Source organism: Podarcis raffonei, chromosome 1 (assembly GCF_027172205.1).
Source record: "Podarcis raffonei isolate rPodRaf1 chromosome 1, rPodRaf1.pri, whole genome shotgun sequence".
NCBI classification, from domain to species: domain Eukaryota; kingdom Metazoa; phylum Chordata; class Lepidosauria; order Squamata; family Lacertidae; genus Podarcis; species Podarcis raffonei.
Window position 1 is genome coordinate 120,028,844 of NC_070602.1, and position 123,170 is coordinate 120,152,013.

The following is a 123,170-nucleotide window of genomic DNA, read 5'->3' on the forward strand; positions in this document are numbered from 1 at the left end:
TGGAATCTTCTTTCTTGTAGTTTGGATCCATTGCTCCGTGTCCGCTTCTCTGGAGCAGCAGAAAACAACCTTTCTCCCTCCTCTATGTGACATCCTTTTATATATTTGAACATGGCTATCATATCACCCCTTAACCTTCTCTTCTCCAGGCTAAACATGCCCAGCTCCCTTAGCCGTTCCTCATAAGGCATCGTTTCCAGGCCTTTGACCATTTTGGTTGCCCTCCTCTGGACACGTTCCAGTTTGTCAGTGTCCTTCTTGAACTGTGGTGCCCAGAACTGGACACAGTACTCCAGGTGAGGTCTGACCAGAGCAGAATACAGTGGCACTATTACTTCCCTTGATCTAGATGCTATACTCCTATTGATGCAGCCCAGAATTGCATTGGCTTTTTTAGCTGCCGCGTCACACTGTTGGCTCATGTCAAGTTTGTGGTCAACCAAGACTCCTAGATCCTTTTCACATGTAGTGCTCTCAAGCCAGGTGTCACCCATCTTGTATTTGTGCCTCTCATTTTTTTTGCCCAAGTGCAAATGTTATTGATTTTAACATATAAATTATAATATGTACCACAAAACTTTATCACTTATACAATCTTTTTGGACTTCCATCAGCACCTCTGATGATCCACCATTTTAACCACTTCTTATGCATTTCTTAAATTTATATTACCTTTAAATTTCTTAACTAATCATCCTCCCCCTTATCCATTTTTGCAATAATTCCAATAATACTCCTCACAAAACTTCTTGCAAACCTACAAACGCCGTCTGATCTTCACAAATACTTTTCAAATAATCCGTAAATTTACTCCAGTCTTCTGTGAATCTCTGGTCCCTCCAATTTCAAATCCTTCTTGTTAGTTTATCCAGTTCTGCATAGTCCATTAATTTCGTCCTCCATTCTTCTTTCGTCGGTAATTCTTCTTGTTTCCATTTTTGGGCCAATAATATTCTTGCTGCCGTTGTTGCATATAAAAAGAGCTTACATTCCTTTCTATTTATATCACTCCCTACAATGCCCAGTAAAAATGCTTCTGGTTTCTTTATAAATGTATATTTCAACATTTTTTTCATCTCATTATATATCATCTCCCAGAAGCTTTTCACCTTTTTACATTCCCACCACATATGATAAAATGTTCCTTCTTTTTTTTTACATTTCCAACATAGCTAACTTGATGGGTGTAATATATCATCTATACATCATTTTCATTATATTTTCTTTTAAGACATTGCATGCAGTAAATTTTAAACCTTCTTTCCATAGTTTTACCCAGTCACTCAGCTGTATATTGTCTCCCAGTATCCCTTGGCTACTTTACAGGTCCACCACATACGATGGTTTCACAAGAACTTCAAATCAGCCTTAATTGCACAGCCTCCATTTGCTGGGATGTTATTAAATCCCACCCGAAAACGGTGACAACCTGGAAACACCCTGGGACGCTGTTGTTCTGCTGCAGATCAGGTTAGCATTGGTGGAATGTGGAATTAATTATAGATGGAAACCAGCAGGAAGGGCCTTGAAAAAAGAAGAAGGGGGAAATAGCCACAAGGAACACCCACACCTGTTACATTCTTTTCTCTTTTTTTAAAGTCAGGTTTTCTGTGGGAGGAAAACAGGACGGCCACACCACCTCAACCCTCCCATCGGATGCGAGTAAACACGACATGGTCATTCAATAAATGCCTTATCTGGAGCATTCCACGCTAAACACCTCAAGCAAGATATGCTGAGTCGTAGCGCAGCACAATGGTGTTCCCAGAGTGCATTAGGACTCCACGCCATGTGCAAACCCTCCAGTCAGCAAGCGATGGGTTGGAATTATCACCTCTTTGATACACCAGAGGCCCAGCAGGATGCAAAACAGAGAAGCAATGCAGTTCCTGTGTATTGCACAAATTCCGCTTACCACCCTAGATCTGCATTCAGGGTATTCAGACGATTTTTGTAGGATCTGACTATTTATATTCCGTAATATTGTCCCCATAGGATGCGGGTTCCCCCCCCCCTTACTGCACATTGAATTTTGGAATCTATTTTAGTAAAAAATAAATAAATGTGAATAGTTGTGGGGGTTTTTAAAGCTCTTTTGAGGGGGGCGGGGTGATGAACCAACGAGGAACATTTTTAGGATACAGTGGTACCTCAGGTTAAGAACTTAAATCATTCTGGAGGTGCATTCTTAACCTGAAACTGTTCTTAACCTGAGGTACCAGTTTAGCTAATGGGGCCTCCCGCTGATGCAGCACTGCCGCCGCGCGATTTCTGTTCTCATCCTGAAGCAAAGTTCTTAACCCGAGGTACTATTTCTGGGTTAGCAGAGTCTGTAACCTGAAGCGTCTGAAACCCGAAGCATCTGTAACCCGAGTTACCACTGTACTGGTCTTTTCACATTTCTTGGGATATGTAAAGCCTGGCTGGCATTTCATTAAACCTGGGTTTCAAAACTTCTCTTTTAAATGCCAGATCAATATGTGAGTACATTTTGAGGATTACAGTGGTACCTCAGGTTACAGATGCTTCAGGTTACAGACGCTTCAGGTTACAGGCTCCGCTAACTCAGAAATAGTACCTCGGGTTAAGAACTTTGTTTCAGGATGAGAACAGAAATTGCGCGGTGGCGGCAGTGGGAGGCCCCATTAAATAAAGTGGTACCTCAGGTGAAGAACAGTTTCAGGTTAAGAACGGACCTCCAAAACGAATTAAGTTCTTAACCCGAGGTACCACTGTATTACCAAAAAGCAAAGTGTTAGTGGTACAGACACTCTCTGAACATCCATTTCTAAAAGACAAAAAGCCACCATCTTTTATTCAGGAACAGTTGGTGATTCTAGTGCCAAATGTCTTTCCAGAAGTCCTTTTTATTTTGTATTTGTTATGAATTGTGTACATGATGGTATCAGGGCAGTTATATGCAAAGCTGCTTTTAATACTGTTTGTACCTGCAGGCATACGGCTTTGTTTCCAGTTAGTCCATGTCCCATAACTTCTTGCTGAAATCCTGCAACTTTTTATGCTACAAATGTTCTGGTAGGGAACTGGGTTCCACTTTTATCAAGCTGTAGCACAAGAGTGAGCTATCAGACAGCAATTATGCAATCATATTAAGGAAGCCTTGCAGAACAACAAAGAAAGTTGCAGGGACGCTAACTATAGGGGGCCCTGGGTACAAAAAATTTGTTGTGGGTGCTCAGCACCCACACCACAGAGCCTTCGATGCAACTTCCAATGCTTCCCGAAACACCAAAAGTCACGTTCCAAGGCCGCAGGGCGCATGACGTCATATTCTGGAGGGGCCCTAAGTCAACAAGGCTGGCCTGAAACATTTTGCTCCCTGAGGTAAAACAAAAGAGCATTTTCAATTCCACAACATAAAAGTACTAGAGTGGCAGTTTGAATCCTACTTCAGCGTTGGCAATGAGACAATGTCCACCGCCACAGCTGAAGGCAACAGGTTTCCTTCGAAGGCACCGTGTAGTACACACAGTTCTGTCCTCCAACTCCTTACCACACAGCATCTGCCACCTGAGGCAGCTCCCTCACTCTGCCTTATGGTAGGGCCATGCCTGACTCTTAAAAAGGCATCCCACATTGCCGATAAGAATCTGGTCTCAGATGGTAATGGTAGTTCCGAAAGTGGATCTTTCTCTCAACGCAGCCTAAAAACAGTAACACAAAGGAGGACACAATTTCTTTGGAGAGCCACAAAAGCGTATGAATACCAACCGGAATCCAGGTGCAATCCTTTTCCGTTTTGTTCTTTGTTCTTTCCTCTTGGATAAAACTTGCTGCAATATGTTGCCTAATGGGCATAACTGAATCATAGCCCTGAGCAATACAGTGTTTTAAAGCCCCAGTGTTTTAAAGGCCTTTTATGTGATGAATGCTTCTCTCAAGTGATGGAAATAGCTTCATTTTGAAAGGAACTTCTATCTGAACATACACTGTAAGAACCAGGAGGCTGTTCTCCATTCTTATCTGTTTAAAAAGTCAATGTTCTACTTTGAATGCTAATTAATTGCTCAGGGACTTTAGTATTAATAAAAAAATGTCTCTCCATAAAAAAGCACCTCCTTTATTAACAAAAGGAGGAAGGCTAAATTTCTACATAGCAAGTACTGCTACTGTCTCTCTGCTTATGGGGAGGCTAGGCCTGGCCAGCTTATTGGGCAGGGTAGTCCAGGTGCCAAAATTAAGTCATAGGAGATGCCATGTGGCTGACTGCTATATTCCTTTGACTACTATCAAAGCCCTTTTAAGATGTATTGGGGGGGTTGTTTTGATCATGTATTCTGTGTTTTTATATCATGATTTTATCCTGTGAACTGCCCTGAGACATAAAAATTTTATAAATAACAATAACAATAAACAATACTACTTAGACTACCTGGGTGGTTGTACCCACACAATTCTAAGCAACATCCCTGCCTTCTGAAGTTAGGGGGCCATAAGTAACACAAAGGGTTTTGTTCCAGTAGTGGCACCCCCAAATGATATAATTCCCTCTGCCTGGCATCTTCATTATTATCTTTCAGGTACCAGTTGTTTGATATCTTTCAGGTATCTTTCAGGTATCAGTTGAAACAATTTACAATCAGAAGAATATGATAGATCTTAAGATCTTTGTGTGCGTGTGTATGAGCGAGAGAGAGACAGCTGCAAGCAACTCCCAAGGTCGTTTGCCCGGGAATGTACAAAGACAAGGAAAGTGTCTTACCGTCCACTTTACATTCAGTATTTACAGAGAGAGAGAGAGACTTTGGAACACAGCCTCTTGGATAATGACGTTGTCCCAAGGGAATTTCCACCACCACCCCTTCTCTCCCACTTCCTCATTCGTTGTCATCATCACCTCTTCTACGGGTGCTGCTTAGAGCCCTCTGTCTTTGAGTTCTTTGCTCTCCTACTTTCAAGGCTCGCTGGGTTCTGGGAGAGGGTGGGGGACTGGAATGCTTTCTAAAGACACTGTGCCCATCAGCTGTCGCTCCCCTGGCGCTTCTTCTTCTTCCTCCTCCTCTCCCATTATTTCCCAACTTTTCCTCTCGTCTGCCGCTGAGCTGTGATCTCCTTCAAACCCCTGTTGTAATTCTGAACTGTCTTCCTCTTCTCTGGAAGGGTCAGGCTGGGGAGGTGGTCTCCACCATTCATCCTCTGCCCTGTCCCTGACAGTGACAGTGTGTGTGTGAGAGAGAGAGTCAGGTGTCAAAAGAGGTGCATCTCCAACATACAGCAAAAGCTGTGCAATGAAAATGGCAGGTGCACCTCTGTGGGGAGGGAATTCCACAACTTACTTGGTGGATGCCAGTGGATTAAAAATTAAGAACCAGTGCTTTATCTAACCCCCTTTCAGGCATTCAAGTAGTATAATAATGCAGAAAAGGTTCCACCTTCCCGGCCCTTTATTTTTACTTTCTTATGCCTGTCCTTCCCTCTGTTTCCTTGAGCAGAGTAAAATAATAATAATAATAATAATAATAATAATAATAATAATAATAATAATATTTACACCCCGCCCATCTGGCTGGGCTTCCCCAGCCACTCTGGGCAGCTTCCAACAAAATATTAAAATACAGTAATCCATCAAACATTGAAAGCTTCCTTAAACAGGGCTGCCTTCAGATGTCTTCTAAAAGTCTGGTAGTTGTTGTTCTCTTTGACATCTGGTGGGAGGGCGTTCCACAGGGTGGGCGCCACTACCGAGAAGGCCCTCTGCCTGGTTTCCTGTAACTTGGCTTCTCGCAGTGAGGGAACTGCCAGAAGGCCCTCGGCGCTGGACCTCAATGTCCAGGCTGAACGATGGGGGTGGAGACGCTCCTTCAGATATACTGGACCGAGGCCATTTAGGGCTTTAAAGGTCAGCACCAACACTTTGAATTGTGCTCAGAAATGTCCTGGGAGCCTATGTAGGTCTTTCAAGACCGGTGTTATGTGGTCTCGACAGCCGCTCCCAGTCACCAGTCTAGCTGCCGCATTCTGGATTAGTTGTAGTTTCCGGGTCATGAGGCATATGAGACCATTTTTGACCTTGGCCCAGCATACCCTCCAACAGTTCTCTGATGAAAATAGATATGTCCTGTTCCATATCCTCCAACATTTCTCTGATGAAAATAGGGATGTCCTAAGGATCAGAAACCGGGACGGCTTCTGTAAATCCAGGATTGTCCCTGGAAAACGGAGACACTTGGAGAGTCTGGCCCAGTTCAAAGAGGGATTGAGCCAAACATGAGCAGGAGGTTAACTATTCCAAGTGGTGAGGTCCCGTTTTCTAATCCTCTTGTTTCTAATGGTCAGCCCCTCTCTATTTATGTTTCCTATCATGAAACAGACTAGGGTGTGGTAAAAGGTGGGCATGCTAATATCTGTCCCTGGGTGTCCTGTATGATGCATATAGCATTTGATTATGATTGCTGCTACATATCCACAATGATATAAAACATTCCATGGGCAGAAAGGGTATGAGATAAGTTATTCCGCAGACGTTAAAGATTTGCAGGCACACGGTAATAACGTTAAGCTGCTATTAAGCAGTTAGTTGTCATTGTGAAATTACCAATACAAAGTGGACAAGAAATGTCGTATCCGCCATCACATAGGAGGATTATTATAGGGTTCATCCTAAAAGGGAAGAGACTGTCCCAGGGTGGTTAGAGGAAAGGGAGGAAATGAATGAATGATGCAACTTTGCTCTTCAGGATGGACTGAAGCAAGCCTGAATTAGTGGGGAGATGAGCCAGAGAAAATATCTTCTCTCATAATTATATGTTGCTTTAAGCTTTGTGTTTGCTTGAGGTTAAATGCATCACTATGCCTCCTGCTCCAGTCCGACACTCTGGTTATAGCATTGCCTGGTAAACATTCTCTGCTTGTGTTTATCTGGGATCAGTTCACACCCGTTCAGACTTCCCTATATATATTTATAATCAAGATAGACTCCTACCCAGCAGAAACTCACATCTGCCTGAAAAACAAGACTGAACAAAACAATCCTCTCCTGTATTGCAGGAATCGGACCACAGATTGTTTAGCATCCCTTACTTTTCATAGCGATGTCTTTGGGTTCAGAAAGGCAATCGGGAGGATGACCTTCCTCTAGTTGCCAAAGACTGAAAGCAAAATAAATCATTTACTTAAATGGTGGGGGGGAAGCGGCAGTATTTGCGTGCCCAGGCTGAGACCCCCGTGAGACCACCAAACGGAATAATGACTCATGACAACGTGTTACGGAATTAAAAATTGGCCACAACTTTAATAAACCTTTCAGATGTAGGAAGACCTTGGCTTACGCATTGAGTACTGGGTTCCCATGTATCCCTCCCAGCCGGGAGAACTGGGGTTCCTCAGGGTGGATGGCATATGGGAGGGTGCACAGCAAGATGCTTGTGTACACTGGCAGCCCACCCCATATCCCTGCAACACAGCGGAGTTCACAGAAAACCTTTCAGTGTATAACAACAACAACAACAACAACAACAATTTATTATTTATACCCCACCCATCTGGCTGGGCTTCCTCAGCCACTCTGGGCGGCTTCCAACAAAATATTAAAATACAGTAATCCATCAAACATTAAAAGCTTCCCTAAACAGGGCTGCCTTCAGATGTCTTCTAAAAGTCTGGTAGTTGTTTTTCTCTTTGACATCTGGTGGGAGGGCGTTCCACAGGGCAGGCGCCACTACCGAGAAGGCCCTATGCCTGGTTCCCTGTAACTTGGTTTCTTGCAATGAGGGAACCGCCAGAAGGCCCTCAGAACTGGACCTCAGTGTCCAGGTAGAACGATGGGGGTGGAGATGCTCCTTCAGTGACTCTCATATACAACCCACTTTAAGAGGGGACCCTGGAATCACCGCCGCGCGGGGGGGGGTGAGTCACCACTTCACACACACACACCCCATTTAGGGAAGATAGACTAAAGGATTCCGCCCAAGGCCTAAAACCGCCACCCGAGACCGCAAAATTACGGTCTCACCGCCAAGACTACCTACACCTGAAAAAGAAAAACCCTTTAGGAAACTGGCAACCAATCCTGTAGGCCTTCCTTTATTTGCCAGAGACTGAAAGCAAAATAAATCATTTACTTAAATGGGGCGGCGCGGGGGGGGGGGTATTTTTGGCCTTATCGGTCTAAAACTGTCTAGACCAAACTCCACATTAGGCTTAGAGCACAAAGATGGCAGGAATGTCTTAGAAACATTTTTGAGGAAGAAGCTGATTGTTCAAAGTTAAACCACTGGTTCATCCAGCTCAGTAGTCTAGCAGTGATTCTATACAGGGGTCAGGAAACATTTTCAGCAGGGGGCCGGTCCACTGTCCCTCAGACATTGTGGGGAGGGGCCGGACTATATTTTTTTTTGGGGGGGTAACGAATTTCTATGCCCCGCAAATAACCCAGAGATGCATTTTAAATAAAAGCACACATTCTACTCATGTAAAAACACCAGGCAGGCCCCACAAATAACCCAGAGATGCATTTTAAATAAAAAGACACATTCTACTCATGTAAAAACACGCTGATTCCAGGACCCTCCACGGGCCGGATTGAGAAGGCGATTGGGTCAGAAGTGGCCCCCGGGGCCTTAGTTTGCCTTCCCGTGCTCTATGAAGTCTTGGGCAGCAATTTTCCCCAGCCCTACTTGGAGATGCCAAGGATTGAAACTGGACCTTTTGCATGCAAAAGCCTGTGCTCTGTCATAGAATCATAGTATTGTTGAGTTGGAATGGACCCTGAAAATCATCTAGTCCCCACACGGGGACTGAACCTTCAACTGAGCTGCCATCATGCTACACCCCATCTCCTTCAGAAGAACTTGGAACCACTTCCACTAACTAGTCAGCAGGTCAGATTTTGTTGTTTATAGGCAATGTCAGCTATGATAAAAAATCACACACACACTCAAAAAAGATACAGTCCAACAGTAAGCTAACAGAGTACCTGTATACACTTTACATGAAGATCCTACAGCCGGTCCCTGACAGGCTTAGGTAGCAAATGAAGGTCTGAGACCTTGGAAATCCTTTGCTAATAGAAACAAACCACTGAGCTAGGTGGTCCAATTGAGGGTGTGCACACACTATATTTCTGAAGCCCATTCATAGCCCCTCCAAGTTTCCCTATTTTTCAGGGTCATTTTGGGATTTACATTTGGGATTTACAGAAGCTGCCCTGGTTTCTGTCTGGCTCCCAGCGTCCCTATTTTCATCAGAGAAACGTTGGAGGGTATTGAGTTATGCAACCCCCGACCAAGGAGATAAGTAGGGTAACTATACAACCTTTAGAAGACATCTGAGGGCAGCTCTGTATAGGGAAGTTTTTTTAATGTTTAATGTTTTATTTGTTTTATTTGGTGTATTTGTTTTATTATTATTTGTTGTTGTTTTTTTAAAAAAAATGTTGGAAGCCAGCCAGAGTAGCTGTGGCAGCCCAGTCAAATGGGCAGGGTATAAATAGTAAAATTGTTGTTGTTGAATAGGACATCCCTATTTTCATTGGAGAAATGTTGGAGGGTATGCATTCAAAGCGCGCACACACATACACACCCTCACAAAGAATTATGGGCACTGTGGTTTTAAGGGCTGCTGGGAATTGTGAGGAGTGAACTGTACTCAGAATTCTTTGAGAGAAGGGATGTGTTTTGAATGTGCTTTAAAGGTATAGGCTAAACAAAGCAAGGCAGCAGCCTATATTTCTAATCTGATGTATAATGATTGCCACTTGGCAAACGACACGTGAATCCAGATTGCATTCTTAGCAATGTCAGTGAAGAAGCACAAACCATTAACTATTGCACGACAAACATTAGGGAAACATGGCCTATGCTAGTCATACACAACTGGGTGGTGGCCAATTCCAGTCTCTGCTAACCCTATGCCTTTTTAACGTGCCTCCTGACTAGCAGTGATAAAGTTACAGGTTACTTTTTTTGCCCCCAAACACTGTTGACTGCCAAGTGGATTTAGGAAACATTACAACATTCTAGTAATTTTCAGTTCTGAAAACACAGGTGTTCCCAGATGTTCTTTCCTCCATATATACAACAGTGTTATATACAGCATACCTAAAGTAAATTTTCCCCTAATTTAAATAGGTATGTGAAGCTCAGACTCGTTATTAACCCACCGCCTATCTGTTGCCTTGACTCCACATAACAAAATCTCCAAAGTTATTTTTTGCTGTCCTTTTCTATGCTCTTAAGAGTTAAGGCCCAGGCCTCTGCAGAAGATGGGAGTCTGTTTGGTAAGGCACCTGTGTTAAGGGGGTGGACTGTCTGTAAAGATCTTTGTCTGTAAAGCATGGCAAGAAAGAAAGAAAGAAAGAAAGAAAGAAAGAAAGAAAGAAAGAAAGAAAGAAAGATGCATTATCAGATCAATGCTTGTTGCCCTGTAGATTGTGATGTGATAATTGCTGTTGACATGAGCAGGGGACACAGATATGGATGTGGAGAGAGGGACTGAAGAGCTCAGTCCATAAAAGAGGAAGTGAAACCAATTATTAAGGTGCTATAATTGGTTTAAGACATAGCTGTCAACTTACAGATTTGAAAATAAGGGACCAGCACCCTCGAAAATAAGGGATCTGCAGCCAAAATAAGGGATTTTAGTCAACCAACAGCCAAACGAAGCCTCAAGCGGTGGTTCTCACAGCGCAGCAACCCGGCAAAGGGGATGCAGCAAGGAAAACCACCGTCACCTCTCTGCTGGGAAGCGCTGAGCAAAGGCGAGTCCCCAGGCAACGCAGCCGATTTGATCGGCACAAAGCATGCAAGCCCCACCCCCCAGTCGTCCTTAGACTCCTTATTGGGTGAGCAACGCAGCCAAGCAACACAGTTGGAGCCTCCCTCCTCCCTGGCTGGCAGGGAGAGAGGGAGAGGACCTGCTTCCTTTGAAACCTGGGAAATTTAAGGGACATCATCAATAAGGGACAGCAGCAGGACATGGCGCTGGGATAAGGGACTTTCCCGCCAAATAAGGGACGGTTGACAGCTATGGTTTAAGATGTTTCTTGAGACCCAAATATAATCCTAGTCCCAGGACATGCTACTGAATGTTTGTGGGTTAACTTGTTAGTCTTCATACATTCTTCTGTTGATCTTACTATACTGTTTTGCTGACAAAACTAATTTTCTGACAGCACTACGTTATTAGATGACTTAATTACTGCAAGATAGCATAGGGAGTGGTTTGCAGATCTGCAGGCTAGCCTTGCTGGAAATCGTGTAAGTTAGGGACAACTAGCATAAGGACACCTCTAGGCGAGAACTTTCTAACACAACTAGCTCCACTTGTAATGGTGAAGACAAGGTGACACCAAGGCTTTTAATGAAGACCTCCTCTCAAGGCAGCTCCAGGATAACCTGTCCATCCCATCAACAAAGACTTGTTCAGGGCAGACTAAGAAAAGTCCAGGTTTCACTTCCATCTGAAGATCAGAGGAACCAGCCACCCCCCTTTATTTAAGAGATTAATTGTGCCCACAAGCAGAGGACCATTGTTGCTTGTTAATTATATTATGTTGTGGTTGAAATGTGTGTTTATTTTAAAGGTAAAGGGTAAAGGGATCCCTGACCATTAGGTCCAGTCATGGCCGACTCTGGAGTTGTGGCGATTATCTCGCTTTATTGGCCAAGGGAGCTGGCGTACAGCTTCTGGGTCATGTGGCCAGCATGACTAAGCCGCTTCTGGCGAACCAGAGCAGCACACGGAAACGTCGTTTACCTTCCTGCCAGAGCGGTACCTATTTATCTACTTGCACTTGACGTGCTTTCAAACTGCTAGGTTGGCAGGAGCAGGGACCGAAGAACGGGAGCTTACCCTGTCGTGGGGTTTCAAACCGCCGACCTTCTGATCGGCAAGTCCTAGGCTCTGTGGTTTAACCCACAGCACCACCCGCATTTTACGGTTTAATAAAACTGAGTTGTATCTTCTTCCCTTTTATGGTCTGAATTTCTGTCTATTTCTATTGAACCCAAAAGCTGACACATGTCCATGCTTACAAGAACACACACGCCCCACTTCCTTCAGCCACCATGTCTCTGGGCTCTCCTTTCCTTAGGTCCCTGACTGCCTGGATGATGAAGAGTGGGGATGACGCACCAGCTGGGGAACCCTCTAGGTTCACAGCTCAGAGCCTGGGGAGTGGTGGTGGGACACTGAGGACAGGTCCAAGGGTGAAGGCAGGGAGGAATGACTGGATACTGAAGAAGCAACAGGCTTAAGCGAGCCAGGTGCAGAAAGCAGTGCAGACTCGGCAGATGAAGCAGAAGAGGAGGGGACAGTGTCTGCAGAAGCAGCCCAGGAGCTTGCCGTTCCTACTGTTCTAAGCTCCCCTCCCCTTGCATCTCCAAAGTCGTGAGGGCTATGCGTATAGCAGAACAAAGAGCACAGGTTCCCTCCCCCCCCCCCAACATAAGGCTGCTTAGGAAACGACTGGCAGAGAAGGAGGAGGAGACTTAGAGGAGATGAGATGGTGGAGATCTTCAGTCCTGGCAACTGTTCAATTGGAGCAGGTCTGGCCAGGAGGCACTGCTAAGCTGCCTGCCATTTTCCTGAATATAGAATTACGGTAAATGTACTGCTGAGCTGTATCTGACACTGCCTCAGTCATTCTAGCTCAGCTTCCTAACCTTCAGCCTCCCACACTGCCTGCTTCCATTCCCTCACATCTATTTTACCCAACTGTACATGACACCCATCTTTTCCTTTACAGAATCTGCAATTTGTAGGCATTCTGGCTGTGAGATTTTCAGCCTGAGCAGTTGGAATACGCGATAATATTCCATGACATTAGAGCTGCTCATTCACAAAAAGGCAAGCTGCAATTTTTAGCCTATGACATTTGCATTTAAAGAGTATATAGAAGACACCTTCCTTTGAAAGCTGCTTTTAATGCAAATGAGTGAAATAACATACAATGCAAACAAACAACTTAGCTATAAATGTACTAGTCGCAGAATTGCAATTACGTTTAATGCAAAAGAAATGCCAAAAGGATGGTTAAGGAGGTCAGCGCAACAAATGGTCCTCAAAATAACAGTCTCAACGAGAAACATGCAGGCGGAAGAGTATTATAAAAACCTGATGATGAGATCATTAAGAAAGAATGAAGAAATAGTATATTATAAACCCAGTGCAGCAGAACCCAAACAGAAAGAAACTGAAGATGCATGAAAAGGGCAGATCCTGGGAACATTGAGGGAGGAAGGAAGAGGTTTGTCCTAATGATAGACCAAAGGGCAATGAGCCAGACACTCCCTAAAATATAATTCTGGATCTGAGTGATTCATTGTGCTTGACATGGGAGACTTGCTTAACCTCTCTCTTATTAAAATTTGTAAACAAAGATAATATTTACCCACAAGTTTTTCATCAATTAATAAGCTGATTCTAAGACTCCTTAAAGATGGGAGTTGAAATTCACCAATGATTAACAGTCCGTCGTGTTGGTATGCTCACCTGAGCACTTGGCACAATAAATGTGCAAATAAGTCAATAAATCAAGCGCACGGCATTACTGTAGAGGAGCACAGGTGCTGTGTTACCCATATCTTGCTTTATTGTCCTTTTCAAGTCATTGGGCATGTTCACCTAAACCCGTTGAGTGCCCTCACGCAGGGCTGAAATAATCACTGAGCTAAACAGAGGCGCCGAGTTCCGCCCGACATTGGAGGGGCTCGTCACGTGCATGTGATGACACACGTGAGATACACCAGCCAGGCCTTCCACCGCCACAGGGAGGCCTGGTGGGGCCCTCTGCCAACATGAGGAGACTGGGCAGGGCCCCTCAAGATTGAGGGGAGCTCAGCCCCATCCCCACATACTTTGGGGGTGGGGTGTCCTCAGAGTTGGTGTGTATGGTGCTAAATGCATAGCAGGGGTGGGGATCCTGTGGAACACAGGCCAAATTTGACCTGCCAGGTGATTTCCCCTAAACTATACCCACCTGCCCCATGGCAGGTGTGGGCCAGGCACCGACATAGCTACAAAGCAACGACTGGGAGCTTAAATCCCGATTGCCTTCCCCTTTGCTGGAATGTGACTTGCTAGTGCTGTGGGATGGGAGCAGCACTAAGTACGGTAATCTAGCCTGTGTTGCCTAAGTCAGCTTGCTAAATCAGACGTAGGGAGGAAAGCTAACCCATCATCAGTGCTGAACCAAGGTGCAACTGCACCTCCAGTTTTTATTGTATGGTTTTATGCTGTAAACTCTCTCTCTCTCTGTGTGTGTGTGTGGGGGGTATATACCGTATTTTTCACTCCATAAGGTGCACCATTCCATAAGGCGCACCTACTTTTTTGGGGGGGGGGGGGAATTCAAGGGGAAAAAATATTATTTAAAGGGAGTGCTGTATGCATCCCAGGCTCTGCTCAGCACCCCCTTTCACAAGGCGTGCGGAGTGTGTGTGTGGCTCTTGGGGCCCCCAAGAGCCACACACACACTCCGCGCGGCTCTTTAAAGGGAGCACAGCTCTTGGGGACCGCGCTCTGTCCCTTCCCCCACCTCCCACAAAAGCCAGGGATAGCTGCGCGAAGCCTCCGCAGGGCAGCGGGATGAAGGCTCCGCGCTGTCCTGCGGAGGCTTTGCGCCGCTAAGGCAGAAGTTAAACAGCTAGAGGGAGCGCTGCGCAGCGCTCTCTCTAGCTGTTCTGGCTTCTGGGGTAGCCCGCGAAGCCTCTGCAGGGCAGCGGGGAGCCTTCACTGGCTACCCCAGAGCTGCTCAGGAGGTTGTCGGGGCTGGAGGGGGAAGCCCGGGTTCCCCCCCCCTCCAGCCCCAAAGAACAGCTCAGGGAGCAGCGGACCAGCTGCACGCAGCTTTCCTGCTGCTCCCAGAGATTGTTGGGGCTGGCGGGGGAAGCCCGCCCCCCCCCAGCCCCAGGGACCACACATTCGCTCCATAAGACGCACAGACATTTCCCCTTAGATTTTAAGAGGGGGAAAGTGTGTCTTATGGAGCGAAAAATACGGTAAATATTTTCCTTTTAAAAAACGAAAACAAAACACCTCATCCAATGTTCTGTCTCCTGTACCCTGGAGATCTCTGCCTGCTCACATAACTGGGGGGAATTGTTGTTTCCAGTCAGAGTAGGCTTTACTAGTTTAGACAGACCAATGAGCCAGCATCGTACAGGACAACTTCATTAAGTCTGCAGGTTCTGCCATCCAAAACAAATTCAGTTAATGGGGGGGGGGAGTATTCCCTTTTTTATTTAAAAGGGATTTATATTGGTAAAATGACCAGTGTAAGTTTGAGGTGCAGAGTTGTAGTTGCATGTTAACTGTTCAGGTTTTATTTGTACAGTGGTACCTCGGGTTAAGTACTTAATTCGTTCCGGAGGTCCGTACTTAACCTGAAACTGTTCTTAACCTGAAGCACCACTTTAGCTAATGGGGCCGCCTGCTGCTGCCGCGCCGCCGGAGCACGATTTCTGTTCTCATCCTGAAGCAAAGATCTTAACCTGAAGCACTATTTCTGGGTTAGCGGAGTCTGTACCCTGAAGTGTATGTAACCTGAAGCATATGTAACCCAAGGTACCACTGTAATGAATTTTACTTTAGTATAATATTCCATCCTGCCTTCAAGAACTCAGACCATGGCATACTGGGAATCTCCCGTTCTGAGAAAGAACTCAGAAACCCTTCTCTGCCTATTGGGACATCCTTTATTTTTGTATTTCTCTCTCTTTTATTTTGAGACACCATTCATTCATTCATTCATTCATTTAAACATCCTTATTCCAAAACATAATAGCTCCTAATTCTGAAACATCATAGCTCCATAGAACCTATTTGGAACGTCTTCTTTCAGAATGAATGCACTATTTCAATTGACTAGAATTTACATTTGAGTCATCTTCCACAACTTGTCCAGCACTTAACAACAATGACACATATTTGAGATCTTAATCATATATGGAAATAAACATAACCTCCTCATAGACTACAACACGTTGAAGAAGAACTGAAAGCAAAGCACTTGGATAAAGCTATAGTAGGTTTGTGGTGAGAGTTATTAAATGCAGCGCAGCTGTTCAGAAAGCTTATCTCTGTTTACTCAGCTTGTCTGCAAAACTGGGGAAAAAGCGGTCTGGTCCACAACAGGAATAGATACACTTCCTTGCGAATAAGTAGCATTGAATTCAGTAGGAACAAGCACAGGATCAAGTTGCAAATCAAATTATAAAACTAACAACTTTTCTAGGTGGTTCTTTATTGGGCTGCTATAACAAAATAGTTTCCCTATCATTCTTTTGTAAACTGCTTAGATTTTCTATTATTAAGCAGCATATAAATCTTGTTAAATAAATAACGTGTACATCTTAACAAGAAAGAGGAGAGTGATTTGAATTAGAAGAAATTAGGACACTGCACATATCGAAAATATTTGCCTCTCCTGAGTCTGTTTCACTGAAAAAGGGGGAAAGTCCCTATCTGTGCACACAGTTGCAAATATTGCTAATAACAGCATAACTACTGTTTCTTCATTTATTTATAAAAGATGAGAAAGTAGCTATTTTATAGGACTAGCAGAGGTTTAAAATTGACTAATCTCAATGAATCCCTTTGGAAATTTGGGAAGAAGTTTCCTGTGAGACACTGAAGAATTATTAATCGCATTCAGGTCACATAAAGCTCAACTTTATAATAGAGATGCAGAGCAGAAACAGAAAGGGAAACAGTGGGGCCATTGTGCGAAACGCATTGCCTTAAACAATGGTCGTTATAAACAGACAAAAGAATATTAACAGACCCAAGAATCAGCAGCATCCATAGTAATATTAATGATGGCAATATACATATCAGAATCAGCTTAGGTTTCTAGGTTATTTCCCATGCTTTTCCTCGCAAAATACATACACCCTTGTGCTAATTAATTGAAACAAACAATGTAGTTTATTGTACAAAACTCACATATACATGTACAAAACTCACGTATATGTACATTAGTAACGGATATGACCTCCGCTATTTTAAAGAAGCATTTGAATACAGTTTGTCATGGAGTCTACTAGTTCGAACAGTCACTGTTGATTTTTGGATCCTTGTACCACACTTGAATCTGCGCCTGAATGAGCTTCTCCATAGTTGTACAGTCTACAGCACGGAGGCAACTTTTGCATATAGCCCACAAATTCTCAATGGGATTTACGTCTGGGGAATTCCCTGGCCAATCAAGTACCTGTATTTGCTGCTCTGTCATGAATTTCTTCACCACTTTTAATGTGTGACAGGGGGCAATATCCCAGTACCGTCAGGATACCTCTTTTCCAGCTCTGGAATAACTCTTTCGTAGAACCTCAATATATTGTGGCAAGCGCATCATTCCTTCTATTGGCTGCAGGCTTCCGACACCATAATGATCAACTGACTTTTCGTGTTTGTTTTGAGTACAGGATTATGAGTAAGATAGAAAACATGCTTTGTTTCAATTAATTTGCACAAGGGTGTAAAGGCCAAAATTCTGAGACCGGGAGGCATAATATATATTACTGTGTCATCTCAGCTGGAGAAAAGCTTCTATCAGTCACACTATTCTAAAAGGCTGCAGTATATGTATTCTAAGTAAGCCCAAATGAACAGTGTGAGACTTATTTCAGAGTACAGTGGTACCTCGGGTTAAGTACTTAATTCGTTCCAGAGGTCCGTTCTTAACCTGAAACTGTTCTTAACCTGAAGCACCATTTTAGCTAATGGGGCCTCCTGATGCTGCCGTGCTGCCAGAGCACAATTTCTGTTCTCATCCTGAAGCAAAGTTCTTAACCCAAGGTAATATTTCTGGGTTAGCGGAGTCTGTAACCTGAAGCGTATGTAACCTGAAGCATATGTAACCTGAGATACCACTGTAAACATGTACAGGGTTGTGTTTTAAATTACATACGTAGACTGGCTTTCAGCCCGAAAGTTCATAAAGCAGTTGAGATACAACAGGATAATTTAAAAACAGCATATGAAGTTGTTTTACACCAAGCCAGACCATAGATTCATCCATTTTTATCTATACTGACTAAGGCAAACCCTCCAAGTGTACCCATTTTCCAGGGACAGTCCTGGATTTACAGAATTTGATCTCAGAATGTCCTGCTTTTCCTTAGGACTTCCCTATTTTCAGTGGAGAAATGTTGGAGGGTATGGAGTTATGTGACGCCTGAGCCAAGGAGATAAGTAACTATACAACTGTTAGAAGATGTCAGAAGGCAGCACTGTTTTTTTTAAATGTTTAATGTTTTATTGTGTTTTTATATATATTGGAAGCTGTCCAGATGGGTGAGTAATATTAATAATAATATTATTAATAATAGAATAGGTAAAGGTAAAGGGACCCCTGACCATTAGGTCTAGTCGTGGCCGACTCTGGGGTTGCAGCGCTCATCTCACTTTATTGGCCGAGGGAGCCGGCGTACAGCTTCCAGGTCATGTGGCCAGCGTGACTAAGCCGCTTCTGGCGAACCAGAGCAGCGCATGGAAATGCCGTTTACCTTCCCGCCGGAGCGGTACCTTTTTATCTACTTGCACTTTGACGTGCTTTCGAACTGCTAGGTGGGCAGGAGCAGGGACCGAGCAACAGGAGCTCACCCCGTTGCAGGGATTCGAACCGCCGACCTTCTGATCGGCAAGTCCTAGGCTACCCGCGTCCCAATAATAGAACAGGACATCCCTATTTTCATCACCAAAATGCTAAGGGGCTTGTCTACACTTCTGCCTAGAAAGCATTGATTTGAGCAGTTTCCCACTAGTCTCTAGGCATGGGTCGAACCATTTTTACCTTTTCACTGCCACTCCCCGCCCCCCAAAAACCCACTCTTTAGCACTCAATCGAGAGATACTACAATACTGCAAGGGAACCCCCTGAAAGGCTCAGGACAAGTCTGTGATGAAAGTCATTTCCCCCTTTTAATCAGCCTGCATTTATTGATATTTATTTGTTTTAATGATGTTTTAATAGCTCTGTTGTTGATTTCATCCTAATATGTTGCATTCCACCCCCCTTGCTGTGTATTTATGAATGTAGGGATTTATAGATTTAAAAATACAAAAAGAAACGAGGCAGCATGGACACAATTGCCAAGGAGTTCAACATTTGCAGTTGCCAAGGGAGCACAGCAGGACAAACCGGCTTGACCTGTCAATCACAGGATGTTGATGTAGCAATGTGGACCCAAGTATCCCTGCCACAGCTACACACCTATCCATGATATTCCTATGCGGACATTTCAGGTCAGAGCTGAGAGTACAAAAGAATGAGGAGAAACAGGCAGAGTATTTTTAATATTATGATCCAGATTTCCCCTTATCGCAGAAAATACAGATAGTAACAATAACCTGCTCTGCATCTTCAAGCACTGCTGGTGTAGAAGCTCATTTGTGCATTTTATTGAGAGGTGTGTGTTGTGACACTTCGATGAGTGTTCTCTGCCACCACTTTCGTTTCTTCCTCACCTGAGCACAACCTAGTCATTTTGTTTCCAGCGACTCCCGATACCAAACAATACCTATCCCCACAGATTGCTGAACACCAAAGGCACACCCAGTTTGTAGGCGCTTTTGGCCTAGTTCGCACGAGATACCAAGCCAAACTAGGGCTCGCCTGGAATCCACAAAACATGCAGGCTCCGGGAGATGAACTTGCAGCTGTTTTGTTCCTCCCTGATTGTTTTTGGTTCTACTGAGTGTGTCATACAAATCCAGTTTGATCTTGGCTACAGCTTGCGGTTGGTGAGCACAGAGCTTCACTGTGAGTCTGAGTTTGGACAACACAATCTGTGTTCACACTCTCATTTACTGCGCACTCACCGTGTTTCCAGTGCCGGGTTTTTACTCTGTGTTCACATGATGTTCTCCAAAATGCATCTGCACCCTGTACTTTGTTGTGAAATACTACTGCACAGTGCACTGTTTTTCGCACCAGCTTCGCACAGAGTGCTGTTTTGCGCTTTGCCTCAGGTGCCAAAATGTCTTGGACTGGCCCGAGATTGGAGTCTTCCTAATTTGTCTGCAGCCAAGGCATGAGCACCTTGGTATAAGGATAAAGACACCCCCACCCTGTCAATGCCCCTGGTGCGTATACAAACTGAAACAGCATCTGACACTAATTTGTGTTAATGTGAACAGCTGGGGGGGAGGGTTAAGTGCTGTGAAACCGGTAAAAAAACAACTTCGCTGCACTTTAAGGTGGTAATGTGAACACGCCTTAAGTCAAACGTTGGCTTAGCTCAGTGTGTCGTGGGACAAAAAAGGACTAAGGACATAAGAACTGCAAACACCTCTCCGGGAGTCTGCATGTTTGTGCAGTCCTGGTAGACATGGTTTGGCTTACATAAGAGGGCCTTCTGGTGGTTCCCTCACTGCGAGAAGTACAGTGGTACCTCTGGATGCGAAAGGGATCCGTTCTGGAGCCCCGTTCGCATCCTGAAGCAAACGCAACTCGCGTCTGCGCATGTCGCAATTCGCCGCTTCCGCGCATGCGCGTGGTGTCATTTTGAGCATCTGCACATGCCCGAGTGGCGAAACCAGGAAGTAACGCGCTCCATTACTTTCGGGTCGCCACAAAGCGCAACCCGAAAACGCTCAACCTGAAGCTACTTCAACCTGAGGTATGACTGTAAAGCTACAGGGAACCAGGCAGAGGGTTTTCTCGGTAGTGGCGCCCGTCGTGTGGAACGCCCTTCCATCAGATGTCAAGGAAATAAACAACTATCTGGCTTTTAGAAGACATCTGAAGGCAGCCCTGTTTAGGGAAGTTTTTAATGTTTGATGTTTTATCACATTTTTAATATTATTATTAATATTCTATTGGGACTATCGAAGGCTTTTCACCAAAGCCAGACTAAACGTCTTTTCTTCTGCAGTGTTGGATGGCAGGTTGAGAGGAGTTCCCTACCAGGACAGACTTTGCTCGTGTGCTCAAGACATCGATTCCATAAAACATATTTTGTTGCATTGTGCAAAATATGAGCAAGCCAGGGCTGAACTGATACTACCCTTGCTGGTACCTTTCCCAGGAAAATCAGAGGCTCACTATGTCAGGTTCCTATTGGAAGACCGGACAAATGCTAGAACATTAGCAGTGGCAAAGTTTTTATCGGTGGTTGCAAGAACAAATGATCCCTATATTCTGAACAAAATGCTTGTTTAACCTGGAGGTAGGCTGTATGAATTGTGTATTGCTTTGTAATGATTTGTTGGGTCTCTGGACCGTAATAAAGATTGGTGATGATATTCTGTTGGGAGTCACCCAGAGTGGCTGAGGAAACCAAGCCAGATGGGCAGGGTATAAATTGTTGTTGTTGTTGTTGTTGTTGTTGTTGTTGTTGTTGTTATATTACAGACTTGTGCGAATCATGCAATCCTCTCAAGATCTCTACATGGTAAGTGTGGGGGATTATCTTGGAGGTTGTAATCACACAACAAACAACAGGCTTGATTTTTTAAAAAGTACTGAAGATTTGTGCAGGGCTTACTTATCACTCATGTGAAAGCCTTATAGCATCCCGATTACCTATTTACTGAGCGTTCGTCCCAGTTTGCTTGCACAAAGTTTGCATGGAGGTGAGATTGTCCGACGAAAATAGGGATGTCCTAAGGAAAAGATGTCCTAAGGAAAAGGATATTCTGGGATCAAATCAGAAACCGGGATGGCGTCTGTATTTTCCGGGACTGTCCCTGGAAAATAGGGACACTTGGAGGGGCTGTCCTGAGTGACCTGCTTGAGATGTCAGGCCCCAGTCTGCATACTCTCCAACATTTATCCAATGAAAATAGGGACATCCTATTCCGTACGTTCCAACATTCTCTGATGAAAATAGGGACGTCCTAAGGAAAAGCAAGGAACGCGGGTGGCGCTGTGGGTTAAACCACAGAGCCTAGGACTTGCCGATCAGAAGGTCAGCGGTTCGAATCCCCGCGACAGAGTGAGCTCCCGTTGCTCGGTCCCTGCTCCTGCCAACCTAGCAGTTCGAAAGCACGTCAAAGTGCAAGTAGATAAATAGGTACTGCTCCGGCGGGAAGGTAAACGGTGTTTCCGTGCGCTTCTCTGGTTCACCAGAAGCGGCTTAGTCATGCTGGCCACATGACCCGGAAGCTGTATGCCGGCTCCCTCGGCCAATAAAACGAGATGAGCGCCGCAACCCCAGAGTTGGTCACGACTGGACCTAATGGTCAGGGGTCCCTTTACCCTTTACCTTAAGGAAAAGCAGGACATTCTGGGATCAAATCAGAAACCAGGCTGGCTTCTGTAAATCTGGGACTGTCCCTGGAAAATAGGGCAGTTGGGGTGTCTGTGTCTGTAAGCACCTTAATGGAGACCCCCTTTCCATGCTGTTGCTCTCTTGACCCAATTTTTTCTCATAACTAATGTCCAGAACTTTGATCTGCCCTTCATGAATGTTAATGATAGCAAGCAGGCAGCGCATACTTGATTGTTCTTGTATCCTGACCTGACTCACACGTTGTAAATGAAAGAACAGCTGAAAGGTAAGCTTCCCCTCAGCCTTTCTGGGGCATGGGGCAGTGTGCAGCCGAAGCAGCCAAGAAGCTACTTTATGAGGAGGACACAGAGGAAGGTAGGAGCATGGTGTTATTGAAATGCCCTACTTCTCACACCCAAGCAATGGAAAATTTAAAGCGCTGCTTTTTGTGCTGTAGTAAATTGTCTCAGTCTTTGGTGAAGTATGTCTTGGTTTGATGGTAAGTTACCTAGATAGTCACATCGTTCTGTTTATGCAGACAGATCCAGGCTACATTGCAGTATTCAGCTTGAAGAAGAAGAAAACTGCTCATACAATCATTTGCTCCATACATCCTGCTGTCCTATTCATCAGTGTCAGTTCCTACCTGTCTCTGGTAAACCACTGTATCTTTTTCGTTGTTGTTGTTGTTATAATAATAATAATAATAATAATAATAATAATAATAATAATACAGTGGTACTTCTAGATACGAACAGTGTCCGTTCCAGAGCCCCGTTCGCATCCTGAAGTAAACGTAAGACGTGACTGCGCGTCTGGGCGTGCCACGTTTTGCCACTTCCGCGCATGCGCGTGACGTCATTTTGAGCGTCTGCGCATGCGCAAGCAGCAAAACCCGGAAGTAACGCGCTCCGTTAATTCCGGGTCGCTGCAGAGCGCAACCTGAAAATACTTAACTTGAAGCTACTTCAACCCGAGGTATGACTGTAATAATAATAATAATATATTATTGTCATCATCATCATCATCATCATTATTATTTATACCCCGCCCATCTGGCTTGGTTTCCCCAGCCACTCTGGGCAGCTCCCAACAGAATATTAAAAACACAATTGTTGTGTTGTGAAATCCCACTGTTCAATGCATGGTTATTCAAACCAGCTTCACGCCAACTGGAGCAGGGCCGGCCTACCCATGAGGCAAGGTGAGGCAACCGCCTCAGACAGCAGGATCCGCAAGGGCAGAAGATCCCAATGTATATATCTTTCTTTTTTTAAAAAAGTGAGGTCTCTACAAGTTAAATCTCAACCATGGAAGGCACTTGTATTTTGACTCTAGTGCACATGCATGTAAATTTATGCCCATGGACAAAACACGCAATCTCTGTAAACATTGCTGGATGGGTGTCAGAGAGCCTAGGATAACTACAACCAGATCTTTTTTGGACGTTGTGCCTGAAAAAGTGCTTTTTAAAGGGGGGGGCTGGGGTGCAAAATGGCAACTGTGCTCTCACAATAAAAAAAACGGGAAGATGGCGTCTCAGGTCTTGGCTTCAAAGTGTTGGAGGGTATGAGATTTGGGGGTGCGATTTCCCCCACACCTGGTTGTAACTTCAAAGTAACTTCAAAGCAACCTATTACAATCCATTACAGCCTAACAGCATGGCCCCTCTGGAATTTGGCACACGCACACACACCTAAACATAAATTTGTAAATCTGTCTGTGCTTTGCTACCCAGAGCTGAAATTCATGACTTTCCACATAACTCTTTTTGTGCACATGCAGTACTGTACAGCAGTACATGTAGGTCGGGGCAAAAAATAAATAAATAGGAGGGCACATTCTACTGAGGCAGCCTTTCTCAACCTGTGGGTCCCCAGATGTTGTTGAACTACAACTCCCATCACCCCTAGCTAGCAAGGCCAGAGGTCAGGGATGATGGGAGTTGTAGTCCAACAACATCTGGGGACCCACAGGTTGAGAACCACTGTGAGGGACAAACTTTGTTCCACATGCTAAATTTCTGAAAGAGAGGAAAAGAAAGATTAGGTGGTGGGGAGGAGGGCAATAATAATAATAATAATAATTTATTATTTGTACCCCGCCCATCTGGCTGGGTTTCCCCAGCCACTCTGGGCAGCTTCCAACAAAACACTAAAATACAATAACCTATTAAACATTAAAAGCTTCCCTAAACAGAGCTGCCTTTAGATGTCTTCTAAAAGTTTGGTAGTTACTTTTCTCTTTAACATTGGGTGGGAGGGCGTTCCACAGGGCGGGTGCCACTACCGAGAAGGCCCTCTGCCTGGTTCCCTGTAACTTGGCTTCTTGCAGCAAGGGAACTGCCAGAAGGCCCTCGGCACTGGATCTCAGTGTCCGGGCAGAACGATGGAGGTGGAGACACTCCTTCAGGTATACTGGACCGAGGCCGTTTAGGGCTTTAAAGGTCAGCACCAACACTTTGAATTGTGCTCGGAAACATACTGGGAGCCAGTGTAGGTCTTTCGAGACCAGTGTTATATGGTCTCGGCGGCCGCTCCCAGTCACCAGTCTAGCTGCCGCATTCTGGATTAGTTGTAGTTTCCGGGTCACCTTCAAAGGTAGCCCCACGTAGAGCGCGTTGCAGTAGTCCAAGCGAGAGATAACCAGAGCATGCACCATTCTGGCGAGACAGTCCGCGGGCAGGTAGGGTCTCAGCCTGCGTACTAGGTGGAGCTGATAAACAGCTGCCCTGGACACAGAATTGACCTGTGCCTCCATGGACAGCTGTGAGTCCAGAATGACTCCCAGGCTGCGCACCTGGTCCTTCAGGCCTTGTGGGAAGCTACTTCTCTCCCCCACCTTCCTCTCTCAACTACTATGCAGATAACTATGCTCATAATGGGGGCTTCTGGGCTACACTGGCACAAAACTGCTTGATTCTGGAGCCCCAGAACCTGTTGACTTCTGAGGGATGCGGCTAAGTGTTCCCATGCAACATCTCTGTGGATGGGAACTATAAGCGACGACATGAAATCCTTGCCCTGGTTTGCTCCTCCTTGGGGGCAGGATGAGGAGAGATAGGAGGTGGGGGGGGAGAGAAAAGAAAGAAGCGAGAAGGGGTTTCTCCAGCCAAGTCAGGAGCTGGGGTGGGCATTTGGAGAGGATTCCTAACTTGGCAGAAAGAGAGAGCGTCGGGAGAGGGAAAGAAGCAGCAAAATGGAAATACAGGACAAACTGCATCCTGTATTTGACTCAGTACAGGACATAGTACTTTACATTGAAATTTGGGACAGTCCTGTATTATACAGGACAGGTGGCAACCCTATAGCCCCTGTTGTATTACCAACACCTATATGAAACCTGGATGAGTAACGATGGTTCAACACACTATGGTCCTGAAATTATACCTACAGAAGGGGGACAGGGGGACTTAATAGCACAGTTGCACGTGTGTTGCATTGACTCATATCCTATTTAAATGGAGGGTGTGTACGGCCGCCTTAAGGCTCAAGGCCTAGAAAGGAGAAACCACTTTGCTTCAACATTGCCCTGTAGCTCAGGGAACTCTACTTGGTTATATATTGTATTTAAATAAAAAGAAGACCATTAGCTTATCACGGCTGTTTGAGGTGTGGTGATTTATGACATTTAGTCACTCATTAGAAATGCATTTATTTTAAAGACTTTCCAACCTTCCCTCTGCACTCGGAACTGTTGGAAACATCAATAAATGTGGGAATGGGAGAGACGTTAAACGACTCCTTCTCAGGTCCAGAGTCTTCGTTCCGCTTGCGGTTTGGTCATTTTTATCAGCGATGATTTATCCATTAATACACATGGGTGATGTTTATTGCCGCATGGGCGAAGAATAATGACTTGAGAAATTATACTTGGCTCCGTTGCTCCGTGGGCAACCTTTGTCATGCTTCAGCAGCAGAGCAATCCAAATACGGTAAGCCGCCAGCACAGCACGGCACATAATTGTGCCGAACACTGCCTTGGATTGACATTTCTTCCCTCAGATGCTGGTTCCATCGCTTCCAAGTCCTCTGAGGTAACCGGGGAGTGTGCAGCCACTGAATCGTCCATTCTGTTCTCTTTGCCAACCTTCTTGTCCCACACAGGTTTCTACTTCCCCATCCTCATCCCCAAACACACAGGGGAGTAGAATGGATGAAGGCACAGGAGGACAGGATGGGCAAATTCGCCCCACTTCCTTGGCACAGGAGAAAGGGCCTGCCACATTGAAGGCATAGGTGGTCACCATCCAAACCTCAGGGGCATCAGGGATCACGAAAAGTGCCTCAGTAGATCTTGCTGATCAAGTCAGAGCATAGGGAAACAGGGTCCCAGTTGTTTACGGCTTTGTACATAGTATCTGACATTGAAATACAGGACAATCCTGTATTATTATTATTCTGCTACTGCTACTACTACTACTACTACTACTAATAATAATAATAATACAGTGGTACCTCAGGTTAAGTACTTAATTCGTTCCGGAGGTCCGTCCTTAACCTGAAACTGTTCTTAACCTGAAGCACCACTTTAGCTAATGGGGCCTCCTGCTGCCGCCGCACTGCCGGAGCACGATTTCTGTTCTCATCCTGAAGCAAAGTTCTTAACCCGAGGTACTATTTCTGGGTTAGCGGAGTCTGTAACCTGAAGTGTATGTAACCTGAAGTGTATGTAACCCAAGGTACTACTGTAATGACCGCTCCCCACATAAAACGGGGGGGGCGCCCTTTGCATGGACGCGCGCAGCCCCTGGATCTGGAGTGGCTCCATCAGCATAGGCTTGGCTTTGCCTTCCTTCAGGTGGAATACCTGGAGGTCTCCGCCTACCCCAGTCAGTTGTCCAATCCCACCTGGGGGAAGCGTTGCCAAGGAGACCAGGCCAGGTAGGGGAGGGATTACCTGTCCACACAATACAGGGAGGATCTTACCTGGGAATCCTCACTTGGCTCCAGAGCTTCCAGAGCTGTATGTAACCTGAAGTGTATGTAACCCAAGGTACCACTGTAATAATTTATTTATACCCCACCCATCTGGCTGGGTTTCCCCAGCCACTCTGGGCAGCTTCCAACAAAAGATTAAAACTACATTAACACATCAGTCATTAAAAACTTCCCTAAGCAGGGCTGCCTTCAGATGTCTTCTAAGTCAGATGGTTGCTTATTTATTTGACAGCTGATGGTAGGGCGTTCCACAGGGCAGGCACCTCTACTGAGAAGGCCTTCTGCCTGGTTCTCTGTAACTTTGTTTCTCGCAGAAGGCCCTCTGCACTGCACCTCACTGTCTGGGCTGAACGATGGGGTTGGAGACGCTCCTTCAGGTATACTTCAGGTATATAAATAGAATAAAGCCTTGAACTTGGACAAGCTGCAAATCAGCAACCAGTTATATTTATTGTTACAGATTTTCAGCCTTATGAGAAGTCAGGGAGATGGAGCCCGTCTCGGACAGCAGATTTAGCGTACCATTAAAGGACAACGTGGTCAGTTGTTTAATTGATTTGTTTATTTATACCACTAAGCAGGATGCCATTAGGGTTTTATTTTTATTTTCCTCACAGGCACCAAAACATCCTCAGGATATGAAACCTCATTATAAGACATAGCCAACTGCCTCATACCAGATCAGAACATTGGTCCATTCCTAGCACAACAGTCTTTACAGAACTGACAGCAGCTCTTCAGACAGCCCTACCTGGACCCAGAGATGTCAACCTGAAGATGCTGAATATAAGACTTGAGACCTTTTCCGTTGCAATATAGATGCTCTAGTGTGGCGGTTCTACAGTCCCGTTCTTAATGTGGTTCAACATACGGCCCCGAAGTCTTTGCTTTCTCTGTTTTGCCCGAGGTTTAAATGTCTGAGTCAAGTGCTTAAATGGCAAAGTAAGGTCCATTATAGAATTTAAAACGAATTAAAGTCCTTCCTATTAGAAAGGCAAATAATCCTTTGCAAATGTGGCATGGAAACTTGTTTCTTTGCTGAGACGTTTTCTTCCACTTGACTCAAAGAAATAGATGTGTTGTTGTGAAGTTGATTTTAGCAGATCAACAACTAGTCATTGAATGATGCACTTTTCAGTTTACAAAAAAAAGCTCTTAACGATATTAGATTTGCAAAGCTCTTGTAGCCTGAGAGAAAATAAAATCTAAACAGTCATCTACACTTAATTCCAGTTGTGAATAACATTGTCAGAAAACCACAAAGGGTATAAATTAATCATGCTATTTTTCTTGCTGTGATTGCATAATTTCAGCGACCTGGTTCAATGTTGAACTAGAAAACTACCAGCTTTCAAAATATGTATTTTAACTTTTTGACTGTTTTGAGTGACTCTTGAAAGTATTTGCTAAGCTTTTAGATTTAAACATCATTTTCTAATTTGCAACATGAGAAGGAATTGTGTAGCTGTGTGAAAATCAACTATTCATCTGATTTGTTTTCTTTGATGCCTTACATGCCATTTTTATTTCTGTATGCTGTTTGTTCAATAAAGCTGGGGGTGGGTAAAGGTAAAGGTACCCCTGCCCGTACGGGCCAGTCTTGTCAGACTCTAGGGTTGTGCGCTCATCTCACTCTAGAGGCCGGGAGCCGGCGCCGTCCGCAGACACTTCCGGGTCACGTGGCCAGTGTGACATCGCTGCTCTGGCTAGCCTGCACCAGCACAGCACACGGAACGCCGTTTACCTTCCCGCTATAAAGCGGTACCTATTTATCTACTTGCACTTAAGGGTGCTTTCGAACTGCTAGGTGGGCAGGAGCCGGGACCGAAAGACGGGAGCTCACCCCGCTGCGGGGATTCGAACCGCCGACCATACGATCGGCAAGTCCTAGGCACTGTGGTTTTACCCACAGCGCCACCCGCGTCCCTGGGTGGGTACAATCCATTAAATGGCAGCTGTTTGCTTAATAATGCAGAACCCAGCCTTATTTTACATCCTTTTTAGTATGCTTGTTATTGCTATTTATGCTGCAAGAAGTGCTTTTTTTTTTTTTTGAAAAACAGAAAGGCAAGGTTCTTTTTTCTTTTTTAAAATAAATTTATTTGGTTTTTCAGATTAAAATTTTACTGTCACATATCGTACATACAACATAAAAACAAGATTCCAAAGAATCTCCTGGACTTCCCTTTTCTCCTTTGTGAGTCCTATTGTTAATCATTTCCTCCTGCATCTTTTATAATAACCCAAATCTTTTACCTCTCCACTGTGTCCAAAATTCACCATTAAACCACAGGTGATATTCCAATCCTACTAACGATTTTAACTGTTTACAATAGTTTTTAAGATAAATTATAAATTTCCCCCATTCCTTATTAAAATTTTTGTCTTCCTGATTTCTGATTCTTCCGGTGATTCTAGCCGTTTCGGCATAATCCATCAACTTGATCTGCCGTTCTTCTTTGGTAGAGACTTTATCTTCTTTCCATCTCTGAGCCAATTACATCCACGCAGCCGTGGTCACATACATAAATAGTCTTTTCTGCTCCCTTGGAATTTCGGCCCCTAGAATTCCTAAAAGAAAGGCTTCGGGTTTTTTAGAAACAGAAAGGCAAGGTAAATAATAATAAATATGTCAAGTTTCCAGTTTCATAAAAGAAATAAAAAAATGGAAATACAGGGCCACACCACCACCCCTTACACGGGGGTTCTCCTCCTGGCTGTTGCAGACGTCAGCTCTGTCCCTAATAACCGAGAAGAAACTATCTAGCTGGTTGTGGCTAGGTTTCTTTCTACAAAAAGTGCAACCATCTGTACTGATATAACCTTTATGTTATATCAGTTAATTTGGATATGCAGAAGATATTAAAAATAAATTTAAGGAACTGCGGAAAGAGGGCGAAGGAAGTCAAGTTCTGAAATGTCAGAATGATTGTAAAATTAGTGAAATGTTTAAACCTGAAAAATAATAAAAAATTAAAAATCAAGACATTAAAAAAAACCAACCCATTACATTGTAATTATGTTGTAATGTTGAAATAACCACTGGTGATGCTAAATGTTTTCATCATATAAAACCAGTGCAGGAGAAACATTATGCCATGCTTAATAATATATGAATCCATAATGGGACCACCCATAAGAAGGGAGGTATCAAGTGGCTTAAGGAAACCCCTAGATTTTAAGAATAGTGTTGCACGCCACCTTAATATCTGAGTGGGGCAAGATTCCCGGCGTTCCAGGCACTTACCCACCATTTCCTTTTGGAAATGAGGCACAGCAGAGACCGTGGTGTCTTTATGATATATGGTTTATTTACACATATATACATCCTGAGCCTACGATGGAGGGGTTCACAGCATCAACACCCAAGATGGTCTTGTTGGTCCCATAGCTGCAGCCTTAGATTCAGATATGTCAACCATCTTGTTCTGACCCTCTTTCCAGCTTGCTGCCCTTTACCAGCCTGCAACCTTTTCCCCTCTAGGTCACATCACAGCCAACCTGAAAGACATTAATTCAAGCTCTGGCTTTGTCTTCTAACTAACTCTGAGTTGATCTGTCGTCTGCCACAGGGTCTTTGATTTCTCAGAGGCTCATTACCTTTCCTTTGTTCTCGTAATGGCCCATTTCTCTGAACACAGAAAGCTGGGTCTAGCATCCAGTTTAACTCCCCAAGCCTTCTGAATTCTAACACCTACTGGACCCAGGAATTTAGGAGAGTCTGGCATCCACAAACTCATAGCAATGAAAAAAGGAGGGGGGACTAAGTCCCATCCCACTGCTAAAAAACCCATTCGAAAGAGGATTGAGCTCAGTCCCCACAGAATGTTGACTGTTGAGGGAAGGAAACAGAAAACCAGAGGGTGGAGGAAGAATGGACTGGGTTGGCAGAATCCTGAACAGGGGTTAATTATGCCGCATTGCAGCACTTAAAACTTGATGTTAAGTTTGTGATACTTCGGAGTGTTGATGGAGTGGTTTTTATGTAGGTGTTTTTGGACTTTTACATGTGGTATGTTGCCTCCAAGAATGCAGTCTACTGACATTCCAGGAATCATGTTGAATAATCATTAGTTCTTAGTGTATGTGTGTGTGTGTATAGATACACACACACACACACACACACACACACACACATGTATATGAGCCTGGATAGCTCCGTTGGTTAGAGTGTGGTGCTGATAACGCCAAGGTTGCAGGTTCGATCCCTGTATGGACCAGCTGCATATTCCTGTATTGCAGGGGGTTGGACTAGATGATCCTCAGGGTCCCTTCCAACTCTACAGTGCTATGATGATATATTACCATTAATGTGCAGGGAACTGTACAGCTTAACAACAAAAGACAGATCCTTTTTCTGAGGAATACACACTCTCTCTCTCTCACACACACACACACACACACACACACAACATATATAGCTTTCTTTTTCAGTGCAATCAAACTCTATTGATGCACAGATGCCAGAACTCCCCAAAAAGGGGACATGCAGCAAGTTTCAGGGCTATGCTGAAAATAAGTAGTAACCGTACTTGCTAAAAAGAAAACCAAGATGTGTTTGATTTGGGGACAGCTTCGCTGCCACCCTTAAAGCCCCACCCATCCATCATGGCTTCGTTGCAAAGATCTCCAAGAACTTCAAGCCCAGCCTTAAGAGCTAAAAGCTGACCAGATGACCACACACAAAAACACTATTAGAGAAAAGAAAGGGTATGGGTTACACGGGCGAAGAGGCAAACGATTTAGAGGCTGCGTGTTTCCCTTGAGGGGAAGAGGGGAGAAGCAGAACTTATCCACCCTGCGTCAGAAAAAAACTCAAAAGCTTTCCTGTTTTTAGGTATGCCTGCGCACAGCTCTAAAGTTGACAGCCTGGCATGATCCCAAGGCGTCCACTAGACGGCACTGCACACTTGTATTAAGAGACGGCTAGGGATTCCTGAGCTAACTTTTCAAGTGGTTGGAAAAGGGACTTCTGCTAGCTAATTATCCCACTCCCCAAATGCTGATAGAATTCCATTAAAATCAATTAGGTACTTTAGTAGTCCTAGTCACTTTAAGGATTCTTGACATCTTATTTGTAAAAGGACCCCCAAGGGAATCTTTTGTGGAACTACACACCTGTTGAAACACAACAGCTGCCTCCTATTTGTAATTTCCAGAAAAAAAATTAAAAATCATTTTCTTCTGACAAACTTTTTCAGAAGGATTGGGGAGGAAAGAATCTCTGCCTTGGGCGCTTATTTGTATTATTCCTAAACTTATCTTTAGGTGTTTTATTGTATGGTTGTAAATTGCCTCGAAATGTATATGAAGTGCGATTTATTAATATTCCAAACCTCGCTCTCTTTCCAAGTGGTAAGCCTGTGTTTGGCCGTACCATTTCAGACCACAGGGAAACGCAAGATGCTTCACACAGAATTACAGGTGTCAGGGAGAAGGGCTTTTGCTTAGCCTGGAGGTTCAAAATATTGTTCGTACTTTATCTTTGAATTATGCTGGCCGAACAAAACACCCCACCCGCCACAACGCGTTGCGTTGCTCAAGCCTCGGGGTGGTCAGATTAAGCCTCTTCCAACTCTACGATTCCACAGCGGCTGTTTGGGATTTGCAACCCCTACCCACCCAAAAGAGTCCCTCGCACGAAAACACACAGAAGCTAGAGCAACAAACGAATCCGTTTAAAAAAGCGAAATCTGGAGCAGCGAAGCAGCGTCAGCCACCGATTTGCATGCAAAACGCGCCGGGGTTTTTTCCAGTAGGAAAAGCAACCCAATGTAAACGCCAGTCTGCAGGCCGGGATTCCTTGCAATCATCTAATCTAAAGCGAAATCTGGAGCGCTGCAGCCTTAGCCACTGATTTCCATGCAAAAACCTGCCGGGGTTTGTTCCAGAAGGAAAAGCAACCCAATGTAAACAGCAGCCTGCAAGCCGGCCACATTGCAGGCCAGGATTCCCGGCAATCATCCATCTAAAAGTATTATAAACTGGTCCCCTCCCCAACCAGCCGGCCACTTCCTAGCTGCGGTTCGTGCGTAAAAGCGTAGCCACCCTTTGCAGTCCTTCCTTCCGTTGGCATATTTTCTCCCTCCCCCCCCTTGAGCCGATTTAAACCGTCTTCATAGGTTCTCCAACACGCCCGTCATCCCTCCGACCCAATCGGAAGAACCACCGCGATGGACCCACCCTACTTCCGAGCCCAAGGAAAGAAGCGCGTCACTGTGGGCGGAGAGGGTCGTTGGATGGCGGAAGGAGTCGAGCGCCGGCTACTCTGCACGTGTGAAATGTAAGGTGCCCGTGGGGAAACCCTAGGGAGGTCTCAGGCCACCCTGAGCTCGTTGGATCAGATTCTGAGTTCAAGTGGGACTTGTTCCCTAGTTAACTGGGAACCGCCATAGACATCAGAATCATTTGATATTGTGATGGCTGTGCCTCCAACGCTCCACTCATCTGCCAAAGGCATGCGGGTTTTCCAGTGGGTTGCCCCAATTCTGCCTCCTGAGGCAGCCGCTTCAGTGTGCCTCATGGAAGGGCCGGCCCTGTGATGGAGTCCGGAAGCGATCCGGAGTTTTAGCCTGGGAGGGGAAGTGGGAAATGGATGTTCAACCTGAGGGACTGTCTCCATCCCCATCATGCAGCCTGGACACTGAGGTTCACCTACAATGGCCTGGCGATCCCCTCACTACGAGAAGTGAAGCTACAGGGAATCAGGTGGAGGGCCTCCTTGGTAGTGGCACCCATCCTGTGGAACACCCTCCCATCAGATGTCAAGTAAATAAATAACTACAATTTTTAGAAGACATCTGAAGGCAGCCCTGTTCAGGAGGGTTGTCAATGGTGGATGTTTTATTGTGTTTTTAATATTTTGTTGGGAGCCGACTGGGGCAACTCAGATGGGCTGGCAGCATATAAATCATAAAATTGTCATTATTATTCAGAGAGTTGCATTTCCTTACTTTCCACCATGTGCAAAAAACAGTGTCATTTTCCACAGATCCAACTTGTATAAATGGACTGGGCAGCGGGGTGTGTGTCTCTTTTTGAATGTAAGAAAGGGAGCCTTAACCCATTTCCACAATAAACCAAAGTCCTCCTGCTTAATATCATCAACGGACTTTGCGCTTTCAAATTTCAGCAGCAGCCTGTGCGATGCCAAAATTTGGTGCCCCCTGCCCTCACTTTCTCTTCTACATTATTGTTGCAGTGCTCCCCCCCCCCCCCGGCTTGGCACCCAATGTGGGTGAGCCATTCACACTCCCCTAAATCTGCCTTTGTTAATCTAGTGCAGAGTTCCCGAAACTTGGGCCTCTAGCTGTCTTTTGGACTACAACTCCCATTATCCCTAGATAGCAGGATCTGTGGTCAGGGATGATGGGAAATGTAGTCCAAAAACAGCCAGAGGCCCATGTTTTGGAAACCCTGATCTCATGGCATGAGTGCCTCTTTCATCCCCTCCTTCTAGTTTAAATTTATCTTGTGTTAGTTGGCGAACTTTACTTCCCCTCAGAATTTGGGTGATACTGCTTACTTGGCCTCCCCGACACCCCTTACGGAGGCAGGAGGGGAAGAAGTGGGGCTGAGGTAGCAGCGAGGTCACTGCAGTTCAGATGCCCCTTTTGGTAACCCATCTCCCCATCCCACTGGAGGGGGGGGGCATTGTGACTCTTAAGTACCAGTTGCTGTGATTCACAGGTGTGGAGAGTGCTGCGCTGTTCAGGTCTTGCTTGTGTGCTTCTTACAGGAATCTGTTTAGCCACTGTGAGAACAGGATGCTAGACTACATGGGCCTCTGGCTTGATCCTGAAGCTTTTTTCCCTCCTTTCCCTTCAGATCTCATGATCCTGGCTGGTTTTGAGGCGCGATTTTCATCCGTCGAAAAAGCAACTGCTGATCGCACCGAAAAAGAAGTGTGGGTGGCCTTGGAAATAGCACGGACTTGCAGCAAATGTCGAGCCAAATACCACAAAAGGCAGAGGAGATGAAGCTGTATGATAAAGAGGAGCTCAACAGAAAGGTGAATGGGAAAGGCATAACCTTAACAGAGGGAGATGGGGCATTCAACACTTTGGTTTTTTATGGAATCGGTGCTGTTCATGGATGCAAGTGGGGTTTGGGGATGTGGGTTTGTTTGTTTTTGTTTTGGGTTTATTTATTTGCAGCATCCACCTGATATTGTCCTCACCAAAAGGCCAAGCTGTGGTTTTCCCCATTTAATCAGAATTTAGCATTTTTGTTGTTGTTTTGTTTTTTGCTGCTGTTTTGAAACTTGCTGGAATTTCTGTGCAAATGGTAAACTCAGATTAAATGGGGAAATAATGAAGGGCAGTGTTTTCATGAAGGCAGCGTTGTGTGGTTGTTGCGTAAAACTTGCATGCAGCTTCATTTCATGCCTTCTGTAACAACCGTGTTCTTTATAAATATATCGTGGCAATTTTCCATTGTGAGGTGGGCAGCTCCAACGGTCAGCTACCTCAGCTTGTATGAATATGGCTTGATATAGTACATTGGTGCAGTATTTGTGCTCTGCTGTTTCTCTACACTTGGTTGATGTTATATTGTTAGTGGAAAACAATAACAGTTCTTTTTACAAAATAAAACTTGCATGCATGAGCAGTGTTCGAAACTCCCATTGTTCTGGACGCATTTTGCGACAGGGAAGTTCATTAGCGCCAGCAGTTTCTGGGCGCAGTACTGCGCCTAAGATTTCAGATTAAAACTGTACAGTGGAAGGAAAGAGGACCTTTTGCTGCCTCCTCACTTCCAGCTACTGTCTGTCGTCTGGAGAAGAGACCCTCTTAAGAATATTAGTGGGGTGGGCAGAAGGGCTCAAGCATGTGAAAAATGAACATAATATTTTAACCACAGTTCATTCATTTTCAGGTTTATAAGCGCACCTAGACATTCCGTTGTTGCGCCCATAACCTAGGTTTAAGGTGCCGTTTAGCTTCTAGCTTTTATATCTCAGTTTCTAATGCTGTTCATGAGCAGCACCAAGTCCATGGGAAACTGCCACACAGAGGTGCCCTAAGTTGTTGCTGTGTTTGCATTGTTTCTGGTGGAAGAATCTTGAGCAAGCGTTAAGTTCTGCTGTCAAGAGAGAGATAAAAGAACTTGCTGTGACATTTTAACGTCGTGATGTCAACAGTTTGTTATCTTACAACTGAATCCCTAAACACATTAGAAAGAAAGCTCTATTGTACACAGTGGGATTTACTTCTGAGGAAACATGCACTTGTGCCATCCTGTTGATGCAACAACTATGTCTTGCAAATCATGAGAATCTAATTAATGGAGTTGGTAATTCTCAAGGCATAGCTGCTGCCCTTCAACACAGAAACACACATCAATAAAGCAGAATTTCTATTACTGTGCATTTGCAGAAGGTGCAACCACATTGCTTCTTCCCATTAATGCTGTAAGGAAACTCAAAAGTGTGTCTTCAAGGCCATCCACATGCTGTGCTCCTGTAACATCCAAGTGTATTGGTGGTAGTGAATTTAGTAGCAGAACATTTGCATTTTCTCAGTTTCTTTTCCCTTTTGTTGCAGATTAAAGAGCAAAAAGTTGTAGTTGATGAAGTTTCCAACTTGAAGAAGAACCGGGTAATTCCTTTTGCTAAATTATAACTAACTGTATATGAAGAAACCTAGGGAGCTTTGAAAATGTGGTGTCCAGATTTGCGCATAACTGCAGCAGTGCACAGAGTAAACAGAGTTGTGATAGCTTTCGTACCTTCCACTTTTGTTCTGAAAGATATCTGCAATGTATTAGGTACATGCAAAGCAGCAACTACTTCATGGGTCCCTAGAAGTGTCGAAACAGGAAATTTAATCACACATGCATCCTTTGTGCCCGCTGAATGAGTGGGATCCTAATCCATGAAAACCATGACACGCTACTCTTGTGTCAAAGCTTTGTAAAAAAAAATTAAGATAAACCTGCTTATAGACTTCTATAATCTAGTAAGATACCTCCCTCCCTGAAAAATGGTAGAGAAATAAGGTGATTTTTGAATTTAAAAAAAAAAAAAATCAATTGTAATGTAAGACCAAAATTCAAAAGCAATAACAAAAACCTCAGAAATAAGAACACTCCCCCCCCCCAGTGTAGATAAACCTACTTGTTTTCTTCTTGTTTTGCAGAAAGTTTACAGGCAGCAGCCCAACAGCAACATATTTTTTCTAGCAGACAGAACCCAAACACTATCCGAAAGCAAAAGTATGTTCCTTGGCTCTCTTAATTTTTTATTCGTGATTGGATGTAGAGAAGTTGCGTGATGTTACATAGTACGGATTTTACATGGTATTACACTTGTACAGATAGCGTTCCTTTATATATGCCCAATTATGTCCTTAATATAAGTAATCATCATCATAATTAGAATGTAGGCAACCACCTAGAAATCTTTATGATGATTAATGCTATGGGGCCTGTGTTTCATGAACCAGTTAGGAATTTTTGGTCCTTGGACCCATATAAAGTGTGTCGTGTGATGGTGGGAGGCATATCACTAGTCTGAAAATAGTCATAGATAGATAGATAGATAGATAGATAGATAGATAGGTCAGAAAGCTCAGGTTTACTGAGGATCAAAGTTGTATATTTACAGGGTTTCTGATATTAAGAAGGAAAGAAGATTAAAATATTCTTCATATGTGGTTGAGATTAAGGTTAAATCAATTAGAATGATGCTTAAATATAGATTTAAGAAGCCAGCTTACCTCAACAAAATATACAAGGTGAATTGATGCATGGGTTTCGTTATAAAATGTAAATTCTTATATAAAAGAAGCTACTGTCTTCATATCAGTTTTTAGCATAGGGATGTGATGATAAATCATCTGAAAGGAGTTCATTACTGTAATACAGAAATATCAGTATTTGGAATATAGCAGGCTCAGATACTGCTGCTGCTGCTAAACTTTACGGAAGTGAAATTAAACAGCTATATCTGGTGGGGAAAAATATGCTATGAAGTTATGTGATACAAGTTCCTGTTTTCTTATCCTCTCTTTTTTATTCGTACCTTCGCCATGTGTTCAAAAGGGTTCTGTAACCCACAGCTCTGGATTTTCAGGCTCTGGTGCAGATGCCCATGAGAATACTAGCAGAATGAGTCCTCTGTTGCGACTGTTGTGTTTCCTTCCCTGCTGTTAGCTGGGACATAGATTACATATTGGCACCCCACCCCCCTTTTCCTGCTCCTGCCCAGTCCATTTGATTGGACGAGTTGTTCCCCTACTTGTTATTGCAGATTTCTGGATCGTGGACACAGCTGAAAGTGTGCATTTTAAATTTGGCAATAATTGGACTTTGAGAGTATGCAGTTATGGACTGCCTAGAATACTTTATAACGCTTTTATTTTGCAGTTTTTAACTGATGTGCTAAATACAGGTTTTCCTCTCTTTTTTACAGACACGTTAGATGAACTGAAGAAGGCACACCAGGAAATGGAGAATTTGGAGAAAGTCAAAATCAAGAAATAAGCTAAGGCCTCAAACACGCCTTTACAATGTGTGGAATTTGCTGTGTGGTCAGCTTGTCTGTACGTCCCCCTGACGGCTGTTTCTTGAAAGAGGATATTTTATGTAATCTTAGGAGAAGAGGACCCAATAGTAGTCAACAACTGATAAAGACTGTACCCCAGCTTCCATACCACTGCTTATTTTCTGGCCACGTGCTTCACTTAAGGGGACAGTTGACTCCACAGCCTGTGGAAGATCCTACAAGTGGCAATGTGTTTCTTTGGAATGGAGAAATCTTCAGCGGTGTTCCTGTAACGGCTGAAGAGAACGACACTCAAATTATTTTTCGGCAACTTTGCACGTGCAGCCGTGAATCGGATGTTTTGTCAGTGTTATCTTCCATTCAGGGTCCATGGTCTTTTGTTTTTTATCAGGCGTCGGAGCATTGCTTGTGGTTCGGCAGAGACTTCTTTGGCCGCCGCAGTCTGCTGTGGCAGTTCAATAAAGAGGTAGACAAAGTTCTCGTTCTTTCTTCCGTAAGTGCCGTCTCTGGTAATCCGTGGCAGGAAGTTCCGGCATCGGGGATCTTCAGATTGGATCTCAAGGCCTGCGCTGCATCCAAAGTGCTGACTTTAACGCTGTATCCTTGGAAATACCCTTCCAGACAGAATACTACCGAGAAAGCAGTCCTGGGTGACTTAAATATGGCTTCCAAATATTCCCCAAGCTACGTGTCTCTTGTGGTGAATGACTCACACACGTTGGTAGCGCCTGTCATTCCGTTAAATAAGGAGACCCTTAATATACAGGAGGAGTCCCGGTCATTTGATTTTACCAACAATGTAGCAGATGTAGAAGTTCTGCAGATGTTTCTTGGAGAGCACCATAAGAAGGAACTCGTTCTCCAGTTTATTGACGTGTTGAGTAGAGCAGTCGAGAGACGAGTTTTATGTCTGGCTAGAGGGGCCGATCATTTAAGAGGAGAAATGTCAGGAGCAGCTCTGAGGAAACCCCATGTTGCGGTGCTTTTTTCTGGGGGCATTGATTCCATCCTCATAGCAGCCCTTGCTGACAGGCACGTTCCTTCAGAAGAACCCATTGATCTTCTCAATGTGGCCTTCAAGGTAACACACCAAAGAAGGCAAAGCAGTTCCACCAAGAAACAGAGCAAGGAACAGAAACAGTCGCCCCCTAGTCAGGGATGCTTCGATGACACCGGCATTGTGAAATGTGGCTCTTCGTCATCTTTTAACGTGCCTGACAGAATTACCGGCAAGGCAGGGCTGGAAGAACTGAAAACCATCAGTCCTTCCAGATCGTGGAATTTCGTAGAAATCAACGTTACGCTTGAGGAGTTAAAAGCAATGAGACGACAACACATAAGTCATTTAGTTTATCCCTTGGGCACTGTTCTGGATGATAGCATTGGTTGTGCTGTGTGGTTTGCTTCCAGAGGAGAAGGCCTGATTACCAGTCAGGGAGATATAAGGCCGTATAAAAGCGTTGCGAAGGTATAAAGCTAGCTATCGATTTATGACTTAACGACTCTCTCTCACACAACTATTTTTACTCCATGGTTGGTATTGCAATCCTAAGCCTACAAGGGAGTGAGCCCTGCTTATACTCCGGGCATAACTGTGCCGTTCCTTTTTATTTTATTAGCTCTTTTGCCACACATGTAAAATTGAATGTGGACAAGTTAGATATGTGAAAGTAAGTTACGGGCTTACTGTCACTGATAGAAACTAAGATACAAAAGTTAGGAGCTAAATGGCACCTTAAACCTAAGTTATGGGTACAACAACGAAATGTCTAGGCATGTTTTTTAATAACAAGAATACAAGCTGAAAATGAATGAACTGCAGTTAAAATATGTTCATTTTTCACATGGTTGAGTCCTTCTCCTGCCCACCCCCCTAATATTCTTAAGAGGGTCTCTTCTATATTCTTCAGAAAGTGGCTGGAAGTGGGGAGCCAGAAAAAGGTCCTCCTTTTCTTCCACTGTGCAGTTTTAATCTGAAATCTTAGGTGCAGTACTGTGCCCAGAGCTCAGAATCTGCTTGCACTAATGAAATTCCCAGTTGCGAAGTGTGCCTAGAGCAATGGGAGTTTTGAACACCGCTTACTGTATTCTTTTTGTAACGATGATGGCTCTGTGATTTAAATGGGATGAAAATCTGGCATAGTCATCTTCTGCATATTTCCAGCTGAATAAAATGCAGTTCTGCTCCTGTCTAAATAGATCGCCAGTTGTTCATTGGAACAGAATTGAACCTTATAAAACTCTTTATTTGTAGCTCCCTTATCTAAATAGAGTTTAATTTGGATGTAGCTATAATTAGATTTACCAAAGTAAATGCAAAATATTGCAGAGTAAAAGTGTTTTAGGGTACAGCGGGTTAAGTAAATAAATGCTAAGACTGCAAGTTGTGCTCTGTTGCAGATTGTACTTACTGGAATTGGAGCAGATGAGCAGCTTGCCGGCTATTCTAGGCACCGGGCTTGCTTTGAAAAACATGGTTTGGAGGGATTGAATGAAGAACTGGAAATGGAACTGGGGCGAATTTCATCTAGGAACCTTGGCCGAGATGATAGAGTTATTGGGGATCATGGCAAAGAAGCTAGGTAAGCTGTTTGGAGCGGGAAGTGACTGGGCTATTTCCTTTAAAATCATCATAACTGAGGATATTTTGTTAACATCATTACTTCATTCAGGTGCAGCAAGTTGAAGTGATGACGATGATGTTGATTTATTAAATTTCTATACTGCCCTTCATCTGAGGATCACAAGGCAGTTTTCAATATACAGTGGTGCCTCGCAAGACGAAATTAATTCGTTCCGCAAGTTTTTTCTTCTTGCGAGTTTTTCGTCTTGTGAAGCACGGTTTCCCATAGGAATGCATTGAAAATCAATTAATGCGTTCCTATGGAGACCGCCTTCAGACCAGGTCCGGGGACAGTCTGTCCCCGGACCTCTTCTGAAGGCTGGCGGGGGGAGAAGGACTTTTCTCCCCACTGCCAGCCTTCAGAAGAGTTCCCCAGGGCTGCCTAGGCTGAGGATAGCAGCCTGCTGCCCGGCGCAAGGGGCGCTCTGCTTCAGAGCTCCCCTTGCGGGGGGCAGACATTCGCAGCTTGGGGAGCCCTGCAGGACTTCCCCGCAGGGCTCTCCAAGCTGCGGATAGCAGCCTGCTGCCCCGCATGAGGGGCGCTCTTAAGCAGAGCGCCCCTTGCGCGGGGCAGACATTCGCAGCTTGTCCCCAGAGATTTCCCTATGGGCTTTCGTCTTGCGAAGCAAGCCCATAGGGAAATTCGTCTTGCGAAGCCGCTAAAAATCGGAAAACCCTTTCGTCTTGCGGGTTTTTCGTTTAGCGAGGCATTCGTCTTGCGGGGCACCACTGTAAAAAGAAAAAAAATACATACCATAATAACAAACGAAATCAATTCCCCACCCCCACCAGTTTAAAAGGCCATAGATTATTTCATTAACCAAAGGTTTGGGAGAAGAGGAATGTTTTTGCCTGGCACCTAAATACATGCGGGAACTTGTGGCGCTGTGATCTAAACCACTGAGCCTCTTGGGCTTGGCTTGCCGATTGGAAGGTTGGTGGTTTGAATCCCCATGATTCAAACTGAGCTCCCGTTGCTCTGTCCCAGCTCCTGCCAACCTAGCAATTCGAAAGCAGACCAGTGCAAGTAGATAAATGGGTACTGCTGCAGCGGGAAGGTAAATGGCATTTCTGTGCCCTCTGGTTTCCATCACAGTGTTGTGTTGCGCCAGAAGTAGTTTAGTCCTGTTGGCCACATGACCCAGAAAGCTGTCTGCGGACAAACGCTGGCTCCCTCGGCCTGTAAAGTGAGATGAGTGCCACAACCCCATAGTCAAGTTTGACTGGACTTTTACCTTTACTAACTACAGTCATACCTCGGGTTACAGACACTTCAGGTTGCGTTTTTTCAGGTTGCGAACCGCCGAAACCCGGAAGTACCGGAACAGGTTACTTCCAGGTTTTGGTGGTCGCGCATGCGCAGAAGCACTGAATTGCAACTTGCGCATGCGCAGATGCGCCACTGCGGGTTGCAAACATGCATCCCGCATGGATCACTTTTGCAACCTGAGCATTCACTGTACAGTGGTAGCTCGGGTTATACGCTTCAGGTTACATACGCTTCAGGTTACAGACTCCGCTAAGCCAGAAATAGTACCTCGGGTTAAGAACTTTGCTTCAGGATGAGAACAGAAATCACGTAGCGGCGGCGCGGCAGCAGTGGGAGGCCCCATTAGCTAAAGTGGTGTCTCAGGTTAAGAACAGTTTCAGGTTATGAACGGACCTCCGGAATGAATTAAGTACATAACCAGAGGTACCACTGTATATGCAATGAGGGCACCGGCTGAACCTCCTCCAGGAGAGCATTCCAGAGACAGGGAGCCACCACAGAAAAAGCCTCTTCTCATGTTGCCGTCTTCCAGACCTGTTGTGAAGGAGGCACACAAAGATTGCAGGGTTCAAGATTGGTTCATATGGGGAGAGGTATCATGGTCCTGAGCCGTTTAAGGCTTTATAGGTCAAAACCAGCACACTTAATTGAACCCAGAAACTTATTGGCAGCCTGTTCATTCCAGGATCGGTGTAACCATCTTGCCCTGTTGAGCAACCTGCTGCAGAATTCTGCACTAGCTGAAGTTTCCGATCCGTCTTTGGCGGCAGCACCACGTATAATGTGTTGCAGTAATCTATCCTAGAGTTCACCAGAGCATGGGTGACAGAAATTAAGCTATCCCTGTCCAGATAAGGGCACAGCTGGGCCACCAGCTGAAGCTGATGGAAGGTGCTGTATGTCATCAAGACCACCTGAGCCTCAAACAACAGAATCCAGACGTACCCCCCCAAACTGCGTACCCGCTCCTTAAATGGCGTGTGACTCCATCAAAATCAGGCAATCTCCCATCCATCCGGTCTAAGGAACCGCCCACTCACAGTGCTTCTGTCTTATCTGGATTGACCTTCAGTTTACACATCTCAGAAGGATGTCTCTCTCCACAGTTTCCCACAGTATGCTTGTCTAGCTCTGAGCTGCCTGGCTTTTTTTATAGGTGGATGTATGAATACACGGGTGGTGCTGAAGTCTAAACCACTGAGCCTCTTGGGCTTGCCGATCAGAAGGTCGGCGGTTCGAATCCCCGCAACGGGATGAACGCCCGTTGCTCGGTCCCAGCTCCTGCCAACCTAGCAGTTCAAAAGCACGCCAAAAAGTGCAAGGAGATAAATAGGTACCACTTTGGCGGGAAGGTAAACGGCATTTCCATGCGCTGCTCTGGTTTCGGTGTTCCATTGCACCAGAAGCAGCTTAGTCATTCTGGCCACATGACCCAGAAAAACTGTCTGCGGACAAACGCCAGCTCCCTCAGCCTGTAAAGCGAGATGAGCGCCGCAACCCCAGAATCATCCGCGACTGGACTTAACCGTCAGGGGTCCTTTACCTTTATGAATAATTCACACATTTGGATACTTATAGGAAACTACTAAGTAGCTCTGATTGTAACCGCCAAATAAGTCGATTCAAGGATTTTTCCAAAAATATTCTTCGCAATTTATATTTGAATTCTCTTGAAAAATAAGTTTTGCTTGGTGTTCTTTTCTTTTCGTTTTAGGTTTCCGTTTCTTGACGAAGAAGTAGTATCTTTTCTCAATTCTCTTCCCATCTGGGAGAAAGCAAACTTGACTCTACGTCGAGGCATTGGGGAGAAATTGCTTCTCCGCCTGGCAGCGGCTGAGCTTGGCTTGACAGCCTCATCGGTCCTGCCAAAGAGGGCCATGCAGTTTGGTTCCAGGATTGCAAAAATGGAAAACAGCAGCGAAAAGGCATCTGACAAATGCACAAGACTCCAGTCACTTCCAGTCGAGTAGCTGCGCACAGGATTCTGGGAAGCCTGTTACCAACTCAATCACACGGTAGTCACAATCCAGGAAATGCCAGATACAGCCAATGTGCTTAATTGGGAGTCAGCCCCGGTGGGATCAGCACTGGGACATACTTTTGAGTTAATGTGTGCAGGATCAGTGCTAGAGATCCTGCTGAGAACAAACGTATGAAGTCTCACAACCCACGACGTTCTGTTGGCTTCAGTGGAACGTTGTCATGGCTAGCTAGCTAGATGGTCCCTGGTTTGTTCTGAAAGATGATTCTGTGTCGTGAAAAATGAAAGAAAATAAAGGTTTTTTTAAAAGTCTCAGACTCTGTATATTTGTTAATGTAGTCGTACATCTTAGCCAAGGGCATTGAAGTAGACACACGAGTAGATTCCACAAAGGGAACCAGCAAGTAGTTGAAAGGTTATAGAGCTGCTCTGTGTGCAAACAGTTTAAGCTGTACCCTTGTAAATAAAGTGTTATACAATGCCAGTGTATTAGCTCCCAAGTATCTCTCCATAAGGAGCCATTGGTCAATGCTGGCTCTGCATACTTGTACAGTGGTACCTCGGGTTACATATGCTTTAGGTTACATACACTTCAGGTTACAGCTCCGCTAACCCAGAAATAGTGCTTCAGGTTAAGAACTTTGCTTCAGGGAAAAAGGGCACCAGAGTCGTGGAAAGAGGCTTATATTACACTTATACCGAAAACAGAGACTGAAAAGACTCAACTTAAGAACTACCGTCCCATATCCTTATTAAATGTGGATTACAAAATTTTTGCTGACATTTTGGCTAAGAGACTGAAAAAAGTATTGATCGAAGAGATTCATAAGGACCAAGCGGGCTTTCTCCTGGGAAGACACCTATCTGACAACCTGAGGAACATAATTGACATTTTGGAAAAGTTAGAAGTGAATATAAACACTAAAGCAGTTCTGATATTTGTGGATGCGGAGAAAGCTTTTGACAACATTTCTTGGAGTTTTATGAAAAAGAACTTACAGGGTATGGGGGTAGGCCAAGGTTTTGAAAATGGTATAGGTGCAATATATTCTGAACAAAAGGCTAAATTAATTGTAAATAACGTGGTTACGGAAGAATTTAAGATAGAAAAAGGGACACGACAGGGGTGCCCAATTTCCCCATTGCTTTTTATATCGGTCCTGGAGGTCCTGCTGAACATGATTAGAAGGGACCGGTTGGTTAAAGGTATACAGGTCGGAGCCAAACAGTACAAATTGAGAGCATTTGCAGATGACTTAGTTTTGACGTTACAGGAGCCAGAATCTAGTACTAAAAGGGTTTTAGAACTAATTCAAGAGTTTGGTCAGGTGGCAGGATTCAAATTGAACAAGTCAAAAACTAAGGTTTTAGAGAAAAACCTAACATTGACTGAAAGAGAGAGGTTTAAGAATGAAACAGGTTTGACTGTGGTTAAGAAAGTGAAATACCTGGGGATTAATATGACAGCTAAAAATGGGAATTTGTTTAAAGATAACTATGAAAAATGTTGGACGGAAGTGAAAAAAGATTTAGAAATTTGGTCAAATTTGAAGCTTTCCTTGTTGGGTCGAATTGCAGCTATAAAGATGAATGTATTGCCTAGAATGTTGTTTTTGTTTCAAACATTGCAAATTGTGGACAAGATGGACTGTTTCAAGAAGTGGCAGAAAGATATTTCTAGATTTGTCTGGCAGGGCAAGAAGCCTAGAATAAAATTTAAGATATTAACTGATGTAAAGGAAAGGGGTGGATTTGCCCTGCCAGACTTTAAACTTTATTATGAATCAGCAGCATTCTGCTGGTTGAAAGACTGGCTGCTTCTTGAGAATACAGACATTTTGGATCTAGAAGGTTTTAACAACGTTTTTGGGTGGCATGCATATTTGTGGTATGACAAGGTTAAAGCACATAAAGCATTTAAAAACCATATTGTCAGGAAAGCATTGTTTAATGTTTGGATTAGATATAAGGATTTATTAGAAAATAAAACCCCAAGGTGGTTGTCACCAATGGAAGCGAAAGCACAGAAAAAGCTCAATATGGAGGCCAAATGGCCGAAATAGTGGGAAATTTTGGAACAAGAAGGACATAGATTGAAATTGCAGAGTTTTGAGAAACCTTTGATACAAAGGTGGGCGGGGTACAAATAATAAATTATTATTATTATTATTATTATTATTATTATTATTATTATTATTATTATTATTATAAACAAAGTGCGAGATTGGCTTCATTATTATCAGATAATGGAGGCATATAATTTGGATAAGAAAATCAGCTTCCAGGTGGAAAAATCAAAATTGGAAACAGAACTGTTAGAACCTAAAACTAAGATTTTGTCAAAGATGTATAACTTGCTGTTGAAATGGAACACTCAGGATGAGACGGTTAAATCTGCTATGATTAAATGGGCACAAGATGTTGGACACAACATTATGTTTGCTGACTGGGAACAGTTGTGGACCACAGGTATGAAATTTACGGCATGTAATGCCTTAAGAGAGAATATTATGAAAATGATATACAGGTGGTACATGACCCCAGTCAAGCTTGCAAAAATTTATCACTTGCCCGACAATAAATGTTGGAAATGCAAAGAAAATGAAGGTACATTCTTTCACCTTTGGTGGACGTGCCCAAAGATTAAGGCTTTCTGGGAAATGATTTATAATGAATTGAAAAAGGTATTTAAATATACCTTCCTGAAGAAACCAGAGGCCTTTCTTCTGGGCATAGTCGGCCAATTGGTGTCAAAGAAGGATAGAACTTTTTTTATGTATGCTACAACAGCAGCAAGAATACTTATCGCAAAGTACTGGAAGACACAGGATTTACCCACTCTGGAAGAATGGCAGATGAAGATGATTGACTACATGGGATTGGCAGAAATGACTGGCAGAATCCGTGACCAGGGAGAAGAGTCGGCGGAAGAAGACTGGAAGAAATTTAAGGACTATTTACAGAAATATTGTAAAATTAATGAATGCTAGAATGATGTCGGATAGAATTTAAGTGGTTTCCAGCTGTAATGTTTTGAGTGATATGGGAAAAAGAGGTGCGGAAATATGCTAAAAATTACTGATAAGGATTTGCTGAATTAATAATTTGAACTGGAATACAAAAAAGGGAGGTATGAGGAGGTCGGGGAAATATGTTAATGAAAAATAACTATTGTGAACTTTATGTGCTTTTAAACTTTTTTGTATTTTTCTATTTTTTGTTATTTTTTCTTTTTTCTCTTTGATTCTTTTTTTATTGTATTAACTTTGAAAACTTTAATAAATATTTTTTTTTAAAAAAAAGAACTTTGCTTCAGGATGAGAACAGAAATCGTGCTCCAGCAGCGCAGCGGCAGCAGGAGGCCCCATTAGCTAAAGTGGTGCTTCAGGTTAAGAACAGTTTCAGGTTAAGAACGGACCTCCAGAATGAATTAAGTACTTAACCTGAGGTACCACTGTACAGTTATTCCCAGTGCACATTTTTTCTTCCTGCAGAATATGTCTATCACATAGAGCAGAGGTTTTTAACCTTTTTGAGTCCACAGCTCCCTTGACCAGCTGGCAGCCTCTCACCCTTTTTCAAACACCCTTGTGGAGTGTTCCCTCAGCCTCCTCTCCCCTCTCCTTAGGAGTCCTCCAGGCAGTTGCTGCTGCTGTCCCTGGTCTCTGAGCTGCCCCTTCTCCAAAGAGAGGTGCCTCCCAAAGTCACCATTTGCCTGGGGAGCTTGTAGCCAGGGCTGCTGCAACAAACAGCTGTGCAAGCCTTTGGGAGGCAGAGATGCAAGAGGGCATCAGAGGAGGGACAGAGGCCAGTGTTGCCCGTGGCACCCCGACCATCCTTCAAGGCACCCCAGGGTGCCACTGGCAGAAAATACTTTTCACTTATGCAACGGCGGCCACACGGATGCTATGAGACCAGAAGTGGAAAGAAGATGAAAGTCCCTACCAGATAAGTATAGCAAACTAAGCTGTTGGACTATGCCGAAATGGCAAAACTGACGGGAACACTCGGGAACCAAGAAGGCAAAAGTTTTAAGAAATAATGGAAAAGATTTATAATGTATTTAAGAGACCACTGTAAGCAAATGAAAGCTTTAGGACTTGTAACAAATACATTGGATAACATGGAGAGACTTAAAATACAGATGAAGAAATAAGATGCAGTTGAAAAATATGACAATAGTGTGTATTTGATATTGTTATAATTTTACAGTTGTATAATCAAATAAAAATTACTTATGAAAACCACTGGCATAAATACTTCTATGAGTGTAGAAGTAGCATGTACCTGTGTGAAGAAGCCTATAGAGCAGGTGTGCTGAATTTTCCAGTAAGACCAAAATTGCTTAGCATCTTTGCTAAATAATACTGCCCGTAAATTCGGGCAGCCGCCCTCAGTGGCGCTAGAGGAAAAGATTCTGATGATGGGCAGTTCCATCTTCTTCCTCATCTCAAGGACGTCATAGCTGCTTGCTGTCTTGCTCCCACCAGTTTCCTTTGCATAAGCGAGGGGAAGGATGGTGTGGTGGTCCGAGATCGGAGTGCATTTTTATTGGGTAGATCCATACTGCAGCTGCACCTGAAATAAAGATATGGTGCAGTTGCTGGCAGAGATGTTGATGTAAATTACAACAAAACTGGTTCAGACGCCAAGAAAACCTCACTAGAATGAATATATCAACAAAGGTTTGCTGCAGTCATCGTATTGTTCAATGTGGATAATAAATTACTGTTGCAACAGTGATCAGGTGCCAAAATCTCTTTCCAGGTTGTTTGACCCACACTTATCCCTAAACTCCCCACTTGAGCTGGAAGAAAATTATGCAACTGATGTTTGAAGAGCAGCACAAAGGCATCTGAAAGCAGAGTGAAGAATTCCACTGTAGTAACTAATTCCAGAAGTAACCTACTAGCTAACCCAAATTCACTACAAAGCCGAGTCCAGTGTGAGCCTTGGGGGAAAACACGAAACATCACAACCTTTTTTGTGCAGATAAATGCAGTCTTGAATTCAAGAATTAAAAGCTACTGTTAACATACCATAGGAATAATCACTTTTGGAGGAGAGGGAATCCTGAAATGAAATTAAGATTACTCCCGACTGCAGAAACGTTTCTCTTTAAATTGTGGAATGGTTGTAAGTAATCTGAAGAGATTTGTTGATCGTAATAAAATGAATGGTTGTAAAACTGCTCATGGAACATGCTGACCCGAAGTTCTTAATATTTTTAAATGGCAGATCTGGAGTTGTTTTGTAGAACGGATTGCAACGCAGGAGGTGAAATAGGAAGAAATGCCTTGAGGATGAAGGAAATTTGCTTTTTTGTCTAGCATGAGCGGGATGGCTCCTTGCCGAAAGCTCGGGACTCCTCTGATTTTAATTTCTTGGGAGTAATTTTTCAGCTTGCTAACAACAACAGTGCATTTGTTGACAGAACCACTAAGAATTTGAAGTATAAATACTGACTAGGTCAGGCATAGGCAAACTCTGCCCTCCAGATGTTTTGAGACTACAATTCCCATCATCCCTGACCACTGGTCATGTTAGCTAGGGATGATGGGAGTTGTAGTCCCAAAACATCTGGAGGGCAGAGTTTGCCTATGCCTGGACTAGGCTGCCTAGATTAGGCCACGGAAAGTTCTAGTGTGGCCACGAATATCCCTCTATTTGGAAAGGCGAGCTGTTTGGTGTGAAATAGGGAAGGGGGCATCCTTTCAGAGTCAGAAATCCCATCGGATGCAGGCAGACAAGCACAGTGAAGTTCCTTATCATACTTATTTCATACTGAACTGTGGAAGGGACACTCAGAAACAGCACATAATACCATCGACGTTGTCTGGGTCCACTGAAGAGCTGTCTGCCCCCACAGAAAAGGTGGAAATTGCCCAGTAAAAATAGTCTTTTTACTGACTCCATCCCACAGGCTCCCTCACTGTTGACTTCCCTCATTGTTCTTTGGTTTCCATGGTTACCACATCTAGTCAGCAGCCTCTCTTCCCACATTGTCTACTACACAACAGCTGAGGGAAACAAAAGTGGGTGTTCCCTAGACCTGGGTCAAGAGACAAGGCCTCATAGTTGCTGGCTGTGGTACCTGCGCAAGCTTGTCTTTTGAATGCACCGCCTGGATTTGGAAAAGCATTTTTCTGGTGATGCTTCTATTTTTCCTTCTGAGATTTCGGCAATATTGCACTTTCTCTCTTAACTACGGCAATCTTTCATTTCTCTCCTCTCTACATCAACCTCCTTCAATCCAGAAAACATACAGTTTAGAATGGGTGTTCAAGATCGCAGGTGGTTTTTCCCCTTGAGTTCTTTTCAATACCTTCATGTTCCAGTGTGGGTAGTTTAAAAAGAAAAAAAACAGTAACCAAGTATACTTTTCCTTTTACCTTACTTTTCAGGTCATGCTTAAATAGAAATGGTGATAATAATAATATTATTGTGGTAGCTTTCATAAGGGCCCAATTCAAAATGGTGTCAGGGCTAGGATTGTCATAGTTGTTGAGGTATTTTTTGGAGCAGGGGGGCAAAGTTGTCAAGCTTTTTAAAGTTTTGCCCCAAGTTGTTGAGACATTTTTGAGGTATTTTTAAGAAAGTTCGCCAAAATCTACAATACCAACATGGCAGTTGCCTTACCTCCAGATTTTCCAGGACATTTTTGGTGATTTCTGCCTGGACGCAGTTTTTGACAGCCAAATCCCAGCTATCTAGACATATGGCAACCCTAGTCAGGGCAGGATATCTAAGGGGACTTTCTTGTCCCATAAGAAATTGCTTAGTTATTGCAAACTTCTATTATTTATTTACTAATTGCCTGCTATCCACCCTAAGCCCCCAGTGCAGATTACAGCAAATAAAAGGCAATATTGAATATTCAAATTAAAATATTAAAAACAGGTTTGTTTGTTTTTTAAAAAAACTTACCATCAAAGAAATAAGGTGGGGCCAAAGCTAAAGAAATGCACCTCTAGAGAGGCATTCTTCTCTAGTCTTATCTGAGTGTCCAGCTTCACCTGGCAGTAATTTCTACACTTTTATTGTTTATATGCCGCCCATCTGGCTGGGTTGCCCCAGCCACTCTGGGAAGCTCCCAACAAAGTATTAAAAGCAGGACTGTCTTAAGCATATGCGGTTCTGGGGTGCAAAGATCCGCCTGCCCCCCCCCGGTTGCTCAGTCCTAGGCGCGCAGGAAGGTGGAGCCGGCCGGCCGCCTCAGCGTCTCGCAGCCTCGCTCCCCCCAAACTCACAGCGCAGAGCCGCCCACAGCAGAAAAGCCCCTCGCGGCGCTCTGACTGACAGGTGGGCTCTTCCCCAGACTCAACTCTCGGGCCCCGGACTCTTGGCCTGGCGCCCCTGAGAGCCCGGTGCCCGGGTGCCCTGCACCCTTAGAGCCTTTGGGTAAGACGGCCCTGATTAAAAGCACAATAAAACGTCAACCATTAAAAACCTTCCTGTTATGTACTGAGTTGAATAGGATCCAAACTGCAGCAGTCTGATTGGTCCTAGAACAATAGGATCCAAAAGGCAGCAGTCTGATTGGTCCTAGAACAATAGGATTCAGAATGCAGCAGTCTGATTGGTCCTAGAACAATGCAGCAGTATGATTGGTTGGCAGGAACTACCCAATCATACTCCAGATAGAAGTGAATCCACAACCTGATTGGCTTACAGTAGAATTCCGGAATTAGCCAATCATGTGCAGCCCATTGTGTAAATAATGTATATAAAGCAGATACTTTGAGGGGACATTCATTCATTCCTCCTCACCACTATGAGCTGAATAAAGAGCATGAAATCACTTCGCGACTCTGAGTATATTTCACTTCCCTAAATAGGGCTGCCTTCAGATGTCTTCTAAAAGTTGTATAGTTATCTATCTCCTTGACATCTGATGGGAGGATGTTCCACAGGGTGGGTGCCACTACCAAGAAGGCCTTCTGCCTGGTTTCCTGTAGCTTCACATCTCACAGTGAGGGAACTGCCAGAAGGCCCTCAGAGGTGGACCTCAGCATCCGGGCTGGACGATGGAGGTGGAGACACTCCTTCAGGCATACTGGCCTGAGGCAGTTCAGGGCTTTAAAGGTCAACACCAACCCTTTGAAATGTGCTTGGAAACGTGCCTTGTTAAAGGTCAAGGAATATACTACTCGGGCTCTGTGTTTTAGTCCTATCTTCACAGCAATATTTCTGTTCCAACAACCCATAAACCACTTGATTAACTCACATGCATTACATATTCTCTCTCCCTCTTTTTTTTTAAGTATTTAGGAAACAATAGAACAGAAAAAGAGGCAATATGATGCTGAGACCACTGAAAAAGCAAGTGCTTAGGAATGAGCAAGCAGATGAGGCAACTTATTTAGCCCATCTAGCTGCGCAGAGAAACGCAAGTGCCTTCTTTGAGAAGTACGAGCGAAGCGAGCTTCAGGAACTACTGACCACTTCGTTTTGTAGCTGGCTGGCAACCAAAGATAACTTGCGCCAAACGTTGGACCTCCCCACTGGGCTGCTGAGACAAATGAAAAGCATAAATGTCCCAACGGCTATTTTTCTAACACCCGTGGAGCCTGACTTAGAGTTGGACTGCAGAGAAATCCATCAGATCATCAGAGAGTTGTCTGTTGGGATTTACTGTCTGAACCAAATTCCGTCCATCAGTTTGGATGCTAATTACGACCAAAGTACTTCTTGCTCCCTCCCTCCAGCATACTTTGACACGCGAATCGGACAAATGTTGATCGCCGTGGATTACATGCTGAAAGCCTTGTGGCATGGCGCATACATGCCCAAAGAAAAACGTGTCAGATTCTCTGAACTGTGGCGTTCTAGCATGGATATTGACGCAGACGGCATCCCTCAAACAGAAAGAACTGCCTGTGCAGAGTTCTGTCAAGCTGGTAAGATAGGGTTGCCATATTTCAGGAGGCGAAAATCCAAAGCCCAGACAAAAAAGTTGCTGCCTAAAGTAGAAAATTGTATCTACTCATACTAGTTATAAGCCCTGTGGCACAGATGAGGAGCATCCAAATTCTTATCTGCATTGGCAACACCCACCAAAGGGTGCCTTGGAATACTGCTTGCTAAATTTGGGTGCCTGTATTTAAAACAGAAGTAAATGGGAATTTAATAGTTTCCAAATTTCTTCTTGACGAAAATCAGCACTATTTCTCTAGAAACAGAGGTTCCAGAACTCCCCATGAATGCCTCCCTTGTTCTCTTATAATGGCAATGGCGCCCATCTGAGAGGTGCCAGAACTGAATTCTGGTGAGTTCCGGCTGAAAAAAAGCCCTGACAAAAATTAAAGTAAGGATGAGTAAGGAGTTCTCTTGACGTGCAAGGTTATCCTGTATGATTTAAAAAGCCACTTCTGTGAACTTTTATTTGTGTTAGATTTTTTTTTACATACTAATTACAGTTGTTTCACTTGCGCGCATATATATATATACATGTGTGTGTGTATATACATGTAGGTAAAAAGGTATGCGGGTGGCGCTGTGGTCTAAACCACTGAGTCTCTTGGGCTTGTCAATCAGAAAGGTTGGCGGTTCGAATCCCCGCAATGGAGTGAGCTCCCATTTCTCTGTCCCAGCTCCTGCCAACCTAGCAGTTCGAAAGCACGTCAGTGCGAGTAGATAAATAGGTACCGCTGCGGCAGGAAGCTAAACGGCGTTTCCGTGCGCTCTGGTTTCCATCACAGTGTTCCGTTGTGCCAGAAGCAGTTTAGTCATGCTGGCCACATAACCCGGAAAGCCGTCTGTGGACAAACGCCAGCTCCCTCGGCCTGAAAGCGAGATGAGCGCCGCAACCCCATAGTCGCCTTTGACTGGACTTAACTGTCTGATCCTTATCCATGTAGGACAGGGAATATCTGTAGTTTAACTGATCTGTTTTTATTTCATATATTTATATATCTTTTTGTGTACATATGTATGATATAGGTCTAATGGATATTTCAAAAGAACCAGATTTCCAAGGAATCTATGAGGAAAACCTGAATGAAGATCCAACGTATGACCCTAACAGTCCAGAGGAAAAAGCATTCTTTATGCAGTTTGCAGACTACATATTTCTTAAGTTGACTTTTGCCACCACAGAGGTTCAGCAGTATGAAAATGTGTTCAAGTTTGATGCAGCATACAACCTTTGTAATGCGATAAGGATGACTGAGGACAGCCTCAGTATGCATGGATACCAGAGGCTGCAGCAGAGGCTAGCTCTTCAACAAAAACTTGTGAAGAAATACCTAGAAAAAAAGGTCGAGATCCGGAAAAACATAGCATATCTAAAGCTAATGAGTTTTCTTATTCCATTTATTATCAATTTAAAAAGGAAAAATAAAATCCCGAATTTAAGTCGGCTTCTTCAGCCATATTCAGGTAAGACTATGTTCTGTCCTTTTGCTGAGAGATTGCTTTTAATCCATGAACAAGTTATAGGCCATATCTGTAAGAACAATCATACAAGCCCCTTAGGTAATGGTAAAGGACCCCTGACCATTAGGTCTAGTCGTGACCGACTCTGGGGTTGCGGAGCTCATCTCACTTTATTGGCCGAGGGAGCCGGCGTACAGCTTCCAGGCCATGTGGCCAGCATGACTAAGCCGCTTCTGGCGAACCAGAGCAGGGCACGGAAATGCCATTTACCTTCCCGCTGGAGCAGTACCTATTTATCTACTTGCACTTTGACGTGATTTCAGACTGCTAGGTTGGCAGGAGCAGGGACCAAGCAACGGGAGCTCACCCCGTCGCGGGGATTTTAACTGCCGACCTTCTGATCGGCAAGCCCTATGCTCTGTGGTTTAAAACCCACAGTGCCACCCGCGTCCCTTTACGAGCCCCTTACCAGTTGTCTAAAATGGTACAGTCCTGATTCAGGTTTAACAGCTCATTGAGAACTAGAACCGCTTTTTTAAAACAAACAAACAACTTTACAATCAGTCCAACCAGCAATGATACATCACACACAATCCACATTAGACAACAGTAGCAAAAATGCAAGGAACGCTTAGTAAACAAAAACAAAAAGACAGGCAATCAACATGACATGCTTGTATACCCTGCAATGGACTAAAACAAATGAAATTTTGTGTTAACAAAAGCATACAAGAGGCAATGCACCTGAAACGTACCCTCCAACATTTCTCTGATAAAAGCAGGGACGTCCTTTTCCATAATAATAATTCTACTATTTATTAACCAGGCAGAGGGCCTTCTCGATAGTGGTGCCTGCCCTATGGAATGCCCTCCCATCAGATGTCAAGGAAATAAGCAACTATCTTACTTTTAAAAGACATCTGAAGGCAGCCCTGTTTAGGGAAGTTTTTAATGTTTAATGCTGTATTGTGTTTTTAATATTCGGTTGGGAGCTGCCCAGAGTGGCTGGGGAAACCCAGCCAGATGGGCGGGGTAGAAATAATAAATTATTATACCCCACCCATCTGACTGCCTTGCTCCAGTCACTCTGGGCAGCTTCCAACGTATATAAAAATATATAAAAACATAAAACATTAAAAAACACTTCCCTATACAGGGATTTCTTCGGATGGTTCAGGGGCTGGATAACTCCAGATCCTCAAACATTTCTCTGTTGACAATAGGGACATCCTAAGGAAAAGCAGGACATTCCAAGGTCAGATCAGAAACTGGGACAGTTTTCCGTAAATCCGGGACTGTACCTTGAAAATAGGGACACTTGGAGGGTCTGCTAAAATTAAGACACCAGACTCCCTCCAAATGAATGAATAACAGTTGATTGGGGTTCCATGTGGCAAGAATTAATAAAGGAAATAAAAGGGAACCAGTCACCATGGAATTTGTTCCTAATGAACAAGAACTGGAACTACTTCTTAATCCAAAATGTCAATCTTAATGTCAAAAGAGTACACTATGGCTCTCCACCATACATTTAAAGCAATATTATACCACTTCAGATAGCCATGGGTTTCCCCAAAGAATAATCAGAATTGTAGTTTGTGAAGGGTCTTGTGAGGAGACCCACGTTCCTCTCATGGAGATACAGAATGGTTTAACAATCAACTCTTCCCAGGGAACTCTTACGTAGCATACTCTTTTTGTTAAGTTGTGGGTGAACATATCAGACCACACAGCGATTCTTCAAATGTTGTTGTTGTTTAGTCGTTTAGTCGTGTCCGACTCTTCGTGACCCCATGGACCAGAGCACGCCAGGCACCTCTGTCCTCCACTGCCTCCCGCAGTTTGGTCAAACTCATGCTGGTAGCTTTGAGAACACTGTCCAACCATCTCATCCTCTGTCGTCCCCTTCTCCTTGTGCCCTCCATCTTTCCCAGCATCAGTGTCTTCTCCAAGGAGTCTTCTCTTCTCATGAGGTGGCCAAAGTATTGGAGCCTCAGCTTCACGATCTGTCCTTCCAGTGAGCACTCAGGGCTGATTTCATTAAGAATGGATGCGTTTGATCTTCTTGCAGTCCACGGGACTCTCAAGAGTCTTCTCCAGCACCATAATTCAAAAGCATCAATTCTTCGGCGATCAGCCTTCTTTATGGTCCAGCTCTCACTTCCATACATCGCTACTGGAAAAACCATGGCTTTAACTATACGGACCTTTGTTGGCAAGGTGACGTCTCTACTTCTCAAGATGCTGTCTAGGCCTGTCATTGCCCTTCTCCCAAGAAGCAGGCGTCTTTTAATTTCGTGGCTGCTGTCACCATCTGCAGTGATCATGGAGCCCAAGAAAGTAAAATCTCTCACTGCCTCCATTTCTTCCCCTTCTATTTGCCAGGAGGTGATGGGACCAGTGGCCATGATTCTTCAAATAGCTCTTGTTTATTCACAGGCCAGGACAGAACTGAACTGAAGGGCTCAATCAGCCTGCTTATATAGAGCTCCAGTACCATGTTACTGTAACAACTTTCTAAAACTGTCCAATCACTGAACGTCACTTTCAATCCTTCATTTGCATAACTATCTACAGTATCCCCCTGCTGGCCCAGGGTGAGAACTTCAGTACATAACACTTTTGACACCAACCAGTCCTTATTATGTGATGAAACTACGGGAAATCTGCATTTTTGAAAGTGCTGCTTAAAGTTTGGGCATATAATTTTGTATTATTAGTAATGTCATTCATTCATGTCATTCACTGAGAGCAGTGGCAGCTGCCTTCTCCTCTGTGTTAAAAACCAGTTCTTCCTTTTTGTAGATGACAAAGTCAAAACGGAACGTGAGCTGCCTCCAATTTTGCTCGGACCAGATTTTAAGTGCCAGCATTTTGTATACACCCAGAATCAGTATTTCCATCTCCATGGTGGCATTGAATATGATGTTGGTACTCCTTCAGTTGAAGACCTTTCAGATGAGATTAAGGTACTAAATCAGAATTTTCGAAATAATTTAGCCTGCAATAAGGAGAGATTGTAGGGGTTGGGGATTTACAGCATATGCACTATACCTTTTAAAGCTCATTCGAAGCAGAGTCTCCCTCAAAAGAATTCTGGACACTGTAGATAATGTTAAGATTTGCTGGGAAATGTAAATCTGTGACAGGTAAAGCTACAGTGCTCAGAATTCTTTGAGGGAAAGAATTTGCTTCAAATGTGCTTTAAAGATGTAGCGTGGACACCGCCTTAAGTCTCCTTATCACAAAAACTCTTCCTACCACTAGCTGGGTCTGGTTCAGCAGCTACAACCTCTCCAGAAGACAGGCCATCTAACCAGTCATCTATGCCCTGGTACCTCTTTTTCAGATTTCTGTAAAATGTTCCATCTGGGGCCGCCTTTGAAGCTGGTTTGGATGCTTCCCTTGGTACTTTCTTGTTCAGATTGTACCTCAGAAAAATGTCAGAACGGATCGGCTAGTTGCCAATTCACTTTGGAGCCTGCTTGAAAGTACCAGTGCTCCCTTTTAAAGCCCTAAGTATACCTGAAGGAGCGTCTCCACCGCCATCGTTCTGCCCAGACACTGAGGTCCAGCGCCGAGGGCCTTCTGGCGGTTCCCTCACTGCGAGAAGTGAAGTTACAGGGAATCAAGCAGAGGGTTTTCTCAGTAGTGGCACGCACCCTGTGGAATGCCCTCCCATCAGATGTCAAGGAGATAAATAACTATGCAACATTTAGAAGATATCTGATGGCAGCTCTGTTTAGGGAAGGTTTTTAATGGTTGATGTTTTATTGTGCTTTTAATACTTTGTTGGGAGCTGCCCAGAGTCAGACAGGCAGCATATAAACAATAAAATAAAGATTATTGTGGGGGCCTTCTCTCAATGCATGCAGAGGGGCCAGCGTGGTGTGCAACGGTACATGTAGAAATTACTGCCAGTTAAAGCGGGACATTCAGATAGGACAAAAGAAGAGTGCCTATCTAGAGTTGCATTTCTTTACCCAGGGGTATAAATGAATTATTATTATTATTATTATTATTATTATTATTATTATTATTACTACTACTACTACTACTACTACTATTAGCACCTAGGATGGGTGAAAGGAACAGCTTCTCCTATATTCAACAGCCTGTACTTTGAAGTAATCCACCGAGGCCCATTTCTCTGCACCTTCCTTGTTATATTTAGGCATTTGGCAAGTAGAGAAGGGCCTTTTGTTGTGGTGGCCCCATGATGGAAAGCATGCACATCCTCTCCTGCTAGCAACTTTACATTCTTTCAGGCGTTAAGCAAAACAAAAACAAAAAAACACCTCTCAGAGATTTGAAGGGACTCTCTAAGCATTTTAAACCTTTTAGATCTGAGTACCATTTTGTCTGCTAGTTTTTTATGATTATTGTTATTGTTTATTGCAATTAATTGCTTTCAATATCAGCATTGTAAACTCCCCTGGTGTTATTCTCAAGCAAAGGCAGTATAAACATATTTAAAGTGCATAAATAATTATTAAATGACACAATGAAAGGTAAATTGTAGGGAGTGATTGTCAGCTTCCTTTTACTCAGAGCAGATCCATTGAAATTAATGGGTCTAACTTAGTCGTGTTCATGAATCCCAATGAGCCTGAGAAAAAAAATAAATAGTTTAATACCACCCTTCAGTTCTGATTTGTTTCAAGAAAATGTATTTTACAAGGGAATACATTTATTTTTATCTGTATTATTTTATTTTAAAGAGCATTTATTTTGAAGAAATTCAGCATGTAATCAGCATGTAATCGCAAGAACAGGACTGTTGTAGAATTGTAACCTCACATGTTATGGGTTGGTAGTCAAATAACTTTGGTTCTTTGATTTTATGAAACTAAAAACCTGTTTCCACCATGTGCCCAGACAGTATTTGAACTTGTGTTTCTCTAACCATTGGGTTTTTCAGCTCTTCTCAGCTCTTAGCAGATTTTGAGCCTGCATATTTTACTGAAAATTGACAAGATGCTTTAACTACTTAAAGCAGTGCTTGGCCTTGATACAGGAAGTTTTAAGGGCTTTGCAAGCATAAATAGGGTCTGTTGTTTTTAACATTAAATATAGGCTGCCTATGACGAAATGCATACATGTGCAGCAAATCACCTCGCTCAACTGTTGGACCCAGATGCACCCTATAGAGAACATTACCCCATACCAATAATGGATTTTCAAGGCAAGAGGTAAAGAGCATGTGAGATGCTTTCGATTGAGTTTTTGGAAACGTAACACTAGTTAATGGTTGAGAGTCAAAAAGTGGCTCATACCTAAGTGCCAATAAACACTTGTGTACGTGCAGCAGATGTTACAGTATGCAAAATAATAATGGATTAGAAATAAGTTTGCTTTAAAGACATACTGACGATTGAGCACGGATGTTTATTATTTATTCATCGAGATTTTTTATTCTGAATGCAGAATTGAGCTTTGCTGCTTTTAAAAAACAAATTATTTTGACCATAGCTCATTGTCCACTGTGCATTATCATAAAGGGAATCCAGTCACGTAGTGAAAATCTTGTAGATGGAATCCAGTCTGGCATAAAGCATGACACAATCATATTTTCTGTGCTTCGTCTTAGTCCTTTAGTCTAAACTAGGCATAGGCAAACTTGGCCCTCTAGATGTTTTGAGACTACAATTCCCATCATCCCTGACCACGGGTCCTGTTAGCTAGGGATCATGGGAGTTGTAGTCCCAAAACATCTGGAGGGCCGAGTTTGCCTACAGTGCACTTCTACTCTATCAAATGTTTCCACCCCACCCCCCCAGACCCCAGCACCACCTTTGTTCCATCTTTTATGCCTAGGTTCTATTCTTTCAGGCTTAGGGAGACATAACAGAGATCTTTACAGTGCCCAGATACTAAAAGGTAAAGGTAAAGGGACCCCTGATCATTAGGATCGACTCTGGGGTTACAGCACTCATCTTGCTTTATTGGCCGAGGGAGCCGGCGTACAGCTTCCGGGTCATGTGGCAAGCATGACTAAGCATAGCTGTCAACGTTTCCCTTTTTTTAAGGGAAATTCCCTTATTCCGAATAGGATTTCCCTTAAAAAAAGGGAAAAGTTGACAGCTATGTGACTAATCCGCTTCTGACGAACCAGAGCAGTGCACGGAAACGCCATTTACCTTCCCGCCGGAACAGTACCTATTTATCTACTTGCACTTTGACATGCTAGGTTGGCAGGAGCTGGGACCGAGCAACGGGAGCTCACCCCGACGAGCGGATTCGAACTGCCAAGTCCTAGGCTCTGTGGTTTAGACCACAGCGCCACCCACGTCCCTTTTGCCCAGATACTAGAGCAATGTTAAAAGGATACTACAGTGGTACCTTGGTTCTCAAATTTAATCCATTCCGGAAGTCTGTTCCAAAACCAAAGCGTTCCAAAACCAAGGCACGCTTTCCCATAGAAAGTAATGCAAAATGGATCAATCCGTTCCAGACTTTTAAAAACAACCGCTAAAACAGCAATTTAACGTGAATTTTACTATCTAATGAGATCATTGATCCATAAAACGAGAGCAACAAACAATGTACTGCAGTCACACAATCAATCAATCAATCAGTAGCTGAACTGGGTTCCACACAGTCACAAAAACAAAACAAAAAGAGACGCAAAACCAAAAACGCAAAATAAATAGCAAAAACAGACAGACCTCAGCATAACACTCAAAACGGAAGCCTAACACTCAAAACGGAGCACATTCGGCTTCCGAAAAAAAGTTCCCAAACCAGAACACTTACTCCTGGGTTTGCAGTGTTTGGGTTCCAAGTTGTTTGAGTACCAAGGTGTTCGAGAACCAAGGTACCACTGTACAAATAGTGTGGTGCAGTGGGTTGAGCGTTGGGCTAGGATGATGGTGAGACCCAAACTGACACTTGAAGCTCACTGGGGGACCTTGGACCAGTCACACTCTCTTACCCAAACAACCAGGGTTGTCGCAAGGATAATTTTTGAAGAGGGTATGCTGCTGTATGCCATCCTGAGCTACTTAGAGGAAAGGCAGGATTAAAATGAATTATAATGGTATGCCATTGTCCAATTTAGACAGGTGTACACAACCTGCAGTCCACTGAGCTAAATGCAGCTACTACTGCTTGATTTTTTTTAATAAAGTCCTATACATAAGAACCTGCTGAACCAGGTCAAAGGTGTCCACCTAGTCCAGTATCCTGTTCTCACAGTGGCCAACCAGATACCCATGGGAAGCCTGTAAACAGAACATGAGTGCAACAGCACTTGTGTCTCCCAGCAACTGATTTTGTGTATTGTGGCCTGCCTAGTGTTTAACCACGATCCCAATTTTGCAGTCTCAGAGACAGCAATAAATATATATTTATAAGCCCCTGGTGGACCACCATATTAAGCGATTGGGATGTCTTTGATTTGGTGGGTCAGAAGATTCTCAGGCTCACTTTACAGGCATTGTGAAATATAGGCTATGAAATAATGTGTTAAAATATTCCAGTTTCTACTGTGTGTGTGTGTGTGTTCCCCCCACCCCCTGCATTTTCCAGCTATTATGTAATCGGGATCGAACTTGAACCATTTTATCTGCTTTTTAAGAGCCAGTGGTGGGGAGCCATAAACGAAGTAGTAAGCACACTTAAACCCAAAAGGCTCCCATTAACTGATATTCAAGCAATGGACCAATTCAAGAAAAGATTTGGCTATAAGAAGGCTATTAAATGCAAGGTATGGTTTTTGTTTTTTTTAAGGGAATGGACCCTGTGAGGTCCACCACATTTATGGTCATCTTCCTTTAAACAGCGCTTTCAGAACAGTTTTGCTCCTCTCCCTCTGTCGCTCAAAGTCATGCTTCATTCCAGTTAGAGCAGCCTTTGTGGATGGAGTCAACCCGCCTGCCCTGCTTCTCAGGCCAGGTGGGAAATTTAAGGTTTCCAACCACCCTGTATGAAGCATAGGTTCCCACAAGGCAAGAAACAACGATAACAGCAAGAACATTTATTGAACTAACAGAATTGAACAGCATGGGCAAACAACTGCTTATATACATTTCTGAAGGCCTGGGCCGCTCCCACTCCCAACGTGATTGGCTATCTAAACTTCCAAGCTGCGAATCATGACTCAGAGTTTAAGGGCCAATGGCAGAGGCCCAAATCCTGAAATGTTCTGTGATTGGATATCATGTATTGAATCAAAACACAGGAGCTCAAAATCCTTAGTCCAGACTCAAGCTCAGGCAAACACAGAACACTGAATACATAACACTGTATAATACAGGATCGTCCCATATGATAGTGCCAAATACTATGTCCTGTGCTGATTCAATACAGGATGCAGTTTGTCCCGTATTTCCACTCCCCTGCCCCCCCTTTCTCTCTGCCAAGTTAGGGCTCCTCTCCAAATCTATGTGAAAGGGTGTGTGAAAAGTCATGTATTTAAGCTACGGGTAGCAAAGCTCAGACAGATTTACAAATTCATGCATATCTGTCTCTGTGCATGTGACAAATTCCAGAGGGGCCATCCTGTTAGGCTGCCACAGATTGTAATGGATTGCTTGAGTTATGCACCAGGTGGAAAAGAAAATCGCTCCAATGCCTCTCTCTCCCCCACCCTACCCTGCCCGGTATTTTGCCAGAACAAAGGTGGCAACCTTAGTGGAAATGGCCCAAACAGCCCATTCTCCATTACTTCCCTATTTATCAGACTCCTTGCCGCTTGCCTTTGAGCTTTCTTCTCTGCTATCCTCAGCGAACGCCTGGTTTTGGAGGCGGGTACGTTTTCTGGGAGACACTCCAGTGACAGTGTCTCATTCAACTGCTGCTCAAGCTTTGCCTGTTGAATGCTTTCAAAGTCCTCCTCCTCATCTCCCATCATCTCCCAACTTTTGCCCTCATCTTCCTCTGGAATGTGCCCTCTACCAAACCACTACCGGAATATGAGGCCTCTCCCTCCGATAACAGGACTCTCATGAAGAGTTCGGCAGCAGTCCTGTATCTCAGCGACTCATATCTGCTCATATGAGCATGCAAACAGCAGAGTAAACAAAACCTTGGCTGCGGAAGTATGTAGCATCGCTAATTTTATTGCTATACGTCAAATCAAACCAAATCATAATAAGGAAAATAACAACAGCGTGAGGAGCAGCTCACACAAACATCCTGTCTGTCTGGGAGACAGAACAAAGAGCCTAAAACAAAAGCACAGAGAACGGAAATGCGGTGTCTGAGTTTCCGTTCTCACACTTCCAGAAGAATGGAATGTAAACAGTGTGGATCACGAGATCCAACAGCAATGAGGGGATGAAAAATACTAACATGGAGGTCTATACTAAATGCCCCTTCATCCTCTCTGGAAGACTCCTGGGGAAGTGGTCTCCACCACTTTCCTTCATCTGCCCAGTCCCTGACAGCCAGGCAGAAGCTTCCTGGGCTTTGAGAAGGATGCTGGAGCCCTGCTGCCTGCGTGATGGGAGGACTCTTGGACGTGGTCAGAGCATCATTTCTTCCACCTTAAGCTGGGCAGAAGCTTCCCAGGCTTTGAGAAGCAGGCACCAGAGTATTAATACTTTAATACTCTAATTTACTGGGAACATTCCCCAGTCCCCCTAGTCCACTGACCACATGCCACTGGCAGGATAATAATTTGGCTAAAATTTGTTGAGGGAGGCGGGTATCTTGAAGATTCCATTAAGGGCCTCTCTACATTTCCCCCTATAATTTGAGTACCGAAACTGGCATCCAGTGGTTGGGGCCAAGTCTTCAGTGGCCTGTATACATCCTTGCCCATTCAATCTAACGAACCAGGATGGAACGCATGATACAGAACAAGTACAAAATTATATAATGCAATGCAGAATAAGAGAGACCCTGTGTCTTTCCGCAGTCGGCTGGCCTCAGGAGTCAATTTATCTTGGTACAGAGTTTTAACTCTTCTCTTTCTTTCAGGACATGGTACACACAGCCCAAATCAAAGTAGCTGGAGTGTAAAATCACTGTATTACTATTCTTGTTGTTTTTCTATGTGCCTTTTGCGCGTGTGACATTTAGAGCCTGCCATTTGGCATGAGGGCTGCTGCTGAAAGAGGGTTGGCTGCCATCTTCCTCACCTTCTGCCGCAAGACATCCCTCTCCAGCCTTGCTCTTTCAGACGATCATGGCTACGGTCTTATCCACTATGCTGCTATCTACAACCGTGTGTCAATCATATGTCAGCTGATTAAATCATATCTGACAATCAACCAGAGGCGCAGCATCCCAGTTAGCCAAGGTAAGAAATAGTATCTGCTGAGAAGTTATTAGAATCACAACTCCCAGTGGTCCTTCCCACAAGGAAAGCATCTCCCCTGTCCCCTTTCTTGGTTGTAGAAAAGACTCTGTGCAAGAACCAGAGATATCTAAATCAGGCTTCCTCAAACTTGGCCCTCCAGATGTTTTGAGACTACAATTCCCATCATCCCTGGCCACTGGTCCTGCTAGCTGGGGATCATGGGAGTTGTAGGCCAAAAAATATCTGGAGGGCCGAGTTTGAGGAAGCCTTCATTCACCTTTGTGGAGATCCCTCTTGATTCCAATTTTCTTTTCTGAAGTGTGTGAGCTACTTTATTGCTCCAGACATCACTGTTAGCCCTCATCTGACCTGTTACCGACTCCAGTTCAGATACCTGTGTGGGTGAGCAGGCAGAGCAATGTGGCCCCACTTGGCTCCAGTAGGGGGTCACTTTGGGCTGGGCTGGAGCAGCGGGCTCTGTCCCCCGCCTGGCATACGTGCCCACCCACCCTGGGCATCGGCAACCCACGTTATGCTGCTGTGCTGGACAACAGCTCCCACTGCAGACTGAAATCCAGCAACATCTGGAGAGGAGAACCACATTTTCTTCATCTCTGAAATAACTGTTTGGAGGAGGCTTTTATCAACAGAGTGAGAAGCAGGATAGTGTAGAAAGAAAGAAAGAAAGAAAGAAAGAAAGAAAGAAAGAAAGAAAGAAAGATGCAATAGCCAAATCATAATAAATACATTTTGTTCTAGGGAAACGTCCCCAGAAATCTGATCCAAAGGGTAAGTGATAAATAATTTGTTGTCCTCTGACTTTTGTAATATATATAAGTATACGAAATAAAGTTGTGCTAGCTTTAGGAAAACTAGGGGCTATAAGTTTAAGAGCAAAGGCTTGCAGCTTCTGTAAGAGATAATGCTCTATAGTGTAACTAGAACGGTTCATTCAATGAAATATTTGAGTTAGTGGGAGCTTTGCTCTTGCCATTAAGGGGTGCACAGGTAAGCCCATTCGGAAGAAAATCTCTTCGGAATCCATTAAGCATGTTGCAGTTTTGTAATTTTGTTCCGGGAGTAAATTTAATGCAGAGATTACACTGTAAACACACACACACACATATAAAATAATAATAATTAAAAAGACTGATTGCACTGAAGTCAATAGTATTTCGTCACTGGAAATTCTGCATAGCCAAGAGCTTTGGAACCTATGATATAATTAATCTTAAAATAAGAACCTATGTCTATATATCACACTGGCATGTCGGGATGTCATGCTTGGAGTGATTAAATAAATATGCTTTGTTTCAGGAACAACCAGCTTCCAAGATAAGGATATTGCAGGAGAGAAAAGTGGTGAGTTGCAAAAAACCACAGCATTACTTTTTTATAGTCTACGCTGATGAAAATTATTTAGTTTGTTGCCATTGATTTCTCTTTCTCTCTCCACTAAGGCTGGGCTATATGCTGTTCATATTCAGGGGTGGGCAGAGATTTTGCTATGTTTTCCATTTTGAATGCTACAATGCATGGCGTGTTCGATGCTTGTTAAAAAATCTGATAAATTCACATGCTATTTTTCTAGTGCTGGAAAGAGAAACAATATTGATTCTGTGAAAATTCAGCGTGGTGGGGAGGTGAGAGTGTGAAACTAGGACCTTAGAGAGACTAGGTTTCAAGCTTACTGGGTGACCTTGGGCCAGCCCCTGCCTCTCAGACTAACCTACCTTACAGGGTTGTTGTGGTTTTTAAACGAGGGGGGGGAAGCAAGGACATCACCTTGAGCTTTTTGGAGAAAAGGGCTATAAATTCAACACATACATACATATACAGTCGTACCTTGGAAGTCGAACAGAATCCGTTCTGGAAGTCCGTTCGACTTCCAAAACATTCGGAAACCAAAGTACGGCTTCTGGTTGACTGGAGGAAGCTCCTGCAGCCAATCAGAAGCCGCCGAAGCTGCGCTGGACGTTCGGCTTCTGAAAATCGTTTGAAAACCAGAACACTCACTTCCCATTTTCGATTGTTCAGGAGCTGCAGCGTATAAGTTCCAAGGCATTCAGCAACCAAGGTACGACTGTACACATAAAATAATAAAGGGGTGTTGTAGAAACAGCACTAATATAAAACTAGCAAATAATTATTCAAATACTGGGGGCTCTGCCTTAGATTTTGCCAGCTGAAGTGTACCATGTTATGTACTGACGTTCTCACCCTGGGCCAACAGGGGGATACTGTAGATAGTTATGCAAATAAGGGATCGAAAGTGACGTTCAGTGATTGGATAGTTTTAGAAAATTGTTACAGTTACATTGTACTGGAGCTCTATATAAGCAGGCTGACTGAACCCTTCAGTTCAGTTCTGTCCTGGCCTGTGAATAAACAAGAACTGTTTGAAGAATCGCTGTGTCGTCTGATATGTTCACCCACAACTTAACATACCATGTCTGTGTAGTTCAGGGGTAGGCAACCTAAGGCCTGGGGGCTGGATGCGGCCCGATTGCCTTCTAAATTCGAGCCGCAGACGGTCCAGGAATCAGCGTGTTTTTACATGAGTAGAATGTGTCCTTTGATTTAAAATGCATCTCTGGGTTATTTGTGGGGCCTGCCTGGTGTTTTTACATGAGTAGAATGTGTGCTTTTATTTAAAATGCATCTCTGGCTTATTTGTGGGGCATAGGAATTCGTTCATATTTTTTCCCCAAAAATATAGTCCGGCCCACCACATGGTCTGAGAGACGGTGGACCGTCCCACGGCTGAAAAAGGTTGCTGACCCCGGTGTAGTTCATTCTATTGCGTCTTGTTCCCTCTGTCAGGTTTTGGTCCCACTGCTTTGCACCTATCGGCTCAGTGCTCCTCCGTTGAAGCCCTCCATTTCCTCCTGGCCTTAAAAGCAGATTACGAAATACCCGATGAACATGGGTGGCTGCCTATACATTACGCTGCCTTCTATGACAATGTTACCTGCTTCACAATTCTCTACCGAAAACACCCAGCTTCGTTAGAGTCTGAAACACGAAATGAGTAAGTAAGCAGAAAACAGCAAGGGAATTTACGCCGCCTTGTTTCCTTTTGGAATTCAAGTAAGGAACTCTAAGTATTGTCAAGTTTCAGAGTTCGAAGGTTAGTGATTATGCATAATGTAACACCAAATTGCCCGATCTTGGGTCAATGAATTTGAGACAAGGGTTCATAATGTGCCCATCAGCTGGCTACATAACTATCTGGTCTTACATTTGCCTGCAAGGGAACAGGCTATTCTAGGGTGTGATCATGTTTTGAAATGTTTGCTATGTCGACTTCTAATCAATCTAAAGGTGTACTGTCCCATATCAATAAAATCCTCCTGGAAGAGTCTACTAGGAGCGTGGAGGACCTTCAGATAGCCTAAGAATGCAGTCTAGACCAACACTCACCTTCATGTTCTGGGTTCAAGCCTGGAATCCTTCATAAGAGTCCTTTTTAGAGCAATCAACGTTGCAAAGTGGGAAGGTAAAGAGAGCAAGATAGGCAGGCAAAGAAACTATCCCACCACAGTCCGGTTCAGCTCAGCTGCATTTCTTTTACATGCAATTTGTCTGGAAGGATAAAATAACAATAAATCCTATATTCCAGTGAGTAGATCCCAATGAACATTAGGGCTGGCCAGTATCTGGTTTTCAACACTGTGATATATCCCCAGTTAAACATCACAGTATACCAATATATCATGATGTCTGAAATAAGGATGGAGCTATGTAGAGGCATTGGCTGGCTTCACGGTTTCCCCCACATTGTGATTTTTCCATCGCACATGCACACATCAAGATCCGCAATATGCTGCCAGGTCAAAAATTATGAAACCAGTATCATGATACGGACTTGAAACCAGTTTTGAGTGATATATTGCCCAGCCCTAACACATTTCGTGATTTGCAATATATTGCCAGGTCAAAAACAATGAACCCGATATCACGATATGGACTTCAGACCAGTTTTGGATGATATATCGATATCTCACCAAGCCCTAATGAACATGATAGGGCTTTCCTTATTAGAGAACATAGGGAGATGTGTATACTTTTATTTGTTCGTTTTTGGCCACAATTCTTCATCTACTTTTCTGGGAGTGAATCTCATTGAACTCAGTAGGGCTTGCTTCTGAATAGATGTGTGCAGGATTCTATTGTCCCTTGGCAGCTAGCTTGCAGAAACAATGCCCTGGCTTGCACATAGCTTACCATGAACACATGGATGTGCAGATAGCCAGTGTGGTATAGTGGTTAAGATCGGTGGACTCGTAATCTGGTGAACCGGATTCGATTCCCCGCTCCTCCACATGCAGCTGCTGGGTGACCTTGGGCTAGTCACACATCTCTGAAGTCTCTCAGCCTCACTCACCTCACAGAGTGTTTGTTGTGGGGGAGGAAGGGAAAGGAGATTGTTAGCCGCTTTGAGACTCCTTCGGGTACTGATAAAGCAGGATATCAAATCCAAACTCTTCTTCTTCTTCTTTGGGAAAGAGATCACAGCCAATTTGCTCTTCTACAGTCATAGTTTGGCTTAGCATCTTGTATGACTCCAGGCCAATGGTTTAGCTCTCTCTGGACTAACCGTGAACTATGACCAAGGCTTGTCCTGTATATGAAATAAAATCCATTTCATCATCCTATTTCGCTGAGTATTTATCTGCATCGCAGTGATGTTTCTCCTCTCTCCTACAGAAAATGCTCCACCCCACTTTTGCTTGCGGCTACATCTGGGGCATTAGATACGATCCAGTATTTGTTTTCTCTCAAAGCCAACTGGCTGAAAAAGGACAGCGAAGGAAATAATATCATTCATTTGGCGGTGCTGAACTTTCACACGGAGGTTCTGAAGCATCTGGTTGAGCTGCACAACCCTGATCTTCCGGTTTGGAAAACTCTTGTTGGTAAGCACATCAGTTTGTCTCCCTGCAAAGTGGTTCTAGGTGGCCCTAACTCACTGGGATGTTTCAGTTCATGAGGATGCAACAAGGCGGCCCATGGATGCAACAGGAGGATGCAACAGCCCCCATAGCCCAGTGATAACACATCTGATGCTGTATTATCTAGAGGCAGGATAGGAAGCTGGAGGGAACTCTGGAAAGACTTGTCCTATAGCAGCCCCCACACCATAACAGATTTGTCAGAAGGAACTTTGAACTACCACATGGTGGCAGCATAGGACTCAGCAGGCTGACAAGGAAATATTGGCAGACTAAATGCTTTCTATTAACCCACTCCACCTTTTGAGATAAAGGTAAAGGTAAAGGACCCCTGGATGGTAAAGGACCCCTGGACGGTTAAGTACAGTCAAAGGAGACTATGGGGTTGCGGCGCTCATCTCGCTTTCAGGCCGAGGGAGCCGGCGTTTATCCTCAGACAGCTTTCCGGGTTATGTGGCCAGCAGGACTAAACCGCAACACTTCCAAAAGTAAAACAAAATAAAAATAAAAGCACGCAGTTTTAGCTGTTGAATATGTTGGCCATCAAGTCCTAAAGACCTGGGTATACTAAAATGTTGTTTGAATGAGCTGTACCGCTTCAGGATAATGGTGAAGAGGGATCCCTCTTTTGAATGCCTCCAAGTTTTTAAAGCTTGCTCCAAGTAGAAAAGGAGCTTTATTTTAATGAAGGGGGATATTAAAAAGAAATAAAATCTGCCAACTGTAGTCTGAAATGGTATAATCTAGAGGTTTTCAGTCTGAGTCCATGGCTCCCTAAACCGACTACATTTTTTTCTGCAGCAACCCTTTAGGGCTCAGGAGCCCAGTTACGTCACCCCTTGCCTGCAGAGCTGCCAGCCTCTCACCCTTTTTCGAACACCCTCCCTTGTGGAGTGTTCCCTCAGCCTGTTCTCCCCTCTCCTTGGGAGTCCTTCAGGCAGCTGCAGCTGCAGCCCCTGGTCTCTGAACTGCCCCACCCCTGCCCCAAAGAGAGGTGCCTCCCAGAGGCACCATTTGCCTGGGGAGCTTGTAGCCAGGGCTGCTGCAATAAACAGCCGTGCAAGCCTTTGGGAGGCAGAAACACCAAAGGGCATCAGAGGAGGGAGGGAACGAAAGAGGAACAGCGGCCAGTGTTGCCCGCGGCACCCCTGACCATCATTCAGGGCAAAATGCAAAAAATAAAAAATTCACTGTTGATACCTCATTCTCCAATTGCCCCTCTGAAATATACTACGAGTCGAGAGTGGATTTCATGCTCTTTATTCAGCTCATAGTGGTGAGGAGGAATGCAAATTCCCCTAGAATGTCTGCTTTATATACCGTATTTTTCGCTCTATAAATAACACGCACCCGACCATAACATGCACATAGTTTTTAGAGGAGGAAAATCCGTAGGCATGCCACCCGTAGGCATTCCCTCCATAACACGCACAGACATTTCCCCTTACATTCTAGGAGGAAAAAAGTGAGTGTTATGGTGCAAAAAATACGGTACATTATTTACACAATGGGCCCCACGTGATTGGCTAATTCCGGGATTCTCCTGTGGGCCAATCAGGTTGTGGATTCACTTCCACCTGGAGCTGGATTGGATGGCTCCTGTGGACCAATCAGACTGTTGCATTCTGAATCCTATTGTTCTAGGAGCAATCAGACTGCTGCATTTTGGTGTAGTGGTTAAGAGCGGTGGACTCGTAATCTGGGGAACTGGGTTCACTTCCCCGCTCCTCCACATGCAGCTGCTGGGTGACCTTGGGCCAGTCACATTTCTTTGAAGTCTCTCAGCCCCACTCACCTCACAGAGTGTTTGTTGCGGGGGAGGAAGGGAAAGGAGAATGTTAGCCGCTTTGAGACTCCTTTGGGTAGTGATAAAGCGGGATATAAAATCCAAACTCTTCTTCTCGGTACATAACTAATCCATTCTACCTAGAGCTGCGTCAGAGTTTTGAAAATGTGTTTCCTGGCCATTTATTGGCTGGATAAACTCCAACGAAAAACAATTCTGCAAACTGGAGTTATTGCAAAAAGGTTCAGCTTGGATACATTCTTTGGGGGTAACCAGCAAGTGTCTTCAAATTGCTTTGGGGGTTCTCAACAGGTATGCTGGATTGCAAAGAGCAGAAAAGGAAAGAAATGGCCATACGGTGTTTGGAAGTCCTTTGTCTCGCCAAAGATAATTACTGGAAGTGCATTTTGGATGCAGGTGAGATAAGCAGAAGAAGATATGTTGCTGTCTTTATGCTATAGGTCGGGGTGGGCAGATATTGTTGAAAGACAGTTCCAATGGTCCCTCCCACCACTGGCCTGTCTGGCTAGGGCTGATGGAGTGCAACAACAACTTGGGGTGCCAGAGGTTCCCCATTCCTGCTGTAGGTTTTCATATAAGTATCTGTGCACCAGCTACTAAATGCCCATATAAGTTGATTTCAAGCCTTATGAGGAACAGTTGAGGGAGTTGGGTATGTTTGGCCTGGATAAGAGCAGATAATGACAGCCACCTACAAATATCTAAAGAACTGTCACATGGAAGAGGGAGCAGGCTTGTCTTCTCCTATTCTGGAGGCTAAGACCTAAAACCAATGGCTTCAAGCTACGAGAAAGGACACTCTGACTAAGCATCAGGAAGAACTTTCTGATGGTAGGAGCTGTCTGACAGTGAAATGGACTCCCTTGGAAGGGGGTGGAGGTTTTTAAGCAGAGGTTGGATGGCTATCTGTCATTGATGCTTCAGTTGAGATTCCTGCATTGCAGGGGGTTGGACTAGATGACCCTTCCAACTCCCTTCCAACTCTACTGTTCTACGATTCTAATAACAAGGGGGGGGGGGTAACCAATATAAGCACCCTGGCCAACAAATTAAATGTAAGGCAAACCCACTCAGTCACCCAGACCAGCCATGCAATTGGACAGGCAAGGGCAATAGAGAGGAAAACATACAAGCATCCTGGCCAAAATGGAAGGAAAGCGAGGAGACGAGGGAGAAAGAAAGATGGAGCCACACTCACACTCAGACCTCGCTGGGGGCACGTGCTGGGCACAAACAAATCAAGCACCAGGAGTGGGGGGAAATAGAAGGTTAAATGTAGGTTTTTACACGGAAAAGAGGACACAGCAAGGCAAACCTGGATGCCTGGGTTTTTAAAAGCAGTAAAGCAATGAGCGCACGCAAGCCTCTTAAAGTTAAAAGGCATGCAAGGAACCAGACCCCCCCCCCCGACTCCAAACCTCATGGCTCTTCTCTGTGATGACTCTCCTAGCTGATGACTCGCTACGGGACGATGACGACTGAGGAGGAGGCGGAGCTGGAGCCGCAGCATTAAGCTGCTAAACACGCCCCCCGGAGACACCTGGTTGGCTGCCTCCGGTGGGCGTGGGCGCCAGCCAGGTGAGGAGGGGCGGGGGCTAAGGCCCCCGGCCAGGGGCGGAGCTCGGGCTCCCGCCCACAACCACTCCCCTCTCTTCCAGGGAGGAGAGTCTTAACCAATAAAAGAGATTAATCCAAGCCTGATGTGAATGCATAGGAAGACATAGTACCTCTTCCTTGCATCCTTGCCTTTTTAAAGCAAACTGTACACACAGGGTTGGATCCAGACAAATGTGGTTCCCGCTAAAAACCATCTATCTATCTATCTATCTATCTATCTATCTATCTATCTATCTATCTATCATCTATCTATCTATCATCTATTCTTTTCAAGTTTATACATTTCACTAATTTTATACATTTCACTAATTTTACAATCGTAAAACTTGACTTCCTTCCCCCTCTTTCTGCGGTTCCTTAAATTTTGTTTTTAATATCTTCTGCAGTTCCAAATTAACTTAATTTGCTCATTTACTCATCTTCTTTAAATATATACTCTTATAAAACTGCAGGTAATCTGCCAATGTTTTCATCTGTTTATAATTTATCTAGTTCCCACTAAAAATCAAAGGACTTGAAGCTATGACAAACTTGCCCCATTGCTTTCGGTGCTATACCTAAGCCGCGTTCGGATGACTTATTTTTAAACTGTTATTTATGCAGCACCATCCGTTGCAAGTCCCACAAGGGTGTACTCTAGGAAAGTTCTCTGCTCCTTTGCTCCTGGGAGTAGATCAGCTTTAAATAAAGCAAACTGTTGGAGGCAGCTCTTAACATGTTGGAAGCATCCTCTTCAAATACATTTTTAAATGAAATTGTGAAAGACTGAGTGTACTTGCTGACAGAAACCACTGGGGGCAGCATTCAGCAGAATTAACAGTAGATGATAAAGCCCCAGTTCATAACTGTATGGGGGCTGCAGTATCCTCACTTTTTTGTAGATACCAGCCACATTCAGATGTAACAGTAAACCATAGTTTGTTGTTTTTTTAATAGAATATTTATTGAAATTTTACAAAAACATAAGTTTAAAAAATACAAAGAGAAACATAGTAAAAGAAAAAGATATAAAAAACAAAAACATACAAAAATTCATAAAAAAGAAAAAATAAGAATAAAAATACAAAATACAAAAAAGACAGATAAATAAAAAAGAATTAAAAACAAATCCATTTTTTATACCTTTAAATTCGTTAGCTTGTTTCCTTGACCTCCTCACACCTCCCCTTTTTGTATTCCCAATTAAAATAATCAAGTCAGCAAATCCTTACCCTCTTTCATTTATCTTAACTCTATATCTTAACATATTGTACCTCTATATTTTCAATTCATTTTTGCATATTCTCATAACTTTGTTGCTAATGCCACTTATTTCCAATCCAACATCATTTTTAACATTCATTAATTTTACAGTGTTTCTGAAGATAGTCTTTGAATTTCTTCCAGTCTTCTTCCACCAACTCTTCTCCCAGGTCTCAGATTCTGCCAGTCATTTCCGCTAATTCCATATAGTCCATCACCTTCATCTGCCACTCTTCCAGAGTGGGTAAATCTTGTGTCTTCCAATACTTTGCAAAGAGTATTCTTGCTGCTGTTGTTGCATACATAAAGAAAGTTTTATCCTTCTTTGGCACCAATTGGCTGACTATGCCCAGGAGAAAGCCCTCTGGTTTCTTCAGGAAGGTATATTTAAATACCTTTTTCATTTCATTATAGATCATCTCCCAGAAAGCCTTAATCTTTGGGCATGTCCACCAAAGGTGAAAGAATGTACCTTCATTTTCTTTACATTTCCAGCATTTGTTATCAGGCAAATGATATATTTTTGCAAGCTTGACTGGTGTCATGTACCACCTGTATATCATTTTCATAATATTCTCTCTTAAGGCATTACATGCCGTAAATTTCATACCGGTGGTCCACAACTGTTCCCAGTCCACAAACATAATGTTATGACCAATATCTTGTGCCCATTTAATCGTAGCAGATTTAACCGTTTCATCCTGCGTATTCCATTTCAACAGCAAGTTATACATTCTTGAAAGTATCTTAGTTTTGGGATCTAACAATTCTGTTTCCAATTTTGATTTTTCCACCTGGAAGCCATTTTTTTTGTCCAAATTATAGGCCTCTCTTATTTGATAATAATGAAGCCAGTCTAGCACTTTATCTTTTAATTTCTCAAAACTCTGCAATTTCAGTTTATCTCCTTCTTGTTCCAAAATTTCCCAATATTTCGGCCATTTGGCCTCCATATTGAGCTTTTTCTGAGCCTTCGCTTCCATTGGTGATAACCACCTTGGGGCAGTAAACCATAGTTTAGTGCTACTCTATAGTTTTCTCCTCCTCTGGCACCGCCTCCCCTAAAACCTTGCTGCTGGGAGGAGATTGGCTTGATGGATTTAAAATGGCATGACAATGGATTGAAAAGGATGTTCAAAATAACTTTTATTTAAAAAACGAAACAGAAGCTCTTCTTTTGGGAATTATAGGGACAGAACTACCTAAGTTGTATAGAAATTTATTTACATATGCTACTACAGCAGCAGGGACGCGGGTGGTGCTGTGGGTTAAACCACAGAGCCTAGAACTTGCTGATCAGAAGGTCGGCGGTTCGAATCCCTGCGATGGGGTGAGCTCCCGTTGCTCAGTCCCTGCTCCTGCCAACCTAGCAGTTCGAAAGCATGTCAAAGTGCAAGTAGATAAATAGGTACCGCTCCAGCGGGATGGTAAATGGCATTTCTGTGCGCTGCTCTGGTTCACCAGAAGCGGCTTATTCATGCTGGTCACATGACCCGGAAGCTGTACGCCGGCTCCCTCGGCCAATAAAGCGAGATGAGCGCCGCAACCCCAGAGTTGGTCACGACTGGACCTAATGGTCAGGGGTCCCTTTACCTTTACCTTTACTACAGCAGGAAGAATGTTACTGGCCCAAAAGTGGAAAGAAGCAGAAGTCCCAGTAAAGGAAGAATGGATACAAAAACTTACGGAATATGCAGAAATGGCGAAACTTACCGGAAAAATAAGAAATCAAGATAACAAACTTTTTTATAAAAGACTGGAAATGGTTTATTTAATATTTACAGATAAATTGCAGACAGATAAAAACATTAGCAGGATTATTGTAATAACCTGCAGTTTCACAAGAGTATATATTTACAGTAGATAATTAAATGAGCAAGTTAAATGAATTTGGATATGCAGAAGATATTTTTTTAAAAAAAATTTTAAGGAACCGCAGAAAGTAGGGGAAGGAAGTCAATTTTTAAAATGTTAAATTGATTGTAAAATTAATGAAATGTATAAATTTGAAAAGTGTCAATAAAACCTGTAAAATATATAAATAAAATGGCATCTTTAAAATGATATGTTAATATTTAAGTTTCAGTATTTTTTTAGTTTTGGGACCTCACTCTTTTTCCATTTTTGGGCTAACGAAACATGGGCCACAGTAGTGGCATACATAAATAAACTTTTCTGACACATGGGAATTTCTATCTGAATTATCCCCAACAAAAAGGACTCTGGGTGTTTGTTTGTTTTTGGAAAAGTTATTTTAAACTTTTTTTTCAATTCATTATGGATTATTTCCCAATACTCTTTTACCCTTTTACAAGTCTACCACATGTGAAAGAATGTGAGGGATCCCCACATGATTTAAAGCCCTCTTTTGTATTTTCCATTGAGCAGGAAACCTCCATGGGTTTGAGAGCGAGAAGGATGGTGAGGTTAGGGGTGTGAGGAGCAAAACGTTCTCAATCCTACCCTGTCTTGCTCACGTGTAGGGTTACATGCACAAGTAGGGCTTTTGTGATCTTCCGTACACCCCTCCCCTGCCAACACATACAGATTCTCCTATTCTCTTCTAAACAAGTCAGGAACTTTCAAGTGATTCACAGGATGTTGTGTTTGTGAAAGAAAACTGTAACTGACCCTCCGTTTGCGCTCTGCACCGCAGGTACCATACCCTCGTTAATCAACTTGTTAAAAAGTGGCATCATCTACCTGGAGTGCATCACCGTGGGAGTTCTGAGTAACATCTCAATCCACAAGTCCATCGCCAAAGCTTTTGTAGAAGCAGGAGGCATCACAGTATTAATTAAGCTACTGGCAACTCATGAACCTGAATTGCTTTCCCGTTGTGCTGTCCTTTTATATGATATTGCCCAGTTGGATAACAATCAGGTCATAATTGCTGAACAGGTAAGCCTAACCCTAAAAAAAACCACCAACCTTAGTATTGTCTTTCATTCCCTCCTTTTTAAAATGTACTATAATAATAAAAAAATGTGTTTGCTTTTACTTCAGGTGTGTTCAATTTGTAAAAGTATCCTAAGTTAGAGACCCCCCTTTCTTCCTTTGAATCATAGACCTGTAGACCTGTAAGGGACCCTGAGGATCATCTAGGTACATTGAAACTAATCTTAATTGTGCTTAAGGTTCCTAATAGTAATGTCAGGAGTCCAGGTTCCCAACTTGATAACACAGTAAGCATAGGTAATTAAAAAGGAGGATTCATTGCAAAAACAAACAGATAGCTTCGGACAGCTCTGAGAAACCTCTGGCATCATTACTCAAGATGACCCTTCTGAAGATTTCTTCCGGCGTTGACAGGAGATATTGAACTTATGACCCTTAAGTCTCTTGTGTTGCTTCCTGCCTAGCAGCCCTCCCATTCGCCGACTCTTCAGACTTAGTGGATCAGCTCCAACCTCTTCCTGTTCAGCGAGGCTGACTCTGAGTCTTTACGCGCCTATTTGTTCTTCCTGCGAGCTTTGGCTGTGTTCCAGCCTGCTCTCAGCTACTGCCTTATCAGCCTGCCCATCAAGGTCAGGAAGAGCCGGTCTGCAGCTGCCAGCTCTCCCCTGCCTCACTAACATCTAAGCCCCTCTGTTCCTGGCTGCTTTCTGCAGTTGGCTGCAAACCTTCGCTTGGAGCTGGCTCATTCCTGACAAGTAACTAGAGTTCTCCTCAGTGGTGGAAGCTGTTCCAACATTCTGCCGTGAGCCACCACCATGCTCCCTGGCCCTTTACTTACTGTGGGTGGCACTCTAAGCACTGGGTTGTCAACTTCTTTCTCCTTAGTCTCAGTGTTGCCTTTGTAGAATTCAGTAGGAGGAATGGGGTCAAAACCAGAATTAGTTGGTTCTGCCTGTTTCTGGCTCTGGCTCTGGCTCCACCTTTTGCTGCATTCCCTGCCTTCTGCCCTACCAGCCCCTATGAGCACCAGTCTCCTCTGTTCCTAAACCCAGGATTAGGAAGCCACGTCAAGCCAAGAGATTCAGATCCCAGGTTAAGAAAAGTACTGGTTAGCCTTAAGAGGGGGTGAAGATGTATTTACTAATTGCGGCTAGATAAAGAGGGAACATTCTCAAAGTTGGCTTCTGATGAACAGAGAACAAAAGTCATGTCTGCACTATCGACAGTTTGATATATGTGACTGAATGGATCTTGCTGCTTTCTTCAACACTGTTTTTCTTTCTTTCTTTTTCCTGCAGGGCGGAATTCCTGCGCTTGTCAATCTGTTGCAGTACAACATAGAAGACCTGCTTGTGAACGTAATAAATTGCATTCGAGTAATGTGCATTAACAACCATGAGAACCAGTTGAAAGTGAAAGATGCCAGGGGCATCGAGCCACTTGTCAACTTCTTGCAGTCAGATTCAGGTAGAGCAAAGGAACGAAATGCAGAATGACAAGGACTGCTATCCATACACAGGGGAGTGGGCACAGTGCACGTTCTCCTGGACCTCCTTTTTGGATAAGGGCAACAGACCATCTAAGCTGCAAGGAGTGGATACTGGGGGTGCAGCAGGGGCAGATTTAGGGCAGCCCAATTGGTGCAGTCACACCAGGTGTTCAGTTGAGAAGGGTGCCTTCTCAAAGCCTGCTAAATGCTTGCCTGGCTTTGGGAAGGAGGTGTGAGGGCTCTGGCAGGGCCCTAGAATCCTCCTGTGAGCCAGCATGGTGTAGTGGTTAAGAGCGGTGGACTCGTAATCTGGTGAACCGGGTTCGCTTCCCCGCTCCTCCACATGCAGCTGCTGGGTGATCTTGGGCTAGTCACATTTCTCTGAAGTCTCTCAGCCTCACTCACCTCACAGAGTGTTTGTTGTGGGGGAGGAAGGGAAAGGAGATTGTTAGCCACTTTGAGATTCCTTAAGGGGAGTGAAAGGTGGGGTATCAAGTACAAACACTTCCTCCTCCTCCTCTTCTTCTTCCTGCCTCCTTCCCAAAGCTGGACAAGTACTTACCGGACTTTGGGAAGGTGGGAGGATGGCCCTAGGACCATGCCAGAACCTCGTGCCTCTTTTCTAAAGCCCAGCTTAAGCCGGTGAATGGCCCCACAGAGGGTGGCATATTACCAAGGTCTGCCCCTGAGCACAGATATAGAACTTCTAGAGAGGCTGCTTTTTAGAGGAGGGGCAAATCAAGGAGGGGTGAGGCCCAAGTAGCAAGTTTGGGTTACACATGGACATGGATTATGGATTTTCTGGCTCGGTTGAGAGCCTAGATTGCAGGGATAAGGAACCTGTGACCTTCCATATGCTGTCAGACTACAACTCCCATCATCCCTTACCATTGGCCTATCTGGTTGGGACCAATGAGAACTCCCCCATCCCTGCAGTATTGCTTAACAAACATTGTCTTAGGTAACAGAAAACTAGACATTTATTACTACATCAAATCTCTGATCTGCAAATGAAACGTAAAATAATAACAGTGAAAACAGTAACAGGGCTGTTATTTGCTGTAGTCTTACATGTGGCTGGCTCTTACTGTTTCGTGATCTTTTTCTGCATAAAGATGTGCTGCTGGCTGTGGCTTCGGCAGCGATTGCAGAACTTGCTCGAGGGAATTTTAGAATGCAGAACGCCATTGCTGATGCGCAAGTCATTGCCCCTCTAGTTGAACTTCTCAGAGGAAGGAAAATCAGTGTCCAAGTGAAAGGAGCAATGGCGATTGAGGCACTCGCTGAAAGGAACACTAACATCCAGATGAGATTTCTATCCAAGTCTGTGACCAAATTCCTTTTAAAGCTCCTGAAGGCAAGTATTTTCCCATCTTTTCTCTGGTATTTGTAGAGCAGCTGAGGAGGCTGATATCTGACCTCACCGGATAACTTTGTAGCTTGGTCCTTCTGAGTTTAGTGGAGCTTATTGACGATGAAGCCTGCTTGGGATTACATCCTCTCAGATGTTAACGCTTTGAAATATAACCAGGAACATTTTTTCATTATTATTTTGCCCAATCTGCAGGCTTTTCACCTGAAAGTTAAAGAACAAGGTGCTGCCACACTTTGGGCCCTGGCAGGGCAAACCTTGAAGCAGCAGAAATACATGGCAGAACAGATTGGATACAACCTTATTATCGATATGCTGCTATCACCCTCTGATAAAATGCAGTGTGTTGGTAAGTCAACTGTCAGGTGGCTGTTGTGGTTGCTCGAGAGTAACTAGGCAGGACTCCAACCTGTGTTTTACAGGCTTTATTTTGGTGCAAACAGAAGCGGCTTAGTCATGCTTACCACATGACCCGGAAGCTGTACGCCGGCTCCCTCAGCCAATAAAGTGAGATGAGCGCCGCAACCCCAGAGTTGGTCCCGACTGGACCTAATGGTCATGGGTCCCTTTACCTTTACCTTATTTACAGTGAAGAGCCCCAAAGTTCATGTCTGGCTCAATCGCTAGCAGAATCCGGGAGTGGTCTTTTTTTGGACCTCCCCCAACATAAGAGTTTTGTTACCCTCAACCGTCTCCTCCCCTCTCTGCGCCTCAGACTACTGCGCAGGATGGGCAATGGCAAGGGCATGTTTTCCTCCTGACCGGCTTGCCCAGAAGCGGTGTTAAGGCTCCCCCCAGCACCCTCTGGTCCTCGCACCTCTTCCCCCTGGAGGTGGGGCTTTCCTCCTCCCCGGAAGAGGAACTGCTTCGCAAGGTTTTTCGGAGGCTCCCTGTAACACAACTGCCCTTCTATTTCTCGCCTCTGAGCCAATGGCAGTTCCCTGACATGACATCAACCTTTTCCATTACATTTCTGAAAGAAAAACTGGGCATGGGGCTGAAGGTTGCTAAATGTGTGTTGCTGTGGTTGTTTTGGAAGGAGGTGAAGCCGTCATAGCTCTTAGCAAGGAGAGCGAAATTCACCAGAACCAGATCTGCGAAGGGAACGGAATTTCCCCTTTGGTTCGGCTGCTAAGGAGTGGAAGGATAGCAGAGGGCACACTGCTCAGTGTCATCAGAGCCTTGGGGACCATTTGTATTGGTTTGTAGTTCCTTTTCTGTTGTACTTAGGTTATGTTATAAGAAAAAACTGCTCCCTTTCCCTTATGGGGTATTCCAGAGCCCCTATAGAGTCCTTGTAGGTTCCCTATCGGTAGGAGCAAACAACAGAGGCCAACCAGAGCATATCTGAGAAGCAAAGCGGCTAGTAAGCCTGATATTTATTGAAGGAAAAATAAACTGTTGCAACAGGGTCCCCACACACCACACACAGAAGGGAGGAGAACTCTGAACAATGGTGCACAAGCCCTTATATAGACTATTGAAATTGCCCACCCTGTAGCCCAAGACTACCTCCAAAAACATCATACATACATCACAGAAGGAGATGGTCTGTAGCAGAAATCCTTTCTGCCAGGATACCTGATCATGGTCACTGATTGCATTACCTGGGCAGTCTGGCCATTCTTTTGTGATGGCTAATAATTTAGTTCCTGACTCCAGGTCACAGGCTCACCCTATTCATATACAACTACATCCTTAAGACAGGATTTGCAAGCAAAACGACAATTGGAAAGCTTTCCCCATTTGCCTCCCTTACTGCAGAGGAATATTTGTGATCATTGGGAGAGTCAAAATGGCTTCAGGATTGCTCTCCTGTGCTATTTCAGACACATGGTTCATATATTTAGATATGTGTGCATTTATGAATATTTATTCTATATTTGAGACCTTAAAATTCTTCTAACAATCCCCCGTCTGGGGCTTACTACCAACTTTGCCTCTCAAATATACTCTAGTTGGCCTCTGTTGTTTCCTCCTACTGATAGGGAACTCATTTAAGGACTCTGTGCGGGCTCTGGAATACCCCATAAGGGAAAGGGAGCAGTTTTTTTATTATAACAGTTAACAATAATTAAGCAGTTTAGAACAATGCAAGAACTTTGGAAGTTGGGTTGTATACAACTAAGTTCTTCTCAGACTACACCCACTGAAATTTAATGGGCCTACGCTAGTCATGTTAATTAACTTCAGTGGATCTACTCTAAGTAGGACTGTCATCAGATATAATCCCTAATACATTTTCAGTGATATAAGTAGTCTTTTCCATTAACAAAAGGCGTGTATGGTATTTGACCAGGGCCTTGATAAATCTCCTGGTTTCCCCAGTCTGTAATTGCAAGAAGAGTTTGTCAAGTAGGGATGGGGGAGAAATTTGATTCAGTTCACATTAGAAGACAAACCTACCCAATTCTCAATTTTTCGCAACAGTAGGTGAACACGAACACAGAGATCCTTCTAAATTCACACTTCTCTGAATTTTGCAATGCAGTTCTCCAGCAAGGTGATGGGTACAAAAATGCATTTTTACTAGTCTGCATAAAAATGCATATATTTGTGAAAACAGCATGCAAAAATAATAGGGTCAAGTGGGTGGCAAAAAATGGGCATATTAGGCAAAGTAGCATTAAAATGTGTATATTGGCCAAAGAAATTCGCACTAGATTGCTGATGAATTTTCATAAGGACTTTTTCCCCCCTAATCACAAGCAGATGTGGAAATGTGGTGAACTGAATTTAAGATGGGGGAAACTGGAAATGGAGACAAACCAAAACTGACTTCCTAGTGTTAACTACCTAGAAGGCCTAGTCGGCCAATCCATGGCTGGTGACCTGCTTTTGGCTTGTGCCCCAAGTTTTCATAAGGACAATGTTGGTGAGCAGGCATAGAGCCTCTTTCTACTGCATGACTATGCAGATGTGTGAGCTTTATGAAACATGGACCGCTATCACTCTCTAACCTAGTTGCTATCTATGGGCCAATACACACAAACAGCCAGCAAGAGGCTACCTTGAATTGCTTTCGTTGGCAGCCACATAATTCAGGCTTAATTGACACTGAATCACCAACTTAGAGAAGGCAGTTTCCTTCCATGTCTCCTTTTGGTCCTTATCTGTTCAGGGCAAAAATAGAATTATCTGCGAACACACACCTCACATCTGGACCTAAACTCTATAAAGCCCACATTTTATTTTTATCTTATTTCATTGTTATTTTTCATTAATGTAAAATCAAAAATGCAAACAAACAAGTCGAGTTACAGCCAGAATCCAAAAATGCAAACAAACAAGTACAGAGTTACTGTTTGCCCATTTTGCATTTTCCAAATATGTAGGGAGCAGATAATGTAGAAAAATAAAAGCAGCAAAACACACAATGAAAGCCAAATTTTGCTATTTTTTGGAGGAAGAGGGGGCTCGTTCACACTTCACTTGTCCTAAAAGCGTTTTTCTGGGCGTTTTTCTGCTTTTCCCAGGAAAATCTGCTCTTTACTGCCAAATCAGAGCAAACAGCAATTCCCGGGAAAACCTGATTGACATTTGTTCTGATTCAGCGGTAAAGAGCAGGTTTTCCCAAGTGAAAGTGGCTGGACAAGGGGAAGTATGGATGAGGCCAGGGTTTCATATGTCTGAATTCGACATAAGAAATGAAATCCCACCAAACGGCACAGAAATTTTCCAGGTCTTCCACATTCTGTGATAATGCTCCCTAGACTTGAGGTAGCCGTTTGGAACATGTTCTTGTCTAAAGAGTTAAGAACACAGAATAGTTACAAATATGAGGTTTGCTTGTACTGACATTACATTTTCTGATTATCTTTTCAATTTTTCCTGTGCTCCTTATGTGGGGCTCTCTGCCTGACTTGTTGGACCTTCAGGTGAAGCCAACATAAACAATCCAGTCAGTCAAGACAACGTAGTAGATGAAGGAGCCTTGCCAATATTGGTCCACTTACTGAAACATCATAGTTCTCTTCACATAAAGGTGGGTTTTAAGTGGCAGCCTTATTCAGTATACAGATGAACTCCTCCAAAGCATTTCTTGAGTAGGTTTAAGTGCTGGCATCTGTCTTTCTCGGAGGACAGTGGAAAAGTGTGCCATCGGAGAAGTCAAACCGTTGGAGAATTACAGCGGCTGCTGTGGCTGTAGAAACGTGTTTTGTTGCAGCTGGAGAAGATGGTGTCTGATTGTGCTGCTGCAGATGAACTATGGTTTTTCTTCTCTCTGCGCTCCCCCGGTAGTCATTTTCCCTCTGGTTTCTGCTGGGGATATGTGACCTGTCTATCTCCAGGCTCTTCGGTTATCTGCAAGGAATTCCCAGATGGTGGGGCTGATGTTGCCAGCTTTCATGTCACATTTGCAAACATCTTTGTAACACAGAGTTGGTCTGCCAACAGGCCTGGTACCTGAAGCCAGCTCCCCATAAAGCACATCCTTAGGGATAGAACACTTCTTGACAGTGCTATTTTTCTAGAAAAAGAGGTGCCAGAACTCACCATAAACTCTCTTATAATGGCAATGGCGCCCATCTGAGAAGTGCCAGAACTGAGTTCCATTGAGTTCCAGTATGGGGGCAGGGAAAGCCCTGATTCTTGAGTAGGTTTAAGTAGTCCTTTCAGTTCAGCACATAATATAAGCTAATACATCTTTGCGCGATGCTAAAGGGCTGCAACTCAGTCATGACAGAGCTGGTGCTTTGCATGCAAATGCTCCCCGTAGGGTTCGGAAGCACCCTTACCTGAAACCCTGGTGAGATGCTGCCAGTCCGTGTTGGCAATGAGGATCTAGATAGACCAAGGGTAGCTTCTTATGTTCCTATACAAAGAAACTAGCTGCTGGTCACAGCCAGTTTGGAAACTGGCACCTAATTGGTTAGAGTTGTATGATGCTGACGTTCACAAAAGTAACATGGCTATTATAGCTATAGTAAAATGGGTATTATTTTGTTTGCTACATTCCAGTTCTTAAAGACTGGAGCGAGATGTTATTGTAGACAAGGAGCTGCCAACAGCAACATCCCCATATCTGGCTCCATATCCTCACATCTTCTATCCTCTATAATATCTAACATCTCCCCTGTGACCTCTAATCATACAACTCAACCACTAGTGGCACCCAGTTATGTGGAGCAAGGATGGGGAGATTTGCATTTTGATGACCATGTCATGTGGCAAGTTTCACTAGAGGTTATGGGAAGGTTGTGGGGAGAGGGAGAGAATTAGGTACTAGGATGCTGTTTGGGGCATTGGCTATTTGGCTGGCAAAAGCCTAATTGCGTGGACAAGGAGGATACAATTAGGGGAAGGAGAACTATGTTTATCAGTAAATATATTTGGAAACCTCAGGGCAAGACAAAAATCTCCATTAAGCAGTGTGGAACTCTTGTGCTGTGAGGTACAGAAAGAGTCCAGTTTGTTATATATTAAGTGCACATATTATAACAACTCTGGACGAGATTGTGGCTTTTTATGGTGTAAATGTCCTTGTACTGCAGCTACATGTTACTTAAAGGGATTGTTCATTGGGGACTGAGGGATAGTCAGCAAGCTCTGAAGGACGTTTGGAATGGGGCTGAAAATTTGGTATTGGGCTAAAAATAATTGAATTTAACCAATGTGTTCAAGATCACCTATTAAATCAATAAAAATATTCTTTATATGCAGTGTATGTGTCTGAATCCCATTCCGAACTTTGATGTGAATAGGATAGGATAGGATCTATTGTATAAAAATGATATTTTCTCTCTCTTTTTAACTTTTGCTTTTCCATTCAACTGATTGTTTAGGTTGAAGTTGCATATTCTTTGGCTTGCATTGTTCTAAAGAACGATAACCTGCAGAGTGTGTTGCGAGAGAAGGAAGGCTTTAGTTATTCTGATGTCCTTGGGCTCCTTTACGCACCAGAGAAGGTACTGGATTTACTGGAGAACATCATAGTGCCCATTTAAGAGAAAAGATTAAATACGCTTCATGGTGTAATAAGGCACTGGCATTCTTCCTTTCTTTGTTTCAATCAATGTCAGTGCCTGATTACAGGAACGGATCCTTTCCCCAAAGCTGTGAGCAAATACTCCTTTCCATGTACAGATCTGCTCCCGCCATTAGAATGGAAGAGCCAGTGCACACATACAAGAGATTAAAGGGGATCTCCGAGCTCACATATGGATCAAATCAGGCTGTTTTGCAGCACAGCATGAGAACAGTTGGCAGTTACTTGTTAAGTGATGCAGCTAGGTAAATTTTAGATCCAAACTTGGGTCTCCAGCTGCTTTTGGACTACAAATCCCATCATCCCTGACCACTTTTCCTGCTAGCTATGGATTATGGTAGTTGTAGTCCAAAAACTGCTGGAGACACAAGTTTCGAGAACCCCTATCCTAGACCCTGGGCTTAACAGTGTGGGGAACAGAGGCTTTACATGATTGTGTGTGTGTTAGTTCAGTTATGAAGTGCACAATTAACAATAACCTCCACCCATGCTTTACAACTGCATCTACATTCCTGATACACTTGAGCCGCAAACGATTTTAAAAACTACAACTCTGAGCATGTGCCATTATTATTCCAATCTCACTTAAATCTCGCCTGGCAGCTTCATTATACACCTTTTAGGCACCAGGCAAAAACATTCCTCTTTGACCATACCTTTGGCTGACTGCCATCCAATGCCCTTTTAAAATGTGAGTGTGCGTGGGGGGGGTGTTATTGGGGGGTTGTTGTTGTTGACTTTGTATTTTGTGTTTTTGTACTGTGATTTTATGTTGCAACCACCCTGAGGCCTTGCGGGTACAGGGTGGTATACAAATTTTAATAATGATGTTGTTGTTGTTGTTGTTGATAATACATTCATCCTGATCCACTGTTTCTTAGTGGGCATGGAATTTCATGGCCTCATTTCGCCTCTTCCTTCTCTCTATCAACTAGCTACAGACAACACTCACAGTTTGTTTTGCCATTCTAATAGTGATGGGATTTTCTCTCCCATTTTTTTGCAATCAATATTCTGGCAGCTGCTGTTGCGTAATTCCACCCTCTGGAATTTAATAATACCACATGGAAAGTGCACCCCCTAAATCTGTCCTAAAGGTTCCCCCAATCCTCTGGAGCAGGTCTGGGTAGGGTGTGGGGTGCTTGCTTGCTTGAGTGAGTGAGTGAGTGAGTGTGTGTGTGTGTGTGTGTGTGTTTGTATGTCTCCCACTGCACAAGCAGAAATTCTTGCACTGACAGCAGTTGGTAGCTGAATACCACCCATGGTTTTGTGTGTGTGTGTGTGTGTGTGTGTGTGTGTTTTATGTACTTTATATTTCACAGTCAATACAATTTACTTATTTCTCTGATTGTTTTAAGGATATCTGTTTGCGAGCAGGAAATGCTATCGCCCTTTTTGCATATAATAATCCCAGCCAGCAGTTATTGATTTTAGAGAGCGGACCAATATCTGTGTCTATATTTGAACCTTTCCTGGAATCGGAAGTAGAGACAGACAGAGCAATGGCTGCCTTTCAGGTACAAAACCAGAGATCACGCTCAGAGTTCACCCAGAATGCATAAGCACGCATGTGCCATTTTCAGAAATAAGTTTTCCATAAAGGTCTGTTTGAATGCTATGCCTCTGTCTTCTTGCTCAAATACAAAGGACTCTGCTCAATCTACTACATGGAGAAGGAGATTTTCATCTTCTCCCTTTCGGCATCAGCTTCTGATCCTTGTGGGTGTTCCATAAACATCTGGTTTGCCACTGTGAGAATAGGGTCCTGGAAGAGAGATGGACTGTTTTCCTGATCTACAAGGGCTCTTCTTATGTTAGTTTTCTGGTATAGCTTCCGTTTCTCAAATCTCTGGGGGGAAAAGATATATCTATCAACTTTGAAAAGTTTTCAGGTGTCCTAGGTACAACCTGACACCTCCGTAGTACCCAAAAGAGCCTCATTAGACTACCTGCTACCTCCTCCCACATTTCAAGATTGTCACAATTAAATAAAGACTCCATAGTTTCTATATGAGTCAACTTCCCCCTCCTGACTCCTACTCTGTTTACCATCTAGCCTGGTGAAGAGTTCTGGAGAGCTTGAAAACTTGCAGACTATTTTGTGACCCCTTCATTGGCCTAATAAAGGTATATGTAATGTGGATTTTTGATTATTTTTTTTAAAGGCCACCATGGCTATTTTTGCTTTTTCTGTTATCAATGACTTGTGTCAACGTAGCCTGTCCAATTGTTCCTTCAACTATTCATCTATTGTGAAGAGTCATTTTTGCCCGAGAGGTTCAAGGCATTACTTGGGAACCTGTGATCTCAACATTTTTAAAGTTGTGCCCAATGTCTCAATCTGTGCCCACTTGAAATACTTCTGCTATTGTTACTTCATCGGTTGCAGTTTCATATTTTTAGTTTGCAGAGAAACCTGTATACGCTAACAATTGCATATGTACATAAACACAATAGCATATCTTTGTAAAATATAAAGAATATAGGAAAAGTGCAAGCAAGAATTTTTTTTAAGAATTGGGTTGAAATATGGAAAAAGGTGTCGTGTTTTTACTTGCAAAATGTGTATGCATGTCTTAATTTCTTGTGTAAATTCTCCCATGTATGTCTGCATATGTTTGCATCATAGACTAATAAATGCTTCTGCAAACTCAGAAGTGTAAGGGCTGAGCTTTTGTGCTTTGTCTCCATCCGCAGGTAACACAAACATATTCTCTTCCATTCCTATGATTGTGTAGCCATAAACCACATTCTCATTAAAATATGCTTGCTTTGTACTGGGACAAAAAAATAATAATAACAATTTTTGCTGGAAGCAGGAAATGCAGAGAGATGAAAAAAAATGTGTGAGGCCTGATTAATATATTAATGCATTGTGTAAAAATGTTTCTTTTGTTTCAGATAGTTATACTAGCCAGAATTATAGTTGATAAGGATAAAGTCAGTCTGTCTGCAAAAGGAGTTTCTATTTTGGTTGACCTGCTATGTTCGGAAAAGACAGCGACTCTTGTGTTAATAGGCAAGTAATGATGCAAAGAAAAGCACTGTTTTTCAAGGCAGCATGCTTATACAACACTGAAATAGTGCAAAATCTTAAAATAGTAGGATGTGATTGTTGATATGCCTTGTCTTGGTTTCTATTACTCTCTAGAGGCAGGTGTTTATTCTGTCAAGACTGTTGTTGTTGTTGTTGTTGTTGTTGTTGTTGTTGTTGTTGTTATGCCACCTATCTGACTGGGTTGCCCCAGCCGACAATACAGCAAAGGTTCTTGCTTCATTTAAATTACCGTATTTTTCGCTCCATAAGATGCACCTGACCATAAGACGCACCTAGTTTTTAGAGGAGGAAAACAAGAAAAAAAATATTCTGAACAAATCAGTGGATGTATGATTTTTGTGGTTCATGCTGTGGCCACAGACATGATATGTGATTTGACGGTGAGTTTGGGGTGGCCCAATGCAAAAATCCTGAGGATCCATGTGCTTTTACTTCCCCCTCCCAGGCAGCCTCCTTTATCACTAGAGTTCCTTATCTCCCTCCAATCGCTTGTCGATCAGCTGCTCAGTGGCTTCGTTTCAACACCCCCTTCCCTCTTTCTAAAAAAAAAAAAAAGCACAATCTGCTTTTCGCCCCTGGGCAATTTGGCTCCAGGGACCACACATTTGATCCATAAGACGCACAGACATTTCCCCTTACTTTTTAGGAGGAGAAAAGTGTGTCTTATGGAGCAAAAAATACGGTAATTGCACATTGGAGCACACATTTTTCTTAAAGCCATAAGTGTCAATATGTTCCAAGAGTGCAATAAAAAGAATACTGAAAAGTGTGGCTATAGAAATTGTACTGGGGTTCTTGAAATGTTTCAGAAATGGACACCTGCCTGCTGAATTTAATTGTACCAAAAAGCTTTTTTGTATAATTTTAGCTCAATTTACTAGTAACATCTAATCTCAGTTATCTATTTCTCTATAGGGAAGCTATTGGCTAGTTTGGCTCACACAAGAGCAGGTATTCCAGAAGCAATTACATGCTTAGGAACTGTCCAGCGTCTTTGTTATCATTTATACGCAAAGGAAGAAGAGGTACAGCTATTTTATTTTTGCAGTCCCCCCCCCCCCCATTTGATCCATTCAGTCTAACTTTCTAATGCAGCTAAACTGGTGAAATATAAAACAGCATGAAAATAAGCAATGTGGACCCTTTAATAGTATCAAAATATAATCACCTCCTTTTACCCTGACATTATTAATCCAAAATGAATGCCATATACAGTGTTGAAAACAAACAAACAAACAAATTTCTTTCCAGTAGCACCTTAAAGACCAACTAAGTTAGTTCTTGGTATGAGCTTTCGTGTGCATGCACACTTCTTCAGATACACTACACAGATACAGATACAGATACACTTTGAGTATGGCAGACCAACACGGCTACCTTTCTATATACAGTGTTGGTTTTTCAGTAATGCACATTGGAAGCCATATTTTGCCAATATGCATACATTAGACAGGTGGCAGTGATGGTGGGGGAAACTCAACTTTTAAAGCCATTATTTAGCCACTCTGCATTAATTTCATAAAAACAAGAAATAATTAATGGGAAAAGGTGGAGGGGTTTTTTTTGTATATATGCTCTCAGGGTGCTTCCAGACTGAATATCACTCCAAAATAGCAACAGTCACATTCAGATTGCTCAATTAAAGACCATCTCTTTTGTAACACGGTTTTTTAAGAAAAGAGAGATCCCAGGGAGATCATGGACTCGACAAGCTGGTTGTATTGCCGTCTTTTCCTGGAAAATTGGTGAAAACGCTGGTAGAAATACAACAACCATAAATTGTAATTAAAATATCACTGCAGCAGGAACTGTTCAATGATTAATTGTTCATTTAAAATATATCACCTCCTTCAGTTGGATGGACCCTGAGGCTAGGGCGGAGAAGAAAGCTGGATTTAGGCAAGGCAGATGTACCATAGATCACTGTTTTGTCTTAGCACATCTTATTGACAGATACGCCAAGAAAACCTGTGAGGTCTTATATGCAGCCTTCATTGATTTGAAGGCTGCCTTTGATTCAATTTCACGAGTAAAACTCTGGACCAAATTGAATACATCCAGTATAGATAAAAGATTATTATTTTTGATTAATGGCCTATATAAAGATACTGTGTTGTACGTAAGATCCTCCAGAAATGGCCAACTCATAGGCCCTGTACCAGCCACCAAGGGGGTTAAGCAAGGCTGAATTTTAGCCCCAGCTTTTTTTAACCTATATCACCTTCCACCACCACTTTAAGTAGAAAACAGGTACTATGGAAGGTGGACCTCCCAGACACCATGGTAGAGAATACAAGAACAGACCAGATCCAACATGGATCACACATTCCAGGGTGTGGCGTGCAAGTCTTTTGACGCAGTAATCAGAGATCTGGAAGGTCTGAATTCCCATCACTTTAATTGACTGAATATAATAATTTACCAAGGGTAGCTAGAAACCTACAAGGGACTAAGCTACATTAGTCAAAAAACCAACATTTTGAATGCATTATAAACATGCAACACCAGATGGCGCCAGAGAGCAAAATAATTTCTATGCTATTTTTACATAGCGCTTTTTTTTGTCTTTCGTTATTACAATTTAATTTCTGACTTATAGCATTTTTTTTCCACCCAAGGTCTCACCTTTCTTAAGAACTTAAGAAGAACCCTGCTGGATGCCCTAGGCACCCCCGGCCAAGTCTGATAGTTAATTCTTTATTGAGAAAACATGCACTAACAGCAATTTCCATAACGCCCCAGATACAAAAACACACACATACACACACGCTTCTAGGCAGCTGTTCCCGGGTCTGTGTTCTGCAGAGAAATTGTAGCAATAGTGGGACCACACACCCTCCAGGTTATGTACCCTCATCTGATGGGGTGCACCCATGCAACCTGAGGCTTCTCCTACATGGAAGCCATCACTGCTCTTTCCTCTTTCAAGCCCCTCAGTTCTAGAAGACAGCGGGACAGGGGTGGCAGGGATTTGACTGACCTGTCCCTTACCTGAGCAGCCTCTTCCTTTGACTAGTCCAGCACACCCATCTCCATCTCTGACCATTCCTCTTACACACACACACCTGCTCAGGCTCCTGCCTTGTAGGCAGTGCCAAACCCCATAAATCTCCGTCCCCTCTCCTGGGTCAATCCCCTGGCCTCTTTCTTCTGCCCACAAAAGTCATCAGAGGCCTGTCAGTTCCTGACACTGGTTCAGGGCAAAGAGTTTGGATTTGATATCCCGCTTTATCACTACCCGAAGGAGTCTCAAAGCGGCTAACATTCTCCTTTCCCTTCCTCCCCCACAACAAACACTCTGTGAGGTGAGTGGGGCTGAGAGACTTCAAAGAAGTGTGACTAGCCCAAGGTCACCCAGCAGCTGCATGTGGAGGAGCGGAGACGCGAACCCAGTTCACCAGATTACGAGTCTATCGCTCTTAGCCACTACACCACACTGGCTCTCCCTATCTAGGCCTATCTAGTCCAGTATCCTGTTCCCACATGGGCAGGGAAGTGAAGATCTCCCAGGTGAGACGGTGGGAGTCTGGAAGCAGAAAGGAAATCTCCCAGGTGAGAGCTGGGAGGATCCACCACTTAAAAAAATAATTAAAAATTATTAGATTTTCTAATTTAATAATCCAATCAAATCTCATTAAATATTCCAAATTATACATCTACATATTAAATAGTTCAAATTTTCTGCCGAAATATAAACTTTCTGTGACGTGACAAGTTCTACTTTTGAGAGAGAACTCTCCATTTTAATTTCTCTTTCTTTCTCTGTGTTTTTATTTAGATGAGTTTCTTTTACTGAATATATATATATATATATATATATATATATATATATATATATATATGCTTTAATAAAATCCTTCAGGGAAAAGACACCTGAAAGTGAGGTTCTTTTTTCAGGTTCGTACATCTATGGCATGTGCTCTGGGATATTTAACATTCAACCGAACTGCATATCGCCATTTGCTAGTACAATGTAGGAATAAGCCCAAGTTGTTCAAGAGGCTAATACTGAACCTTAGCAAGGATGCAAGGATAAATTCAGACTTTGTGAGAGAATTTAAGAGGCAAAAAAGAGTTGGGCTTCCAGCTCTCAGGTAACAATTAGCAACCTTTCAATTATCTTATGGTTTGTTTGTTTTTTAAGGTTTTGAGTCCCTCACTTTTCACGTACTGAAAATCTTACTGATTTCTATTCAGTACCCCATGCAAATATCGATCAATATATCAGTTGACTTCAGGGTAACATTGATTCCACAAATACCCCCTTTTGGGAGACAGTGGTGGAGAGGGTTTTGGTGAAGCAGCTGCAAGCATTATTGAATGACACATATTATTGGGATCAATTTCAATCTGGGTTCAGGCATGGACACAGGACTAAGTAGCCTTGGTCCCCATGGTCTCTTTGCAGAGCAGGACAGGCAGAACGCAACCTGCTTTTTGATTTCTCATGAGTTGTTGCAATTCCCTTTTAAATCCATTCAGTATGTATTTACACTCTCAATTAGGTTTTTATGGACCCTTGTTGAGTTTGTTTTTATATTCCACCTTACTGTTATTGTTTTTTAATGACAGTGCAGCTTATAAATTCATAAATAATTTTTTTGGGTAATCTCCAAAACCTTCAGGGAGTTTTATATTCAGTTGTATAGAGACTTGTTCCCAAAGAATTTTTTTTGTGTGTGAAGGGTTATTTCCTTCACAAAGTTCTCTAACTGAGAGGTATATATCAGCAATATTTGGATGTTTTAGCTTTATTTTTATCTCGTTGGACACCCTCGATGGTGAAGTTTTGTGAAAATCTGTAGAAGAACAACATTTTGTGTTTTCCAGAAATGGGGGGGGGGGGGAGCTATGTGCTGTAAAACAAAAGCATCTTTTAATTTCCCAGTAGAACCACAGAAAAAATCATAAACACAACGGCGTATTCTAGTTTGTGTGAAAGGCGATTACAGTCCAGCGCTACAATTACGTATCATGATATAAATAGGAAATGGCTGTTAGATAACAAGCCGTGTATAAGATTTCTTCTTTTTCTCCTGAGGTTAAGGACCAGTGCCTAGATTAGGGGTGAGGAACCTGTGGCCCTCCATATGTTGTTGGACTACAACTCCCATCATCCCTAGCTAGCAGGACCAGTGGTCAGGGATGATGGGAGTTGTAATCCAAAAACAGCTGGAGCTTCAAGTTTGGGAAACCCTGGTCTAGATCCTTAATACATTCCCCAGCAAGAAACTCATTTAAGTAAGCAAAGTTTCTGCCATCCCAGCTGTTTGGAAATCAGAGCTGAGGTACAACCTTCCACATTTAATTGTTTAAATGCTTATTGCTTAATTGGAACACAGATCCTTTGTTGTCCTCGCTGCTTGTCATTATATGTCAAGACTACTACTAACATTTTGCCTTTTTAATTTTCAGTTTGGAGATAAACGGAGGGCCACCTGCAGTTCCCATACACATACGAGGTAATTTATTCAGAAATAACTCCCATTGGCTAGACAGCTCTGCCCTTTTAGCTCAGCTATATACCGTATTTTTCGCTCTATAGGACGCACCGGACCACAAGACGCACCTAGTTTTTAGAGGGGAAAATCAATTTTAAAAATATTAAAGAGGAAGCAAAGACAGCCAGCGGGATGGATCCCGCTCGCTGTTTTGGCTTCTTTAGCCATGCACAGCCTTTCCGGCCGGGAGAGGCTGCGCACAGCTATGGCAATTCCCCCACCTCCCGCAAAAGCCCACAGGAGCTGCGCACCCTTTCAGGAGCGTGCGGCTCCTGCAGGCTTTTCTACGAGGAGGGAGAAGGGACTGACTGGCCGTGTCAGTCCCTTCTCCCTCCTGGGGAAAAGCCTGCAAGAGCCACGCGGAGCTTGTGTGCAGCTCTTGGGGGCTTTTCCTGCCTGCCTCCCCCCTGCATTCGCTCCATAAGCCGCACACACATTTCCCCTTACTTTTTAGGAGGGAAAAGGTGTGTCTTATGGAGCGAAAAATACGGTAATATACAGTATTATGACAAATGAAGGAAGTTCTGAATTACCCATAAAGAGCAAAGTGCAGGAGAAGCCGAGCATGTTAAATCTCACTGTATGTGTGGCGGGGGGCTGCTGATATCTATTAGCTCATCAAATACATAAAAGTTTGATTATATCTGGACAGAATCCAGAGAATTGAGGGGCCTATTCTGCCATCCAGTGGCAATCCCTCACACTTCACAGGCTGTTGTTCTGGGGGGCCCTTGATCTTTAGACATTACGTGAAGGGGACAGACACGTTACCTGTGTGTAGACCAGAGGTGGGCAGACTTCAGGTGCGTCAGATTTTCCTTGATTTTTCTTTAGAAATACAAGTTCTACCAAACCGAGGCAGATGCAAAAAGCCATGAAAGAACTGGGTGCAGTATGCCTGGACTGCATCTCAATCCAAACAGTGTGTCTAAAGTAGTGTTTCCCAAACCTAGGTCTCCAGCTGTATTGGGGGGGACTACAACTCCCATCGGGGACGTGGGTGGTGCTGTGGGTTAAACCACAGAGCCTAGGACTTGCCAATCAGAAGGTCGGCGGTTCGAATCCCCGCAACAGGATGAGCTCCCATTGCTCGGTCCCTGCTCCTGCCAACCTAGCAGTTCGAAAGCACGTCAAAGTGCAAGTAGATAAATAGGTACTGCTCCGGCAGGAAGGTAAACGGCGTTTCCGTGCACTGCTCTGGTTTGCCAGAAGCGGCTTAGTCATGCTGGCCACATGACCCGGAAGCTGTACGCCAGCTCCCTTGGCCAATAAAGCAAGATGAGCGCCGCAACCCCAGAGTCGGTCGCGACTGGACCTAATGGTCAGGGGTCCCTTTACCTTTACCTTTACCTTTACAACTCCCATCATTCTAGCTAGCAAGACCAGCAGCCAGGGATGATGGGAATTGTAGTCCGAAAACAGCTGGAGACCCAAGTTTGGTCTAAAGCAAAGCAGTTATTTTTTGCAGGTGAGGGGAAGTTTTTGTATGGCAAGGGTGCCAACTGTTCAGAGGGGGAAAGACAAACAAATGCTTTACTTACGTAAGCTTAAGAATCCCTCTGTTCCGTGGGCTGTTAGGGTGCTGAACGGAAAATAATATAGTGCAACTGACTTTCGGGGCTAGTGTGTTGTGCGACAAGCACAGAGAGTGCAATGAGATTGAGTGTTTGGGTGGGGGAGGTACACAGGTTGTACATTGACAATAAAGGTATTATTATTATTATTATTATTACTATTATTATTATTATACTTGCCAGTGCATAACAAGGGTGCCAACTTGAATAAAATATGGGAGGGTCCCAGGTAAGCCCTGCGCCCCACAAAATTGACCACAAGACGGGGACACACAACATTTGAGTGGCAACGGCCATCAACCAGGTGTTGGAAAAATGCCCAGGAATACCGCCAACTTCCCAAGACGTCTCGCCGGTGGTCCTCCGTGGCTATAAATTTCCCTCAGTCCAAAGAGACCGGTGATAAGCAACCCCTCCCTCCTGAGAGGAACACACTCGTCTTCTGGCATATCATAGCAGAAGAAAGAGTCAATCAGTAGCTCCAAACTACTTTATTTTACAGTCTATATAGAGACTTCATCAGCATGTCTGTGCTCCCTCAGCACCAGTACAGAACAGCATCACAAACAGAAATGAAACTAACTTCCAACAGTACTGAGACTTCCTTTCTCACGCTCTCTCAGACACTCACATGATATACACAAAACTCAGGAACTTTCTACCATATGTGGTGGATATGTAGGAAAATACAGGTATTCTGGGAGAGTATCCATGCAGAACTGCAATAAATGCTAAAGATCTCTTTCAATAAAAAACCAGAGGCCTACCTCCTGGGAATAACTGATTTGGATATTCCGCAAATATGTGACGGTGGCAGCAAGAGTTCTGATCACGGCAAAATGGAAGAGTAATGAAATCCCCTCTATACAAGATTGGATCCAAAAGCTAACAGAATATGCCGAATTAGATGGTCTATCAGAAAAAATAAAGAATAAATCAAAACAGGAATTTGTTTCAAAATGGGAGGTTTTCAAAGAATATCTGAAAAATAAATATACTAGTTTAAATTCTGTTGCAGCATTCGAGGAACTTCAGTAATAGTTGCAAGGTAGATAAACGAAATTAGATATATTAAGATTAAGTTTAATTATGATAAAAGTGTGCATTGGCAATAAGTATTACGAAATCGAAATATGGAATAGACGGGAGGTCGGGTCTTTAGTGTGAAGACCAATATATGTTATATTGTTTGCTAAGAAAATTATGTGTTTATAGTAATACACACACACACACACACACACACACACACACACACACACACACATACACACACACACAAAACATAGTGCTACTGCTGGAGCAGCACAAATGGATAAAAATCCTAACACCGGGAGGGGGGGAAGTGTAACTCCCTCAAGTATTCTAGGAGTCGACTCCTCTGGTGCATAAGAAAGCAATGTTTTCATTTTGCAGACAAGTCACAGACTAGTGGCGTCAAGATATACAAAACAAAGTGTCGTCCAAAGGATTCCCTCTTCTTGGTGCCCACGGCGACTCACCTAATGGGAAGGTTCAAAACACCGGAAAAGCCCCGCGTCCCAGTATCCGGCCACATTCCCTTTCCACACGCCACGACATCGGACCTCATTCAAGTTTCGAGACCGAGAATTGTCGATGTCTCCGCACTCCTCAGCAACTTGTCGGGAAAGAAAGCTTGACTTTAGTGCCTGCACTGGGGCAGCAACAAAAACAGTAATGTCTCTGCTAATACTTTTCAGATAATTAGGGTAAATATTACTGCTCTGTCCGTAACAGATTTGCACAATGAAAGTTTGTCTGTTAATAATGCAAAAAAAATAAAATAATTGCTGCTGTGGTAGAGAATAAAAAGGCTGGCAATTGACTGTAAGCATTCATGTTTGATAAGAAACTTAGGTGCCGTATTGAAGCAGAAGTGTTTTTTCTTGCCTCCAGTGTGGCCTAGAGAAACCTAAGAGAACATTCACAATATCTCTCAATGTTGGTATCTTTTATAATAATTTAATAATAATAATTTATTATTTGTACCCCGCCCACCTGGCTGGGTTTCCCCAGCCACTCTGGGCGGCTTCCATGGAGACCAAAAATAATTAAAATGTCACACATTAAAAACTTCCCTGAACAGGGCTGCCTTAAGATGTCTTCTGAATGTCAGGTAGTTGTTTATCGCTTTGACATCTGATGAGAGGGTGTTCCACAGGGTGGGCGCCACTACCAAGAAGGCCCTCTGCCTGGTTCCCTGTAGCTTTGCGTCTCGCAATGAGGGAACTGCCAGAAGGCCCTCGGTGCTGGACCTCAGTGTCCGGGCAGAACGATGGGGGTGGAGACGCTCCTTCAGGTATACTGGGCCAAGGCCGTTTAGGGCTTTAAAGGTCAACACCAACACTTTGAATTGTGCTCGGAAACGTACTGGGAGCCAATGTAGGTCTTTCAAGACCGGTGTTATGTGGTCTCGGCAGCCGCCCCCAGTCACCAGTCTAGCTGCCGCATTCTGGATTAGTTGTAGTTTCCGGGTCACCTTCAGAGGTAGCCCCACGTAGAGCGCATTGCAGTAGTCCATATTTTAAGCCTGAAATCCTAAGCACACTTGCTAGGGAGAAAGACCTTGGAAGAAAGACCTGGTGGACCTTACTGTTGGTGCCAAAACACACTCATCAAGTGTTTGGAATATGGGGAAGTTGGCACGTTAAGATAGGTAAGCATACTGGATCAGCCCCATTTCCTTCCAGTTGTTTTTCCAGGGTTCCAAGAGGTGTGGGGAGCTCACCCCCAAGACAAAGACAGCCCCCTGCTTATATACGCACCTTCTTCAAGCTGGAAGGCAACAGAAATAGTAAGTGTGTAGCACCATTCAGCCACAGCCAAGCACTTTCTAAAGCATAATTGACTTCAGTGGGAGACCATCAGCACATCCTTAACCATTAGACTTAAAAGAGCTAAATGATGGCTGGATTGCACACCACATGATAATTCCAGCCTTTGCCCAATTTAACTACTATAGCACGGTGTTCAAGAGGCTGCACTTCATGTTAGAAAAATCCCAATTTTGGGAGCTGGGCTGTCTGAAGCCTTCCAGGCATGGCTAAAAAGGCGGGGGATCATTCATCGCAAATCAAACCCATTTTCACCCCAAGAAAACTCAGTTGCAGAGTGCAAAATTAGATCTTTGCAGACAATGCAAGATTCTATGCTGTGCAATTCTGGTTTACCCCGGAACGTTCTGGGAAAACCAAGATCCTTCAAAGCACCGTCAAGACATTCATTCCAATTCCTAACAGATTCCCGAAGCCCACAAAGCCATCTTGGGCTTTGACAATCTGCTTGGAATTGGAATGAATGTCTTGACGGTGCTTTGAAGGATCTTGGTTTTCCCAAGTATAGCTCAATAGAAGTATAGCTCATACTTGTATGTACACCAAAGGTACAGGTGACAAACGTGAGCTGTGTCTTTCGTATGATGATGCTTCCAGTCTTGCCTCTGTGTTAACTCTCACATTTCAAGCGATCACATTAAAATTAATTTTATGTCTTTTCTATACGGGCGTAGTAGAAGGGATGCTGGGACATCTACTCTAATAATTCAAGGCTTCTTCATGGAAAGTATCTGTCCATGGTATGTTTTAAGGTAAGGTAAAAAGATAAAAGACCCCTGGATGGTTAAGTCCAGTCGAAATTGACTATGGGGTCCGGCGCTCATCTCCCCTTTCAGGCTGAGGGAGCTGGCGTTCGTCCGCAGAAAGCTTTCCGGGTCATGTGGCCAGCATGACTAAACTACTTCTGGCGCAACGGAACACAGTGACGGAGGCCAGAGGTAAACGGCGGTATGTTTTACCTCCTTCCCTTCACCTTGAAAACTGGTTTAAGCAGATGTTTTAGCTTAAAATAGAGAATTACGCTGTAAATGTGCTTATTAAACTACAGTGAGGTAGCTCGGTTTCATAGGAATGTATCCTATTACAGTGATTCCCCCATCTTTCTTGGTCCATTTGAAAGGGGCTGCAGGGGCTGTATGGATGCAGGGGCTGTATGGATGCAGGGGCTGCAGGGGCTGTATGGATGCAATATATCAGCTTTAATATCAATAACCTTCAAGGCAGGTATAACATTTCTCCCCCACTTGCAAACAGGTGCAGGCTTTGAACTGGTATTCCCGTTTGGAAGGTACTAAACAAACGTACCAAATTTGATTCTTATCCCCCAGGTGCTTAGTGTGGTTACTGAGTTACAAAGGGACTAAACCAAAGGACTTACTTCACTGGGCCATGATCTTAAGCAAAGGATGGTGACAGCATGCTAAAGATAAACTATACAGTAGTACCTCGGGTTAAGAACTTAATTCGTTCTGGAGGTCTGTTCTTAACCTCCAACTGTTCTTAACCTGAAGCACCACTTTAGCTAATGGGGCCTCCTGCTGCTGCTGCGCCGCCACTGCACGATTTCTGTTCTCATCCTGAAGCAAAGTTCTTAACCTGAGGTAATATTTCTGGGTTAGCGGAGTCTGGGTAACCTGAAGTGTATGTAACCCGAGGTACCATTGTATTAACAAACAGAGTAAAATTATAAACAAGTTCAGAAGGGGATTTATTCCAATTCACTTTGGTGCAGGTAGCCTCACAGTCAAGAAGAGCAACTGTATTCAAGTATGCAACCACTTGGGAAAGGAAATGGCATTATCTGTCATGCAGAAACCCTTCTGCTTTTACTTCTTCTTTCCACTGGTCCTTTTGGAAACCAAAAGCCTTGTTTAACTGTTGACAAGGGTCAATGTTGAAATTTACAGAACAGGGTAGAAAGCTTAGAAATATATTCTTCTTTTATGGCTTATAAGAAGGCCTATGCTGTTAATAATAATAATAATAATAATAATAATAATAATAATAAAAAATTTTATTTATATCCCGCCCTCCCCAGCCGAAGCTGGGCTCAGGGCGGCTAACAACAATCAAAATAGTCCAACATTCTAAAAACATTCATTATAAAATTAATTAAAATCAAATTAAAATCAAATTAATGGCAACCATCAAGCAAAATTCTGTGCAGATTGCCAGAGGAGGGGGTCAGGCTGCGCCCTGACCAAAGGCCTGGTGGAACAGCTCTGTCTTGCAGGCCCTGCGGAAAGATGTCAGGTCCCGCAGGGCCCTAGTCTCTTGTGACAGAGCATTCCACCAGATTGGAGCCACGGCCGAGAAGGCCCTGGCTCTAGTTGAGGCCAGCCTAACCTCGCTGTGGCCTGGGATCTTTAGGATGTTTTTATTTGCGGACCGTAAATTTCTCTGTGGGACATACCAGGAGAGTTCTTGGTTTATTTTTCATTTTGATATCCCAGCGTAGTAATGAAAAATCTCAGCAATGGCACATTGTCATACAGAGGCTGGGGCAAATGGCATGGAGCTCCCATTGAAATGGATGGTGGCAGAATTCACTTTTCACATCTGATTTGGTGCTGGCATTTTGATGGAAGCTTTTTGGACTTCTTTTGAGATATCAGTCCCAAGCAGAGCTCTAAGAATTAAAAAAAATACATTTAAGACACAAGCATAGGCATACCATTATAAATTCAGTATCATACAAAATAATTAGCCAGCATTATAAACCGCATACGTATTTGGCTCCTGTAGGTAATAATGAATTCTATGCTCAGTATCTCCTTTATCTTTAATCTTAATTCCCATAATGAAGACTGTTGTACTATGGAAAACAATGCAGCTATAGTTTAGTATTACTACATTGTGCAGACTAAGACCAAGCAGAAGTATTTGGGTTTTCTTGATACGTATAAACAGATTTGACCTTTCGTATCTCATCTAGAATTTAAACATCTGCTAATAAATTTTAAGTTTCCTCATAAGTCTTCAGACAATTCCTCTCATAACAGTGATGTCTCTTCATAGGATTTTTGAGTTCAGTATACTTTCTTCAGGAAAAGAATTATACATTTTCCACAAGGATAAAATTATTATTTGCCCTCACCCTTCTTTTGTTCCCAAGACAAATATCAGCAGTTCATTTCCCCCCCCTTTCTCTCCTCAACCCCAAAGAGAGGAGGAGCTACACCAGACAGATTTACTAAGTCCTGAAAGACCATATAAATAGGACAGAGAACGTCCATAAGCGGAGCACTTTGTTTATTTCCTTCAGGGCAGGAGCCACGTGAGAAATGGTAAGTTGACACTATAGCTAAAGGAACGTATTTACATGTCTTTTCTTTTCCCCACTCCCCAAATTTCTATTTCGGAAGAAATTCAGTGAGAAGGGTGGCTACTTCTGTTGCTTTTTGGGAAGAACTGCCCTCCCCAGAAATATAGAGGCTCTGAAAGTACAGTTGGAAGAGGAAGAAACTTGTTGTCCAAGCCAAAAGCTGTAGACAAAGTCACAGGGACTCGGACACAGCCATTTGTGAATGAAAAATCAGATACATGGCTGAAAGCCCGGAAGAGGGCATTGACAACAGCACATAGCTCAAATTCTGATGAAAAGCCAAGATGAATTTGTCCTTAGGAAAGTGTAACTCAGACTATGTTTAGATTTGGGATTGCAGCTCAGCCTAAAGAAAAAAAGATGCCAAGCTACAGCAAAAGAAAACAACAACACGCGACTAGTATTGCTGAACGAAATGCCACTTATTCTTTCTTTTTTATATATTAATTTAAACAATTTAAGGACTGCCCACTATATAATATCAGCAGTAGGGTGTACTCCCAAATCCAGTGAGAGGAATTATGTGCTGTCTATAATATGAACAGGGTCAACACTGATATGGAAATCGTCCATAAAAAAGCACAGCGGTGAACAAACCTGTTGAAATATCTGAGCACTGTAATTAAAATTTAAAGACATTCTTTCTGTCTCTATGAAACCCCTGATGGATTCTGAGGTCCTATAACACCTTATACAAGGACGAATAACAGAATTCAAAAAGCTCTATGTATCCATTCAACCTCCAACATGTCAATCAGTGTGGGCCAGCTGGAATTTGCCATCAATTTTTGTTCACTACAGTGATTTCCAACGGACAGGAAATCATATTCCCAAATTTTGAGAAGAACACCTGGGTAACATTAAAAACCTGAAATGGTCAGAGATTAATGTTTTCTCTGTCAATATGTCCAACTTTATTCCCAACGATTGTGCAACATTTTCCTATTGTGCATTTCCCACACCCAAACCCACCCACCCACCCACCCAATACATTATATTTTGCAAGGTTAAATACTACTGAACTGATTTGGGCTGCTATACAGCAAGGAAGGATACAGAGGTATAATCCTGGATATAAGGAACAAAGGAGAGGAACAGAAAACTATGGCATGGGACTTCTGCCCCACCTCTCCACTCTCTCTAGGTCTCGTAAGATTTTAAAACACTCAACAGTTATTGTCTCTGTTTTTCTGGAGTGCTACAGAGATAACAGGACACAGTATATAAAACTGAGGGGGAAATATAATAAATACTACTTACTTTGGTTCGTATCTTATGCCTTCTGTGCTATATAAAACACCCAGTCCTGCACAAAGCCTTTCAATGCCATTCCTAAAGAGAGAATAATTGTGTAAAGTGTTTTCCATAAACTAGTTCATCCCCCCCCCATTACAGTGAACTAAATGCAGTATTGTTGATGTAAGCTCAGCAAAGAGATTTCAGACAGAGATAATTTCTGCTAGCCTAAGAAGGGCCCTTGACTGGAGAAAACGTGGTTTGGCCGTGCTCTTTCTTCTTCTTCCTCTTCTTCTTCTTCTTCTTCTTCTTCTTCTTCTTCTTCTTCTTCTCCTTCTCCTTCGCCCAACAATAACAGGCAGTTTTCTCTCCGAAGGACAATGCTACCAGGGTGGTTCGCACTTAATGAACTTCCATGTAAGAAAGGTAAAGGTCAAGGTACCCCTGACCGTTAGGTCCAGTCGCGGACAACTCTGGGGTTGCGGCGCTCATCTCGCTTTACTGGCCGAGGGAGCCGATGTTTGTCCACAGACAGCTTCCGGGTCATGTGGCCAGCATGACTAAGCCGCTTCTGGCGAACCAGAGCAGTGCACGGAAACCCCATTTACCTTCCCACCAGAGCAGTACCTATTTATCTACTTGCACTTGACGTGCTTTCGAACTGCTAGGTTGGCAGGAGCAGGGACTGAGCAGCGAGAGCTCACCCCGTTGCGGGGATTCAAACTGCCAACCTTCTGATCAGCAAGCCCTAGGCTCTGTGGTTTAGACCACAGCGCCACCCGCGTCCTGTAAGAAAGGTATGTACCCCAAATATACAACGCCATCACATATACATTTATTGGCAACTAACTCCCATGGGGCTATATACAACCACACAGAAACTGTGTTTAGATATACCAACGAAGTGTTTTCCAATTAACTATGTTGCATTGTAATTCAGAACAGAATTCCAAAGAGAAGAAGAAAACACACCTATTTGCTTACCATGCAATCATAACACCGTTGTCAGTGCACAGTCTGGGAGGCGGACATACCAGGGCGAAATCGGTGGCATCTGTTAAAACCTGCAGAGCTTTCCGGATATACTGGTTACTTGCAACACCCCCCGAAGCCACCTGAAACCAGTGTTCGAAAGTCATGTTTATGGGAAGTCTGAGGAAGTAGGGCGGCAGGATTATGCTTATAGCAATCTGGCTCACCCTGCTGGCAGTAATCCCTGCACAGGGCAGAAACATGCCCTCTCCCCCTCTGCCATTTTGAAATTCATATAAAGATATTTGAGTAGGCACCATTAGGTATTACATACAAGGGGTGTGGGAAAGGCAGAGCCCAGGAACAAACATAGCCCCCCATGACATGTTGACTTTCCCCAAGTACATGCAAAGTCTCGTGCTCTTGGATTCAGTGTATTTTATTTCCTTCGTGTTAGTTAATAATATTTGTTACTAATTTGTGTCTCTCTGTTGATCAGGTTACCACTTCCTGGACCTAAAGGTGCAAGTGATTAATACAACTTAAGCTGCTGGCCATATTGTTGGAGCTTAGGATAGGTTAACTGTGCAACACACACATGTTGGGATTTCATTCCTTCCCACTGCTGACGTGTGATTGTTTTCATCACATGTCTGTGTTGACATTCCACACTGTTGGAGTCATGAGAACGGAAGTTCGGTTACACTGTTCCGTTATGTTATGCTTCCGCATTTTCTGTTCTCTCTCGGACGAGAAGGAGAGAGAAGCCTTGATTTCTTTGTTCTGCAACACTTGATCTTGTACATAATAAATTATCTGAGTATTCTACACCTCAAGTCCAGCTTCTGCTTTGAACTCTGCATTTGTGTGTGCAGATATCTTCGGATATATGTCACAGTAGCAACTCAGGACAGAAGAGTGATGAATCATCCCAAGGGGTGCTTCGGAGGGAAAGACGCAGTTCCCTGGTTTGTTTTCCTGACAACACACACACACACACACACACACACACTGAAGAAGCGTGCATGCGCACAAAAGCTCATTCCAACAACAAACTTACTTGGTCTCTAAGGTGCTACTGGATGGAATTTTTTTATTTTGTTTTGACACTTACCAAAGTTGCCTTCCTCTGTGGCAAGATTCCCTTCCTTCTACAGAAATGAATGGCTCGGTGCGTTCGAGCGACAATATGAGCAGTTACCGTGTGCTGGACTGCTGCAGCAAGGTCTGGTATGCAGGACAGGAGTTGTCCTTCCTGACGCCCTGCAGAAATCACGATCAAATAGGTTTCCCAAGCCTATGTGAAGCTCTCGCGCGCAATCTGTATCCGTCCTATTTTAGTAAATACCTTCCTCCTTTTCTTTTTCTGCGATCGCTCTAGTGACCTGGGACTGAAGTCCAGCAAAGGAAAAGTTGCAGTTGTGATGTTGCTCCATGGGGACTTTGAATTCATAACGCCGTCTATTTCCCTGCTGAGCCAAGCGTTCTATCGCTTTTCCACCGCTCAGGCCAGAGCACTCTGGGTGCTTTCGTAAAGAAAGCCTTCTGGCTACCTAAACAATCCAAATGGAAGCAGAAATTAAATAAATGTACACATATATTTTAAAAGTCACTGGAAAAGGCAAATGAGCACAAGGAGTAGCTTTATGATTCTGAAGGACCCAAGTCACACCTCAAATCCTTGTTATTATGTGCTGAGGCTTGACACTGAGCCAGCCGCATGGCAGCCACATCGTTATGGTTTTATCCCAATTAGCTAAATGATCACCAAGTAAGTGGGACAATTGCACAGGGCTTTCCTCATTGGCCCTGTCCCGTGGGCTATTCTGCCAACAGCGATTCAGCAGGGGTCTTCTGTGCCAACTTTTAAACGCCTGCTGAAAACTTATCTATTCCACCAGACCCATGCAGGCGATTAAGAATACTCAATCGAACTCCATCTGTTCCTGTAGTCCATTCAACTCCTGAAACTGTTCGAAAACCAAGGCATGGCTTCCGATTGACTGCAGGAGCTTCCAGCACTCAAGCAGAAGCCGTGGAAGCCACGTCGGATGTTTGGCTTCTGAAAAATGTTCACAAACTGCAACACTTCCGAGTTTACAGTGTTCGGGAGCCAAGCCATTCGAGTACCAAGGTACCACATCCTTCCACAATGGTTAATTGATGTCTGTTTTTAACTTTATAGCTGTATTGTATTGTATTGTATTGTATTGTATTGTGTTGTGTTGTGTTGTGTTGTGTTGTGTTGTGTTGCTATGTGTTTTTATTGCTGTAAACTGCTTTGATAGATATATATTTATGATACAAGGTAAAGGTAAAGGGACCCCTGACCATTAGGTCCAGTCGTGGCCGACTCTGGGGTTGTGGCGCTCATCTCGCTTTATTGGCCAAGAGAGCCGGCGTACAGCTTCCGGGTCATGTGGCCAGCATGACTAAGCTGCTTCTGGCGAACCAGAGCAGCGCACGGAAACGCCGTTTACCTTCCCGCCAGAAGAATACCTATTGATCTACTTGCACTTTGACGTGCTTTCGAACTGCTAGGTTGGCAGGAGCAGGGGCTGAGCAATGGGAGCTCACCCCATTGCGTGGATTCGAACCGCCGACCTTCTGATCGGCAAGTCCTAGGCTCTGTGGTTTAACCCACAGCGCCACCCACGTCCCTATTTATGATATAGCAGCATACAAATGTTATAATAAATAAACACTAATTAAAAGGATTACCTTATCCAACATGTCCCCAGGTGCAATGTCCAATGTCTGTCCAAGGAGAAGGAAATCTGAAACTCCTTGTGCTACCGCTAGTATACAGTGACCCCCAGAGAGCAAAAGTACCAGGAACGGGAAGTCCACACGATTGGTCAACCTAACGGTAAGAGCATGCGCCTCCATATGATGGATGGGAATGAAAGGCTTCTTGCATTTCTCTACCAGTTCCAGACTATAGGCCAACCCAACTCCGAGGCTCAAAGCAAGTCCTGGCTTCACGGTTGTTGCAATGGCTGAGAGTCCATCTGCGCTAACTCTGCTGACGGCAAGTGCTTCTTGCACTACCCTTGCAATGTTTTCTTGGTGAAGCTGTTGTGCCACCGAAGGAATAATTCCACCTGTTCTGATGAGAAACAAACATGTACATGATGCTTACGTGAAAGGATAAGAAAGAGGGATTTATATCTAGATGTTAGGATAGAGATGATAAGGAAAACAGGAAAACAGGAAGACACAATGAGAGATAAAGGAGGTGCTGTGGGATTGGTGGAAGTCAATGTCTTGTAGTTGTTGTTTTAGTGTTTATAGTATTAACTTGTAAGATATGGAAATTTTTTTTAGTTGTTGTTGCTTTCTTTAGTTTTCGAATGTTGGTTTTTGTGCGTTGTGTATTGTTAATTTTCCATATTTTTCGTGTTGTTGTTGTGTGGAAAATACTAATAAAATTTATTTTTTTTATAAAAAAAAGTACACAATGCTTACGTTAAATCTGTTTGGCCTAGCTCAAAAGTCTCAAACACAGAAGTTGATGTTCTGGCTAGTCAGCACTTCTTTCTTTTTTGGCAACCTGCAGGTCTGGCTTCCAACACAGCTGTAGTAGCAACACTAGAGATCAATTTGTGTGTGTGTGTGTGTGTGTGTGTGTGTGTGTGTGTGTGTGTGTTGTTTTTCCCAGACTTTTAGGAGCTTTTTGATACCACTAATCTTGGATTGTTGATACTGTGGCAGTGATCTAGATGCACTTACAGATACTGTGGCGTAACACGTGATGACAAAATAATAACATGATATTCAACGTACGTAGTGTATGGAAGTGAGAGCTGGACCATAAAGAAGGCTGATCGCCGAAGAATGGATGCTTTTGAATTATGGTGCTGGAGGAGACTCTTGAGAGTCCCATGGACTGCAAGAAGATCAAACCTATCCATTCTTAAGGAAATCAGCCCTGAGTGCTCACTGGAAGGACAGATCGTGAAGCTGAGGCTCCAGTACTTTGGCCACCTCATGAGAAGAGAAGACTCCCTGGAAAAGACCCTGATGCTGGGAAAGATTGAGGGCACAAGGAGAAGGGGACGACAGAGGACGAGATGGCTGGACAGTGTTCTCGAAGCTACCAGCATGAGTTTGACCAAACTGCGGGAGGCGGTGGAAGACAGGAGTGCCTGGCATGTTCTGGTCCATGGGGTCACGAAGAGTCGGACACAACTAAACGACTAAACAACAAAGTACCTAAAACTTTGTTTTCACCAATGGTAAGAATTACTTACTTCAGATGAACCGCGCTTTGAGAATGCAGGGCTTCTCCTAAAATGTTGCCAGCTTCATCCACCACAGCTGCGGCTGTATCATCGCAGCTGGTTTCGATACCCAGAACTATTTTGGTAGAAAAGCGTTTGCCACGGCAAACAGAGACTCTTCTTAAACAATCAATCCAGCAAGGTTCAGGAGGTTTCGAAATTGCTCCCCCAAAACCGCTCACTGCGAAAGATTTCTGTAGACAGGCATACCTACAAAGAAACTGCACAATAACAAAATTTAGAATTTAGAATTTAACATCTTGTAGTCACTACCGTGCCCAGGCTCTCTATTCCCACCCTACAGGTGATTAGTTCCGGCATAACTTATGAGGGAAGGGAGTGCCTCAGTTGGCTTTTTAGATAATTTTCCAAGTGAAACAAATTGGTTTTCCCCCCGTTCTCAGTGGGACATCTTGGCTGAGCTGACATTTAACCCCAAATCACCAGAACTGAGATCCTACATTCTGTTCCCTATGGACTACAAGCTATGGTTCAATGTGAACACTCAACATCCTGGAACACACTGTTCAAAAATTCCCATGGTGCTTGTCTGCTGTTTTGGCTGTTCCCATACCACTGATGAAACAAGCCAGGATCCGGCCTATTGTGTTGTTCAAACCTGGGCTGCTGTGGACTGTTTTCCCCAAACCAACCATGAGTGGAAATCAAGGTTTGTTCTTAGATTACTGCTTGTGGTTTGTTTGGGGGAAAGCAACCATGAGCCCTTTGAAGACGTTATGATAAGCCACGCTCAGGGTTGTTTCATACACGTTGTCAGTGCTTTTCTTCTAGGAAAAAATGGTACAGCACACCCTTGAGAAAACCCCAGGGGAAAAACACTGCATGGTGTGGCAACAGCTGGAGCAGGGGACGTATACCCTGGGAATTTTTGAGCAGGGTGCACCAGCATGCTACATGTTCACATTAAAACATAGTTTAAATTTGTTTAATGCAATTTAACAATACAGCCCCCCCACTATTGTTTGTATATGTGTATGTGATATACACTCACACGTTATTTAATGCATATAGGCTTGAACAAATTCTGTTCTCTAAGCATCAAGCAACATGACAATACTTTTGCCAAGATTTATCTATTTATTCAAAAACAAAGGCGGCCATGTTGGCCAACAAGAAAAGAATTAAAAATTCACATTAATATAGATGTTGACCTAATATCCCCCCCCCCCAATATGGATTTGAAAACCTTTGGGGTGGGGGGGAAAGAAATTGGTAAGCCTTATAATTCTCTTTATCAAAGCTGGGGTTCCAAATAAGAGCTAGATGATTATTTAAAACAAATTTAAACTGCAATACATCTTGGGGTATTTCAAAAACCCAGTGGATTCACACAATTACTCATTTGTTGGGAAAGATTCAGGCGTCTTTCCTTAACGTTTCTGGAATATCGGTTTCCTTGCACTCAGCAGTGCACTATTTTTCTACCAGGGCAAAAGCAATCCTCCTTTCTCCTAGCACAGGCATGTCCAAAGTCCGTTTCAGGGGCATAATCTGGCCCCCATGGCAGTATATGTCCTGGGGTAAAATCCTTTAAAAAGCTCAAAAGCTCAACAACTTTGGGGTTAAATCCTAAGAACCTAAGAAAAGCTCAATAACTTTGGTCGGCCCTCATGCATGTTCACTTCATCAAATCTGGCCCTCTTTGAAAAAAAATTGGGCACCCCTGTCCTAGCACATTAATTGATTTTGAGGAATCTGTCACAGGCCTTTCATAAGCAGCACAAAGCAAACATATCCATTCTCTTGCAGTTTTGCAAACTTTATAGCTGTATGATTTTAACAGGTTTTTTTAATGTCTTGGCTATCTGTATAACCTATTGATGTATGCTGGATTAAGGGCAGCCTGAGGCTAGTGAACTATGAATAAATGTCATCAACTATTTGGAAAACACCAATACTGTCTAGAATGACAGTCATGCTGAAGGTCAAACACTGACAGAAGAAAACAAAACACATTCTGAGGTAATGTAATGGGCTAGACATCTGGAAGCAAAGAAAGTGATCAATCTGATATATATACACACACACACACACACACACACACACACACACACACACAGAGTGTGTGGGGGGGGGTGATTTTACCTGTGTCAAAAACATTGTGTTGAAAGAGTGTTCTTTATCAATTCAGGCGTCACATTTCACAGTTTCCAAAGACACACAGTTCGAATAAATCTGGAATAAATAGAAATCATGTTTTGGTTTAATAATAATAATAATAATAATAATAAGCCAAGACATAAAGTAGGCCTTTGGGTAACGCTACATGTTTTGGGATTGGCTGCAGCTCTTTGCTCCTTCTCTCTTTCCGCAAGCCAGCAAATATCTGCCAGCAAACGATGAAGTCTTTGATTAACTATAGCTTCCTGTTTTGTCTGAACTGGGAAACTGTGGCTAATTATTTCAGAAACAAGTCAGGATCTCAAACAATGGTTTGAAGGTGTCTTAATACCATGGCTTGTTCCAAAGCCATTGACCAATGTTTCAACAAGCCAAGATTCTGGGTTTGTTTGTTGGCTTGTGCAAAGGGAAAAGCACATGAACAGGCACGAGGCCCTGAATTCCTTGTGTTATTGTGTAGTACAATGCTAGGAGCTAACAGACAGAAGGGGATGTTTCTGCTGGGGTTTTTCTTCTGCTGAGTTTTTTACTGTAGTTAAGCATAGGGCTCATTTTCACAACAACCTTCTCTGCCCACAGCAGGCGTCAGTTAAGGGTAACAGGTGTTTATGCAACATAAAGTAGCTGTGTGAGTGTGGGACGTGGGTGGCGCTGTGGTCTAAACCACTGAGTCTTTTGGGCTTGCCGATCAGAAGGTTGGTGGTTCGAATCCCCACGACGGGGTGAGCTCCCATTGCTCGGTCCCAGTTCCTGCCAACCTAGCAGTTCAAAAGCACGCCAAAAAAAGTGTAAGTAGATAAATAGGTACCACTCCGACGGGAAGGTAAACGGCGTTTCCATGCGCTGCTCTGGTTTTGGCGTTCCATTGTGCCAGAAGCAGCTTAGTCATGCTGGCCACATGACCTGGAAAAACTGTCTGCAGACAAACGCCGGCTCCCTCAGCCTGTAAAGCGAGATGAGCGCCGCAACCCCAGAGTCGTCCGCAACTGGACTCAACTGTCAGGGGTCCTTTATCTTTACCTTTTTTAAGCATAGGGCTCATTTTCACAACAACCTTCTCTGCCCATGGCAGGCATCAGTTACGGGTAACTGCTGTTTATGCAACATAAAGTAGCTGTATGAGTGTGGATGATACAAAAAGAACTGAAAACAGTTTGATTCTTGGAATGCTGCAAACAAGAAGTGTGTGGCAAAAGCTAGACAGTGGTGAATTCTGTGCATTTCTTCAGGATTCATGTGACCAGTGTATTCAGGTGTAGCTGGAAGTCAGTATCAATTGCCCCAAAAGTGGGAGAATAGTGAAACTGGATATTTGAGTCTTCAGCCACCTTCATTTTATGAATAAAGAATATGCCAGTGTGTTGTTTCCAAAGAATCCTCAAGATTTAAGAAAGCTAAGCGTTATGGATGGCTTCGTATGCCAAAACTAAGAAAGAGAGATGTGCTTTTGAAAGCTTTCAAAGACTGAGAAATCTGTTGCGGACAACAACAGAAGGATTAAATAATTGGACAAAACTCTGTTGGCAGGTTACAGAAGGGAACACAGGTGAATGAAACGTGAGCATCTGCGTTAATCCTTTATTATAGGGATTTTCCTTCATCGCTTCTCAATAAATAATGAAAAGCTTCTAAACCTTCAGCAGTGCATCATGAACCTTACTCTTGGCTGATTTGGAGAGTCGGAAAGGCACTCAGAGAGAGGGACCCCAGAGCCAAACCTCTGCTATAGAGCATCTCAGCAAATAGCACTGTGCTCTGGCAGAGCTCCCATTCATTTAAGAAAGGCGTATGCAGGAGGGCTCAGAGCTACCAGAGGCAATTTCTGCAGAGACTTCTGGTAGGTCTCTTGAGTGGTTTGCAGGCAATTGGCAAGAGCTTTTGGCTCTCAATTGTCTTAACAACAGCAGCAGCTAAAAAGCTCCCTCCTCTTCCACTCCCCGCCAAATTAGATTGTTCAAACAGGAATCCTGAAGGAAAGCCAGGAATGGATTTTTCATGTGAAAGGACTTGTGAACTTGGAGAGGTATCCAATGAAGTGGTTCTGATATTGCAAGGGATTCCATTTGCACAACAGAACTTCCTCTTCTCCCTCCCTCTCCTCTCCTTTTCTCATGTGCCCCTTTAATTGGCTCCGAGAGGTTTAAGGAGACCCACAGAACATCTATACAGTATGCACAGGGAGAGGAGAGGGAGAGGAAGTTCCACTTCATAGGCAAAAGTCCTTGTGCTAACAGAACTACTCTGTTGAATGCTGCCCTATGTCCCGGTCCTGGTCCAGGTCCAGATCACAAATTCCTGGGGTTTGAGCATGATCCATAGAGCCACATGGCGAAGGCACTACAGTCGTACCTCGGAAGTCGAACGGAATCCATCTGGAAATCCATTCGACTTCCAAAATGTCTGGAAACCAAGGCGCAGCTTCCGATTGGCAGGAAGCTCCTGCAGCCAATAGGAAGCCGCGGAACCCATGTCGGACGTTCGGATTCTTTGGAATCCGAACTTCCGGGTTTGCGATGTTAGGGAGCCAAAACGTTCGACTCGCAAGGCGTTCGACTTGCAAGGTTATGACTGTATTTCTGAAGCAACCGGAGGACCTCAAAAGCTTTAGATATCACAAGACTGGTCTGCCTATTCCGCTCCTAGAAGGGCCTAATCTAACACCCACAGGGCAGGTGTAAGGTTTAACAATGCAAAAGCAAATACACAGCCATCATTTGGATGGCAGTGGCAGCAGAACATAAAGGCCAAACAAGGGGAAAATACTTAGAAGTACTCTGATACCGTTTGTTAATTTTTTTACATTCATTTCCTTCTGTGCTGCGTCTTTATTGTTCAGTGTTACAGAGCGACAAAAGGAATGTAATATTATCTCTTCTGGTTAGTCAAGATAAGAGATTAAAGGTTTATTCTCCTTATTGAATATGTTGCCAAACATAGCTCATGCAAAGTAAACAGTATGGCTCACAAGAAGTTATTTTGAAATACAGATGATATGTCAATAGAAAAAGAAAGACTAGAGTAACCATAATCAGTCATTGTTCCAAGTCATATTCTGCAAATTGATTATTCATTTATTTGTTAGATTTATATACCGCCTTCCATCCAAAGATCTCAAGGTAGTTCACAAGATTGATGATTATCTGTTTGAGGATTTGAAAATAAGAAGTAGTTCTCCCTCCTGCAATTCTAGCTTACTTCCTGATCAACATGCATAGGATCATGCTATAAAGGTAAAGGTAAAGGTACCCCTGCCCGTACGGGCCAGTCTTGACAGACTCTGGGGTTGTGCGCCCATCTCACTCAAGAGGCCGGGGGCCAGTGCTGTCCGAAGACACTTCCGGGTCACGTGGCCAGCGTGACATCGCTGCTCTGGCGAGCCAGAGCCGCACACGGAAACGCCGTTTACCTTCCCGCTAGAAAGCGGTCCCTATTTATCTACTTGCACCCGGGGGTGCTTTCGAACTGCTAGGTTGGCAGGCGCTGGGACCGAGCAGCGGGAGCGCACCCCGCCGCGGGGATTCAAACCGCCAACCTTTCGATCGGCAAGCCCTAGGCGCTGAGGCTTTTACCCACAGCGCCACCCGCGTCCCAGGATCATGCTATAAGTCTGTTTTAATGCATAATCTTGTTTATAACTTCGAATGTAAATTTGGCTGTAGGTTTGACAAAATGGTGTTGTGACTGAAAAGACTCTGGAAGTTTGTAGGTAGCATCCCTGGAAGGTTTGATGCAGAGTTATATGAAACTCAGGTTACATATTTGTAATCTGTCATAAATAAGCCAAATAAAAAATATCAGCATACATTTAGTACTATTCCCTAGAAATTGCTATTAAAATTTGGGCTGCCCTTGAAGAATGCTTAGAAGTTTCATCAGAGACAGAATACCAGAATGTTTAACTGCCTACTGCTAGATGGAATCATATTACGCCAATTCTGAAATATATTTTGCTTCCCACCCTAATTCAAGGGGCTGGTGCTGATCTTTAAAGCCATAAAAGTCTTAGAACCCAAATACCTAAAGGAGTGTCTCTTCCTAAACCACCTGCCCATGTCTTAAGGAGAGGATCTTTTCTTTGTCCTGATGTCAGGGGAAATTCATCATGCAGCAACAATGTCATGGTGTTCCATTTGTGGAATGGAGAACGACTGCTGCCAACATTACCATCATCCCAATGCTGGGTTAAAAGCTTATTTGACCAAGCATTTGAAATTTCAAAACCTGTTTATTATTTAGTTTCTTCTGTTTGTTTTTATATGCCTCTGTTTGTTCCTGATGACTTTTTTCAGCATGACTCATTTTATTCCATGCCTTTTGTCTTCTGCCCGGGTGTGTAGATGAAGAGCAGTTTAAAAATATTTGCCATAAACATTTTTATTTATTATTATTAAACAATCCTGAGGATGTTTTCCTGTAGAAACTGTGCACTGAGCTGCAAGGCGACATCAAGTGCTTCTGCTCAGTGTTTGAAACTCCCATTGTTCTAGGCACACTTTGCAACAGGGAATTTCATTAGCACAAGCAGTTTCTGAGCTCTGGGCGCAATTTTGTGCCCAAGATTTCAGATTAAAACTGTAGCGTGGAAGGAAAGGAGGACCTTTTTCTGCCTCCCCACTTCCAGCTACTCTCTGAAGCCTGGAGAAGAGACCCTTTAAAGAATATTAGGGGGGTGGGCAGGGGAATGACTAGACCATGTGAAAAATGAACATACCGTATTTTTTGCACCATAACACTCACTTTTTTCCTCCTAGAAAGTAAGGGGAAATGTCTGTGCGTGTTATGGAGGGAATGCCTACGGGTGGCATGCCTACGGATTTTCCTCCTCTAAAAATTACGTGCGTGTTATGGTCGGGTGCGTGTTATAGAGCGAAAAATACGGTAATATTTTAGCTGCAGTTCATTCCTTTTCAGGTTTGTATCCTTGTTATTAAAAAAGCGCGCCTGGACATTCTGTTGTGGCGCCCACAACCCAGGTTTAAGGTGCCATTTAGCTCCTAGTTTTCATATCTGTTTCTAACACTACTTCTGCTGGGGAAAGCATCCAATTTACCAGCACTCAAATCAAATCGCAAACGATATCCCTGAGGTCGCAAATTGTACCCGTGACTTAATGATATACACAAAGTCACGCAGAAAACTGCCTTATGCCAAACCATTGCACAGCCTTGCATGCTCTTCCCAGTGTCTTCACCTGATGGTTATCTGTCTGTTAAATCAGAGATGCTAGGGAACTGGACAAGAGACAAGGCCCAGTGCTAGCACCTGGCACAGAGAGGCAAATTCGGAAACCAGTTTCTCCTATCTCCTTTTAGATACTTCACATTTTGTGACTTTCTGTTTTGTGGTTGGCGAACCCTAAGCAAATAACATCAGCATTCGTACAAGGTACATTGCAAACCACACTGGGGTTGTTAGTGTTGTAGGACAATGTGCGTTTTCTTTTTTGTCTTTCTATGCACATCTTAGAATCGTTGCTCCCAAGTATGCACGCACAGAGAAGGAACTTTAAATAATTTTGATTTAGGCACTACATCGTTGCCATTAACTCGCCCCTTTCTTTCTGCATTTGGCTTTGGGGGCTCCGTCCACAAAAATCATAGAACTGCAGAGCTGGGTGGGATCCCAGCGGGTCATCTAGTCCAACCCTCTTGCAATGCAGGAAACTCAACTGAAGCATCCATGACAGGTAACCACCCAAATTAAACAAGGGCCCTGCAGAGAAGGTCCCCCACCCCTTCCCTTAATCTAAAATAACCTCCTCTTTTCCCCAGGACGAGAGTTACCTGCCACTGGCTACCCGCCAACCGGGTACTGTATATGTCTACGAACGGGCAACAAACAGCCTCTGCCCCATTCAAGGGCGTGCAAAGGGGTAGGTTGAAAGCCCCCGAAAGGGTTAAACTGGCGCAATGACGCTTGGGACGGCCGTCCCCGCCCCCCTTCGCGCAGTCGGCGGGACCACGTGAGCGAGGATAAACCAATCGAATTGGCGGGAGAGGCGGGCGCCTGCAACAACCACGTCGCTGCAGACGAGCGAAAGGGTAGAGCAGCGAGCGCCCCTCGATTTCCGGGTCGCTTTTTGAACCCTCCATTTTGGAGGGCATGGGGTCTGCGGGAGTTAGGGGTATTCTTTGTTTTCTGCGCTGTATTTTGCATGCATGGCGCTTTTTCTTTTTTTCTTTTGGTAGGGAATCAAACAGGGAATTAAAAAGGGGGGAAACATTTTCCCCACGCTTGCTTTCTATAATGAGGGCTTTCCCAAACAATCATGCAAATTTTATAGTAGATGGTCCTAACTGCATAATAACATTGGCCCTAATTTTATTTTATTTTTTAATCCAAAAATGGGGTATAGTTTTGGGGCAGCCAAAAATGCACACCATAATGTGCAAACCTTTGACTTCTTGAGGGCTCTTAATCAGACTATGGCAAACAAAATCATGGACGGGGGGAGGGGGGAATCATCGGGTTGAAGAATTCTGGGGAGCTGGAAAGCTTGCATCCTGCACCCTCATGTTAATTGGTTGGGGCAGCCGCCGGACACCTGAAAGAAAACTTCCCTTTTCTACAAAATAGGAACTCTGCCTTCCTTTGCCCTCTGCTTCACCCCACTCCCACAGCCATGACATTAAAAAAAACAAAAGCCTATGAGGTGACCCAGCATCTTTTGGAACAAAAGAGTCCATCAAGCAGCAGTCAGGAGCCCATGAATCAGAATGGTTCTGTTCTTAATCATGATGTGTGAGTCTGTAGTGTGGCGCTTTTTCTTTTTTTCTTTTGGTAGGGAATCAAACAGGTATATGCTGCTTTCTAAAATAATTCAGAGATATTCAGTGCAAGCCTTGTCCTGTCCCTTTCACTCACCAAATCTTTGCCCAACAGTAAACATTGGACTAGATGAGCCTTGAACCAACAGACTCTTATATTACATTCACATGCATTGCTCAACCCTATGATTTGATGATTCTATCTGTCCTTATTAAAAACTTTTTCCCCCTTTAGGCTGCATATACGCCATACACTTCGAGCATGTTGCAAGTTTCATTATGCTTTTATATGTGCTGGAAGCCGCCCAGAGTGGTTGGGGAAACCCCGTCAGATGGGCAGTGTATAAATGATAATTATTAACATAATTATTAAATTGTTATGAGCACACACACACACCCATAGAAGCCTGTGAAATGTCCAACATCCTTAATGAACCAGTTACCAGGATGGTTGGAGGTAAGTGATATGCTTGCAATGTATGGTGGCTTTGCAGTTAGTCTGGATTTGCACAGCTGTTATCTTTTCCTTAGGAATATTATTTAAGAGGGGAAAAGAAGCTAAATGAGGCTGTTATATGATTCTTCTTTGGTCCTCCCCCTCCCATATTGCATGTACACCCTGTTATAGGAATTCATATGTTCATAAATGTACAAGGCAAACACATACGGTACATACGTGTCTGAAATAGTACAGGAGAGCAATCCTGAAACCATGTTGACTCTCCCAAACTGACCTCAAATATTTCTTGGTGAGGAGGAAGGAAATGGGAAAGCCTCTCCATTGTCTTTTGCTTACTGTCTTAAGGATGTATTTGTGCATGAATAGGGTGAACCTGTGACCTGGATTCAGGAACTAAGTATTTAGCATCTCAAAAGGAATGGCCAGGCTGCCCAGTTAGAGGAATCAGTGGCTATTATCAGGTATCCTGACAAAACAGGAATTTTGTTGGAGGCCACCTCCTTCTGTGATGTACAGTGGTACCTCGGGTTAAGTACTTAATTTGTTCTGGAGTCTGTTCTTAACCTGAAACTGTTCTTAACCTGAAACACCACTTTAGATAATGGGGCCTCCTGCTGCCGCCACGTCGCCGGAGCACAATTCTGTTCTCATCCTGAAGCAAAGTTCTTAACCTGAGGTAATATTTCTGGGTTAGCGGAGTCTGTAACCTGAAGCGTATGTAACCTGAAGCGTATGTAACCCAAGGTACCACTGTATGTATGATGTTTTGGGGTGGCAGTCTTGAGCTTCAGGGTGGGCAATTTTAAGTGTCTATATAAGGGCTTGTGCACCATTGCTGTGGGTTCCTCCTGCCTCCTGCGTGTGGTAGTGAGCATAGGGATGCGGGTGGCGCTGTGGTCTAACCACTGAGCCTCTTGGACTTGCCGATCAGAAGGTTGGCAGTTCGAATCCCCGCGACCAAGTGAGCTCCCGTCGCTCTGTCCCAGCTCCTGCCAACCTAGCAGTTCTAAAGCATGCCAGTGCAAGTAGATAAATAGGTACCACTGCAGCAGGAAGGTAAACGGCGTTTCTGTGCGCTCTGGTTTCCGTCACGGTGTCCCGTTGCGCCAGAAGCAGTTTAGTCATGCTGGCCATATGACCTGGAAAGCTGTCTGTGGACAAACACCGGCTCCTTCAGCCTGAAAGTGAGATAGGCGCTGCAACCCCTAGTCTCCTTTGACTGGACTTAACCGTCCAGGGGTCCTTTACCTTTTTACCTGGTAGTGAGCACTCTGTTGCAACAGTTAATAAATAGCAGGCTTACTAGCTGCCTTGCTTCTCAATATTCTCTGGTTGGCTTCTGTTATTTTCTCCTTCTGATAGGCGACCTCCTTAAGGACTCCATACAGGCTCTTGGATACCCCATAAGGGAAAAGGAGCAGTATTTTCTTATAACAACCCAAATGTCAGTTTTTTAGTACCTACTTTTTCCATTACAGAAAAACAATATGCATATTCAAAAAACACACACCAATACAGTATCAGAGCAAAAGCTGATTGAAAGGAATTAAGCCACAGCAGTGTAAGAAACTTCAAGAGATGGATGTAAGCATTCAAACTCTGTTAAGTCAGGTAAGCTGCCACATGATCTCCCAAACATGAAGCTGCATAATATTCTATTTCTGGATATTTGGAAAGAAGATGTCTTGGACACAATGAGTCACTTTGTATCCAAAGTCCAGGCCAGTTCTGAATGTTGTCGCTTTCCTTGTGTTATCTCAGTGAAAATAGAGTCAAAAGCCTTAACAAACAGCAACTGATTTAAAAACAACAACGTGGCTGTACAAAGCTTCTGTCACTCATTTTTAAAGCGTTGCTGACATTTAGCACTCGGGCACATTTCTTCCATTAAATCCTCTTTATTGATCAAACTGAAGGTAAACATTCCTTAGATATGTGTATGTATCTGGGTGGCTTAGCATCTAATTCTAAAACCAGCTACTCCCATTTATTTTGTCCAGCTGAAACAATTATTTAGTCCTTAAAAGGGCTTGGAATAACTTGCCCCTGAAAATACAGGAGCATGATGCATGCCACGTGAAAGGGCAATCAATTGTTCCTCTAATAATTTTTAGTTACACAATTCTTGCTACGTAATTATTTAGTAAGTAAAGAATCACCCTGCATTCAAACCAGTAGTCATATTTACAGTTAACACAGTATCTGATCCACTATTGTCTAATATTGAGCTTGTGGCCGCAATGTTTTGTCTGCTTTTTTCTTTAAAAATCTTTTAATATAACTACTATAAAACTTCCTTTGAAATTTGCAGCAACTTAAAAGTGGGAACAGTATTTTAGAATTCAATTTTAAAATCAGTTGTTAGGGTTAGGAGGTATAGCCACTAAATGACTGATTTATATTATGTCTTTAGAAATTTAATAATAATAATAATAATAATAATAATAATAATAATAATAATAATAATACCACCCTACCCATCTGGCTGGGTTTCCCCAGCCACTCTGGGCGGCTCCCAACAGAATTAATGATAATAATATTAAAGCGATGAATCATCAGACATTAAAAACTTCCCTAAACAGTTCTTTAGAAATTACACGGAAGGCAGAATTTCATCAGGTTTGGCTCTCTCCCCATCCCCAATGGGCTATACAAGTTCTCTAGGCAACCCTAGTTGAACTATAGTCAGAAAAATTGAAAAGTTTGTCATTTGGAATATTATGCAAAAAGTTACTTCATTTAATGCTAGAAAAGTGTTATCGTATCAGATTTAAATATTGCAGTGGCTGATAATGAAACAATGTTTGCATTTAGGATCTTTTAGTCCTTAACTGCTAATTTTAAACCAACTGGTAAAGTGCACATCCAACGAATGGGCAGGAGGACATTCCCATCTGCTCCCTATTTCTGTTAGCAACTTAGTTGGTAGAGATAGGATATGGGCCAGGGGTATGCAACTGAAGGCCCGGGGGCTGGATGCAGCCTGATCACCTTCTAAATCCGGCCCGCGGACGGTCTGGGAATCAGCGTGTTTTTACAAGTAGAATGTGTCCTTTCATTTAAAATGCATCTCTGGGTTATTTGTGGGGCCTGCCTGTTTTTACATGAGTAGAGTGTATGTTTTTATTTAAAATTCATCTCTGGGTTATTTGTGGGGCATAGGAATTTGTTCATATTTTTCTCCAAAATTTAGTCCAGCTCCCCACACGGTCTGAGGGACGGTGGACCGGTTCACGGCTGAAAAAGGATGCTGACCCCTGATAATAGGCCTAGAGATCAAGGCAAAGTGCAGGCAACTTCTTACTTCATATTTCCCCCTCCAACTCTGCAGGGTTACTGGGAAGGAAGGGAAAGACCACTGGTATTCAGTTCATGAACTATGATCTGCCCATCACATCTTATACTATGTATTTTGGAATAAGTTCAGCATGTTGTGCATGACCTGGACTACTTTGCCTTAAGCTTTTCAGCTTTTATTCTTTAAATGGACTATGACTATGCAAACCAAACCCAGTGACCCAGGTTAGCTGTCTGGTTAAGACTCACTTGATGCATGAGTAATTTCAATGGGGTAATAGTTACTCTCCACTTCAGCTTTCATTAGTCACAGTGGAATCAAAAGCAAAATACAAGTGAAACATGGAAGAGGCAAGCCTAAATGATGACTTAAAAAGGTAAAGGAACCCTTGACCATTAGGTCCAGTCATGGACGACTCTGGGGTTGCAGCGCTCATCTCGCTTTACTGGCCGAGGGAGCCGGCGTACGGTTTCTGGGTCATGTGGCCAGCATGACTAAGCCGCTTCTGGCAAACCAGAGCAGTGCACGGAAACGCTGTTTACCTTCCCACCGGAGCGGTACCTATTTATCTACTTGCACTGCTGTGCTTTCGAACTGTTAGGTTGGCAGGAGCAGGGACTGAGCAATGGGAACTCACCCCGTCGTGGGGATTGGAACCGCCAACTTTCCGATCAGGAAGCCCTAGGCTCTGTGGTTTAACCCGCAGCGCCACCCGCGTCCCTAAATGATGACTTAAAGGAAAAGGGACCCCTGACCATTAGGTCCAGTAATAGACAACTCTGGGGTTGCAGCGCTCATCTTGCTTTATTGGCTGAGGGAGCCGGTGTACAGCTTCCAGGTCATGTGGCCAGCATGACTAAGCATTTACCTTCCCGCCGGAGCGTTACCTATTTATCTACTTGCACTCTGACGTGCTTTCGAACTGCTAGGTTGGCAGGGGCTGGGACCGAGCAACAGGAGCTCACCCCGTCGTGGGGATTCGAACCGCCGACCTTCTGATTGGCACGTCGTAGGCTCTGTGGTTTAACCCACAGCACCAAAATGACTTAGGCAACCCTAAAAAAAGGAGTTAAGTCATCTGTCTCCTTCTCGGGAAAATTTACTATGTAAATAAGCTACACATGCCTGGCAGAAATAAATGGGAGCATAGGAACTGTAGTGCCTGAAGACTGTAAGAAAGGTTGTGCATGAATAGCAGTAACCAGAGGGGGA

At 43.6% G+C, this 123,170-nt stretch overlaps 3 protein-coding genes and 1 pseudogene across 4 annotated transcripts; 3 read left to right on the top strand and 1 right to left on the bottom strand.

Moving 5' to 3' along the window:
- The first annotated feature begins 33,285 nt into the window (after window positions 1–33,285).
- Window positions 33,286–44,771, top strand: ASNSD1 (asparagine synthetase domain containing 1). Of its 2 annotated transcripts, XM_053360231.1 has the most exons (7): window positions 33,286–33,401; window positions 34,946–35,129; window positions 36,664–36,717; window positions 37,258–37,333; window positions 38,532–40,092; window positions 41,025–41,206; window positions 44,232–44,770. In XM_053360231.1, the coding sequence occupies exons 5-7, from the start codon at window positions 38,629–38,631 to the stop codon at window positions 44,485–44,487; spliced, it is 1,902 nt and encodes a 633-aa protein (XP_053216206.1). In that variant the 5' UTR covers window positions 33,286–33,401; window positions 34,946–35,129; window positions 36,664–36,717; window positions 37,258–37,333; window positions 38,532–38,628; the 3' UTR covers window positions 44,488–44,770. The 2 variants fall into 2 exon arrangements, with proteins under 2 accessions (XP_053216206.1, XP_053216213.1); XM_053360238.1 differs by lacking the exon at window positions 37,258–37,333 and having other exon boundaries at window positions 44,232–44,771.
- A 4,008-nt stretch (window positions 44,772–48,779) lies between these two features.
- LOC128407543 (isopentenyl-diphosphate Delta-isomerase 1-like) lies at window positions 48,780–49,642 on the top strand (annotated as a pseudogene).
- An 813-nt stretch (window positions 49,643–50,455) lies between these two features.
- On the top strand, window positions 50,456–98,464 carry ANKAR (ankyrin and armadillo repeat containing). The gene is made up of 25 exons (XM_053360269.1): window positions 50,456–50,647; window positions 52,763–53,398; window positions 54,441–54,878; window positions 57,681–57,844; window positions 59,952–60,067; window positions 62,406–62,583; window positions 64,902–65,121; window positions 65,881–65,910; window positions 66,439–66,483; window positions 67,945–68,152; window positions 69,832–70,040; window positions 72,175–72,279; window positions 77,399–77,643; window positions 78,939–79,107; window positions 80,245–80,486; window positions 80,697–80,850; window positions 81,541–81,702; window positions 84,380–84,486; window positions 86,288–86,410; window positions 87,849–88,007; window positions 89,392–89,509; window positions 90,464–90,573; window positions 93,446–93,642; window positions 94,964–95,010; window positions 98,037–98,464. Exons 2-25 carry the CDS (start codon window positions 52,798–52,800, stop codon window positions 98,279–98,281), a joined length of 4,392 nt encoding a protein of 1,463 aa, XP_053216244.1. The 5' UTR covers window positions 50,456–50,647; window positions 52,763–52,797; the 3' UTR covers window positions 98,282–98,464.
- Window positions 98,465–101,901: 3,437 nt separating this feature from the next.
- On the bottom strand, window positions 101,902–117,342 carry OSGEPL1 (O-sialoglycoprotein endopeptidase like 1). Its single transcript, XM_053360279.1, has 9 exons — window positions 117,217–117,342; window positions 111,398–111,487; window positions 109,262–109,512; window positions 107,730–108,117; window positions 106,357–106,561; window positions 106,123–106,271; window positions 105,021–105,151; window positions 104,061–104,132; window positions 101,902–102,104 (listed from the first exon to the last, which is right to left on the bottom strand). The coding sequence occupies exons 2-9, from the start codon at window positions 111,410–111,412 to the stop codon at window positions 102,029–102,031; spliced, it is 1,287 nt and encodes a 428-aa protein (XP_053216254.1). The 5' UTR covers window positions 111,413–111,487; window positions 117,217–117,342; the 3' UTR covers window positions 101,902–102,028.
- Between the last annotated feature and the right edge of the window lie 5,828 nt (window positions 117,343–123,170).

What these genes read in the sequence shown, in the direction of transcription:
- ASNSD1 (XM_053360238.1), top strand. Translation starts at nt 38,629, where the DNA reads ATGTGTGGAATTTGCTGTGTGGTCAGCTTGTCTGTACGTCCCCCTGAC. An exon ending in CGTATAAAAGCGTTGCGAAG is followed by an intron (nt 40,093 to 41,024) that starts GTATAAAGCTAG and finishes GCTCTGTTGCAG; the next exon opens with ATTGTACTTACTGGAATTGG. An exon ending in GATCATGGCAAAGAAGCTAG is followed by an intron (nt 41,207 to 44,231) that starts GTAAGCTGTTTG and finishes TTTTCGTTTTAG; the next exon opens with GTTTCCGTTTCTTGACGAAG.
- ANKAR (XM_053360269.1), top strand. Translation starts at nt 52,798, where the DNA reads ATGATGCTGAGACCACTGAAAAAGCAAGTGCTTAGGAATGAGCAAGCA. An exon ending in ATGGATTTTCAAGGCAAGAG is followed by an intron (nt 60,068 to 62,405) that starts GTAAAGAGCATG and finishes TGCATTTTCCAG; the next exon opens with CTATTATGTAATCGGGATCG. An exon ending in CTTCTTGCAGTCAGATTCAG is followed by an intron (nt 79,108 to 80,244) that starts GTAGAGCAAAGG and finishes TTCTGCATAAAG; the next exon opens with ATGTGCTGCTGGCTGTGGCT.
- OSGEPL1 (XM_053360279.1), bottom strand. An exon ending in CACAGAGGAAGGCAACTTTG is followed by an intron (nt 105,152 to 106,122) that starts GTAAGTGTCAAA and finishes CACTGGTTTCAG; the next exon opens with GTGGCTTCGGGGGGTGTTGC. An exon ending in GGCATAAGATACGAACCAAA is followed by an intron (nt 102,105 to 104,060) that starts GTAAGTAGTATT and finishes TTTAATTCTTAG; the next exon opens with AGCTCTGCTTGGGACTGATA.